General features: G+C 41.0%; 2 protein-coding genes across 3 annotated transcripts in view; both read right to left on the bottom strand.

The window, feature by feature from the left end:
• GPR37 (G protein-coupled receptor 37) overlaps positions 1-7,541 on the bottom strand; it is a 17,118-nt gene extending 9,577 nt beyond the window's left edge. The window contains exon 1 of the mRNA XM_077338345.1: positions 5,514-7,541. Within this exon, the coding sequence (XP_077194460.1) occupies positions 5,514-6,551 (1,038 nt within the window). The 5' untranslated portion in view covers positions 6,552-7,541. The remainder of the gene's footprint in view (positions 1-5,513) is intronic.
• Positions 7,542-57,694: 50,153 nt separating this feature from the next.
• POT1 (protection of telomeres 1) lies at positions 57,695-135,409 on the bottom strand. 2 transcript variants are annotated; one of them, XM_077338342.1, is made up of 20 exons: positions 135,266-135,409; positions 135,021-135,171; positions 130,991-131,063; positions 130,401-130,492; positions 119,507-119,611; positions 117,613-117,660; positions 116,044-116,158; positions 109,258-109,388; positions 103,164-103,454; positions 98,662-98,817; positions 86,720-86,883; positions 85,493-85,569; positions 85,221-85,262; positions 83,876-84,032; positions 82,557-82,759; positions 77,721-77,856; positions 73,628-73,722; positions 72,667-72,758; positions 65,890-65,995; positions 57,695-60,023 (listed from the first exon to the last, which is right to left on the bottom strand). In XM_077338342.1, exons 2-20 carry the CDS (start codon positions 135,141-135,143, stop codon positions 59,914-59,916), a joined length of 2,316 nt encoding a protein of 771 aa, XP_077194457.1. In that variant the 5' UTR covers positions 135,144-135,171; positions 135,266-135,409; the 3' UTR covers positions 57,695-59,913. The 2 variants fall into 2 exon arrangements, with proteins under 2 accessions (XP_077194457.1, XP_077194458.1); XM_077338343.1 differs by lacking the exon at positions 135,266-135,409 and adding an exon at positions 132,080-132,163 and having other exon boundaries at positions 119,503-119,611; positions 135,021-135,159.
• Positions 135,410-144,179: the final 8,770 nt, after the last annotated feature.

Below are 144,179 nucleotides of genomic sequence, written 5' to 3'. Positions count from 1 at the left end.
TATTGTACATGCTTATGAATTAGTTCAAGCTGTCTTGACAATGCAAACCATACATTTTTTTCTGAAAAGCTCGATTACTTGGTACAAGTAAATTTTCAATTATTGTTTTTACACCAGGATCAGAAGCATAATTCTAACAACAACAAAGATTTCAAATTTTAAAATGGAAACAGAACACAGGAATGAGATTATTTCCATAGCAAATTGAGGTCTTGACTAGCTTTTTGTAGGTATGATTTGAAACTAAATGGCGATTACTTAATTGTTTTATTTTGTTTATTAGCCAGAGGCAAATTACAATAAAATTGGATTTACCAGTTTAAAAGTCTTTCAAGATTTTTCTGAACAAAATTTACTTGTCAATTGTGCCCAGGTGTGACTGATAAAACAGAACCAGTCATACCTGTACACAATTATGAAGCCTTAATGCAGTTGCACATTTTCACGGCATTTTTAAACTTCCTGGACATCTTCTTTCTGATAACCAACGCAGAGGTCAAGTTTGATTCAGTTTATCCAAGGGCTTTGTACTGGTTTAGAAGATAATGAGGTTTTAAGAAAATTTTGGTTAGTTTTTAGTTGTATCCTAGTTTATGAGAAATGTCCTTATCAGCCTTTGCAAGCATAAAGCCTCTTGTTCTCTGCCAATACTCATGCTATATTAATAACCAATGTGTATTCTTGTTTATTAACAATTGGCTAGGTATTATTACCTGAATCTTTCCCATACAAATGTTGTTCCTCCACTGTGGCTACAAGTGGTGTTTGTGTAGGAGGTTCCCTCCCAGATCAAAATATCCATATATTACTGAGGGCATGGGAACTGCCCGGAAAGGGTATGAGAACTGGCAATCATTCTGCACAGTTAATTATGCAAACTGGGCCTCGCCTCAAGCACTATTTTAAGCATAGTAGGGTAAAAGCTTTCAGACTCACAGGAAGATCTGAACTGCTATCAACCCAATGACTAAGTATGTCCCAACTGACTCACTGTCCTTCCACACTGTGGTGGACCGAGCATGATCAAATGAAGAACTCTTCCAACAAGCATCTTCCATCAAGAAACTGACAACTTGTCTGACATACTGGACTACATGTCTTTTACTGTCTGCAACCTCAACAGCTAGAAAATGCAAGACACCTCTTGGAACATTATCCATTTGCATTTGTAACTCAACCTCGCTGCTATGCCACTTTATGAAAAATTCTGCCATAACGCTGCATTTTTAGCCAAACTTGGCTTCTCCCAAAATATCCCTTGTCTTTTAAGCATCTCTTGACAGGTCACTTTTCTTAACTAATACACAGAAATTAGACTAAATTAAATGTGTTTTATTTATTCATTTATTGTATTTATATACCGCCCTCCCCGGAGGCTCAGGGTGGTTTACATAAAACGTAGAAAACAATACAAGGAACTTAGTTTTTCCATAGTTTTACTTTGTTCCTTGTACCTGAACAGAAAGCAGACTTCCTTTAACTGCGGCTCCCCATTCCAGGTCAATTTAGTGCATTTGTTCCAGACTGCGAATGGATGGAGGATAGGCACACGACTCAACCACAACAATTAGGCATTTTAAAAGTTCACTTCTAGGACAAAACCAGCTGCCTGGCTCTACTAAATTTTACACATACTTTGGATCATCAACATTTAGATTTTCTTTGTGCTTATAGTTACTTTGTAATGCAATACACACTGATATATAAGTGGTTAAAAAGTATCAACATACTTGATACCTTCAAGGTAGTACAATCCTATTCAGAGTTGCATAAATCTAAACCCACTGAAATTAACAGATTTAGACTGGAGTAAGTGCTGTAGGCAGGCTGATGGAGATGGTTATATCCTACTCACTATGATTAAAGGAATGTATGATACAAGGATATTATAGGGTATAAACAAGGTCTACTAAGAAGTAAATTCAATTTTATTCAATGGGGCTTACTCACAGGAAAGTGTTCTTACAATTGTAGCCCTAGCTAGATATTTCTGCCTCATGTGTCATGAAATGTACATGCAAACCACTAGTAACTCAACATTCTTTTGAAACTCAGCAAGATTTAATAGCTAATTTACCAATGGGAAATTGTTCCAACAGTAAGCAAATTGACATATACTGTAGGCTTAGAATGGAATGGATATTATAAAACTACTAGCAAGAAAGCCCATTGCAACCACGAAAGCAATGGGCGCTAGGACCCAGGGGACAAAGGCAGGCACAGATCTCTCTCTCTCTGGCAGCAGGAGCCATAGGAGATAATCAGGGCTTGTTTGCAGTTTGGGGCTCATTTGCAGTTTGTCTCTGTCAATCTCTCTCTCTCCCTCACAGGAGCCATAGCAGGTAATAAGGGGTCGTTTGCGGTTTGTGTGTCTCTCTCAGGAGTCTGAGAGCAAAGTGGCTAGTAGGGTTGGGAACTTTGGCACCCGAAGTGGCTGGTCGCTACCGATGCAGCCAGTGCCACGCCGCGGGGGGGAGGGGAGGTGTGGGCGTCGGTGCTCCGATGCCCGCAACTCCCCTCCCCCACACTGGCTATGTAGGGAGCGACTGGCCGCTTCGGGTGCCAAAGCGCCCAACCCTAGTAATTAGCATCCAGGGAAGGAGGGCGGGAGCTGTAGGGGCAGGGCCGATCAGGGTGTGGCCAGCTTTGCTATTCCAACTCTGAAAACCTAGACATGTTCCATCCCCCCAGGACATTTCACAAATATTAAGAGGAACAATGGATAAGGATAAGTGATGTGGAGAGAGTGAACTCCATTAGTGATGTGGAGAGAGTGAACTCTATTGCACGATATGAAAAATTGGGGTTACCCATGAAACTGACTGGCAATAGATTAAGCACTGGCAAATAAAGTAGATGACCTGTATAGTAGTAATACTGGCTGAAGGACTGGCTGGCAGGATACCCATGCACTTGTCAAGAAGTGAACTAGGAGAATGAATGAATGAATGAATGAATGAATGAATGAATGAATGAATGAATGAATGAATGAATGAATGAATGAATGAATGAATGAATGAATGAATGAAGTCACTGGCTTAGGTGGCTTTAAGATGACTAGATACATTCCTGGAAGATAGTGCTGTCAATGAATTACTGTTAAATGGAACCTCCTTATTTAGATGTAGTGTACTTCTGAATATCAGGTGCCAGGGAGAAGCCAAGGGAGAAGTTTATTCCCTTGATTATCTACTGGCAACTTGTCCTGGAAACATCTGGCTTGTTTCTCTTTATTTATTTTTATTTATTGTTGGATTTTTATCCCACCACTCTCAGAAATGATTTGTGGTGGTTAAAACCGTTTACATAAAACCCCTATTAAAACCCCACACAAAACCCAGCGCAAGGTTGGCAGCATTATTCCACCTACCCACCCCCAGCCTGTCGAAACAACCATCCGCTCAGAGTATGGGGTTAGCCTGATATTCTAGCACAGCCTGAGGAGGGTTCCCTGATCTTCCTGGTTCTGGCCTCAACCAAAAGCCTGGCAGAAGAGCTCCATTTCCTGCTGTTGAAAATAGGATCTGTATGCCATTAATCCTCTGTCTGTGGATTCTTCATATGTTCTGGCTAGCATACTTGCCTGCATCTTCAGAAAAGCGCAAGACACTTACAAGCATCTCTTTCAACAACAAAAGGTGACCTAGTTCAATGAAGTATCCAAACTTTCACAGGACTTTGAACTATTTGAACTATTAATTATTGGATATCCTTACAACCCTACTCCCATAAGGGCACAGAGTAGTTTACAAGATGGATCAAAATACATAAATTAAAATTATTATAATAACATCAACTCATTAACAATTAATTAGTTAAGTTTCAAGCCTACAATATGGATGTACTGATTGTTGTTACAGTGACAGTTAATAACTGTACTTGGTTTTGTTCTAAAAGGGTATATTCCTCTGTACAGATGTGTTATGTGAGAAATTCCACTATTCAGGTTATGCCCACACCCTAAATAATGTCGCCAGTCAAAGTGATTAATTTAACTGTTAGGTTCCATGCATTTGTGCCAATGCACCTCCCACTACAAGGAGGTTAGGAGGACAAGGTCATCCCCACCTCTTCCTCCTCATACCTACTAGGGTAATCCCTATTCAATTAAAATACAATCTAATGAATAGTCTCCTGCCTAATGTACAGAGTGGCCTTTTAAAGGGATAATATGAAACTCCCACCCTTTATTCACTTACTCTCTTGGTGGAAGTTAAATTAATGATGTTAAGCATATGGTCACCCAGCCAGGATGACCCCATTCTACCTTTTCCCGTCCATTCCTTCCCCCTCCCATTCCTCTCCCCCCACCCACTAAATAAAGAAGTTGACCTGCATGGTACTGGCTAACTGGCTGAAGGACTGGCTGGAAGGATACCTGTGTACTTGTCAAGAAGTAAGAATTTAACAGAAGTATAAAGGAAAAAAAAAGGGGGGGGGGTGCAACTATGGGATTTGGAACTACCTGGCTGCATTAATAATGCATCTATCATATTTATGGTTTTCTGACTATTAAAGAACATCTTCCACTCTTGCTGTCTTCCAGTTCTATAAGGAGAAACAGTATGTTTCTTTTGCCAAACAGAAGCTGTTCAACAAATTCAGAAGCAAGAATAGTATATGCATGATTTCACTACAAGTAACATGCGCTACAATAAATTATATTGCACCCAAAGGCATTTACTGAGTTTGTATTAAATGCATCAACAAAAGTTAACATAATCACTTCACGTATAAAAAGTCCATGCTCTTGTGATATATTGGCCTTTTCACTGTAAGTGTTCACATGGATGGTTTGCTGGGAGTTTTCCACTCTAAAAAATGTCCTGTTACAGTACCCTGGTTTACCAATTAAAGCGAAGGATCTAAACTGACATCGTTCATAAATACATTTAAGCCAATTACCACTATGCTTGCAAACACATTTGCTTGCATGTTTTACCAAGTTCCCTTCCAAGAGAGTATGGAGAAGATCATAACCTTTAACCCCAATCCTAAACACATCTCTCAACTCAAAGACTGTACTCCTTGTACAGAAGCACTTCAGCATAATACTCCAATGGATGCATTCACAAAGATGTTCACATGCAGTTTTTCAAGCACAGGCATGTCCTGTGGATTAGGAGCCACAAACCACAGCCACCATGCAGACACAAATCCAATTTGTTTCAATTGACTTATGTTATCATTTCAGGATCATGGTGCCATTCTTACTGACATCAATGGGATTAAATGAGCTAGTTGCTCTAGTCAGAAGTACAAGACAGAACCCCTTCCTCCAACACAAGCCCCACCAAAATCAAACAATTCAAACTACTGCACATTTCTCTCAAAACCTGAACAACTTTAACAATTAAGAACAGTGAATATGGAGAATACCAAATAATAATGCTACAGTGCTGCAATATATGTTACAAGGGGGAAATTATTCTGTAAATATGTTACCCCAAACTGATCCTTAAGATCACCACCTGTCTGGGCAAAATGCCACTATGCCATGCTACTCTACTTACCTCAATGTATGGTACAATTTTGCAGGAGAAATCATCCAGCAGCCACTTTTTGGTGAGTTCTTGAAAGATCACCAAAGGCAAACAGAAGAAGATGATGAGGAAATCCCAAAAGGCCAAGTTGGCCAGTAAGGAGTTTGAGATGCTCCTCATGTAGTAATTGTGGCACACGATACACATCACTGCCATGTTTCCCATTATTCCAATGCCAAAGATCACAATTGACAGGCACATGACTGCATAGGCACCATAGGACTCTTCAGTCAGAGGGTAGAAGGGGTTCTTGACTGCAGACGGTCGGAACGTCCCATTCCTGTGGGCACCAGCACTCCTCTCTCCCATGTGAGACCCATTCAATGGTAGCAACAGGGGGATATCCATCTCTGCTTCTCTGTCCAGGGAGTTAGTGGCATTTCCTAGAAAGTGGCTGTTCTTGAAAGCCTTGACTTTTCCCACTTGTCCTCTGTCCAGGGGATCATTAACTCCCCGTTTCCTTCTAGTATGCCTCTTTAGGCTAATCCTTGAGTAATCTCTCCTGTTCCCCTTTGCATGTAATTTATCTTGAGGGAGACCAGTCCCTAAGGCTACAAAGTAATCTTCATTCAAATGGTTCTCACCCTGTTCTTTCACGGGGCCATCAGACCATTCCGCTGGTTTCAGAGCACGAGATCCACGATGGGCAAGTTGCACCACAGTCCAGTCCCTGGAACCACCATAATCCATCAATGGAACCCACTCCTCTGAAGCACTGGCTGTGGCCTTGGGTCTACCCATTTGGCCTTTCTGCAAGGAAGCCTGAGAGATGCTTCCTGATGGAAATCCCGTAATGGTCCAGACGTCCTCCTGCTTGGGTGTCTCTCGTGGAGACATTGCAAGAGCTACTCGACACCAGGATCCGCACGGTCGGATCTTACTCCTGACCTCTGATGGCCACTCCGGCCCATCCCTTTTCAAAGGTGGCTGAAACAATGCTACTTTGGCAACGGCAGACAGCGCACCCAGAAGCCAAGCCCAGGCAAAGTGAGTCTGGAGTGGGTGCATGCTTGGAAGAGGGGGGCCTCCCGGGCTCCTTTAGAAACGACGACCGTCCAGCCTGAAGGATTTGTCAGTTGCGCATATTTCCCCCATAAGGCGACCCCACCGCAAGCTGATCCGCGGAACAGCCTGGCAATAAAGGGTGCTGTTGATCGCCCGCGGCCAGTCTTCAAGTTCTAGTCATGTCTTCAGCAAACATATGCAAGTGTAAGATTTGGAGAATAAGCGCAAAGCTCACAGCGGAGGTGGGGGAGGAAACCCCAAGAAGAAGAAGCCTCCCGTTATGGCCAAGCGCGATTGTCCTCCTCAAGCCACGACCGCCTCTGGGGACAGACGTCGAAAAAGTTGTAGCAACCCGCGTCTGCGACGTTGAATGGAGCGAGTGGGAACGGCGCTGGCTGCCGCGCGCGCGCACTTACCCGCGCGCGCACCCATCTCGCTTCGCCTTCCGCGGCCAGCGATCCGCCTTTTCCCGCGATGGTGGCTTTGGGGCTCGCCCGCTCCGCATCCTCTGCTGGGGAAGGCCACTAGCCGCTGGCCCGCTTGCCCGGGGCGAGGGCGAGGCGAGGGCGATCCATTGGCGGCGCCTAGACCCAGTGGCGCGCGCCTCCTGGGGGCGGCGCGCAGGGAACAGGTTGCCGCCTGCCAGCCAGCCAGCCAAGCGCTTGGGAAATGCCGGGAGGGGCGGGAAACCTCTGGCTGAGAGGCAGGACGAGGAGCGGTTTCCTTAGCAGCCCAGCTGGTTGCAAAGTTGCTCCTGGTACCAGCCGTAAGTTCGGGAGCGGGGCGTGGGCGAGGGCCCTCCCTCCAAGCAACGTGTTGCTGTCGCCTCGTCTCCAGCCTAAGCAGCCCCGATGGGAAGCGCCGAGCAGTCAGCCAGGGGGACGAAGGCGAGCCGTGCTGCTCGCATGCGAGCCTGGAAGGGCCCGCCTTCCCTCCGCTCTCCAAACGTTGGCAAACGGCTTCCCTCTGGCGGCTTCTGCCCTCATGCAACAGCCACTCACGCTTTGTGGCGGTTTCGAGCCAGGAGAAAGGAGGGGGGCCTTTATCGCGCACGCGCCACGCTCCCGTTCTGGGGGGGGGGGGGAGTCTCAGCAGCTGCGGCGCTTGCCCCAGATGTCGGGCGGCGGCAAGCACGGACATCTGGAGCGCGGGGGGGGGGGGCGGACGGGAGTCACCGCACGGTTGTCCTTAGGGAAGCCCAGTGCCCTTTGCTTGCTGACAGGTGGGAGGGCGAGCGAGCCCAAGAGGCGCAGGGGCAAGGGCAGGGCGTTCTTATTTGTGCCCAGACGTAGGGGGCTCAAGCCTGGGGTCTGGGGGCTCTCCTTCAGGGAAAGCACTCGAAGTGGCTCTTGACAGATTTGAGTAGCCGTCAACTTGCCAGTTAGAGCAATACCGTATAGATAGCAGGCTTTCAGAATATTGTCTCCTTTGACCTCCTGTTCCTGGATAATTCAAAGAAGGCTACAGAAACCACCTGGGACAGTTAACAATAGCAAGTACATGCTTGCAGATCATCATATTTAAAACATGGAGGGCCCATATATGACCCTTGCTCTCCCAGCTGCGTTGGCTTCAGGTTGAAGATGACCAGATTCAAAGTTTTGGTCATTACCCCAGAGAGCTTTAAAATCCAGTGATTTGTTCAAGAACCCTGGCCCTAAGGAGATTAACTTGGCCTCAACCAGAGCCAGGGCTTTTTCAGCCCTTCGGGGAGGGTGGTATATAAATCTAAATAAATAAATCTAAATAAATAAATAAGAATACGCTATCAAATGGGATCAGAACCCTTCGAAATCTGGAATGGTTCCATAGGGCTTGCAAGATGGAGCTGTTCTGCCAGGGCTATTGTTGGAGCCTGAAACAATATCTAAAATTCACAGCTTTTGATTCTGTTTTACTCTTTTAAAGCTTATTTAATTGAATTTAAAATTCTTTTAGATTTTTGGTTTATGTAATTTAACCTTTATTGTAATTACCCCAACTCTCTGGAGAGAAATCAGAGAATAAATGCAACTATAAAATAAAAATATAAAATAAAAAAGTCTATATGACTTTCGGATAACGAAAGAGTGGCTAACAACAGTAAAAACAGTACAACAGCATTTTACAAAAGCATAGTTTTGAAAACAACATTAAAACAACTTTTGGGGGAGGGGCAGGTGCCATATTCAAGGCACCTACAAAACAATCATCTTGAGGTGCTGAATTCTCTCTTAAAAGCTTCTGTTTTCCATGCCCTCTGAAAATGCAAAATGGGGAAGTCATCTGAAAAGCTGTTTCATTACATCGGAGCAGCTACAGAAGAAGCTCACAGGTGGGAAACAGTGGAGTTTACCCCTGTTGAGTGACACATCTATGTGGGGGCATGCTTGGAGAGGCAGTCTTTCAAGTATGTGGGCCCAAGTCTTCATGGTGACCTGAACAACTGTGCTTTTATCAAGCAGAACAGAACAGTTCCTTGCATCCCTGCATCTCATATTACCTCGCAATTATCTTTCTTTGTTCAGCTGCATCACTTCCCTGTCCCATTGTTGCTACTCTTCAAACTAGCTTTTTAAAAATTACACTGCCATTAGCATATTTTTATTTTACTGCCCTTGTTCTCATGTAAAGATTCTTGCTCATTCTATTTGAATACAACTTTATCCCTGCTCTTCTACCAGGGAGCTCTGACCAGCATATCGGTTTCCTCTTTCCTCCATTTTAGCCTTACCCTACAAGGTAGGTTAGGCTGAGAGAAAAAGTGATTGTCCTAAGAACTTTGTGACTGGGGATTCTAACCCAGATCTTCCACAGCCTAGTGTGGTACTTCAACCAGTACATAACACTAGTTATGATATTTCAACTCCTCCCCCTTACTGTCCAGTTGACTGGGGACTAAAATACATGCAGCACCATCCTCTGCCTATTCTCATTGGTAAAACTATTGAGATAAATAGAATTTATTCATAAGTAAGCCTGGAATAGACTGTAGTCAAGTGTATGCTTAACTGATAACAATTCTGTCTCATGGAACTGATTGGAACTTAGGAGAGAAAGTGCAAAGGATTTAGCTGATATGCTAAAGTTTCCCAGACATTTCAAGCCATTCAGTGGCTAGCATAGCCTTTTAAAAAGCATGGTAAAAAGCATGCTTGCTTTGCATATTATTCCTTACCAGTTTCCACTTGGCAGGACTGTATCATGTCTCCCCTAGCATCAACACTGTATGCTAAATGACTCAGAATTTTATCCAGCAGTCTAATTCCCTGGGCTACACAGCCAGAAATGCTGAAACACAGCACTAGCAATGCCACACTCATAGACTGCAGCATTACCCCCTGGTGCTATGTTAACCCAGAAGTGCCATTTCTAGTTGTTATCATGCCCATGTTTTGTCTGTAGAACAAAACCCATCGTTAGGCTGCAGTAGAGAACCTAAGCTAAGGAGAAGATAAACACAAAAGATCTTAGGTCATCTTTCAGATATAGAATACCATTTGATTGGAACATATCAGGAATGGAAAATCTGACAACATTTTATCTTTTGTGGGATTGTTCTAACAGTGGGCTGATAGCATTTTTTTCAAAAATCTGCTTGTTTGTTGCATTTTTTGCTGATTTTTTAAAAAATGAATCATGTAGTTTTAAGCCTATTATCGGTAGTAGCATTGTTTGGTTTTTAGTTTGTATTTAACACTATAAATTGGTTACCCATTCTCAGTGTGCCATAGAAATGGGAGATAAATGAAGTAAATATTATATGGCTGCAGTATAGTAAAATACATCATATGAAGTAGGTTTTTGGCTGTGAGAACTCATGCTCCCCTAAAAATGCTTTCAGAGTTTAAATATGCAGGGGTGTAGAGAACCAAGCTGATTAAAAAAAACAAAATATCATATGGGTCTCCCCTACCGATACTGGGCACTCCTATGTTCTACTATTATCAATAATGCTGCAGTGTAATGCTTTTACCGGTTTTAATGTCTTTTAATGTATTTAATGTTTTATTGGAATTGTGTATTATTCCTGTTTTTATTATATATTACTATAAGCCGCTCCAAGATGTCTGGTGTAATAGAGGTGGCCTATAAATACAAATTAAAGAAAAGGTTTTTATTTAGAACAGAATTAACTTCGTAAAGAGGGGAGAGAGAACTAAGACTAACTGTCTAACTGTTCTTCTTTGTTCATTCAGTCTGTTCTGGAGGAAAGCAGGGAGGAAGTGAGCTCAAAGGAACAAGAAGTCTCCAAATGAGACAATCAGAAGGAGCATTTAAAAAAAAATACAAAGTTCCTAATCTAAATATGCCAGCTACATATCTTCTATGATGCCCCCTGTAGGATATTCTTCTCATGCTGCTGACTCATGCACGCTCCAGATCTTACATATTGCAACAAAAAATGTTTGTAGGTAGGTCAGATATTCCTCCACATCTAACAGAGTCATTTTACTTCTAAACCCAGGCACCACATTGAGCGATCACATCTAACAGCCAATATGTCTTAGCTATAGCTTTCCACACTGCTTTTCAGCCCAATTATGAGAAGCAAAATTATGAGAAGACAAGAGTCACTGGAAAAGGTAATAATGCTAGGAAAAGTTGAAGGCAGTGGGAAAAGATGAAGATCCAAAATGAGATGGATTGACTCATTAAAGGAAGCCATGGATTTCAGCGTGCAAGACCTGAGCAGAGCTGTTAATTTTTTTGAGGTCATTAATTCATGGGGCTGTCATAAGTCAGAAGCGACTGGATGGCACATAACGTACACAAGTCACAGGTTGTGGTGATGACCTCTAAAAAGTACAGATTTATGAAGATTGGAGTACAGATTTATGGAGAACAGGTCTTTTGTTACCATATAATGGGACGTCCCAGTCTATTGAATGCTGCTTCTGATTGTCAAACGGCAAACAACAGTCAGCAGCCGTGGGCTGTTGCCTGCAGGCCCTACTTGTGTGGCATCTGATTGGCCCCTATTGGAACCAGTATGGCGGACAAGATGGACTAGTGGCCTGATCCAACATTGCTCATGTTTAAACTGTTTTTCTTCAGTACATTAATACAACAAGCCTTTTGAAATATCCTGTGCTTGGTAATGAAGGTGCCTCAAATATTTTGTCTGGATTTTATTGTTTTTTTGTATTAATTGTATTTTAGTGCATTTATTGTATGATGTACGTCGTTTAGCAAGGAGATTTGAGTATTGTATGGCAATCAGGCAGGAGACTAGGAGGTGGTTTGCCATTTCCTACCTCCACGTCATGACTCCTGATGTTTTTTGGAGGAACTACCACCAAAATCCTTGCAGTTCTCCCACCCAAATCCTAGCCCAAGTCAACTCTGCTTAACTTTGAAGATCTGATGGGATGGGATTCGTCATACCTGGGCTTGTTTTTCTGATGTTCTCCAGCTGTCTGGCCTGGCCTGTTTTTGCTTTTGCTAGTTACATGTTCCCTTTTTATCCATGTCCTCTCACAGATGCTGGTTTGTTTCTGCTTTCAGATGTACCACTGCTAGATTCTAGGAGGAACACATGGATAAGGATTAACATATACTGTGATAAGGGTTTGGGCTAGTTTGTAGGTTGTAACTCCAACCCTGTTCAGTAGTCTCACTCTAGCAAGTATAAACATTATTTGCACAAATGGATGGCTAAGAAAAGGAAAAAAGAAAAAAAATGTGCATGTGGCATGATGTGTTGCCTTGGATTTCTCTGTGCTCAGCTGGTAGGAAAGGAGGTAATGATTGTAATGAGCTTACACTTACGATGTGGCTCTTCCTCCCGTTTCCCAAAGGGGCCTCACAAATAGATATGATAAATGTCTTCTCTTCCCTAAAGGATGTTCCACTGATCCAGCTAGAAATATGTGCATGTGTCAGCACACTTTTAAACCTGTATTACCACTGTGGATGTGCATCTAGAGTGCAGACTGGGGTTAATAATTTGGCTCAAAACGAAATATTGTATTTTCTGATAGTGGCTAATGGTAAGAAGCAGAGCTGGCCCCCTGGATTTGCATTTGTTGTGCAGTCTTCCGAACAGCATAAAGATATTGTAGTCTTACACATGTATAGAACAAGGGATAAAAAAAACAGCAGGCTACATTGTGATATTTTAGCCCATTTTAACTAGCTGGGTTCATTTTTATGCACACACAATCCTCCCAGTTAAACATCAGCCATGTCTGTGACGATAGCAATAGTTAGACAATCATTTCTTTAATATGCATTATAAGGTTCTGAAGGCTTTCAATGGCTGCTCTTTGCATGCTCCCCCAGCCTTATGGCATCCACTTTAAAACAATGTGGGCTCTGCAGCTGGCACTGCGGGAATCCCACAACAATCTCAAGGTGAAAAGTATAGTGCTTTTCTGAACTTCTGATTTAGTGCACAGTTTCAAGCCAAGAAACATGGCAAGCCCAGTTTTCCCATAAGGGAAGAAGCTCATGACTCACCCACTTATCACATTGTACAGTAACCTTAAATCTATAGTGACGATCTGGGAAGAGCCCAGCTGCTTGGCACCAAATCCTGAACATAGGGGTCACCACTGGGGAGGGAAGAGGGACCATCAGCATAAATATTAATCTGGATCTTGCTCCTCTCAGCCTAGCAACTTGTTGGCTGAAAGAGGAGAATCCTAGAGTGAGTTCTGTTCACTTAAGTAGTGGAAGCTGGGAAGTGAGTAGTTTTAGACTAATATTAAGAGATATTGCCCCTTTATCTCAGAACACCATTGAATATCAGCCACAGAGAGAATCAGTGATTTCCAGGTTTTTAAACTTTGTTAAACTGTGTTGTTCTCCCATTTCATAAGTTAGACCCTTGCATGAAAGTATGTATCAAATGGTATGAAACCATTTCTGTTTTCAGCTGAAGCTTGTGTGGTGCTTTTGTCTAAGAGTTAGCTGTCAAGATAAATGTAAATTTTTCTAGCATAATGCCTGTTCCTCTCTTCCATGTAATTTTGTTTGTAGAAATGCAGAATGGCTGACCTCTAGCTTGTTTACTAAGATTCATTATTGTCAAACACCTTTTCCACCTATGTCATCTTTTCCTGTGTTAGGTATATAAAAATCCCCATAGGATTCCCCTAAATCTCTATCCTCCAAATCATGGAGTCTACAATTATTGCCATCTCATTGACTTCCATATCAAAATTAAGCAAATTGACAACTAATGCTTATAGTGTTAGAAATTTAGTCATATAATTTCTCTTTATTAAATTCACTAATTACACTTCAACACCCGTCTGCTGGTGAAAACAACATTAACGTATTTGGGGATTATTTATTTATTTATTTATTTAGATTTCTATACTGCCCATTTCTTTGCAGCTCTGGGCAGTTTACACTGAACATTATATAACTTAATGGTCCCCAATCTTCTTGTGGTCGGGGACCGCATCTGGGGGTAGGGGAGAGCCGGCGGCCTGGCGGCCGCAGCTATACATAAGCATGCATGCGCAGTTGTTGCACATGCGTGTTTTCGCCACCAGATGGCACTAACCCGCACACACGGAGTTGGCGCGCTTGCACGTTTTCGCCAGCAGGGCCGCATGCGCAGCAGCTCCACGCATGCGCGTTTACGTCGCTGGCATGCCGACGGCCGCGCCTGCCTCTTTTCCCCCTCTTGCTGCGGGAGGGGAGGCAGGCGTGGACGCTGGCGGCCCGGTAGTACCGGGTCGCGGACCGGGGGTTGAGGACCCCCGATGTAACTTACATGGAACATTATACAGACTATAACATCAAAACAACTTTCAATAAAGCATCAAAAGATTACAAAACCACATTTATAATATAAATAACAATTAACAGTAACATTGGGAGAGTCATGGGCGGGAATCTGGGGGGACCAGCAGGTGTTCTGAGTCTGCTTGATCCATTTTGTCACTGCTTCTAGACATCTGGCTAAGGGTTCTGAGGGAGAGGGGATCCTGGGGGAAAAGTCTTCATAAAGTCTTGCAAACTGAGGGCCAGTTTGTGGGCCATTGTTTAGTTTTCTATATTTGTAGGCATCTTGTTGATATTGCGATGTTTTCTTTTTCTGCAGCTGTTTTGATGGATTTGTTTCCACCAATTGGATTTGTTTCCACCAATTGCTTTCAGTGCAGCTATTACTTCATTTTCTAAAAGTGTGCTTTCTTCTTTGAAGCCATCATTTAATCTCTTTTGTATGGTGTCTTGTTTCCATCTTTTCTTAATTTTGTTCTGTTCAGTTAAAGAATGTCCATGTTGATCTTTTATCATGACTAACCATGTTTTAAATTATCCTTTGATTTACTGGATTTTTTGACTTACTGGATTTTTGGAATAGATCTCATTCTTCCTATTTTGTTGTTCTCTTTTTTCTTTACACTGATTATTATAATAGTAAATTTCTCTAGATGAAAATCACTGGTCTGCTGCACTCAGGCTACTGATTTGATTTCTGTCACCTTTTGCTTCTCATCTGTCTTTAGCAATATCAAGAGCTTTATTAGTTGTCCACTGAGGATTTCTTTTGCCTACAGGAATAGTCTTTGCATATTCTTCCTTACTATCTCTGGTTTCAACTCATAGATTTTTATGAGGCAATTTTAAATACTGAGCCTCAAAAAAAGTCCTATAACTGAGTAATGGTGGGAAATGCAGGGAAATGGTGGCAGGAAAGTACAAACCAAATATATGTGTTGATATTCTGTTGCCGCCACAAATGCCTGTTCATTCACAGCAGTCCTGGTGACATGGAAAGGGAGAATCCTTTTGGTGTAGATGAAGCCTTAGTTATAGAACTGAACTATTGGGTCGGGGAGTTCAATTGAAACATATATTAAATTCTGATCTCTTTGTGGATGTAATGTTTTTGTTGACATTGCAAAATTCTCCTGAGGCTGATTAATCACAGGCCCTGATTAACATCATGATTACCTAATAGAGGGTGAGGCTAGGTTTCTCTGTCTCAGAAATTATGATAAGATTAGGCACTGTATTGTTCCTTCTGCTAGTTCTTAGAATTTTGATTTAATAATGATCAGAAACTTGTTGACTTTGCCTGCTTTCATGAGCAGAAAGAAGCTAGTGTCAAAATAGAGAGCAAAAGAATGTCCAAATGATGATTTTTATGGTAACAAATGGGCCATGGTCTTGCTTAGAGAGCTTCTGACTACATGTTCATACAGATAATATGCATCCCAGGATAACCATTGGTAATTGTGAACCATTCACTTTTGAAATGTTAGCAAGCTATAAATATTGAAAATAAACTCGTGTTGTTTCCAAGCATGAATAAAACAGGGTTGCTTCTTTAATCGACCACATGGTCAGATTTCAGTGAACAGCAAAAGCCTGGAAGATAATTCCATTCTTTATTCATCCAGTGGACATTAGGCATCGGAGGAACAGGCCAGAGATAGAGATGAAAGACATATTGTGCCAGACACACACTATTTATATTATTTGTATATATTTACCTAATACACATGCAAAGCTGAGAAGAAGATAGAGGTGTGCATTTGGCTATTTTGATAAAAAAAAATGGCTATTGGTACTTTTTGAGTATTAATTCTCTCTGGGTTTTTTTTTGCCAGTTTTTTGGCTTTCAGAAATGGTTGAACCTTAAAATTCCCAAAAATATTTGGAATTTTTCAGGATGACCAGATAGTCACAGTTGAAGTGCATTTAAAGGGCTCTCAGTCTCTTTAAATGCCTTTGGAAGGAACTCTCAGCTTGGAGAAGGCACTTAAAGTGACTGTGAGTCCTTTAAATGCCTTTGGAATTCACTGGTGCCACTACTGCTGCTTGCAAAAGGCATTTAAATTTTAAATGGACATGTTCCCCTTAATGTTTAAATGCCTCTTTCCCCTCCATCAGAAACAATGTAGGATGGGAACACTTTCTTTGGAGGCTGGTAGAATTGAATCGCTGGTCTATTCTTTTTCAAATGTTTTTTTTAGGACAGCCATCAGCAGCTATTCTGCAAATTTTGTGCCTCTACCTCAAAACAGCCCCCTCTAGAACCCTGGAAATCCCCAGATCGATTCTCCATTATAGCTTATGGGTCCCATTGATTATAATGGTCCCTATAGGCTATAATAGAGACAAAAATTTCTGCATTCCCTAATATCTGCCAGATTCAAATATCATACCAGTACTGGATTCATGAATATCAGGAAATATCAATATTTTTCAGATTCAATATATCCAAACTCAAAAAATACCATTGTTGGGTGGGGGTGTACCCCCTTGGAAACAAATTTGAGTTCCACATAGTGAACACATTTGAATTGCACATGATAGCCACCATGCAGATAGATCTGGAGGATCATAATCAGAAGGTGTTTATGAGTAAGGTGCTGTGTGTGCAATCTGGGTAACATGTTCTAGTTTACTGCTGTGAGAGATTCTAGGCATTCTAAAGATCTTAAAACAAGTAATTTAAATAATGCTGAAGTTTCAACTGTTATAACAGATTGGTAATACAGGTGAGGGGGGGGGGGAATTCCTTGTAGATTAAAAAAAATAGAAGACAGCTGGAGATGAATAATCTACCCCTGAGAACTGTGCTGCTAGAGGCAATTCATCTTTCAATGGCATGTGATAAATTGATACATGCATAATGCCCTGCTTGAAATGCTATGATGGTAGTTGAGAAGGCTTATGGGAAAATACTACAACATGAGGGCAAACAACTTTGTCCTCACCTAGGCTTGAATCGTTGAGTTTTGACCTGATCCCATGAATGCCTTTCAGAAATCATTTATGGCACAAGAAATCCTCAACTCGATTTCTTAAGGGCAAACTGGACATTATGGCATTACTAGCAAAAAACCTTGTTGTAATTAAAAATACAATGGGCACTAGCCTTTTTTTCTCCCTCCACCCCACCCGGGAAAGGGCCACTGAGGCCTGGAGAGGCCGCAGCAGGACTTTTTGGGGCAGGGGGGAAGCACTGGCAGGGACTCCCTTCCCTCTCCCCCTTCCCACCCGGGTAGGCATGCCAAGGGCTGGAGAGGCTGTTGTGGGCAAGGCCATAGCCAGGGCTGCTCAGGGAGGTGGCAAGCACTGGCAGAGGATCACTCCTTCTTTTTCTCCCAACTGGGCCCTCAGTTCCAGGCCCTCTCCCTCTCTACCAGCTGCTGCTGGCTGCCTAGCTTACCACAGGCTGGCACTTCTTCCACATGGAAGAAATTGAAGGAGGATGCAGCCAGGGGTGGGACATCCTACCTGACTGACCATTCACTGGATGGACAGCCAATCAGGGATTCAATAGCCTACCTGATTGGCAGTTAGGTGATGAGTCCCAACTACTCCCACCACCCCCTTCCCATTTTATTAATATGGTACAGAAAATTGTGGTCATCATAGGAATATTGCCTTTTAAAAAAAATCATTTTAAAATGCTGCTGATCAGGCTTGAAGCACAGGGCTCTTGTCCCTCTCCATCAGCACCTTTCCAAGGGCTAAAATAGCTGTGAGGGATGCAGTTTTGACACTTGATAACACAAGAGAAACTCAGGCTACCATATTGGGTCCTCACGTTTAAATAACTTTAAAATTGATGTGGTATCCTTGTGGTGGCCATGAGTATGCTGTCATGCTTGGTTTGGTTCCTAGGTTACCCCTCCCCTACAGACCTGTCCTTGCGACATGTCACTCAGCAGCCAGTGATATTTGTCTTACCATTTGCTGTTCATTTAAATTCATATTATTATTGGAGTTATGCTGCGGGTGTCCATTTTGGCGGTGCCTTATGCGAGTACCCCTTCATATCAGGTTACCTAGTACCCCCTGGCAAGACCATCCATAATCATGGGAGTAGGAAGAAGAATCAATTGCACCAGTGCCAAAGCACTCACAAATCAGAAGGAAATGAGACTCTGCTACAGCTAAGATTCAACATCTGTCTGAGTTGGAGGGTGTTGAGATGAGGAGCGATGATACTCAGCTCAGTTGTGATCATGGCAGTTGTGATCATGGCTGCCGAGCCTGGTACATTTGACTGCCTAACAAGATCATCATGAAGTCCACAGAACCTCTAGGCAAAGAACCAACGTTCAAGACACAAGCACATAGTCCATTGCTCATTCCCTAGATTCGCTCCTGGCAGAAAGCACAACAATGCAAAGCAATTAGTGGAAAATGTGCTTCATTTTTTTGATTTGTAGAGTATTCAGACTAGACGATCTAGACTCGGGATGTGGTAACCCTCATTGTACCCAAATCATCTGAAGAGCCTACTATAAATCTGGGGCCCTAAATTTGATTATAAAACCTTCCCAGTTGTTCATGTTTCTGCAGTTACTGAATGGAGGACTATTAGGCTTCTATCTTCTATTCACTATAATCTGGGATTGCCCAGGGGAAGAGACAATGTGTGGTAGGTTTTCACTCTGTTTGGAACAATCAAAATTGGGCTTGTATGAAAGTCAAATTGGTGACTTTAGATAGATAAAAATGGGAAGGGGGTTGTCTTCAGGAAAGTGAAGTTGGACTAGGCAAGACCCTGTGCAGGCTGAACTGAAGCTGATCATAAACAGAGAGCAAATGCATGTTAGTGATAGTGATAGGTATATCCAACAGAATTTACTCTCCTAAAGTAAGCTCAGGAAATTACAATTAGGAAATTTCTTCTGGAAAGGGTATCTGGTGCTGTAATTAGGTCCCTATAACAAGCTTGTTAAGATGGGTGAGATGGACGACTAAGGAATGCTATCCTAGGAAGCTTGGATTGTAGGTTCTAAATCTTTGGTCAGAACTCTGTTATCCAGATCCAAACTTATTAAGAGGGGCTCCTTTTCCTCATTATTAGCAGCTGTGAGCAATTTTCATTCCTGGAGAGTTGACCTTGGGAAATGGTTCTGTCTTCCCTAATTTTTTCTCTCTTCACAGCTGAAACACGAATTAACTGGATAGTTTCAACTGAGTTGCTGAGTGAGGCATTGTTTGCTAGGAAAAAATGGCTTTTAACACACAGGTTTTAAAACATTTATCTCCCCCCCCCTCCATTTTCCACCCTGGCTTGCAGCATGCTACACCTGTTGAGAGTGGAAATATCCTATTTATGGTAAGATGGGTGAGATGGATGACTAAAGAATGCTATCCTAGGAAGCTTGGATAGTAGGTTCTAAATCTTAGGCAGATTTTTAGATAGCATCAGTCAGGTTTCTTTGTTTTATGCCTATTGTCAGTGAGTGATTTTTGCTGTGCAGCATTCTTTAATATAAACTTGATCTATCTTTAAACTGAGTCTCGAAACACTGGCTTGGATGTGGTTTCACCTCAGGACGAACCCAGAGGGTGGGAAGCTGAGGTCTTAAAAGGTATAGCTTTCATTCTCATAAAGTAAAAAGGGGAGTACATCTCAACGGTCTGACTAGTGGAAGGGCTGTTTCAGCACTCAGAGTAGGAGATGGGCAGTTTGTCCTATCTGGCTGGTGTATCGCGCGCCCAATGGACCTCCAGATGCCCTGCCTGCCCTTGCTAGAAACGGCTGCCGCCTGGACATTACAGTTCCCCAGACTATTAATTCTATTAATACTGGGGGACTTTAATGTCCATGCGGAATTGCTGTCTTCTGGCAACAGGCTGGATCTGGTGTCGGTCATGGCGATGCTAGGGCTCTCACAATTTCTTGTTGGCCCTACCCACCAAGCAGGTCACACCCTGGACTTGATTTTCAGTGCAGGGTTGAGCATGGATCCGGTCACGACTACTGCCGTGCCATGGTCGGACCACTATACCCTGAAGACACGGCTTAGGTTGCCACCTCCCCCTCAATTGGGCACCGAGCACATTTCAGCTCGCCCGTGGAGACTTATGGATCCAATTGGATTCCTGAATGCTCTGCGGGACCCAATGCCTCCCGGCACTTCTCTAGATGGACTGGTCAGCAACTGGCATGACAGAATGCTGGCAGCCATTGATGAGATAGTTCCCAAGCGCCCTCTCTGCCCTTGTCGCAAGTGGGTTCCAGGGTATACGGAGGAGCTCCGCCAGAAGAAATGGGAACTGAGATGGCTAGAGCGAGTTTGGAGGACGACTCGCGACAAAGAATCGAGAGCATCTTATAGAATGCAGTTAAAGGCCTATGAGATGCCGGTGAAGTCAGTGAAATGAAACTTTTACTTGACTTGTATCAAGTCTGCGCATTCACACCCAGCACAATTATTTAGGATAGTTCGATCTCTCACCACCCTCGATGAAGGGCGCCAAAATAATAGCCAATTGGACATTAGCTGCGAGGCATTTGCGAGTCACTTCACAGACAAAATCTCGAGGCTTCGTCATGACTTTCCTTCAACTTTAGACACAGAAAGTGAACTAGAGGCCCCTTGGCTTTCTTTGGAGAGAACAATGAGTCACTTCAGACGACTCTCACAAACAGGACAGGATGCTAGCAGCAACGAGGTCAACCACTTGCTCACTAGACCCATGCCCATCTCCGTGAAATAATTAACCTCTTCCTCTCAACAGGAGGAAACTTCAACCCTTGACCCATTTCAGTCAGGCTTCCGGCCTGGGCATGGGGTGGAGACAGTGCTAGTCACCCTGACAGACGACCTCTGATGCCAGCTAGACCAGGGCGGGTCAGCGCTGCTCATTCTATTAGACCTATCAGCAGCGTTTGACACAGTAGATCATGGGATCCTAGCTCACCGCCTCGCCGACACTGGAATATGGGTAATGGCCCTCAAATGGCTGAATCCCTTCCTCCGGGGCTGTGGACAGAGAGTAGTGATAGGAGAGAGAATATCTAACCAATACCAGCTCACATGTGGAGTCCCACGAGGAACAGTCCTCTCTCCTATCTTATTTAACATCTTTATGCACCCTCTGGCTCAGCTGGTGCAGAGGATTGGGTTGGGTTGCCACCAATATGCGGATGACACCTAGTTCTTCCTCCTGATGGATGACCGCCCTGACTCCCCCCCCCCCCCAGAATCCTTAGCCAGATGTCTGGAAGCAGTGACAAAATGGATCAAGCAGAGTCGCCTGAAGCTCAACCCTACAAAGACGGAGTTCCTATGGTTGGGTAGGAAGGGACCGTGGGAGGAAGCATGTCTGCCTATCTTGGATGGTGTGCAGCTCTCAGCAACGCACTCTGCCAGGAACCTGGGCGTGATCCTGGATGCTTCCCTTACAGTGGAAGCCTAGGTCACAAAGGTAGCATGGCTGGCATTTTACCAACTCCGCCAAGCCAAGCTACTAGCGCGCTACCTGGACCCAGAGCACCTAGCCACAGTGATCCATGCAACGGTCACCTCTAGGCTGGACTTCTGCAACTTGCTCTACGCAGGCCTACCCTCATCCTTGATCCGGAAACTACAACTGATGCAGAATGCTGTGGCCAGGATTCTCACTAAAACACCATGGAGATCCCATATCCTGCCGGCACTCCAACAACTTGGCTGGCTCCCAGTTGTATTCCGGATTAAGCTTAAGGTTCTGGTAATTTCCTTTAAGGCCATACGCAGCTTGGGCCCAGTATATTTGAGAGACCGCCTCCATGCCTATACCCCCAAAATTGTCTTACGCTCTACCACCTCCAACTGGCTGCGGATCCTTGGCCCCAGAGAAGCATGTTGAACCTCAACAAGGGCCAGAGCCTTCTTGGTCCTGGCCCCCACCTGGTGGAATGAGCTCCCTGAGGAGATCAGAGTCCTGCCTGAACTTCCACAGTTCCGCAGGGCCTGCAAGAGGGAGCTCCTCCACCAGGCATTCGCTTGAGGCCGACCAACTCAGAACACCTGCTGGTCCCCTCCTAAGACACTCTCCCATGACTGGAAAAAAAATTGATTTCCCAAAGTTGTTATAATAAATGTTTCCATAGATTATTAAAATGATTATTGAAAATTATATGATGTATTGAACTATTAGAATATGTTATTGGAAGTTGTATGATGTTACAGACTGTATAACGTTCCATGTAAAATTATACAATGTTTAATGTAAACCGCCCAGAGCTGAAAAGAATGGGCAGTATAAAAATCCAAACAAACAAACGAATAATTAATTTAACACAGAGATACAATTACTACTGCAATATAGTGAGAAGTAGCATAGTGTAGTGCCAGACTAGGTTCAAATTTCTACTCTGTCTTGGAAGTTTGTTGGGTGGCCTTGGGCTAGTCACTCTCAGTCTAACCTACCTCACAGGATTGTTGTGAGGATAAATATGGAGAACTGGGAGAATGTTATATACTGTTTTGGATCCCCATTGGAAGGTAAGGTGGGGATATAGATGAAGAAAAGATACTCTGAATTCCCAGCTTTCATTTTTGAAGAGTAAATCTATAGGCCAGTTGCTTCTCACCTGATATCTTTGCAGTGAAAAGGGTAAGAGATGCAATTTTTTAAAGCTAAAACTGGAAATTCAGAGGAAGTAGTAGATTATGCTGACATTACAATGCTATTGAACCACAGGAATTACAATTTTTTTTAAGCCTGAAAATCCAAGAAATGGCTGCTGGGGAATCAGGCAGGGAAAATATGGTCAGGGCCTTCTAAAATGTGCATCTTGATGAAGATGCATCCTCCCATTAAACTCTGGAAGCCCCCCCCCCCAAATAAAATCTGAAGGGCTATAACATCTGCAAGTAGGCTATGCTGATGATTATAATAATAGGCCTCACTGTTATAAATAAAGTTGTAATGTATTTATCATGTTGTAAATCACCCCAAGCCGGTATCTTTTTGTCCAGATAGATTACTAATACACTCAACTGTATTATTTTTTTCACAATCAGTTTGAGAAGGAATGGATAGGTAATGTCTAGAAAGTGGATGATTGTGGAATAATGTTATGTGGGTGCTCCAAAAAAAACCCACTGAAATTTGGTAGGTAAGATAGAGAAAAACCTCCAAATGCACTTTTTGCCCATATGAAGTCTTCCCTTCTGAAACCTGTTTCATTGTTAAGAATTGTACTTCTTGCTACTTTTTGTACTGTACATAGATTTTTGTGGGTTTCATTGATAATATTCATCATTGTTAAATTGAAAGGATTAGCTTTTTTTCTATGTGTGTGTGCTTGCTGGAACGGGAGTCATATGTCAAGACAGATGCATCTGCATCAACATGGCAAGCAGGTAGATTGAGGACAGTTAGGAAAACTAAGAGCTTAATTAGAGCTGTTTACTGGCACACCCATATCAATGTCAGAAGGATGAGTTCATAGTTAATATTACAGAATTACATAAATCATAATGAGATTCTAGAAAGTATGGTGACTGGTGACTCCAGTTGCAGTGTGCATGCCTTTTACTCATGCCAGTCGGGCAGGAAGCTACATCCAGAGATCTGTTTCTATTGAAAGATATCAACATTAAAACCCAGTTTTATAGTATAAGCAGCTTAATTCCAATATTCAAGAGACCAAATAGATTTTTAAAGCAACCTAAAAACTACACTCTCATTAGCATCAATGAGAAATGTGTTTCAAGACAATAGAATTTTAAAAACATAGGAAGCCAATTTGCTTAGTATATTTATTTATTTAAATATTTACATCCCATCTTGCCTTGTGGTTCAATGAAGACCAGGACAATTTAAAATGAACAAAATAAAAAACCCCAGATAACCTCCTCCCAGGTGTTGTTTCATCCATACAAAATTTTCAACTTTTTTTCTCTGTCACAAGAAGTCAGAAGCAACAATGTAACTTTGGCACAAGAGATAATGAAATATTGCTGATGTGGTCATCATCTCTTGCAAGCAGCAAGGATAACACTACCAGCACTCTTCTGTCCTGGAAAGCACAAGGCCAGGGCCATTGTGAAGAAGAGAGCCTAGCTTCAGTGATGGACAAGGAAAGCAGCGAAACACACAAAATCCATTAAACCAAGGTATTCCAGATCAGTTGTGGTAAAAGAGATGGGGAGATTAAGGGAGACAGTGAGGGGAATGAGAGGGGACTAAGGGTGACTATCAGGCTAGAGAAGGGGGGGTGTCAGGTGTACACAAGAAAGAATGATGTACTGAAGCTCTAGATGCTCCTGGAGTCATCCGTGACAGGAAAAGAGTACAAAGAAACAAAGTTGTGGGGTAGTTACTTTTTCTTCTCCTGGCCTGGCATGGGAAAAGGCAGGGAAGGAAGGTTTCACCAGGTACTCACCTAGGGGTGCCAACTCTGCTTTCAGCGATTCCTGGAAATTTGGAAACAGGGCCTAGGGAAATGTAGTTAGGAGAACCTCAGCTAGGATGTAAAGTCTGCCTTCCAAAAGCAGCTGTTCTCTTCTGGTACAATTGCCACTTGCCCTCTGGGGAATTTTCTACCCTTGGGTCTCGCTCCTGCTGATCAACTGGCCATTGCAGAGTGGCGTATAGCAGCTGGTGAGACCTACACCAGGATCTCAGAATTGGACAATGCAGTGATGTCACTTCTGGCATGCATCATCATCATCAGCACGTCACCAGTAAGGTGGACACACTCTGGTATAAGGGCAACAACTGTACGGCAATAATGGCTTCTATCATACTGTTTTTGTTCAAATATCAGAGCTAATCACTGTAGTCTGGGGACCAATTGTAATTATGGGAGATCTGCAAGCCCCACTTGGAGGCTGACAACCCTGTACCTACCTTACTATTCTTGAGGCATCAGAATAAAGCATTTCCTTTTACCTAAACTATGAATTAAGTGGATGATCTTTAAAACAATAAAACAGTCTGCTTCTAGACAAAGCAGTGTTTAATGAGACTCGTTTTAATATGCCATTTGTTTTTAATGCTGTTTTTTAAATATTATGTTAATTATTACACTTTTCACAGTATTTTATGTTGTGTTTTGTTAAGTCATCTCAAGAAGGCTTTATGGGGAGGTAGCACAGAAATTGTCCAACCAAAGAAATGAGATTCTTCATTTATTTTAAATACTAGCAAAAACTAGGCTGTCTAGTGATGCTGTCATGCCCCCAACTATCTTCCGTCATCCCATTTTTATGAAGAGAGGGTAAAATGCATGTCTTGAGTGCTGTGCAACAAATAAAATTAAGTGGTGGGCCAAGGGGCCTTCAGGGGAGAATTAGATTTCTACATTTAATCTGTTGGTAGGAATGGAAGTCATGACTTTGTTAAAGGCTTGGTGATTAATGACTTCCGACAGGCAAATGTTAAGGACCCAGACTGGGTGCTGGGCAAGGTATTGCTTATCTGGACAGCTGTTGAAGTGATTGGTTCCCCCTTTCAGAAAACAGAAAGACTATATAGCAAGAGAGCAAAAAATAAGACACCCACACTCATATTAACATCCCCATCCTGCATCTTTAGATCACATCCTATGAAATAATTAAAATGGGGACATGGCTATTGTTTCTAAATTAAACATTTGCATTCAAAAACATTGGCATTGCCTGACATCTTAGTATCCCCTGAGCCATCCCTGCGGGAGTGCTCATTTTCTTGGGAATAGAAAATGTTATAGAACACCTAATCTGTCAGAACAAATCCATCAAGATTATTTGCTTCATACTAGGTACTAGTTTTGCCCAATATGTAAAAAGATGCATCTCACTCAGATGCTGGTAAATTATGAAAGGTTTTCCAAAGGTGTTGGCAACCTGTACATTCTCTCCAACAAAAATAATGCTCTGGTAGATTACACAGTATAATGAATACCAGGGGGCTTTCCGCACTCCTCCAAAATTGCACAATGGTTACTAATTGAAAACGCTACAGTTTTGCCATTATGCACAACGTCGTTGACAATCTGCAACACTCCTGAAACCGATCTGCAAAAAGCGCTTCGTTGTAGCGCTTTCAGGGAAATCCCAAAAAGTGGATTCACCCTCCGGAAAGCGCTACACTCCTGCAACCAATCTGCAACACTAGCGGGAAAGTTCTGGCATTACCATTGTTGTGGTTTCTACAAAGTCCCTCCCCCTGGCTCTCTCCTCTGATCTTCCGGTGAAGCGATCGCCATTTTTTTTTCTCTGAGCGAGCGGAGATCAACGCACCGGCGAGCCTCCGTTTAGCCAGTGAGGCTTCCCCGTCTGCAGTCCCTCTGTTTACAATCACTAAGCACAAGCAACACAGAAGCCTGTTTGCTGATTTATTTTCCCTTTATTTTTCACACTGTTTTCGGCCGAAAATCGCGCCCGTGAGGGGGGGGGGATTTTTTTTTTCACTCGGGGGGAGCGTGGCAACGATGAAATGGCAGCTCAAACACCACCTGCTAGCTGGATGGGCCTCTCCGTTGCAACGAATCAATGCATATTCGTTGCAACGTGTGTGTGTGTGTGTTTTTTTAAACCTTTCTTAAAGGGAAAGGGGCTGTGGGAGCATGCTAACGGCCGCCCATTGGCTGCTTGACGGGGCGGGATGAGCTTGGCAATAGCGTTTCCTGGCTAGCAATTTTTGCCGAGACCGGAAGCCTGTGGGAAACGATAGAAACGCAACTGGATTCCACTACAAAGGCAGGTATGCATAACGACGAATTCCACAATTTTAAATGGCGATTTTTTGTTCAGCAAACAATTTGCTACATGGATCCCGGTGCGGAAAGCCCCTAAGAATTCACAGCATATAAATCTGTTTCTTAATGCCATTAAAGGTTTGTATTGCAATTAAGAATAAGAAATCTGTTTCTCCCAAGTATTCATATCCATGAGGAGCCACTTGGTATGGGCTTCCTCCCCCCACTCCCACCCGGATATCCAAGAACATTGAAGTTTTGTTCAGGTCTGTTCTGAAACTGCATGGGGAAGAATTAAACCTCTTTTCTCTTTCTTGGACACACATCGCCCGGTAAAATGGTTTTGTGGTTTTATATACGTATTTTAGCTTTTGCTTTTAATTAGTTTTATGAGTTGAGCAAAAATGTCTCAGAAAATCCTAGCTAAATTTACTGAAATTCTGTAATGATCTTTGAAAAATCCTACACAAGTTGTTTTCCTTACATATCATCCACCAAATTTTCCTACATTCCACTTTTGGAGAAATTAGATGGTAACATTCTTGTAAATATTTGTATACCAACCCGTAGTCAGGAAGCTAATTACTTGGACAGTTAAGAAATATTGAAGCAAGGCTGCAAAGGCTGAAAATTATATTTTAAACATATGAATAGCATGCCACAGAGGGAGGGCATCTAAAGATCTGGCCCCAGTGGTGGACCTCCTGATAATGCCTGGGGGTTGGTTATTGTGTGACAGAGTGTTGGGCTAGATGGGCCATTGGCATGGTTCTTCTTATGTCCTTTTACAGATACAAATAAATACAAATCTCAACAAGAGAGAATTAAAAGTGCTAGCAATTCAAATGGACAAGCAATTGAAGGAAAGCCCATTATTCACTATCAGGAAGACCTCATCCTTCTCTACTTTCCTGCAAATACACGTCCCTCCCTTTTACTTCACTTCTTTAGTGGCACTTGCAAATGAATGTATCCCACGAAAACTGAAAGGGAATCAAGGCCCATGGCTGTTCCTGGAAGAGAAAGGACATATAACAAATCAATTTGTGTCAGTATCACAATATCCTAAAGAAGAGCTACTCCTTCTTCAGAGCACCAGGATAATTTCTACTGGCACATATACTAAAGACTTACCAGTAATGCTGGGGACTGCAACTGCTGGGGTGGCCAGGGGTCCAATATGCCAAACCTTGAGACTTTTCATGTAGTGGGCTTGATAATGTCATGTTGAATAGCCGTACTAGTGGTAGAACTTCTACATCCTACTAGGAATGGTGCCTTTGGGTGTCTATGTAGTCAGAATCATATGGTATTAAAGAAAATAGCCCAAGGGGGAAGTCTAATGTCTCTTATGCACCATGGTCCTGACCTGAATCTGGCCCTTGTGAATTCCTAAGAATTGAGTTACCAGTAGGGAACTCCCAAGTATACCCCTTATTGACGGTCCTTGCGATGGACCTAGACCTTGAACCAAACTAAGGACTGTTTATTTGCATCAATACATACAAATTCATGCTGCACTACATTAAAGAATCATGAATACTATTGTTTTTATGTTTGACAGTGCAAAGCATCTTGTATCGCAGACAGAAGAATAAGATTTGGGTTTCATACCCCACTTTTCACTACCTAAAGGACCTCAGTGGTTTACAATTGACTTCCCTTCTTCTCCCCTCAACAGACACCCTGTGAGGTAGGTGGGGCTGAGAAAGCTCTGAAACTGCTATGAGAACAGCTCTAACAGACTGTGACTAGCCCAAAGCCACTCAGCTGGTTGCATGTAGAGGAGCAGGGAATCAAACCTGGCTCACCAGATTAGAAGCCGCCACTTTAACCACTGCGCCAACTTAAGCTACAAATCCCCTATGGGTGCAACACACAATGCTGTCCCTTTCTAAGCCTGTTTATGTAACCAGTGTGTCCCTTCAGTCCAACTCTGCTACTTGTTTGCAGCAGACCATTGCATGAATTAATAATCAGGCTGTGTGGTCATTACTTCATGCACTGTTCTTGCAAAGTCATGAATAAATGTTATCTGTCAATCGGGAATGCTATTAATGCATATTTTAGAGTGTAGGTGTGGTTTTGCATTTTCAGTGTCTACTGAAGTTCTCAAAGTTGATTATACTCAGCTCAACAGGCTTGATGGAGCCAGTGTGGGAAAGGTAAAGCAGAAGGCAAGCTCTGCCAGGTTCTCACAACACTGGCCTCAAGTCTGAGATATTAGAATTATTTATCTCAAGGTTATAGCCTAAAAAGGGGACCAGTATTTATAATAATGGACTCCATCAGGAAACCATATAGGTTTACCTTGGCTTAACTGACATTCTTCAGGATGGCTATGTAATTTGCATTTTTAAGCAGTGGAAGGACAAATTAAAAAAAGGACATGAAAGTCTAAAAACAGAATTGCCACATTTAGAAGCACACAACTCATGCAATGCAACTCATGCAATGCACACAACTCATGCAATAAATAGGACCCCTGCGAGGACAAGAAAGTGAAATTATAACAGCTGATGAAGAGAGGGCTGGACTGCTTAACTCCTATTTCTCCTCAGTCTTCTCTTGTGAAGGAAATAGTGATCAATGTGGCAAAAACATAACACAACACCCGGGACGGGAATGGTGGCCTAGGATCACTGTTGGAGCAGTCCACAAACACCTAGTTTCTTTAAATGAAACCAAGTCTTCTGGGCCAGATGAACTGCATCCAAGGGTACTAAAAGAACTTGCAGATGTCACTTCTGAACCTCTGTCCATTATTTTTGACACTTTTTGGAGAATAGGTGAGGTGCCAGACGATTGGAGGTGGGCAAATGTTGTCCCCATCTTCAAGAAAGGGAAAAAGGAGGATCCGGGTAATTATCGGCCCGTCAGCTTGACATCTGTAGCTAGCAAAATTTTGGAACAAATAATCAAACACTCGGTCCTTGAGCAGCTGGAACTGAGAGCTGTGATTTCTAAGACTCAGCACAGGTTTCGCAAGAACAAGTCATGTCAGACCAAGCTTATCTCTTTTTTTGAGAAAGTTACTACCTTGCTGGATCAGGGAAATGCCGTGGACATAGTTTATCTGGATTTCAGTAAAGCTTTTGATAAGGTTCAGATGATATTCTCATTCACAAGTTGGTAAAATACGGTATGGATCCTAATTCTGTCAAGTGGATCAATAACTGGTTGACAAATCGTACCCAGAGGGTACTTGTTATGGGTTCAGCATCTTCTTGGAAAAGAGTGATAAGTGGAGTACCCCAAGGGTCTGTCCTGGGGCCTGTGTTGTTCAACATATTAATAAATGATTTGGATGAAAGATTAGAGGGAATACTTATTAAATTTGCAGATGATACTGAACTGGGAGGGGTAGCAAACACAACTGAAGACAGCAACAGAATACAGGATGAACTTGATAGGCTTGAGAAGTGGACTAAACTGCATAAAATGAAGTTCAATAGGGACAAATGTAAAGTTCTGCATTTAGGCAGGAAAAACCAAATACACCATTATAAAATGCGGGAGACTTGTCTTGGTAGTAGTATGTGCGAAAAAGATCTAGGAGTCTTAGTAGACCATACATTGAACATGAGTCAGCAGTGTGACTCAGTAGCTAAAAAGACAAATGGGATTTTGGGCTGTATCAAACGGAGTATTGTGTCCAGATCATGGGAGGAGATGGTACCGCTCTACTCTGCTCTGGTTCGGCCTCATGTGGATTACTGTGTTCAGTTTTGGGCACCCCAATTGAAGAGGGATGTTGACAAACTGGAATGTGTCCAGAGGAGGGCAACAAAGATGGTGAGGGGTTTGGAGACCAAGACATGTGAAGAAAGGTTGGGGGAGCTTGGTCTGTTTAGCCTAGAGAGGAGACGACTGAGAGAGGATCTGATAACTATCTTCAAGTATTTAAAAGAGTGCCATATGGAGAATGGAGCAGAATTGTTCTCTCTTGCCACAGAGAGTCTTTTAAGTCTTTTAAGTCTTTTAATGGGAGTTTTAATGGGGTTTTAAGACACTGTAACCCGCCACGAGCCATTTGGGAGTGGCGGGAAATAAATCGAAATAATAATAATAACAACAACAACAACAACAACAACAACAATAATAATAATAAAGAGGGATGGACCAGAATGAATGGGATGAAATTAATTCAAATGAAATTCCATATAAACATCCGGAAGATGTTCCTGACAGTGGAACAGGCTTCCTAGGGAGGTGGTGGGTTCTCCATCTTTGGAGAAATTTTTAAACAAAGGCTAGATAGTCATCTGACAGAGAGGCTGATTCTATGAAGGCAAAGGGGTAGCAGGTTACAGTAGATGAGTGATTGGGATGAGAGTGTCCTGCATAGTGTTGGGGGTTGGACTAGATGACCCATGAGATCCCTTTCAACTCTATGATTCTATTATTCTAACCCTAAGTAGAGTTATACCTTTTTAAGCCCATTCACTTCAGTGAACTAAGAAAAGTGTAACTCTATGGAGTTACTGTACTGTACTGTACTGTAATGGTACAAACTGATGTAATTTTAAAAGGTATGTTGCTTACACAGTCACAGAGCAGAACAGGGAGTGTAGAAGGAGCCTGAGCTTTGAAACCCCACTTGGTTTAGCTAATCAAAGCCAGCAGCCCAGTGCTGTTATTAGCATTTTCAACAGGGAAAAAATAGATGGACTTTTAAGGACACCATTTCATCCTGTGCCTGTTTCACTGCAGTCATGTGGGTCTAAGTAGGTTGAGAGAAATTGATAGGGGAGAGGAACTCAGGAAAATCTATAGACCTTCCACTAATAGCTGGCTGGATCCAATCCAGCATCTGGTCCAAGAATGCCTGGATCTCTGCAGCAACCTCTTGCTCTGATGCAACCTTAACAGAAAGATCTGAAACACTTGAGACGACATCCACTGGGAAAGATTTTTTATTTTAGGAGTGGCCTAAGCCACACTTCCTTAATATATTATTGTTTCCCTATTATTCTATGACAGAAATTAAGCAGGCCCAACAAAGTTAATCCATCTTCTTATAATGGCATCTCAGGGAGAGAATTTCATGGAAGACCCATGGGGACTACAGAGAAGGACCCCCTCTCTGGTTGCCAGTGATCTAAAGTAGAAAAACTTGACACAAGGAATGAAGAAATTCATACCCAAGTGACTGCAGCAATTGGATGCTACTCAAACTAAGTCTTCTCTTCCTCTGCAGTGTCCATGATGGAAGGGAAACACGAATGTGAATGATATTTTACCTTTCTTTCACTCTGTAAATCCCATCTCAAGGCTGACTCTATCAAAGCTCTCACTCATCTTAATGAAGCTAGAATTCCTACTGTCAGCCAGCTTTTCATATCAGCTGATAACAGGAATCACATTTGTACTTTAAAAAGCCTTTTTTCACCAAGTCATTAATCTTACCCTTGGCCAAACTAAATGTGTGCTTCTGACACCGTGTTGCATATATTCTAAAACTTGAGCATCTACTTGGTCATCTTGTTTATTGTCTTTCTAGAGCTTATTTTACACTTCTCAAGGTCTGTCTGTTTTGGTACCTGGCTAGTAGCAACTTGGTAGGAAACATCTGTTTCCATGGAAACACGCACACCCTGCTTTTCTTATCTCCATGGCTGAATGGTTCAATAATTTGTAACCTTGAATACTGCAACAGCAAAAGACAAAATAGCCCCATCTCTCCAGCAAACCCTTATCCTAACTAATCTCCGATGCAATACAATACAGTTACAATACCCTTTTGAATATTATACCATAAATTGTGCTGGGCTACACAGAACAAAGACAGGCCACAAAGATCCTCTACATCTTCAGAAAAGGCATGCGAAGGACCATCCTGCTCTGTAGGTGACCTGTACACTTCCATCTTCTATATTATACACTAGAGGTAAAGGTAAAGGTATCCCCTGTGCAAGCACCGAGTCATGTCTGACCCTTGGGGTGACGCCCTCTAGCGTTTTCATGGCAGACTCAATACGGGGTGGTTTGCCAGTGCCTTCCCCAGTCATTACCGTTTTACCCCCCAGCAGCAAGCTGGGTACTCATTTTACCGACCTCGGAAGGATGGAAGGCTGAGTCAACCTTGAGCCGGCTGCTGGGATCGAACTCCCAGCCCCATGGGCAAAGCTTTCAGACGGCTGCCTTACCACTCTGCGCCACAAGAGGCTCATATATTATATTATACACTACTTTGATATAAAAATGTAAAATGGCATAGAATTTACTTTTTAAAATACAATAATTTTTCCATTCAAGCCAAGATTCTATAGTCTGTCCTAGTTTGTGATAGAAAATCAGAAGTCACTATACAACATTGTGTGTTTCTAGTCTCTTCCTATCATGTTTCTCATGTCCTATGCTGGGGCTGAGGTGGATCCATGCATTTTGCATATTCTAATCAAGATATTCAATGCAAACTCTCTGATATATTTTTGGACAGATCAGCAGATCTAATCAATTGTACTCAAGAGTACAGAGGAAAAAATCACTAGCTATTCAAATCAATAAGCAATCTGTCTCCTCATGTCTAAAATACATAGAGTTTCTGATTCAGATCCTCCAAATGGTCTATTATAAGGAAGCCTGGAAAGATTCTTATACACAGATGAAATTTTGTACCATCAGACCCATTCATTTGGTGAAAATATTCATACTGTTGGACTGCCTAGGACACCAATAATTTTATTTATCACCCCCTGCTGTTCTTCCTGCAAATAATTTTTCATGATTATCCCCTTTGTGTTGTGTAGCCTACATGGTTGATCATCCCAGCAGTGATCAGAGGGATTATGAACCTGGAAAAGTCTACCCCTCCTCCTAGCTAGAATATGATGGTGCAGACATTGGAGAATTATTTTATCCTGGGAGGTGGTTAAGCTTCATGCTGAATACAGCTGACGTTAGCTATGAGCTGGCAGGTGGCAGGCACTGATCCTTATCTAGCAAATCCCATTAAAACAGATCAACAGGTGTGAAACAATCCCAACATTCACTAACCAGCTTCAAGAACAGAGTTCTGCATGTCAGTTAGATGGGGGTGCCAGTTCTCTTGGTCTAGCAAGGCTCCTGTGCCTTCCAAGGCTGCATTGGCAGAACACTGAACCATATGCACAGCTGTTCTATCATTGGATGCCCATAATAAATAACAACTGTCCTGAGCAAATCTGCACTTAATAGCTTGCAGCAGTTCAGCAGCCAGACTAGAATAAGACAGTTATCATCATACAGCAAAGCAATTAGATGCACACTGGCCATTGTAGCCGTCACACTTGTTTTAAGCTAAGAAAGGGCATGATGAACATTTTCACTAAATTGGGAGCAATGTTCTGAAACTTATTTTTGAAAATTCCTGACTTAACTTTCCAGAATGATAGCAGTACTCCGATATTTAATGAAAATAATAATGAAACCCAGCTACAGGTACCACCCCCTCCCTGTTTGGGCATCGGGAGTATTTTAGTCCACCTGCAGAGACTTATCTATCCATTTGGATTCCTGAATGCTCTGCTGGCTGCGATGCCTCCTGGCAACTTATTGGCAGTGCTGGTGGAGGACTGGCAGTCTCGCCTGTCTGCTGCCATTGACAAGATCACTCCCCGGCACCCTCTCTACCCCCACCCCAAACAGGCCCCATGGTATACCTGGAAGCTTCAGGAGAGGAAGAGGGAGGTGAGACAACTAGAGCGAGTGTGGAGGAGGACCCGTGATGAAGCTTCAAGAACATCTTATCTCACGTTTATGAAGGTGTATGAGATGGCGATGAAGGTGGCAAAATGGGAGTTCTTTGCTACCTCCACTGTGTCTGCAAATTCTCACCCAGCACAATTATTTAGGGTAGTTCAGTTTCAAAGAAGTGCACCAAGATTTTAGTCAAAGGCATTAACGAGCTTTTTTGCAGATAAAGTCTTGTCACTCTGCTGTGACCTACCTGCCAGGCTTGATACAGTAAGGGAACTGGAGGCTCTTGCCCTTGCACGGGATAGTGCTTGATGGCTTCAGGCAGCTCTCTTTAATTGAAGTGGACAAATTGCTAAGGTCAGTAAGGGCAACCACTTGCCCCCTTGTTTCCTGTCTGTCTTGAATATTCAAACTGAGTGACCAGCAGATAGGAGGCCCCTCAGGGATATTATAAATCTTTTCCTGTTATCCAGGGAGTTCCCTGGGGCGCTGAAGATTTAAAAAATCGTTGGTTGACCCACAAGACCCAGCCAACTACCGCCCTGTCTTGCAGTCTGCATTTCTGCGTAAGGTAGTTGAAAGGGCCACTGCAGATCAGCTCCTGGTATTCTTGGAGGAAACTTTGGTGCTCAACCCATACCAGACTGGCTTCTGTTATGACCACAGGGTGGAGATGGTGCTGGTTGCCTTGACAGATGATCTCCGGTGCCTCTTGGATTGGGGCAGTTCAGCCATCCTTGCAATGCTAGATCTGTCAGTTGCATTTGTTGTGGCTGACCATGAGTTGTTGGCTTGCCACCTTACCAGACCTGGGATACATGGGACAGCCCTTCAATGGCAGATCTCCTTTCTCCAGAACCAGACACATAGGGTTGCAGTGGGGGAAGAGTTATCTTGCTCCTTTAAATTCCTTTGTGGGGTTCCACAGGAGGCAGTTCTCTCCCCCATGCTTTTAAACATATTTTTATATATTTTTTTAAAATTTAGTTGCAAAATAAGATAGAGAAAAGTAAAGAACATTTACAAATATTTCAGAAATTCGCACCAGTGTCTTTGGAATTCCTCAACTGGTCTTTGATTTACGATAGCTGTTAGTTGGCCCATTACAGCCAGTTCCCTGATCTTCTCAATGTTGTTGTTTCTTGATGTTATTTCCATCCAGAAGAAATGATGAGTCTAGCCACTGTTGTCACATAAAAGAAGAATTCTGCACTGTCCTTCCACAGTTATACATGTGACAGTCACATCCAGATTTGACTTCTGTTACTCGCTCAATGCAGGCCTGCCCTTGTCTTTGACATGGAAATGACAGCTGCAGATTGCAGCTACTAGGGTCCTCACTGGAACACCTTGGAGGGCCCACATCCCACTGGTTCTGAGGCAGTTGCATTGGCTGTCAGTTGTGTTCTGGATCATGTTCAAGGTTTTGGTAGTAATCATCAAAGCCATCTACAGTCTGGGTGCCACATATCTGAGGAACCACTTATCACCCTAGGCTTCCCCCCCCCCATGCAGGGATTTGCACTCAGCAGGTATGGATCTGCTGATGGTCTTCAGCCCATGAGAATTATGCCTGGCCTTGACCAGGCACTGATCTGGTAGAATGAGCTCCTGGAAGAGCTAAGAGCCCTGACAGAGTTTGCACAGTTCTGCAGGGCCTGCAAGACAGAGTTCTTCTATTGGTTATTTGGTTGAGGCCGGGTTACAGGCAAGATCAGTGCCCCCTCATCAGATAGGGGGAAAGACCAAGTGTCCCAGCCAATTACATCTTAATTCCCTGAGACACCAGATGGTGTGGAGACTCAAAACAGATGAGGGGAGGGTTAGGGCACGTATTGACTGAAGAATGGGTTTTAATACAGGAATTGTTTAATATTTTATTATGGGGTTTTAATGTTGTAGCCTGCTCCAAGCCAGCTTTCTGGGAGCGGTGGGTAAAAGAATCAAATAAAAAATAAAATTAAAAATAATAATGATAATAATAAGAGTTGGTTCTTATATGCCGCTTTTCTCTACCTGAAAGAGGCTCAAAGCGGCTTACAGTCACCTTCCCTTTCCTCTCCCCACAACAGACACCCTGTGAGGTGGGTGAGGCTGAGAGAGCCCTGATATCACTGCTCGGTCTGAACAGTTTTATCAGTGCCGTGGCGAGCCCAAGATCACCCAGCTGGCTGCATGTGGGGGAGCGCAGAATCGAACCCAGCGTGCCAGATTAGAAGTCCGCACTCCTAACCACTACACCAAACTGTCTCTCCTAAGAGCGTCCTTCCAAAATTTTTGATACAGAAATAAAATAATTTTGCAGATGCAACAACCGTAATGCAAAGTCCTTCCATTTCCAGAAGGAGGACGGGAAAAGCCAGTTATTTTAATGTTTTTCAACTATACAGCACTGTGTATATTGCCTTGAATTTCTTCAAGTCAAGCAGTTTGTAACTACTTTAAATATACCATTCAAATATAGTTCTCAGGCTGAAACAAATAAATCCTGATAGTGGTGAAAAAATATTGCTATCCTCAGTGCTTTACAGCAGTAAAATTAAGAAACAAAATTTGTTTTATAAACTTATTTTTAATGGGCCACATATTTTGATCAACACCACTCCAGAATTTAGGAGGGGAATGTTATGACAGAACGCCTTCCCTCATCAAAAATAATGTCGGTGGGAAGCTAGCTGGCAATGAAAGAAATTGCTGCTCAGGTTTTCTGTCTGATATTTCCTGAAGGAAGGGAGCTTGTTATAAGGGAGGCATTCAGCCATGCAAGTCTCATTCCTCCCAATCAGCACAAGGGCACAAAAAAAAAAAAAAAAAAACACCGGTACATTTCACCATGAAACTATGGGTATGTATGTATGTATGTATGTATGTATGCATGTATGCATGTATGCATGTATGCATGTATGTATGTATGTAAATAATATGTATATATTAATAAATATCTTTTATTAAGATCAGTGAAAATAAAACAAAAATAAGCCAAAAATTGAAAGAAAATGAAGGTTCAGTTCCTGAGCTCAAGGCTTCTGTGTCTTCAACCTGAGAGAAATACAAGGTAATCTTGAATACAATATGCTGGATCTAGTGGGGATTTAGTGGAGACAGTGCTGCTCTCTCTCTCTGTCATCATGGTGAAACATTACATAGGACTGAAGACTATTTATTTAAAACATTTATGTGTCTGCTTTCTACTCAACTTAAGGTACATATGATTTTAAATCAATAAAGCATGTAAACACAGATGCTACAAACATGGAGGGGGGATGTCAATTCTGTCTGGTAATCCAGTGTACCATTCTGAGAAATAAACATTATTTCTTAGGAGGGATGGGAATGAACCTGTTCATGAGCCATAATTTGACATGAACTTGAACTGGTTCAGAGCCCCCAAACATTTACTGAACTTTTGTCTAATGTAGTTTAGCTGTTTGGGCCATTTAAGCCTAACTACTGAGCAATGTGGGTTTGCCCATCAGCTGTTAGGTTACCCATTTTAATCCCCTGGAAATGTGGGTAAGCAAAACAGGTTGCAGACATTTCAGCCTAACAGTGGTCTGGTGCACCTCCCACTGTTGAGCTAAAATGACTGGTTGGTTTCACTTCCCACCTAACTGCTGTTAGGTTTAAATAGCTGCCAACCGTTTAACCCATCCATTTTGCTTCCCCCTGCTTTGGAGAGAGATGAAGTGAAACGGATGGGTTAAATGGTTGCCAGAAGCAGCTGGGAGAATGGTGGTCTGAGCTGGCTAGATCAGGATAATTCTGGTTCAGTCCAAGGTCTGGTTTGAAGGCCACCCCAAACTGAACCTAACTGGAATGTTTAGGTTCTTGCCCAACCTTATTTCTTAATCTCTGTTTGTAATGTTCCTTCTCCTCCCTTCCTTCAGGCTCAACTATTTATATAAGCCACCAGCTGGGTCTTGCCTGAAAATCTTGCACATGAAAAATGGGACTATTTCTTAATCACAAGTATTTATTTTCAGCAGATTAAAAACGCAGATCTGCTTGAAGGCTCTTTTATTACTACTATGTAAAAAGTAAGGATAACTTTGGAAACGTCTCTTTTGCCCAAATTTCTATTGCTTTTCACTTGGCAGCTAGCAGCAGTCCCTATCCTTATTCCCCAGCCATTAATAATTTAAGGTGTAGGAGAAATAATGGGGAAATGGTACCAATTGTGATGTTCTCAGAATTTTCTAAAGTCTCTGTGGTCTATCATAGAGATTAGGGGAAATCACTAGAATGTCATCCAGAAGTGATATTAATTCTTCCAGAAACTACACTGTTCCCAGACAAAGGGCTTTCTTTTTTTACCCTTCTTCCCTTTCTGTCTCCATTCCAAATCTGATTTCTTCCATCTAGGGTAGCTAACTCCAGGTTAGGAAATTCCTTTTAAAAGCAAGGCAATTCATTGCTAGTTAACTGTGCTCCAAATCACCATGTTATTTCTTAACACTGCAAAAGCAAGAGGACTTTTTCAGTTGTAATATCGCCACTTTTTAATAAGGTTATTATGGAATGTTACTGCTAATGGTGCTAAACATCAGTCCCTAATGTTTGTTTAAGGAAGATGTCTCTCTGTATTCTATAAAATTATATATGACACTATATTATTAATCCTGTCAGAAAAATATTATCCCAATTAAACTTCTATGTAATTTTGAGACTAACCAACAATTAACTGTAAATATCAGACCATTAGAAAGTGACAGATTTTCATTCATAACATTAATGATATCATGCACACTTATGAACTTACCTACTCATTCCAGTTGTCTTCAGAGGGCCTACTTTGATTGCCCCTGTCATCTGAGGCTAAATGTATGGCAACCTGAGAAAGGGCATTGAAACTTTGGACAGGAGTATGAGTGTCATGCTTTTCAGGGAGATGTTATCGAGCTCTCTGAACTCTGCCCAGCTGTGACTGAGTGGACTGAAAATTTAGATATTAGAATTTAGGGGGATTGCCCAATCTGTCTGCATAAACATAATCTACTTGGTTAAATACGTTATATTTATATGCTTCCTGCCATATGATAAATAAACAAATAATCTGATTATTCTGTTGGAAGTTGGAAGTTCTGTTGGACCTTTAAGTCACATTTGGCTATTCTACACTAACACCATTCCCTCACTTATATTAAGAATAATTTATTGAGAAAGATGCATTCATAGGAAGGGAGGCATGTTGTGTATTTTCAGGTATCAGTAGCTACAGTTTTCTATAGGTGGGAACAGGAAATTGTATTGCTTATTTGGATGAGAAATAAATACAAAAGATATGCAAGATAGTTACAATAAACCATTACATACTCCACGCTTGGCCAAGCGCCTAGAAATTTCAGGGGCTGAACTTCCTGGGTTGATTCTCTTTGGAGGCAAAAGAACTAAGCAATGTATTATATATATTCCTAATATCTGCTTTATTTAGAACAGAACACAGATGGCAAAAGACGTAGTCCATAGAGGGGGAAAGATCTACTACCCCATATCCCAGCTTTTTATAAAGGGGATATTCGTCACCTTGGGGACCTTGAATGCAGCATAGAAATGTTCTTTTTATTTTTCTGTTCCTCTGACTCATAGGCTTTGAATTGACTGCATTCCAACTCTCTTACAGGCAATCACCTCAGCCAGATGTTTAGTGAGTGCTAAGGTAGTTTTCTGCACCCCATCCACAGGGAAAAATTGGGGTATTTTTGAGATTAACTCGAATGATTGCATAGAAATTTCTTAAATAAATTATTGCTCTGCTTTTAGTGTTGTTAGACATTTTCTGTATCATTTTTATGTTTTAGTTTCTAAATCACCTTTGTCAGAACCTCAGAGGGTTATATAAAGTTAATATCAATATAATATAAACTAAGTAAATATCATTAAAGAAAATCAGATTCCTTGAGGGCTCCTGGACTCCTGAGGTGCTTCAGCCCACTCACAGTGATCTATCTGGTTCCTTCTCTCATTGTTTGTAAATTCAAACTACTTCCCTATCATAAATGCATCTAACCCTTCCCCTCAGCTGAGAGGGGATCACCTTCCCCAGGCTCTGGCAGATCTCTTGAGCACAAGACATCTTCTACCAATTGTCTCCCATTGTGGAAATACAAAAAATAAGAAATACGAACATCCCCTTTATAGGGTTGTTCCCAGCTCAGTTGGGCCCTGGAAGAAAACAAAAGAGAAATTGGAAAAAGGGCAGTTTCCAGCATCCTGGTATGCTGGCATCAATTCTGGGGTTTGAAGGGTTAGATCCCCTTTTCCTTTCCTGTGCTGCCCTGTTCTGAATTGAGAAAATTACTCAATCTTCTATAGACATCACACCTATTTGGGCCTTCATATAATTTATTTCCATTGAGATGGGGTTTTCCACTTAATTCCCATGCTTACAGTTGCTGTACAGTTGGTAGGAAGGAACAAAAATGTTGCCAGCTGAAACAAAGTAAAGAATGACCTAGCAACACAACAAACAGCAATAAGTGGTGAGAGGCACAAGCAGGACTGCCTAGTTATAACCCAGACTTGGTTACTAAGAGCTTAAACATCGCGTCTGAATATGCAGCAACACAGCCTTCTGTACTTTTGACACTGGCACTTTTCACCCAGCAGATAACTGTCATGACAAGGAAAGCCACAGTGGTGGAATTATTAATTTAATACAGATTTAGAGACTCTATTTACTGCCTAACATGGATGAGATGTTTATTGGTCGTATCTGGGATGCTGTATTTTCAATCATTCCCCAGTGCATGCAGGGCCTAGTAACACAAACTAGCCATCAATATTCACTCAGCCTCCCTGAGATAAATCTCTTTTTAATGCAGGGAAGAGAATGATTTTTTTTTTAAGTCTTGGCATCTGCCTCAGCAAGTCCAGTTGATCAGGTTCTCTCACACATTTAAAGGAGGAAGAAAGGAAGAATTCAAAATAAACCAATAAACCAAAATAGACAATAAAGCTTACCAATGATTTGCCCATTAGTTGCATTTTAGTCTCACATTGTGGAAGTGATATTATTTGAATCTCATCTAAAATTGGCAAACAAAGTATTTGCAATTAGAGGATCTCTGTTGCAGGCATAGATCTCAATTCAAAAGTTCAATGAAAGTGGATTGTTGTTTCTTAGACTTTCCTTTCCTTAGTGTTTTGTTCATGTAAGGCTCTTGTTTTGATTACCCCCCCCCCACTCTGGGGAGCTGATCATTCAAGGGTGTTGGGTTACCCTGTATGTGGATGTCTCTGAGAGTGAGACGGAGAATCTGTGGTGCAAGATGATCATGATTTTCAGTAGATTTTAAAAGAGAAGAGTGGCAAATATGACATCCTGACCTGTTTACAACTAAGAACCTTAATAAGGGAGGTGGTAGAGGCTAGTAGGCAGTCTGTGTGAGTGGAGAAGGGGCTTCACAGTGGCAAATTATGCCTGAGGATTTTTTCCTACCTCAAGCAGAAATACATGGACTTGCCCTGATTGAGACAGATTCAGAATCAGGCCATAGCAGGGATACCAGGCTATCAATTTGGAATCTTCATGCTAGTTCCCCAAACCGTTCACAACTATTGTATGATGGAGGAAAAAACATTTTTTAAAAGTCCTGATAAATCAGATCCAGTTGTTCCATCTAATCCAACATCCTGATTCACAGGGCATTTCCGCACAGAGTGTCAAATTGTGCAATGTATCCTACCCGCAATAGCAGGATAGTAAATCGTGCCATTTCTCTCCTCCACACTTGAAAGCCTTCTTGCTGCTGCGTCTCACCTTTTCCCCTCTCCACTAGCAGTAAGAAAAGCAGGAGAGAGAGCAACACACTCTTTTACTTGCCGCTCCTTGGCCTGTCAATCAATGGAGGCAACCAACAGGAGGTTTGTTGGTATAGCACTTTAAAAAATATTTAAACCTACATGTGGCAATGCACATTCATTGCTCTGCATGCACATTGCCATGGAAGGTAAAGCACACACAACCCCCCCCCCCAAAAAAAAACAGCCAGCCAGTGGAGGGCACGGCTAGGGAGCAGATTCCCACCCCCGTGTCAGTTCAACCTCCATTAAGGTTCTCTATAGTGGTTTTTAAGTAAGTGCCTCCTTCCCTTCCTCTTCTTGATTGTCAGAACACCGTCTCTTCTGCCCCTTTCTTTCCCCACCACCACTCAGCAATTCCCTCCCCCAATTGTCCCTTCCCTGGGCGCTTCTTAAGTGGGGGTGCTGCTGCCACAGCGCTCCAGCCACCGCCTCCACACCACCCAACCCGCCTCTGCACTGCCCGAGCTGCTGCTTCCATGTCACCCGAGCTGCTGCCGTGCTGCCTGAGCCTCTGCACTGCCCAACCCACCACTGCTGTGCCACTGCCACCGCCCAAGGCAGCAGCTCGGAGAGTATGGCGGTGGGTTGGGCAGCACAGAGGCAGTTTGGGTGCCACAGTGGCAGGTCAGGCAGTATGGAGGTATCAGGTCAGGTGCCATGGGAGCACACCCCTACTTAAGAAGCACTCAGGAAAGGAAGGGAAAGCAGGAATCCTAGCCAATTGGGGAAGGGAATGGCTGAGCGGCAGGCAGGCGGATCAGCAAGGCGGGGAGAGGAGCAGAATGGAAGGGGGTGTGACAATCAAGAGGAGGAAGGGAAGGAGGCACTTATTAAAAAACGCTATAGAGAAGCTTAATGGGGGTTGAACTGACACAGGGGTGAGAATCTGCCTTCATCAATGGGCAGGAAATGGAAGGGAGGGAGCGAAGGTGGGACAAAGCAGCATTTCCCCCTCCATACATTCTTTTCCCTGGTGGCTCACTGGTTGCTCACCAGTGGCTTGTGCATTTTTGGGTTGTATATCCACTTTCTTGGATTTACCACACCGTGAGTTAATGCACTTTCAATGTGCTATTGTGCATTGTCCAATGTGTTTCAGTCTGCTGTCCAATGTAGACATATTTAATTTGTTTCTGTTCTGACCTCCCTCCAAAAAACTGAGGCTGACTTACACGGTGTGATCTAAGGCATTTTATCCTCTTAATAACCTGTAATGTAGGTTTATTTATTTACTTCATTTATATCCCCTTTTCTCTCCAATGGGACTCAAAGTGGCTTACATCTTTTCTTCCCTGCAATTTATCCTCACAACAGCACTGCAAGGTAGGCTAAGAGAGACTGGCCCACAGGTTACCTCTTAACATTTCATGGAAAGTTCACTTCAGTCCTAAGAATTCAATAAAAGACTTGCATGAGAATTCAGGATTGATAAAACACTAACTTGGACAGTATCAGAGCTGGTTCCAGGGTTTGGGGGCCCATGGCCAGAGACAGTTCACAAGATCCCCTCCTCTGGCTACTCCAAGGCCTCTGTTTGTGCCTTCTTCTTTCTCATCCACTTGCATGCTTCCCATCTGCCTGTGTGACCTTCCCATGTCCGCTTTTGAGTCATCCCATCCTACCAGCTCACAGCTGCCGGCAGCCCTCTCTCCAGTGGCACTGGCTGTGTATGCAGCTGGGAGCATGGATGGTGGAATGCTAGTGGCTGGGTGGGTGAGGAGTCATCAGCAGTGGTGCTTGCCAGAAGCTCTGGGCCTTGGTAGCTGCCTCACCTTAGTGTATGCTAATGCCAGCCCTGGGTAGTAAGACAGCAGCCTCCAGAAAGACCAAGGAGACTTATGCTGGTCAATGTACAGCATTACTTTTCTTCGCTCCAGTTCCCAACCATCATGTACAATTGCAGTTTCATGCATGAGATATATCATCTTACTAGCATATCAGTGACTAACGATTTCAATAAAATCACTAGGCTCCTTTATCCTACAAAATTGTCTCAGACAAACAGGTTTATTAGCATATGTGGTCTGACTCCAGAGGCAACAATATTACCAGTAAACATTTTAGACCATTTCTCTACAAAAGGGCAAAATATATTGATTTTGTAGATGTGCTTAAAAAAATGCATGGTAGAGCAGCCTTGCAAAGAGGGAATAACAATAAAAAAAGTTATAAAACATTTGTCATAAAATCCCAAGAACTGTAGTAACATTTGCAGAAAAACACCATGTCATGAATTGTACATAAATATTATTTTACAGTGGAAATTACTAAACATGAATCTCTTCCAGAAGGCCATAACACATTTTTATCAGTTGGTAAACGCTTTAAATTGCAAAGCTATATAAAAGTTATTTGTATGTAGATAATAAATTGGATTTTCTTGTGGATAGCACTTGGTGCCCAGGGAAAAGGAGAAAAAAAAAGTGGCTTGCTTCCAGCTTGAAAACCCTTTTAGTGCTAACACATTTCTGATGTTTTTCTGCAATGTTCAAGATGCTGAACGGAAAAGGTAATTGAGCTTTAAAGAGGGTTTTACAAAATGTTTAGACAGGTGCTCTGGCACTGTGGCAGAAAGAATAATTTGCTTTGGAAATAAAATATCAGTTTATACACGAGGCAATAAAAGTATCTTCTATAGATTGAATAGTCACCTATCAGAGGGAGTGCCATTATTCCTCTTTCCCATAGCTACCATTGGACTACAGGAAAATGCTAGCCATACAATATCAGACTAGGATACAGAAGAACCTTCTTTCCCCACTTGTACCATGGAAGCTTGCTGGGTAACTTTGAGCCAGACACACCCTTACTTCACAGCCTGTTATTCTAGCAAGGCTCTTGGACCAGCTAAACATCTTCATCTTCATTATATATAAAGACTGCAGCAAGCAAGAGGTGGCTGCCTTAGGATGGTTTAACCCACATCAGTACAATTTTTGTCTCAGTGGAAGCCATTTGCCCCATACTACCAAGGGTATTTTCAGAGTTTTTTAAAATCAGTAATGGACACTGATATAATAACATATTGATGTTGATGGCTCCCCAAAAGACACCTCAGTAGTGTCTGTGTGGGAAATAGTTACCACCAGGACTGGTACAGGTAAAAATGTGGGAAACCTCACAATGTAGATGCTCCACTGCTGCTGCACTGAATTGGCAGCTGCAGGGAGATCCTGGAAGACATCTTGATGTGGAAGACCTCAGTGTTGAAAAATATACCACATAAAATTTGCTAATAAACCAAGTTCATAGGGTCTCCCAGCATAAAATTGAAAGATCCTAGCTAGGGGCTCCTCCACTAGAAATGACAGGCACTGTGCAGAATGAAATACAGCACCATGAAATACAGCAAAAAATACAGAATCATATCATTCCAAACAGCCACATGAGCACCCATCTATCCTGTCACTACAGTCAGCAAAGTCTGAAGACTTCCTTCATCTTAAGTGGCTTGTCCTGTGGTAGACACTGAAATTGGAAGAACTCTCTGTACGGTGAGGGAAAACTTCAAACTTTGACAAGGCGAGTAGTAACATACATTATTATAATAAGGACAAAGCCTGTTGCATTCAGGAATACATTGGGCGCTAGATGGGGTGTGTGTGGAAGTACTCTGTGGATGGCCTCTCCCTCCCCCCAGGACCTGGAAAGGCTGCAGGCTGGAGGCCCTCAGGCAGAGAACTTACCAGCAGGGGCAACTCTCACACAGCAGGGATCTGCAGCCTCTGAGCCGTGGAAGGAAGTGGAAGGAGGGTTGGTCAGGGGTGGGGGCCAGCTGGTTGGAGGAGGAGGCATTCAGGGGTGGGACAGCCACCCTGAGTGGGTATTAAGCCATGAGACCAGCTCCTCTTCCTAGGTCTTACCAGAAATATTAAGTGGAACAGATAATTATACTATATACAGTAATACATAGTGGATAGGCATGTTTATTTTTATATGGAGTCAGGATTGTCCAGTTCCCTGTGGGACAGGGTAGTCCTCAACCACTTGCTCCTCTTGCTTCAGCTACTGCTCAGATTGGTGTGAGAAGAAAAGAAGCACAGTGTTGTCTGCTTAGCAAAAGTGACAAAAGACAGCTCTAGGAATCTCTGAAAATTCCATGACCTTACTGGAGAGTTTCTTGTTTCATCTAGAGCTGCCCTTGATCACTTCTCTCTCTATATTTTAACTGGAAGTGAATCAGACTGGCAATCCTATGTGGAGTTGATACCACCATTAGCTTTTCCACAACATATACCCTTTATATTAAAATAATTTCACACAGCCATTTATTATTTTTAAAATATGAAAAATATTTAAAGGACTACATGCTTGAAAGCAGCAACATCCCAGCCCCAAGAACAATGCGTACAATTAAGAAGTAAACGATTTGATGAATAGCTTTGAAATATTTCATTTCTACCAAGCTCAGGGAGGTTCTTTTAAGAAAGAACATTTCTGCGCATATTAACTGCCTGGATGAGAGCAGCAGGCACAAATGCAGCAGCTGCATGCATCTGGGGTTGGACACAGAAAGTTTTATGGAAGGCTAAAAATACGAACAGCTGACCCTTTGGAATGGGTAGCAGGGACTGGATCCAGACTCTTTCTCCCTTTTCTTGACCTGCAAAACAACAGATTGGCAGGACTTTAGCTTTCTAAGGCGTGCCCTAGATATGGATATCTAGCAGTTTGGTGTAGTGGTTAGGAGTACGGACTTCTAATCTGGCATGCCAGGTTCGATTCTGCGCTCCCCCACATGCAGCCAGCTGGGTGACCTTGGGCTCGCCATGGCACTGATAAAACTGTTCTGACCGAGCAGTGATATCAGGGCTCTCTCAGCCTCACCCACCCCACAGGGTGTCTGTTGTGGGGAGAGGAATGGGAAGGCGACTGTAAGCCGCTTTGAGCCTCCTTCGGGTAGGGAAAATTGGCATATAAGAACCAACTCTTCTTCTTCTTCTTCTTCTTCTTCTTCTTCTTCTTCTTCTTCTTCTTCTTCTTCTTCTTCTAGCAGCTCAATGTATGCTCTGTTAGATCACGATGCTTCAGTAAGAGAATTAGATCAGGTATTAAAAATAAATTAATCATTAGCAGTCTCATGTTGTCTATAAGCTGCTTAAGATTCATACGCCCCTTCAGTAATAATTGCTCAATCTTTGTATTTTCCAAAGCAGAGGTGTTCACAGTCACACCAACAAAAAACCTTTTGTCATTTTGTGCTAATATTTGAACATATTAATTCCGAAGGCATCAGTGGTTTTCAGCAAGGCAATGAAATACAGAGATGGTGTGAAATAACTGAGAAATATTGGCAAGAAGAGATGCTTAGGCCACTTATATAGAAGATTTATAATCTTTAAACATTTAACAGAGTTCAGTTATGAGATGCTGAAATATGGACTCCATTCATGGAGAAAACAGACGTTAGGACAAATGCCATTAGTTCACAAAATATCATTCTTTCAGACCACAAGGTCAATTTGTTATAGTGACCTCAAATAATTGAATCAAGATGGAAATACAGGGAAAGCACTCAGTACATAACCAACGACTGGACATTTCTTCCATCATGCTCATCCCTTCTGTCCTGGTATTGTCCCCAAGACTTGACTGTAAATATTTGATCAGTGGTTTTTCAAGGTGTCCGGGCGAGGATGGAGAGTTAGGGACCAACGGATACGAACGCGGGGAGGGAGGCTGTAGAGAGACGCCCGGACTTCAAACCTGGAATGAGGACGCTAAACGCAAGGGACTTATAGCAGCCAAACCGGTCCTCGCGTTGAGCGCCCGGCCAGCCCGGGAAGGGGGCGGGGGAAAAGGGAATTGTGGTCAGTGGCACCTCCCCACTCGCTCACCCCGAGGAAGGGCCCGCCCGAGAAGTCGCCGGCGCTGGAACCTAGAAAGAAACGCTTACCTGAAAGTCGAAAGTAACTTCCGGACGCCGATGAGCGACTAGGACGGAAGGGCGGCGGCGGCAAGACGGGTTATGTAGGGGGGCGGGGTCCAAGGCGGGAAATATAAGGTGGGGAATACACCGGGGTGGTTGGTTGGTGTGGATGAGAGAAAAGGACGTTGCGAGTGTACGGGGAAGAGAGAATAAAAGACGGTGTTTGGAAAATCCAGCAGACTTTGTGGTTCTTGGTCGGAAGAAGAGGGGACGCCACGGCTGAGAAGGGTGAACCTCGCGGAGGGGCCGGGAAGAGCCCCACACAAGGCTTGCACCATTTTACTACTAATACAACACAAAGTTATGTCCAGCAATAAAATGCAAATAATCTTGGGAGAAACAACATAAGTATAGGTGTTTGACCCTCATCTTGAAATTGTGTAAAGCAGTGAACAACTTTAGGTATTTGTTTTGAAAGTTCTCTTCATCACTTGCAATCACTGAAGGCCCAGCAATGCATTTGCCATGAAATTGACTTCTGTGTCTTGCTAATGTACTCTTTAATGGACAAATCATTTCAGAAATGAAAATTATCGGAAAGCCCTTCAAGACACGCAACACAATTGTTCAAAATTAGACCTCATTAAAATTCAATGAATCTGTTTTAATTTACTGACTCACATGCATGATCTTTATGAACAAAATGTACAGATTTTTGTCATGCTGTTATTGGAATTGTGCAAGATTTTGTGACTATTTCAGGGAAGCTGCAAAACAAGACATGCCTAATGGTATTTATTTCCAATACTGATGGATTGGGTACTGATGCACACTATATATTATATAGGAGCATTTACACCCCTTCTTTCTGCTTTGAGTCAAATGAAAGGTGCTGATTTTGACTGATGGGTTGGACTGCACATAGAACCCTCCAGAATTTCATTCTCAATTGGGTCTTTGCATTCCTATCCCTTCTTCCCTGATTATTCTACTTATGCAAATTTGTAGTGTAGGGATGTGAATCCTCCAACACTGAGAAATGTTGGTGATCAAAACTTTGACTTGCCCCAGCCAAGAACCTTCACATTACCCTCAAAAGTCAAGTTTTTCATTGAGCAACTATATCATTATTGCCTTGGAGGATAGGACCAAGAAGACAGTTTATAAGAGAAAACACAGTCAAAACAGATTCTTTTGGCATTTATAGTAGATAACAGCAGAAGTCTAGTTGGCTGCTATTTCTTGCTGTTTTCTTGTTGCTATAATTGTGAGAAATTTTGTTGTGTTTAATAATGTTTAGGGATGGGGATGAAGTGGCTCACAAACTAAAGTTCATGACAAATTTTAGCCAGTTCTGGGTTTATTTGTTTATTTATTTATTATTTTGATTTATATCCCCCCACTCCCCGCAGGCTCATGGCGGGTAACAACAGTCTTAAAAATCCCATTAAAACTCCCCATTAAAAACTAAAAATTAAACTGAACTGAAGCTTGTAGCAGTCAACCCTGCATGTATTTTCTATGAATTTTCATGCAGTTCATGAAGAGGTACATTTCCAGGCAGACTGCCTCTACTCAAATTAAATGCTTACCAAACCTCAAAGCACAAAGAAAATTCAAAGCAACATTGGAAACATCAATAGGTTTCCAGTGAGTTTGATGTTTGTGTCTGACATTTCTTCCGAAAGTACTTTTCTGGGGTCACCTTCTTTTGGGAGAGCATAACTTAAACCCCAACATCCAATCTGTACATAACATATGGGTGGCGGGCATGTAGAGGATTATCAGGGGGAGATTGTCAAGGAATTCCAGGCTGAACCCTGTGGATTCTCAGTGTAAGGATGTGCAAATGACCAGATGAATGTTTATATAGATTTTTTAAAAATAGAGAAATTTAATTAATACAACACAATACTCTCAAGACAAGCAATTCTAAACAATAAGCTTGCCTACTTCCTGACAGTTGAAAACCTGTATCAGGAGGCACATCCTTAATTACTTACATAAGCAGGCCCAGCTTCAAAACCATTCTTAGACTGCTGCAGCAGTTCCATAGACATAGGTCAGTGAATATCCAAGCTCACATACTGTCTCTCATTCATATTACCAAATATATATTTTTGGCTCACCAGGGTCAGGCAACTAATCTGGCCAACCATCCTTGCCAGAATCCTCTAGATTAGCTCATCTTTCCGATTCACTCCCATGCAAGATACCAGGTTTTTCACATAACTAATTATCTAGGCCAAGTGGTATTCCTTGAGGAAGATAAGAGAGCCAGCCTGAGCAAGTCTCTCATCGCAAACACCTGCAATATGGAGCCATTCAACATACCACACATTAACCCTAGGGAAGATGAATTGGGGCTGCTTGGCTTGACAGAACTCCTCTGTAAATTTGATGCTTCTAGCTTGCTTAGGGTCCATTCTATACTGAACCACCTGAAATTGCACCTGTCAAAATGATCACCTGTCATTTCCCCAGAAATGGTACCATTGGGGAGGGGTCATAACTCGGACCCTGTAAATCCAATCCTCACCAGATTTGGAAGCCAAGTAGAAGACAGTCTGACACAGATCCCATGTAAGTTTGGTGTCTCTAGCTTGCCAAGAGGGCTGTTCTTAGTTTCATTTGGCAGCTACAAATCTGTAACAGTTTGTAGTTTGCGATCCAGGCATGCCATAGACCATGAACTGAACTGCATTTTCTCAGTTTGTGCCGTGTTTTGGCACTTTGAACATGGGTGAGAAATATGTTAAAATCAACATGAATCAGAGATTTCCCCCCATAATCCCAGTTGTCTGATTGGACTGTATTCTTCTTCTTAGGCTAGCAAAACTGCAAAGAAACTGAACAAGCGAGTATGATGTGCCTACAGGTTTATTAGAATTGACATCAGATATGCTACAGAATTGCCCCTGCCCAGCCAGCCTCTTCCATTTAAGGATATTTGCTTCATGGCTCTGAAAATAGTTTTGAGTTGTGCTGACTACCAAAGGCCTTATTTAGGATTTAATTTGGCCAGGTAAAAAGGTTGCATCTTTAGAAGAGATAAGAGTCCTGGCCTGTGGGGACATCAGAAATGAGAAGACCCTACAGGAGTAACAATCCACTAGCTATCGCTTCAATGATATCAAACCAGGATTTTAATTAATTTAATTAAAAAGAAATTTGGTACATTAAAATTGGTATATTGTACTATTAAAACCTGTCCAGCACTGTTATAATTATTGTGGGATTTTAAGTAATCAGAATTTGTAATTGATGGTAATCACTTAATCGCAGCTATTGCTGTATATTCCACTAATATGTGTCGAAAACCATTAATGCATCCCCGTTTGTTGTTAATCTACCCAGGCACTTAACCACAAATGTCCCTTCTAGCCAAAAACCTTGGAAGGAACAAATAAAAATTCAAAACTGTGTGCAGTCCTCAAAAATCAATCAGTCATTTGCCTAAAGAATTTGTTTCCCCCCAGTAGTTTTTCATCTTTCTTTCATTCCTTAACTCAATAAACAAACACAGGCCACCAGAAAAAGAAAGTTAACCAAGATTACCTTGGGCATTCATGCTTCGAGATGCCTGTCTGTACAAAGATACAGCCACTTCATCAATCAGAAGCAGAGATCTGATCTTATCCATTGTACTTTGTATTGAGATATACACAGAAATATAAAAAGAATACATGAATTGTCATTTCAGTAGTTAAAGAAAGCAGGCAACTCCTGACTTTACTTAACTTTCTTACTTGTGATAAACATTGCAGACACATTGGGTTGGCACCTCTCTATGACAGGTCTCAGTCCTATATGTAGTAAATGACAAAGCGACAGCTGTTGGACAAATGGAAGTCCCCATGGTTATCCTAAAGTCAACTCTATTTGCTGGCAGTCCTCCGCAGTTGAAGGTCATTAACTTCCCTCTCAAGCTACCTAGTAAGAACTACTGCAATGGGAATAAGTATCCCTTGAATGTTGTTGCCTAGTCAGTCTTTGTGGTTGAGTTGGGACAACACTGCAAGATGTTTGCATGGCAACTCACATATGAACATATGTCAGTTTTATTGAACAAATAAATATCTAGACCCAGGATAATTTTACACATGAAGTACATTAATTAATTAAAAGGCTTCCCATCCTGGCAAGGTCAAAACTATGAGTGTGATAATAGGGCAAGAATTTCTAGAGAATGAAGACCAGAGAGAATGCTTTCAACATTTAGGTACTATATAATGGCCTCTAGAGGGAAAATTCAATAAACACACAAATGATATTTGCCATAGTGCATTCACATTGAAGTAAATATTTCCTTGCAATATATTCTCAACCTTTTCAATCCTTACCATTTCAGTGAAATCAAGGCAAAGCATCATGAAACAATGGTACAGATATTTGCTTTCCCTTGTGTCTCACAAAGATTTTAAGGCCAGAATTTCAGTAGGGATTTTTTCCTTCTAATTTCTGGAGGCTTGATTTAGTTTTTTTTTTCTTGTACCTGTAATGTGTGAGACTGGTGGATTATTTATTGAATTAGGGCTGCATTAATTCCCTTTGCCAAAAATGTCTAAATCCCATTAAAGACAACTACCATTAGGTGAAGTTAAAAGAAAGAATATGCCCTTTAGTTATTTTTGTAATGCATTGTTATGTATCAGAATGCCCACCAAAAATGCCTTGCAGTTCTGCTCAACTTCTCATAAACTTTTAATCTGCTTCTGATATTCGTAGGCACCCATGACAATTCAGCCTTTTAATGAACACTGCTGTCCTGCTTTTGTTTTCAAAATTGTTCTCAGTCCTGCTGTTCAGAGTGCTGCAGCTTCACTCATCTAATGTTATTCTGTCAGACAGTAGGACATCTTGAAACCTGCTGGAACATATACTGGCATGCTGATGCCTCTGTAGTTGCATAACCATTGCAGAACCAGTAACAGGGATTTTGTTCATATATACAGTCCCTGAACAACAGAATTTAATACTGTATCAGCATGCCATGGATTGTCTACATACTTTTTGATGTCAGCATTTGCTTCAGAATATTCCAGCCAATGAATGTTCATTTTGTTGCATGGTGGGCTAGATCTAGGCTGGCATTTTCCACAGGTACAAAGACTTAAACTTTTCTGCTGCCACAGTCTCTGCATCTCTTCTCTTCCACAAATAGGACTTCTGGGACATTTCAGGTTGTCATAGGAGAGAAAATAGGTTGAGGGCTTTGTGCCCATACAAACAAGCCAGTATCTACTTGGCATGTTACTGGTCTTTGACTCAAGGGGTAAAGGTAGAGGTATACCCTGTGCAAGCACCGAGTCATGTCTGACCCTTGGGGTGAAGCCCTCTAGCGTTTTCATGGCAGACTCAATACGGGGTGGCTTGCCAGTGCCTTCCCCAGTCATTACCATTTACCCCCCAGCAAGCTGGGTACTCATTTTACCGATCTCGGAAGGATAGAAGGCTGAGTCAACCTTGAGCCAGCTGCTGGGATTGAACTCCCAGCCTCATGGGCAAAGCTTTCAGACTGCATGTCCGCTGCCTTACCACTCTGCATCACAAGAGTAGTTTGGCCTAAATGGAACAGTAAGTTCTCTCTTTCTCATCTATAGTACTGAACACTATTGGTTTCTGAGAAATTATTCTTAAAATCATTATTAAAATCATCCAGCTGTAGCCATGCCAAAATCCTGGAAATAAAAAACTCAATATAGATGCAACAAATTTGTTGCACAGATTCAAATAGAGCATGAAGTCTAATCCTATGCATATTTAATCAGAAGGAAGTCATACTGAGTTCAACGGTGCTTATTTCCAACAAAAATATACATTTTATTCAACACCTTCATGCTCCCTCTTGTCCAGCTGGTATGGAAGTTCTGGCTGGGTTATCACCAATATGTAGATAACACCCAGCTCTTCCTCCTGATGGATGACCACCCTGACTCTCCCCCAGAAGCATTAGCCAGCAGTAACGAGATGGCTCAAGCAGTCGTCTGAAGCTTAACTCTTCAAATATGGAGGTCTTGTGGCTGGGTAGGAAGGGCCTATGTGAGGAAGCGTGCCTACCCACCAGGATGGTGTGCTCACACCATCAGGAACCTGGGCGTGATCCTGGATGTTTCCCTCATAATGGAAGCCCAAGTCACAAATGTAGCACAGCTGGTATCTTACCATCTCCACCAAACCAAACTACTAGCGCCCTGCTTGACCCTGGAACACCTAGCCACAGTGATCCATGTGATGGCCACCTCTAGACTGGACTTCCGCAATTTGCTCTATGCAGGCCTGCCCTCAACCTTGATCCAGAAACTACAGCTGGTCCAAAATGCAGTGGCCAGGGTTCTCACAGTAACACCATGAAGGTCCCACATCTGGCCCATCCTCCATCAACTGCAATGGCTACCAGTTGAATTCCAGATCAGGCTGAAGGTTCTGGTAATTACCTTTAAGGCGATATGCAGTCAGGGCCCAGTGTACCTGAGGGACCACCTCTCTGCTTATGCCTCCCAAAGAGCTCTATGCTTGACCACTGCAAACCAGCTAAGGATCCCTGGCTCAAAAGAAGCCCACTTGACCTCAACCAGGGTCAGAGCCTTCTTTGTCCTGGCCCCCACCTGGTGGAATGAGCTCCCAGAGATGAGGGCCCTGATGGAACTAAAACAGCTCCGCAGGGACTGCAAGAGGGAGCTCTTCCACCAGACATTTGGTTAAGGCTGACTGAAATCAATAACATCTGCAGGGCCCCTGAACCCCCCTCCCAAGAACCCAAACACCTGAACCATGGACCCGTTGAACTGTTATTAATTAGACTGTTACTTTCAGTTATAGTTGCTATTGTTATTGTTATCATTGTTATCATCCACTAATAGGTTATGTTATGAAGAAACAAAGCTCCATGTATTGCTTATGCTTATGTTCCATGTGAACAACCCTGAGCCTCAGAGGAGGGTGGTATACAAATATTATTTATTTGTGAGATTTTTATACCGCCATTCCCAGCAAGCTGACTCATGGCAGTTCACAACAGTGTCATAAAAACGATATACAATATAAAATTATATAACCCGATTAATAAAAAAAACTAGCAATCCCCAGCAAAAGATAAAATGGCAGCACATAAAACTCCTCTCCCTGCAAACAAACCATTGGAATCGGTCAGAATGACAATACAGATATTAAATTTAATAAATAAGTAGTAACGGGGCTATCTTCCAATGGCTCACAAAACTGTCTAATACTGCATACTAGAGCTTGGGAGCCAAGAGGGGGGGGGGCACCTGATCTTATACCCTGGGATCCTCTGCCTGGCCTTAACCAAACGCCTGACGGAAGAGCTCAGTTTGCAGGCCCTGCAGAACTCAGACCGTCCCAACAGGGCCCGCAGCTTATCCAGGAGCTCATTCCATCAGGTAGATTCTGGAATGGTCAAGGCTGGGTGTACCTCCCGGAGGCCCAGGGCATCAGCAGATTCATAATAAATAAATAGTTTGAGCAGCACTAATTCCACTAATAGTGAGCTACAGCAGTGAGGTGTCAACTCAGTGCTATATCCATAACATTCATTATATTGCAATGAAAAAAAATATGAACATATCATTTGGTAAGTGTTTACGTTGGGTAAAACATGGTGGGGAAAGTTTATATCTAAGTATTTGGGTACCACATATCTTCATTCATATACACCTCCATGACCATTTCACATAATAATATACTATAACAGAGTGGGTCTAAAATGTTCATTGCAGATGGAGCTGCAACCCTTGTGTTAGTGTACAGTCTGCAGTTGAACTCTTCTGCCAATATATGGAAATCCAAGGAAAAGCATCCTCTCTGTTCCAGATGAGAGCAAGAAAGGAAGCTAACTGGCTCAATGGTAGGACACACACTTTCCATGCCGTATTTTCCACTAAAGGATCTTACTTAGCAAGTATTAAGATACTTTTGTTTTGCCCTGGAGAGCCACTGTCTGTCACAATGCTGGACTAGCTGGACCAATGCCATTAGGCAGCTTCGTATGTTCATGATATCACAGAGCTGGCTGAAAGTCTCCTGTTTCTTCATTTTTTTTTCACCGTAATACTTAAGATAGTTGACATATTCTCCTTTTACTGGCCACGTTGCACTGAATCAAGTACTAGCGTCTTCCTCTCCACTTGATAAACTTTTATGATAAAAACAATATCATGAATGAGCCTCCAACACTCATAGAATGTATCAAACTATCTGGTGTAAGAACTATGATTCTCTAAGAGGCCTAAGCAACTGGCCTCAGAAAGAGGAATAATTTAAGTGATGCTTTGTGTGAAACTAAGAAGAATAGCCCAGCACCAGATGTGAGATACCTTTGCAAAGGTGGAGGGAACCTGTGACCCCTTGCTTGTTTATATAAAATTTTACTTTTTTTGTTGTCCATTGCCAAGAGTACTTGATGCATAGCTCTAACAAATTAATGTGCATTTTATCTTCAATCCGTACTTCATGGGAATGTGATCCTAATGAAGTCATCTTATATAGGTACGCTAGCTTGGTCCATCAGTTAAGGGTACTCAGAATTGGTCTGGGAGTCAACAGTGTTTTCCATTGTGAGTCTGAAACAAACACTTTAGCAGTTCTGAAAGGGCCCAAATCTCTATTGGCAAGCCATTCCACCAGGCTGGCTAGATTTCAAAGCCACACATACTTCTCTGGGGCTGGGGACCACCACCAAGTTGGAACTGGCTGAGCGAAGCAGCCTCTGGGGGGGGGGGTACACTTGAAGAGATAGTCCCCAAGATATGTTTTTTTATGCTACTACTGTGTTGTGTTCTATGAAGTTATTGACTGAATAAAGGAGTTTTGGTATTAAACTGGAGGCATTATTATAAGACACAACAAGGTCCCATACCATGTAAAGCCTTGAAAGTTAAAACCAGCATCTTGAACCTGATCCAAGACTCAACTGGCAGCAAGTATAGCTGCTGGAAAATGGGTAGAATGTGGGTTTTTCACGGGTCCTTGTAAGGATCTGAGCAGCTGCAATTTGGACCAATTGTAATTTCCAGATCAGGGTCAAGGGTAGGCCCACCCACAGCGAGTTGCAACAGTGCTCTTGAGGAAGGCTGAAGTGCTTTTGTAGAAAGTCTGTGTGCCTTTTAAAGTGTCAAAACAGCTCTCTCTTTTTCTCTGTGTATGCAATCATTTGGGCACTTGACAGTGTGTGCATGGTGGTGGTGGGAGCAAAGGCACCTCAGCCTGCCATGCTGCAGGCACTATCAGGAGCATGGCCTTGCAGCATTTTAAAATTGCTTGTCAATGGCTGCAGCATCCACAGGCCTGACTGATGGATACTGTCATATCTAGTTTGGCCCATACTCACCATGAACAAACGGTATTGGGATAATCATTAGCAAGAAAATGGAAAAGATGGCAATTAAATCCCAAGAGTAAAAATAAAAAGTATTTATAGAATGGATATCTTTACAACATTAAATACTCCATCCCAGCCCCCATTGCACCATCATATCTTGAAAAACTCACAGCTTTTGCTTAAGAAAATCAGTGACCTACAAAATTAAAGTGTGCTTATTGAACTGAGTCTGGTGAGTAAAATGTCTAGCATGACTGCATAAAGGTTATTTATTCCTGATTTCTGAGATTACATAATGCACATATATGTATAGTGCAACAGGCAAATTCTTGAAAAGATATGACTGCCGTGTTACCATTCTGCCATGCCTGCTACAAATGTCTGGAAACAAACCTTTCAAAAATCTACCCAAATGACTAATTCTGGTACACTAGAACTCTGGTGATCCCATTATGTGTGCAATTGTTCAAGCTCCATGCAAAGTGTTCCCATTTTCTCTGAAGTTACTGTAGTCCAGAGAACTTTGAGCTCTCTGTACTGGTAAGATTCAATGTTTTCAAAAAACGGCACACTGTGGGGCAGTGGACTGCTTAAACCCCCACTACTAAGTGCTTCAAAAGTTACATGTTTTAAATCCCATTGAAATAAATGGCATTACTTTGCAATAGGGCAGGTTACAGGCAGAACCATTTCAAATTTTAATTTTGGACTTATTAGTATAATACACTAGGTTGCCTTTGAAATTAATGCCAGAGTCATATGTTCTTTTGGGAAGCAACAAGGCCCACTAATTAGAGAAAGCCATTCACTTCACTTTACAGTTTAACTATTTGCTGTTATATTGTCCTTGGAAAACTGATAAAACACTGTAAAGGTTTACATAAATTAGACTAACTTTTAGACTACCTAGGACTACTGACTTAAAATAAAGCTGACTGGAAGAAGAATTTACTCCTATATGCGAGTTTTATCTGCTTCAACAAGCACAATGTTGACTACTCTGATCAAGTTTCATTTTTGGCATTGCAAGTATGAAATGGATTTAATCAAAAGCTTCTCCTTTATGATGTGAAAAAGATTTGCACTCAAATCTAGCATGGAGTCCAAACAAAAATACTACTGAATAACTCTTTCACTCTGTGAGTCAATTAGTTTAGCAACTTACTGGCTTGGTCACCAAATCATATCATACCAAAAAGAAAAGTATATCAACAAGAACATAGTCCAATCCCAAACTTACCTACCTGTAACATGGCATAGTAAGCAAACATGTTGTTAAAAGTACAATAAGAAAGAACACTTATTTAAAAGGTATTTGGAGCTAATTCTATTATTTAGGGATTGCTAATTTTGCAGCCTGCATGTTCAGGCCATACAAAAAAATCTATCCGATTGAAATACAATTATTCTAGTGTATGTAACTATAAGCATGATGAAGGTCTGCTAAAAGGGGGTTGCAAATGCAGCTTCTGATATCACAGTATGAGAGAGACAGCAAATCCTTGTTAAAGAGCAATAAAACATGAGATAAGGAAATGTAAATGTGCTGTTGTATAAGCCAGTGGCAGCCTGCATGTGTGGCTATTACACTGCAACAACTGGAGCAATGTCCTGTTCCATTATATAAGGGAAATGTTATATGCTTAACTTTTAGAGGATACCCAAAGGACAGCAATATAAAATTCTACTCCCTGTATCAGGTTTTTTGGACAGGGCCCATTTCAGCTATCCTTAGTCATAGATATATGGTATATATACCTTGTATGGTAGAGCAGGGGCAGTCAACCTGTGGTCCTCCAGATGTTCATGGACTTCAATTCCCATGAGCCCCTGCCAGCATTTGCTGGCAGGGGCTCATGGGAATTGCAGTCCATGAACATCTGGAGGACCACAGGTTGAGTACCCCTGTGGTAGAGTATTGATCAGGTCCACAATGATTTCAGCTTAAAAACAGAAAAAATTATCCAAGCACTTGCATTGTTTGCTCTGTTTGCTCAAAAAGCCCCATGATAGTTTCTCTGTAGCTTTGTTGTTCAACATTAATAGTTAGCACCAACATATACCACACTTATTAAATTGTTTGGATACAAAAAGTGTCACTGTACACTGTCAAACTAGAAAACTTTCAATGAATATACAAGAATCTGCTACGGTCAAATTGCATATCCCATAATAGTTTATGACACAGACAACATTCCATTTGTAAATCTCATATAAAAGTAAGCATTGTATACCAGGTCTACACTGTTGACAAATTTAAGGTAAGTAACACACGTCTTCAATCTTTTAAGATGCTTCAAACATCTTCAGCAATCATGGTGTCAAAAATCTGATACGAAAGTTGTTCTTCTGTTCCATCTTTGACATAATATGATTTGATGAAGCAGTCCAATGATGGCAAGTCATCTACAAATCAAAATCAAGTTTATCTATTTTAATGTGTGATTTCATACTTTGTAACTGAAAACTGTAAGCACAACTGAAGTTCCACAGAGAACTGTAAACATGTTTTTTGTGTAACCTGCCATGAGTCCATGGAGAGTGGTGGGATATTAACTGAAGTAATAAACAAACAAACAAACAAACCTAAAATTCAAATAATCAAACTGGTATGAGGAAACACATGGATGCGGTGATATACACACATCTGAAGCACACAAAGGAATCAATTGCACTAGAAGGGATGGACTCATGATACATTATCCTAATAACTAAACCAAAATATTGCTAGAGGTAAGTTTTTTTAACATCAGAAAGAAAGTAATTATAAAGGTGCAGATATTATAGAAAACTAGTCTGCACCTGTTATCAGACCAAACTTCTCTTTTACCTCTTGGATAATAAATGGGCAGTTGGAAGTCAATAGATAGGTAAATGGGGTCTTTTTCCAACAATGAAATGAAGTTGTGAAATCATTTCCCCTTGTTCTGATACCCATCTGTTAGGCAGTATTCTAGCATTTAGGAGTTTATGAGATAATATGCTCTTGCACCCAAATAGAGAAACTTACCTAATTAGAACTTTAAGAATTAATCCTCCATTAGCACCAGATACCCCCAGCATCTATCTGCTAAAAAGTTGCTTGCAACATCTAATTTTTTGATAGTACAAATAAATTGTGATTCTGTTCTTTGAAATACTACCAACAAATCAGACAGAAATACTTAAGAGCTTCTATCATTTTATTGAAAAAAGGAATAATTCTTTTTAATAGAATACATAAAATATCTTCTAAAAATCTTCTAACATTTCTCAACCATATTAGAGTAAGTAAATTTAAAGCAAATCAGATTTTAGATGGTCTGGAACCGATTTTAGGAATTTTTCTGTAAACCCATCACACACCCACACCCACACCCCCCTCACCTGATATCTTCTTAGAGTTCCATCCAGAGAAATCTGATTTATAACATCAATGCAGTTATATAGAAAAATAGCAATCCTATGCTAAATCTTTTCTAACTTAAACACATGATAATCATTTAGAGAAATAATTGGTTCTTAAATACTGATGAGCGGAGCATCTAAAAATACATCTGAAATGTGCTCACTATCTTTTCAAGCAAGTGTAGAAGGCCAAATGTAACTCTTAACCTCTCTTAAAAAGCAATAAAATTAATGTTTCGGTAACAATTTTAATTAACTGTAAAAGATAAAAAGAAAAACCTTACAAAATCAGAGTTAATCAATCGATGAACTTGGTATAAGCTCTCAACTACAGAAAAACATGCATGTTCAGCAAGAAAATAATCAAAATGCTGCTACCATAGTAAAGCCCTCAAGGTGATGTTCTGGAATTATCCTCCAGGCCAATGAGTTCACTGTATATGGATATAGACTTGTACTGTGATTTTGAGACCTGAGACTGAAAAATGACCTTCACAGGGGGAACAATTTGTTCATCCATGGGTGTCTTAGCCAATAAGGAGTGATTAGGATGTTAATTGTGCACCAACTCCTCCCTACTGGACATATTGCTGTGTCTCTGAGGAGAATTTTCATCTCAATAAGGTAGAGCTTCAACAGTGAAAAAAAAACTCCATTTAGAAATGCAGCTAGCATCTCACTTGCTTATCCTTTAAATGCCAGGTGATCAATGTTTTTATTCCCACAGATTTTAAAACTGTGTTTGAATGACACAGGCTGATTTAAAATATATATATATTATTGCTGCTTTCATTTTACAATGTGCAGCTTCATTTATTTTAGACTACCTTTGTTATTGTAAATTGCTGTTTAAAAAGAACCCTGCTGCCCTTTACTACTAATGATCTGTCAACTGTTGAACTTCAGCTTGGTATTGTTACTTTATTGTAACTTGCTTCAGATGTTACTCAGAGAAGTAACTAATGAATCATTTACTATTACTATGAACCCTTCCACTTCATTTTTTCAAGAGTGACTCTATGGCACCACAAAGGAACACTGAAGAGAACTTTTGCCAGCAGAACCCTAATAGCTTTAATTCATAGGGGGAAAATAGACAGTCACACTTTTGTACAGGCAAAAGTACTTTGGCAGCAAACTGGAGTAACTGCTAATGGGGGAAGCACAGATGTAGCCATGCTTTATGGATCTTTTCATGAGGTTGCAGAAAGGTTAGCATTTCTAAGAAAGCAGTAAGTTATGCCATCTGTGACTTTGTTTGAAGACAACCTTTTAGAGTTGCTAAAATACCAAGATTCTTAGCTAAAGCCTTGCCCACTGTACGAAGCAGTTCTGTGACATGATCATGACAAAAGCAACTAAAAGTATCTAAACAAATTATGTTTACATTATGGTTATTTGTATGTACAAGAAACAGACTGCACCCTCCTTCACAAGCCTCAGCTTTCCAACATCTCCTTTTTTTCTAAATAATGAGGTTGCAAAACAGCACACTTCTGTGTCCTCTTTAAGGTATCTCTCAAAGCAGATACAATTATTCCCACAGCCTTAGCATTATTTCACCTTGTATATGGGTACAAATGGAAGACCAGGAGGTTAATGAATGATTCTGTCACAAAGAAGATTCTGCCATACAGTCTCCTGGTCACTGTCTTCCACACAGTTCTCTTGACTCTGGATTAGCAACTAGGAAATTGAGTTCTGACTCACATGTGATAGTAACTGAGACTTTAGGGAATGTTGGAGGAAGGGGAAGTCTGATATGCCTCTGAAAAGCTCTTGGGTAGGCATGTGCACCCCCAAAATACCGTTTCCGCTTTGGAAGAACCCAATTCAGACCATTAAAGGGCTGTCTGAATCAGCCATTGACTTTAATGGGAATTTTCAGGTTTCTGCCTTTCCCATGGCCTGAGGGTGGGATGGGGATTTGAGTTAGAGGCCCCAAATGTTCAGGGTAGCTTCAGAAGCCTTTTCTCTTACTCCCTCCTAAGTTTCAAAAAGAGTGGACCAGGAGTGACCCCATCCTACCTTCATTATAGAAAAAAAACCTCTATTCTGATATTGAATTCTTACTATCTTTAAACCACTCAAGGAACGATATACATATTTGGTTAAGGGCTAAGTGGACGGAGAGTGGGTGGGGCCGGTTTGGGCCCAATCGGAAGGTGCTTCGTGCCTTCCGATTGGGCCCTCACCAGGACAGACAAGATTTCTAGCCAGTTGGGAGGCCCAATCATAGGGCCAAAGTTCTGACATGGCCCGCCCACCCAGGGGCAACCTGGAGACATCAGTGCCAGTCTGCTCCTGACCACCACAGGGAGAGGAGGTCAGCAGGACTGCCAAGGGGGATGAGAACAGAGGCTGCACCAGCCCTTTTCGCCCCAAGGCTGTCCTAACTGCCATGTCCAACTGCAAATTCCCTCAGAACCCTGACAGAGCTGGCAGGAGGCTGCAGAGTGCTCCCCCTCCCCCCCTCCAGGCCTACTGCGAAGGAGTCTTTAACAGCCCCTGACTGAGGGGAGGGAGGTGTTTCTAAGAGCAACACAGGGAAGCCTGAGGGCCTTCCTTCTGAGGGTGGGAAACTTTCCCCTTCTGCCAAACAGTTGGCTGACAGGGAGGCCACAGAAATGCCCCTTCTCACTTAAACTACTGCTCTGGCCGCCCATGCTGCTGGAGGAAAGAAACAGTCAAGCAACTCTCTGCAGATCTGAGACTTACCACACAGGGTTGTTGTACGGGTGAAACTGGAAGCTGTTGCAGAGGTTCTTTTCATCTGCACAACAACCCTGTGAAGTAGGCCTCAAGTGTTTCAACTCCACAAGTGTTTCAACTCCTGTTTCATCTGCACAACAACCCTGTGAAGTAGACCTCAAGTGTTTCAACTCCACAAGTGTTTCAATTCCTGTTTCATCTGCACAACAATAATGTTTCTTCTCCTCAACCATGTCCAAACTCCATAGGAGCCATTTCTGCCTGGGCAGCTGATCTTTATACTCTGCAGATGACCTGTAATTCCAGGAGCTCTCCAGGCCCCACCTGGAGGTTGGGTACTCCTGGGTTGGAGATATTCCTGGAGGTTTGGAGGGCCTTAAAATCATACAATGCCTCAGAGTCCGGCCTCCAAAGTAGCCATTTTTGCCTGCAGAGCTGATCATTATAATCTAGAAATGAGCAGCGCTCTAGAGAAGATGGTAGAGGCTCACAGACTGTGGTTGGGGTGGAGTGGTTGTGGGTGTGTCCCTTACCAGCAACTGTTTGTATTTTGGGGTGCAGAGAGACAGACAGAGAGACCAATATCAATCCTGTGAGTCTGGAAAGTTCAGGAAGATCTAAATAAAGAATATTTACAGCCTGAAACTGTAAATAGTGAACAAGTAAATGGCTGGAGAGACATGGGAACTTTCAAGCTTGGCCTGGTAAATAAAAACTCAAAGACATAAAGGTAAAGGTATCCCCTGTGCAAGCACTGGGTCATGTCTGACTCTTGGGGTAATGCCCTCTAGCGTTTTCATGGCAGACTCAATATGGGGTGGGCCTTGCCAGTGCCTTTCCCAGTCATTACCAATTACCCCCCAGCAAGCTGAGTACTCATTTTACCAACCTCGGAAGGATGGAAGGCTGAGTCACCTTGATCCAGCTGCTGGGATTGAACTCCCAGCCTAATGGGCAGAGCTTTCAAACTGCATGTCTGCTGCCTTACCACTCTGCGCCACAAGACATAAGTGGCCCAGAATTTCAAGTGTAGTTAGCTTTACAGGAAGGTAGACTATGGGGAAAACTAGGTGATCCACTTTTATTAGGCAACAACTTAGCCATGCAGGCAACAGGGGCTGCAGTTGCCAGCAATAGGTCTCAGGCTTCAGAAGGGCAGACATCACCAGTCAAGCAACCAAGTGGAGTCTGGGGCCACGTGCATTCCCTTTGAAGGGATTCATGTGAGGGGAGAGAGCTTTCCCTGCTTCAGACCGTATTGGCCAGTCTGTGTCCAAAGCAGCCCTGATTTGGATATTTTTTGGCCAAAGAGGTCCAAAGCACACATGCCTACTCTTGGGCTTTTGAACAAACATAAATAACTGGTCAACTGCTCTTCATAGAAATTTCTGCCCCTATATTATTCCAGAGAATTGTCACCTGTAATTTATTTGTTTTATATACCACCCCCCTGGGAACTTGATCAGGGCGGTGTACAGTCAGCCTACCTAACAGACATCCCTTCACCTGTTCTGGAAGACAAGTGAAGCTCTGACTAATGGGATCCAGTATGATTGCCACCCTCTCTAGTCTACATATGTAGCAAAAGGAAGAGACCAAATACTGAGATGACAAAATGGATGGCTGCATTTTAGAGTGCGGGTGGCATGTCTTAATGCTTTCAACTCAAAATCAGCACAATTAACACAGGGTTACGTTAGATGTTTTCTCCTTAATGTGCTAGGTTTTTGTTGACAATGTTTTTTTTAACCATGGAAAAATATTCCAAAATTATATTTCTACCAGTAGGCAAAAGTAATTGCACCAATTCTGCATTCTACTAAGTAATTTTGTGGTAGGCACAAGCATAGGCCATTAATGGCCAGAAAAATCTAATCAGTGAGAAATTGTCCCATGGGCTATAATTAGCTAGTGTAAAAAAATGGTCTAAAGATGTGCTTTTCTTTGTACCAATTTCTCTCAGACAGTTGCTGTGCAATATTTTTTTTTAAGTGAATTCAGAGTAAGATTGCTATAGTTGGAATATCTGTACTACTGTTTTCCTTTCTCATCCTTTAGTTCAAAAATGTGTTTTGGTAGTAAAACAGTAAGCACACTGGAAACAGTATAGACATCTAAAATAATGAATTTTACATATCTGTTGCTACACCTCAGCCCCAACTAAATGCCTCACCTGGATTTGTTCCTGTTGGGCAAAGTTTGTTCATAATCCTCTCTATGTTATCTTGAAAAATATTACTGGTCAGGATTTCAGATGCTGGAATCTGGAAAAATTTTTCCTGAGGGAAGGAAAGCAATGTAGATTATTAAACTCATCAGGCATTTTCTAAATATTTTCATTAAAAAAACAGAACTTAAAACAAAACTGAGAAAAAAGCCACGCCTTCCAATAACTTCATGTTAATTAACAGGATTATGGGAGAAACAAGTCATGCTTGTTTACAAGTCACACAAATCTGAATTCCAAGGCAGATATAATTACAAATTTGGCAACATCAGTATTTTATTTAAAATAATCTCCACCTTCACTTTTAATGAACACAGTGTAAACTTAAGCTTGTAGAGTTTAAAAAAGAATCTGATGAATAAATTGAAGGACTGCAATCTGGATTTTCGGATAGTTAGGTGGATAGGGAATTGGTTAGAGAACCGCACTCAAAGAGTTGTTGTCAATGATGTTTCATCAGACTGGAGGGAGGTGAGTAGCGGGGTACCTCAGGGCTCGGTCCGGCACTTTTTAACATATTTATTCATAATCTAGATGAGGGGGTAGAGGGACTACTCATCAAGTTTGCAGATGACACCAAATTGGGAGGACTGGCAAATACTCCAGAGGATAGAGACAGAGTTCAATGAGATCGGAACCCAATGGATAAATGGGCAAATGAGAACAAGATGCAATTTAATAAAGATAAGTGTAAAGTTCTGCATCTGGGTCAGAAAAATGAAAAGCATGCCTACTGGATGGGGGATTCGCTTCTAGGTAACACTGTGTGTGAACGAGACCTTGGGATACTTATGGATTGTAAACTAAACATGAGCAGGCAGTGTGATACAGCGGTAAAAAAGGCAAATGCCATTTTGGGCTGTATCAACAGGGGAATCACATCAAAATCACAAGATGTCATAGTCCCATTGTATACAGCACTGGTCAGACCACACCTGGAGCACTGTGTGCAGTTCTGGAGGCCTCACTTCAAGAAGGACGTAGATAAAATTGAAAGGGTACAGAGGAGAGCAACGAGGATGATCTGGGGCCAAGGGACCAAGCCCTATGAAGATAGGTTGAGGGACTTGGGAATGTTCAGCCTGGAGAAAAGGAGGCTGAGAGGGGACATGATAGTCCTCTTTAAGTATTTGAAAGGTTGTCATTTGGAGGAGGGCAGGATGCTGTTCCCACTGGTTGTAGAGGAAAGGACACACAGTAATGGGTTTAAACTACAAGTACAACGATATAGGCCCAGGAAAAAAAATTCACAGTCAGAGTCGTTCAGCAGTGGAATAGGCTGCCTAAGGAGGTGGTGAGCTCCCTCTCACTGGCAGTCTTCAAGCAAAGGTTGGATACACACTTTTCTTGGATGCTTTAGGATGCTTTGGTCTGATCCTGCATTGAGCAGGGGGTTGGACTAGATGGCCCCTTCCAACTCTATGATTCTATGATTCTTATCTAAATCAGCCTAATTTTACTGAAATTCATATCATAGATACAAATAATAGCCAACTTCTGTGTAGACAAAATTTTGATCAAATTCTAACGCACACTGGAAGTTCATACAGTATTTCACAAATTGCTCTCAACCAGTTATCAGTTATGTGTTCATTACCTGTGTCCTACTGATTTTGTGCAATGAACGATTTTTGATTTTAAATATTTTTTACACCCGATACTATTGAAGCCTTTGCAACATTTCCGTATGTAAAAACACAACTTTGATGTCAGAATAATAATACAGTGTACTCTGCAATTCTTACACTGGTTTCTGCTCAGACTGACATAAGAAGAAAGGCTGTTTTTTTTAATCCACTTTTTACTACTCAAATGAGCCTCTTGTGGCGCAGAGTGGTAAGGCAGCGATATGCTGTCTGAAGCTTTCTGCCCATAAGGTTGGGAGTTCAATCCCAGCAGCCGGCTCAAGGTTGACTCAGCCTTCCATCCTTCCGAGGTCGGTAAAATGAGTACCCAGCTTGCTGGGGGGTAAACGGTAATGACTGGGGAAGGCACTGGCAAACCACCCCGTATTGAGTCTGCCATGAAAACGCTGGAGGGCGTCACCCCAAGGGTCAGACATGACTCGGTGCTTGCACAGGGGATACCTTTACCTTTACCTTTTTACTACTCAAAGGAGTCTCAAATCACCTACGTTTCCTTTCCCCACAACAGATACCCTATGAGATAGGTCAGGCTGAAAAAGCTCTGAGAGAACTGTGATTTGCCCACGATTATCCAACTGGCTTAATGTGTAGGAGTGGGGAATCAAATCTGGTTCTCCAGATTAGCGGCCGCTAGCCACTATACCAAGCTCACTCTCAATCTTTAAGGAAGCAGATTCTTGTTTTCTTTCCTATGTTTGTGGAAAAATAACTTATAATAATGTTAAAGTATAACTTATAGCAATATATAATTTAGTAAACTATATTACTGCAAAGCCTTGGACATTTTTTGGCCAAAGAGGTCTAAAGCACACATGCCTACTCTTGGGCTTTTGAACAATATTACTGAACAATATTACTGCAAAGCCTTGTAAAGTTAAGTTGTGACTCCCTTCAGAGTTGCATATGTGATACCATTACAGACCTTCACAGGCTACCAGAAGGCCTGAAATGAGGATATCTTTACACCGCCCGTGGTGCCGCGGGCGCCACGGACTAAATAAAACAGTAAGCCCTTGGAAGGCGGGCTGTGTCCGGGATGAGGAAGGGTGCCGATTGGCCCCTTCCCGCGGACAGACTATCGGAGGGACCAATCGGCAGGCGCAAAGCGCCTGCCGATTGGTCCCTCCGATTCCTTGCCGGAGCAACTGTGAGCCGTGCGTAGCGCGGCTCGCAGTCGCTCCTTGGCCGGCGGCCTGACGCCAAGGGAGCACCCGCCAGCTGTGCATAGCCGCCGGCTACGGCAGTCCCCGGGAAAAGCCCATGGGAAGAAACTCCAGAGCCATCCCTCCGATTCCTTGCCGGAGCAACTGTGAGCCGCGCGTAGCGCGGCTCGCAGTTGCTCCTTGGCCGGCGGCCTGACGCCTCGGGAGGCGCGAAGCGCCTCCCGAGGCGTCAGGCCGCCGCCTACGGAGTCCCCACCAGTCCCCGGGAAACGGCCATGGGAAGAAACTTGTGAGGGGATCCAGAGGCGTTGGGGGGGGGGGGCTTCGCCGAAGAGGTTCCCTGCAGCACGGCACCGGCCCCCGCTCCCGACGCGCCTTCCTCCGCCAGCCCCAGAGGAAGCTTCCCCACACATGCACAGCCAACGCGCCCAGCCGTTCCCCCCTTTCGCTCCTTCTTTTTTACCTGTTTGCCTCCCCAGCAAGCGGCGGCGGCGGCGAGAGCAGCCCTTCCTTGGCCGGGCCGTAACACGCTGTGGCTCCCACGCTCCTGCTATTAATAGTCCGCCGCTTGCAGCCGCCTCCGGCCGAGTGCAAGAGAGGAGCTGCGAGCAGCCGCCGCGGGCAAAGACGCCGCCGAAGCCCCCCTGCCGCTGCGCCGGGTCCAAGTAGGCCGGCTTGCTGCAGCTGCCCCCGCCGCGCGCACAAGCCAGAAGCACAAAGCAACTTGCGCGCCCCGCCCTCAGCGCCCCCTCCTTCCGGCCCAGTCTCCTCCTCCTCCGCCCCACAATGCATGCGGCTGCCGGGGACTCCCGTCCCTTATTAAGACCGAACTTTGAAAATGGCCGCCGAGGGACCCACGACAGGACCGCTTCGTGGCCGAGGATGCCCTGCCGCCGCCGCCCGCCGCCGCCCGCCCTCAACAACGGATCCTGTAAGGTTACCTCCCTTACTGCCTGCTGCCCTGTCCTTCCCATTCTAGCGCCCATTGTATTTGGGTTACAATGGGCTTTTTTCCTAGTCAAATATAATTCCTGAGGAAGAAGTTTCTCAGTTCAGTGGTGACTACTGAGAAGACCTTGTCATTGGTCTTTATCAAAGTACATCTGAAAGCATGGGTTCTCCTTGTTGCTGAGAGTTTTGGCAGGTACTAGGGTTGGGCGCTTCAACATCCGAAGTGATCGTTCCTGCCCAAAGCAGCCAGCGCCGTGACACGGGGGGGAGGCGCGGGTGCTGGTGTGCCATTTGGCGTGCCTGTGCCCGCGCCTCCCTTCCCCCCTCATGCCGTGGCACTGGCTGCTTCAGGAAGGAATGGCTGCTTCGGACACTAAAGCGCCCAACCCTAGTACACACAGCCCCTCAAGGCCATAGTCTGATTTTTATATTAAATTTTGAACAACAAATGCTGAGAGTAAGTAAATAGAAAATATGATGTAAGGAAGAGGGGGAAAGCACCAAAATCGGAGAAAAGGAACAAAATCAATGAAGCCAATATGCTGTGGAGTTATTTAGCTGAATATTCCCAGTTTTCAAGTCATCCTAGAGATACGGCTCATAAATATGTTATAAAGCTGCCTTCAGTTGCTTTAGCTTAGCGTTTCCCAAACTTTTTGGGGCTGCTACCCCCTTTGCTCCCAGGCCACATTCCTACTGCCCACCCTCCCATACAAAGTTAGAGTGACTAAGGTGTCTAGAAATGGTATTTGTCTGAAGTCATAATGACCTGTAAACTTAATTGTGGCATTTTGACTATTGCACCATTGAATAAATTGGTCAATAGAATCATTGTTCAAATAAACAATAAAAATGTCATCTAAGAATCTAGTATAGAAGTGTATGTTCAAGAAAAAGGGATTTGAATTGTCATTATGCAACCACTTGGATTCCAGATCCAACATAAAGAGGTTTGCAATGGAGGGCGCTGCTGGGGACTTATTGGAATTGATTCTTGAACAAAATTACTTTAAATTTGAAAATAACTTGTACTTACAAACCCAGACAAATACAATTTCTAGACACCTTAGTCATTCTAACACTGGAAGGCAAACAGAACACATCTTCCTTTAAAAAACCAACAGATAGAAATACTTTTCTCCATTTCAGTAGTCTTCACCCACCTCATCTTCTACAAAATTTACCTTATGGGCAGTTTTTAAGAAACAGACGCATCAATGCTCAGGATGCTACTTACAAAGAAGCCACATTCACTAGGTAAAGCTCTTCTACAACGGGGATATCCAGAAATGATAATTAACAAAGCTAGAGTTAGGGCGAAGGCTCAAGACAGACGCACTCTACTACTATACCAGCATCGTGTAACTGATCAGAAATTGACTTGTGAGTTTGATTACTCTTACTTTGCCACTAACATTAGAAAAATTATTAAAGCATTGGCATTTGGTTAATTATCTACTAGGCTGTGAAGGTGGTCTTAGAGACGCAACCATAATATAGGGGAGTTAGTCAGTAATAAAGTTTTGCCAACAGAGATGTCTTCTAGCAATTTACCTATGGGGAACTTTAGGTGTGGCTCCTACAGAGTCTGTACGTTTTTGCTCCTGATTCAAGAGTTTAGTAAGCCAAGGAATGTTTTTTCTTTTAAGGTGAACCAATTTATTAATTGTTCCAGCAAAGATGTCATATTCTGTGTGAGATGTCCTTGAGCTAAATTGTACATTGAAATTAGCACTCGCCCAATAAAAGTCTGGATCCAAGAGCATCAGTCCGGACTCAGACATCATATTATAGTGAGCCACTTTGGGAAGAAGGGCACACGGGAGAGGATTTATGCTTCTTCATGATTGAGCAAATTGTAGAAGTTGGACAACATAAATTGGACATTAACAGAATTTTGAGACAAAGAGAAATTTTTTATATATACTCATTGGACACTTTGATACCTTGGGGTTTGAATATTAGCTTACTGCTGTCTTGTTTTTTTTATAAAGCTATAACTTTAAGTGCAAGCCAGGAGTAGTTGAGGTTCAATTGGGGCTTGAGCATAATAACTCCAACTTCACAATGATATAATGGGAGCGGTCTCTTGACAAAGCTCTCCTGTACCTCGAGCTGAAGGCCGGTGTTATATGAACAGAGTTCATGCCACAACTTTGAGTTGGTAAGATGGCTTTTCAAGAGTTATATAATTTAAATATATTTTCTAGTTGGTATGAATATTCTTTATATATTATATTATAGGATGAATACTGAAATATTGGAAATTTGCTAGGATAAGTTTCACAATCATAGGAGGTATGCTTCTTTTGCAAATTGGATTTAATTTATGTACCATGATGGAATTTACACGGACTTTACTGAAATTTTCTGTACATAGGAAACAACTACTGATGAAAATTCAACATTGAAAATGGCAGAAATCTAGAGTCCATTTTGGTTGCTCCATTAATCATCAACACATTTTGATGTTGGATTCAATGTCTTATTAAGGAGTATTATATAAATATTATACTGTATACAGATTTTGATAGCCTTGGACAGGTTCTGTCTCTTTTATGTTGATATGTTTATTCAGAATCGCCTGTTTTTTTGTGTTGTATTCAATCCAGCTAGCAAAAAAATACATTAGAGAGATCTGAGCATAGACAGGGTACTGAACACAGACTGAGGATATCTATACTCTTCTGAAACAAATACAATACAGACATGTTATGAGCTAATGCACATGAACAACAGTCTTGGAGGAATAATTAGTATAGGAAGATTTAGTATGAATGCAACCATCCTGCTGCAATCTTATTTCCAATTTGAGGGTCAATATGATACATATTTTTATCCAGTTTTACAATGCCTTTTTGGCATCAATGCAATTTGTCCTCTTTGAAACAGTACCCTGACATCTGTAGATACATGCACACCAAAGCTATACAGTTTAAGAGTATAATACTTTAATCTCTTACACTGTCCACGAGGTATGCATCTAGTGTTCCTGTTCCATCATCCAGTGTAAACTTCATCACAAAAACATACTGGAGGAGGACGATGCCTAAAGCTAGGGAGGAGGAATATAGACCATGTAATTAAGAGTGCAACAAACCATTAAAAAACAAATTACATATCCTAGAGTCTTGAGATACTGCCAAGAGAAACACCTTAAACCCAGCAATTTTCTACAGGTGTAAAGGATTCCAATGTGCAGGTAGGATTTCCCCAGCATATATAAGAACCATATTCACTGGGATATGTACAGAGAACTTTAGAACTTTAAACTGAACTACAGATATAAAAAGGAAAATAATATGAACTCTTTGAAAATCTATGAACAATGTTACTATGGAAGCTCTTCAAAAGCATATATATATCTAGTATGGCTGATAAATCCTCATTGTAGCTGTCAGTTCATAGGTGCAACGTAAGAGGTTAGATGTGTACACACTTTAAAGCATCTTGTCCACTTCATTAGGTTCATTAGGTTCCACCAACTGTAAGCCATCTGGTGCTAGGCTGGGCTCTGATTAACAAAGCCTGAAAGTAAATGGAACTAGCCAGAATAAACTGGATTTACTGTGGAGTCCAAGTCATGGTGGATGCAATATGGCTTGCAAATTTCACAGTCCTGGACGGTCACACTGATGTGATTTCCTTATTACAGTTGCTTGTTTTGCAGTAATACAACTCAAAAATGCATCTTTTTTGAATAAGTCCAGTGGTACCTTTAAGACCAACAGAGTGTTATTTGGGTATAAGCTTGCATGTGCATGTGCGCAAAAGTTTATACCCAAAATAAAACATCGTTGAGCTTAAAGGGGCCACTGGATTCAAACTTTGTTCTGCTGCTGCAGACCAACATGGCAACCTGCCTGAACCTATTATTATTATTAATAATAATAATGATTGCAGGGCAAAATAGGGTCACCTGACCTCCTGCTATTGTAGTGGGCTCCCACAATGCATTTTGTTGTGCAGCAAGAGCATGCAGACTTGCCACTGCCTTTGGGTGTGAACAGCGTTGACATCTGAAAAATGGAAACAAATGGCAGAAAATGAAAGTTGTCAGATGAAAGAAAATGAAACAAATTTCTACTGCTTTAAACAATATATACAGATACATTTCATTCAATACAGAGAACCAAAAATATTGTGTAAGGACTTGTCCCACCTTGTCCCAGGGCCAGGGCAGACCAGTCCCACAGGCAGACCTCTCAAACCTGAACCACAGGAATGAGAGTTCCCTAAAATTAACATAAACCTGCCTCTCTGAGGCTGATTCATCTCATGGGTAATGAACAGCTGCTAGACACAAACAACACAAGCTGTAAAAATACAACTAATTTTCATTAAAATTAAAAGAACCATCAAAATTCAGTCAGGTTACATATGTCAGGATCTTAAACCTCTATAAACTAATAAAGTTCTCTGCTTTAGTCTGGCAATGTGTAATTCTTAGACAACATCTAAACACTGTTCCGTAATCATCAATTCCACACATTTGTGATTCTGGGATTACAACAGGAAAAGATCCAAGTGAAAAGTGATGGCCCCATTGCCTAACAACTTCTTAAAGTTTTGGGGCCAAAGGCACCCTCATCCCACAACTACAACAAATCAGAATATTCCTTTAATTAGCACTCCAAATTTCTGTTAATATAAAATCTCCCACCTGAATCCAACTTTTCACTTCCCTTCAGAAATGTGCTGACCTTGCATAGAAATAAGACATGCCTAAAAGCCCACAGGTGTTTCTAGTGTTTTATAAGAAAGCAAATTCTAACTATTAACCCTTACTAACCAATGGGGGGAGGAGGAGATGGGCTGTTCCTTACAATGCCTGTCACTGTAGAATTGCACTTGAATAAAAATGGTGAATATGTATTAACAAATGTTTTGCTTGCAAACATCACTTTTGATCTTCAAAGATAAAGATAATCTTTTATCTTATTAGAGATAATAACAAGCTGAGAATCAATGAGACTTGACATATAGAGCAATTCTATCCTATCCTTGATGGAAGCCACCCCATTCTCTTTCTTCCCAGTTTCCTCTCCATTTGATCTCCGTATCCAACAGTTCAATCTCTCTGGCTTTCCCAGTATTTTTTCCTCCTATCCTGTTTTCCTTTGTCTTCCAAGCCTTTTCACTACTCTATACCCCCAGTCTTCCTTTCTCAGTTGATTCATAAAACTTTCTGACTACTAGGACTGCCTAGAAAATCGAGGCTCCAATTTCTTGTTTGCTAGGGAATCCCATATAGTTGATTAGGACTGTGAAATTTTGCAGAGTATCCACTGGCATCTTCTTTTTGGGTGGAATTTTAATTCACCATAATTAAACAAAATATTTTTGAGGGTTTTTTTTGCCAGTCTGGAAACACCCCCCATCCTATAGCAAAACTTCCCTTGCTTGTACACAGTCCTTTTATGTGGATTTTTGTGCCACTTTCAGAATTAGATCTATTTGATGAATTTAGCACATAGTATTAAAGTACAAGAAGACAGGTCTGTAACTTCACTAGATACAATATTAGACAATGTTAGTGCCTTTCCCTGAACAGATGATTCCATGAGACACATGAGAATACACACATTACACTCTAATACACTCTAACTGGGGGGCTCCAAAAGATATATTTAGATATTTTTCATTAATTTGGGAGCTTCTCCATTCATACTGTTTACCACCTTATAGTCCCCATTATTACATTACATGAGTGCATTTAAATATTAGACCATGAAGAAGACCCCAAGAGGGGTTGAAATGCGTTTGGCTACGTGGTTTCTTGTCATTTATTCATGTGTTAAAATGTTTTCCATTTGTGCAATAATGCATGATATATGTTGATGTTTTAAAGTTTTATACATGTGCGTGTACTGAAATAAATTTTGCATTTTACTATTTAATATTCTGCTGTTGCTCAACCTCTTAGGTTCCTAGCAAGGGACACAACTGGGTGCAACCTCCTATGAATCATGAAGAAGCTTTTTAAATATTACTTTAGTATTTATGTATCAAAGTAACTGTTAACAGCTAGGATAGGTGTTAATATGAGGTGATACCTCTGAGGCCTAAAAAAAAGGAACAAAGGTAGGACCGACTATCTATCATGGTTAACAACATGAACAGTTATCTATTTAATTTAGGAATAAATGGAGCAGATGACTGCATGGAATTAACTGAGTTTTTTCATGCCATAGATTGTGACTAAGATGGGCCATATAATTAATTGGTCACAAAATAGAGACAAATAAAGGTTCTAACTCAAGAAACAAATTTTCATTAGTTCTATTAATTTACATGATATACAGTTTAATGGGCTTTCACACCTTATGGTGGCAGACTAGATTAAAGTAACACTGTTTTCTCTATATAAGCAGAATGCAACACACATAATTCTTGTAACCTGGCTGAGAAAAAGGCAGCATTACATATTAAACAGAGCCACTGCATTTGTGCACCAGATAAGAAGTATGCACAGAACAATTACACATACATACAGGCAGAAGGAATTGCATGAGAGAGGATGATTTGGAAGTTCTGCTTCATCTTGCGAAACCTATTTCAGGACGGTAAACCACTAACCCCTTTCCCTTTACCCCACATTCGGCTGATTCCAATATTCTGTACCTTCTGCAGCAAATTTACTCCTCATCAGACCAATTAAGGATTTCCATTAAAAAGAACTGTTCATTTTTTTTTTGGGGGGGGGCTATAGCTTTGTGAGAATTTTATGAGAATGTGGAGATTTAACCGCATTTTATGTTTACTGTTGTAAACCACTGCAAGCGTGCTGGACTGAGTGTGGCGGTCAATAAATACAGTAAAATAAATAAATAAATAACTTCCATGTGGCGGTGGATCAAACATGTCTCAAGATTGAGTTATCAGCATTAGTAGAGTGCATGGGTGTCTTGGCAATGAGGATTCCAAGTTGCCTTTGGCACAAAAATTGGCAAAAGGAAGTTCTCAGTATCCAATATCCCTTTGGGATTGATGTGACACCTGGGAAATGGAGAGTTCTGTCAATGCAGTACAGTGTCAAGGAGGTGGGAAGGGTGCTGAGGTGGTATTCAGCATCAAGGGAACAAGGAATGATGTGAGGAAACCTAATTTTAAATTATTTTTTGCTTTCTCAGTTGGTGGCTCAGGCACCACCCATAATTGGGTAGATTCCATAGGGGCAGGCACTGAGTTGACAGATGGAGCGCTAGGCCTTTTATGGGAACTTTGGACTCTTGTAGCTTGTGATGCTGAGGCAGTGAGAGTCTTCTTCCACAATGCCACCTTCAATTGTGCCTGACAACAGACCTGGCAAGATCCAGTATTCCAAGGCAAAGTAGGCAGGAGACATGTTCATCATTTTGGGCCATTTTAGCCCTACACTCCTAACACTTTTGAAAGAGAACTTTAAATTGTGGCCTTTTCTCAGTCTCTCTTCTAATTCTATTTATTATTATACTTACCTCAGTAATCCCAGAGGTGCAGAAAAAGTTCAGCTCACTGCAAGCAGTCCTCCTGCAACAGCGGCAAAAAGAGAACTGAGGGAAGAGCGCTCCCCTCTCCCACATCATGTGACTTTTAGGCAAGAAAGTCAGCTTCCACTGAGATGGGAGGGGGGGTACTCTTGGGATCTAGAAACAGCTCACTAACTCCTCTCCGTGGCAGATCTGCTGATCTTTTCTGCATTTTGTCTGAGGAAGTGTGCATGCACACAAAAGCTCATGCCTTGAACAAATCATTACTGGTCTTAAAGGTGCTATTGGACTCAATTTTTGTTATATTTCTTTTAAGTTCCATATAGATAGAATTGGATTCAATTTGATTCATACTCAGACTACAGTATTATTTTTCTGTCTCATGTAATTTTAGTACTTGTTACAGGAACTTCAGCTTCGGAATCTGAGTTGATTCCATATGTTCAACTTTGTAATTTGAGAAACTGAAACAAGGTTGCTTTAAACATATATATCAACACTCATTTTGATCCATATTAATGTATTTAAGGTTTTTTTTTAATTACCCATAATATTGAATATTTCCTTGCCAAAAAAACGGAATAGAAAGGTCCAGTAACACAAGGTTATCTTCTATGGATCTCACAGGTATAATTCCTTTAAATTTTTTTGAAAGCTTTAAGATTTCTGTTACTGTTCCTCCTATTGGAAAGAAAAAGAGAAAATAAAATATATTTCGAGTTCTAATAATACTTAAGTGCTTAGCTTATCATTCTTCCTCATTTTATCCTTTGCACATTTGCGTATCTATTACACGGAAGTGGACACTCATCATGCATCAGAACATGGGGACACATAAAACTTAAGTGATTCACTATGCTTCCTAAACCAGGCAGAATGTTAAACAAACTTTATGGACAATTTCTACTAGTAGTATGTTGCAAATATAACAGGAGCTCAGCTGTGATTTCAGGAGCTTGCCAGTCTCCACTTGGAGATTGACAAGCCTAGGAGCAGAAAAAAAGTAGGAAAAAGGGAGAGGCTATGGGGATTCTCAAGAAAGTGGAGAGGGGAAATGAAATGCTGCCTGCAAGCCCTTGAGAATTCCTGATTGTTTATATAGTAACTAGGGGCCAAGCCCATTGCATTCAGGAATACAACAGGCACTAGATTAGGGGGATGGAGTGGAAGAACTCTGTGGACGGCCTCCCCCTCTTCCCAGGACCTGGAAAGGCTGCAGGCAGCTGTTAGGGAACTCACCGGCAGGGGCAGCTCTCACACAGCAGAAATCTGCAGCCTCCAAGCCTCAGAAGGAAGTGGAAGGAGGAGGAGGCACTCAGGGGCGGGACAGCTGAGTGGAACTTAAGACATGAGACACACTCCTCCTCCAAGGCCTTACCAGAAATATTAAATGGAATAGCTAGGTGGACCACATCTTTAGATACTTAAATCCGGTGACTGGAGCCATGAACAGGCAGAACAGATCTTTCTACAAATCTGAAAAGGGCTCAAGGTTGGCAGAAAAATGTAAGATCTTTAAAAAACTCCTCAAAACATTGGGATATTAAAAGGAGTGCCTGTAGCTTTTAGTAACAGATTCCCTTGGTGACTGTTGGTAGACAACCACAGTATTCCAGTCAGGATATGTGAGTAAACAGGCTTTTTTGCTTGTTTTGGCCTTTGAGGGAGGACTCTTTGGGGCCTGGCCTAAAGTTGCCAATTTCAGGTTGGTGTCTGGAGCCATGAATAGGCAGAACAAATCTTTCTACAAATCTGAAAAGGGCTCAAGATTGGCCGAAAAATGTAAGATCTACAGTATTTGCTGGCGCATAACTTCCCCCCCCTGAAAAACATGCCTCCAAGTGGGGGGGGGTCGTCCTACCTGCCGGGTGGGGATAGACATAGCTGCCCATAGTGGCCCATAGTACCAACATTTTGAGTGGAAATGTTGGGGGGGTCGTCTTATACGCCCAGTCGTCTTATACGCCGGCAAATACGGTATATATAAAAAAAGCTCCTCAAAACATTGGGATATTAAAAGGAGTGCCTGTAACTTTTAGTAATAGATTTCCTCGGTGGCTATTGGTATGCAACCACAGTATTCCAGTCTGGATATGTGGGTAAAACGGCTTTTGTGTTTTGGCCTTTGAGGGAGGACTCTTTGGGGCCTGGCCTAAGGTTGCCAATTTTAGGTTGGTGTCTGAGGAGAGAAAAGTTTGGGAAGCAGAGAAGCCTCAACTGGATATAATTCTACAGAATCCACCTTCCATAACAGCAATTTTCTCTAGGGGAACAGATCTCCGTCTTCTGAAGTTAATTTGTAATTCTGGAGGAACTTCAGATCTTAGGGCCAGAGAGACCTAGGTTCAAATCCCCACGTTGCTGTGAAAGCTCACTGGGGGGATTTCGACCAGTCATGTAGTTTCAGCCTAACGTACCTCACAAGATTGGTGTGGGATAAAAAGGAGAAGAGAATAACATGAGATACTTTGGTTCCCACTGTGGAGAAAGGTAGGGTACAAGAACATAACAGAAGCCATGTTGGATCCAGTAAATGGCCCATCCAGTCCAACATTCTGTGGCAAACAGTGGCCAAAATCCAAATGCCATGAGGAGGTCCACCAGTGGTGCCAGAACTCAGCAATGATCAATGTTAATTCTTGGAGTAGAGTCCTTGGAGGACTAGGTCTGTCACAACAGTAAAAACCTGCACCTGAAGAAAGCTGAATACAACTGTAAGGAGTGGCACCTGAACCTCAGGGCGATGAGTCAGCAAAAGAGGCAGTTAAAAGGGACACATTGAGCAAGATTTGCTGGGGAAAACATTTTTGTTCATTGCTCTTCTGTACAGTGATCTACTTAGCAAACTTATCCACCCTGATGCCTTTTACCTTGTTGCTGCTAAACTTGTGCATGCTCCTGAAGCTAAGAGCCACACCCTATATCCTGTGCCTGTTCTCAAGCCTGACCCCTGGACTGGAATTTTGGACCTTTGACTCCAGACTGGTTTGTAGACCATACTCCTATATCATGCTTTACTTGTTACCTTTGTATTCATATATTCTGGAAACCTTGGGTAGAACAACAGTGTTAGGCTTAGTCCTGAAGATGACACTCCCACTGTTGCCTCCAAGAACCAAATATTAAGAGCATCACTGCTCAGAAATAGGGCTGGGGATCACCTAGAATTACCACAGCTGTCCAGGTGACAGATCAGTTACCCTGGAGATAATGGCTGCTCTGGTGAGTGGACTCTATGGCATTATACCATACTGAGTTCACATTCTTTCCCAAACCCACCCTCCCAAAGCTACAACCCCAGATTTCAAGGAATTTCCTAACCTGGAGCTAGCAACACTAAGAGGGGAATTGATTTTTGAAATTGGGAAATTTGTTGTAATTCCTGGAGATATCCAGGCTCTACCTGGAGGTTAATGAACAGTAACTCCCACTTTGTGGATACTCCCAATAGGACCCAGGAGCTCTGCCTTTTTCGCAACAGCTTCTGCCGGGGAGAAAACAGATGACCAAAATTTTCTTTTAATAGGAAGTGGATTATAATTTGTGTAGAAGAAGGAACACAAGTTCCTTTGTAGGTTGTCAGAGCCAAAAAGAGGTCATAAGAAGGCTTTACTCATCAGCCAAAAAAGGTTTAAGCATGGGCTACCAAATATGGCATCATGTCTCTCAAGGGCACTTGAGAAGCTGTTGCGAAACAGGCAGAGCTTCTGGGTTACTGTTCATTTATAAAGCAAATAGAAGATTGTTAATTGTGTACCTTTTGTATACCTTTTCTAATTGTAAGAATATCTGTATACCTGTTCTACTTGTATAATTAATTTGAGATTTGCCATTCCACTGTGGTTAGTTTATTTATTTCTTGTTGAATCCAACACAAGGTTCCCTGTTCCTTTTGTTATTCTACCTGGAGGTTGGCAACCTGAGAAGGTGGCAGGACCTGGGAAGAAGCTACAGAGGCTTTCAGGAAAGAGGAAATAATGGAAGAGACAGAAATTATATGCTTCCTGCATGTCCTTGCAGGTTTCCACTCGTACCATTATAAGGAACACAGGCTCTTTTAGACTTTTTTAAAAGATATGATCCAATAACTAATTCTGGTGTTAGGCCAGTACAGCATTGTCTCTTGAGCTAGCAATAAATTGTCTAAACTTTTAGGGATCTGCAACTCAAAGCTTGTGGGATATACAGAACTTTTTCTCCAAGCAAAATGAATATGTGTTATTGTCAAGCAGTCTCCCACACAAGCACTGATTAGACCCAACCATGCTTATGTTCAACAAAGCTGCATTGCTATATGCTCTGTTAACTCTACTCCAGAATGTTCACTCATACAGAAAGAACATATGGAATAAACTATTAACAACAAATAATAAAACTGTGAAGTAAGCAGGTGATGGATACAGTTTACCAGACAGTTCCCCTTCCTAAAATGTTCACCAAATAAATGGAACCTACTGAACACACTTCCTTGGGAAACTGTTCTTCAGTTCAATGAAGCTTGTGCCCAAAGCAGGCAAGATACGTGTAGAGAAACACCGAACAAAGTGAAGCTATGTGTAGCTGGCAAAAAATGTACAGTGGATTAATTGCTAGTGATGGGAGTGATTCAAAGTTAGTTATCTTACAACAATCTCAAATAGTCAGGACCTTATTTATTTTCAACAGTGAAGGATTTGACTACTGCTTTCTCATAGAGATATTTTTATATATGTGAAAACACTGACATCCAGAGGTTGACAAAGTGAAAAGTATATTGCCAGTGGTAAAGGCATCCCAGTCTTTTTTCCCAGCCAAAACTATACAGAGAGTATAATATAGACTCCAAATAAAATACAATTAAAACAAATTTGTAAAACGTGGCTAAAGCATAACATTTCTGATTTAGCATCTCATTAATAACATATCTCCTACAATCCCCCAATCCTTAAAATGATTTCAGATAATCAAAGAACATTCAAGTCTGAGCAAGCCATTTCCTATTGCCATATATATGCCCACCAATTATTCTGCAAGACTCTGCAAAGCCTATTGCTTTACATACACATGCTTATTAATACTCTAAAAACAAATGAACCCCAAATCCTCAGATAACATTGAAAGTACTCAAAGCCTTGTTCAAGCTTTAATAAAAATATGAATAACAAGCCTCCTAATTTTCTTGCTGTATATATGTTTCCTCCAAAAGGGGGGGGAGGCTTTGTGTGCATAGTGCACATACTGAAACAATTTGACCGCAGCACAAGGAACTGAAAATAAAGACACCAATGTACTGCAAGCACTCTCTTCAGAAGTTGAACTTCCTGGAATCAACTGAAGATAGGTTAACAGAACAATGAGTTTTGAGTGATTAAAAAACATGATGCAAAATTTAATTAGCTAACCTTCAATCATAATCAAACTGTCTTCCAGCTCTTGGAGTAGTTCATAGCGTGTTACAAAATGAACTGCTACGTATCGCTTTCCCTGGTTTTCAATATTCCACACAACAGATTCACAAAATGGTATATTTTGTAAATCTGGACTTGGATGTGTAGTTGAAGCTTGTAAAAGTACATCAAGCTCAGTCACATCTGGAACTTCTTGCCTGAAAACAATTATAACACAAAGATAAATAATCTATTTCAAAGCTTGATATATGACAAATATTTACTGTATATGGCCAAAGGCCTTTACAAGGCAAAATTTGGACAATAAAATACAGAAGTAAAGCAGTATTTGTATGGTTAATATACAAGAACAGTAAAAATAAAATGATGGCTCACAATAAGATAAATAAAATTAATATATCAAGATGGGACTCTTGTAAAAGTGCTTTAGATTAGAACTTCCTGGCAGCCAGAGCAAGAAGTGCCATCCTGTAAAAAATATTAAAAAAATATAGCAACAAGTCTCTTTTGATTACTACTTTCCACAATTGGGAAAGGGTCTGCCATTAATCAATACCTTAACAGTTTTATATCCCCTGTGTTTTTGTGAACAACAACTGAACCCAAAGGACAGATTCTGCTATTATAGAAAAGAGCTATCATATTGCATATTTGTTGTGATGCTGTTTACTAATTTACTACTAATTTACTCTCTCCTTAGATCTGTACTCTTATATTTGTTCCACTGTCTGAGGAAGAATGCATGCACATGAAAGCTCATAGCTTGAATAAAACTTTGTTGATCTTAAAGGTACCTTTGGATTTGCATTCTGTTGAGTTTAAAGGTAAAGGTAAAGGTATCCCCTGTGCAAGCACCGAGTCATGTCTGACCCTTGGGGTGACGCTCTCTAGTGTTTTCATGGCAGACTCAATACGGGGTGGTTTGTCAGTGCTTTCCCCAGTCATTACCGTTTACCCCCCAGCAAGCTGGGTACTCATTTTACCGACCTCGGAAGGATGGAAGGCTGAGTCAACCCTGAGCTGGCTGCTGGGGTCGAACTCCGAGCCTCATGGGCAGAGCTTTCCGACTGCATGACTACTGTCTTACCACTCTGCGCCACAAGAGGCTCTTCTGTTGAGTTTAGTGTATGTAAAAGTGTCCAATCATGAAAAGCAATTCAGATTTAACACATGAAAACATCAAGATATAAATAGGTATTTATCATATATCCAAAGCTGCAAGTGACACAAAACACCAATAATGCTTAAAACATGGTCCATCCACAATGCCTCCAATATTAACAGGTTATAATGAGATGTAACTCAGAACTTACAATGAATTACACTGTGGACAAAGAAGCTTAACAGACTGATGGAGCTTTTTGGGTTCAAATTTTCTTAACTTAGCTCTGACACGATATTGTTGAGGAACTCTGCTATTCAAAATAGTATTCACTGTTGTCACATCAAAATGCTGGTGATCAGTTAGAACTGGAAAACAATAAAACAATAAACAAACAACTGATACATTGTAAACTACGTAGGCAAAGCAAGAAAGAGACCACCACACTTCTTCATACAAAAAAAGATCATTTATCCAACTTCAAATCTTGGAACAAATAAAGTAATGTTTAAAATATGCATTTAGTGCTCTCACCAGACTACATTTCTAAAAACTACAGCCTGAATCCAAATCAATATTTGAGGTCTTCCCCTTCTTTTTCAAATTCTTTGTTCTGCTCCAAAAGCTGATTCTGAAGGTTGGGGTCCCCTCCTCATAACAGGAAACAGAAACCGCCCCTCAACTCTCGCATGAACTGTTGCTCTGAACACAGAAAAGTGTTGATGAGTAGAGTCACAGTTTTTACTGATTCATATTACACTGCACCTGAGGCTGTTCCACAGGGCACACAAGCCTTCAAGTGTGGCCTTGGGGAGGGCAGGGGAGCATAGCAGGCTAGAGAAAGAACTGACCACCCAAGATCCCTTCTGCAAGGGATTCACTATTTATTTGAGCTTTCAAATGGGTACAATTAAAAGGGACCGGCAACTTCACTCCTTGAATTTCTACTATTTTGAACAGGTAGTTAAGTTAGCCAGAAGGAAAATCTTAGCATGCTTCAAAAGTACAATCAAAGAAAATACTTACAGGAAGCAATTTATGTATTTAGGAAACTTTTATACTCCCTGTTCAAGGCAGCTTGCAATTAAAAACAAGCAGCATTTTTAAAAAAGCAGATCATTAAAGATATACCACCCTAAAAGTATGTGTTTTTGCCTGGAATCTAAAAGGAAATAAAGTACAGTATTTGCTGGCGTATAAGACTACTTCCCCCCCCTGAAAAACATGCCTCCAGGTGGGGGGGTCGTCCTGTACGCCGGGTGCACTTCATGTAACAAACTCTATATTTTGAGTGGAAATGTTGGGGGTCGTCTTATATGCCGGCAAATATGGTAAATGCCAGGCAGACCTCAAGGGGAAAGACATTCCAAAAGAGAAGAGCTACCATCAAAAAATGCCATTTGTTTTACCTCTGAAAGCAGAATCACAGAGAGCAGAGCTTGGCAGGCAGATGTTACTGGTGGGCTAGGCAGTATGGGAGGAGACAATCCTTCAGATAGAAATACTTTTAATGTACGCTTACTGATGCAAATCAGTACAAAACCTGAGAATCTTACCTGTAACAGATAATTGTTGGTATCCCTCTAAACAGGATCCTACTTAGAAGAAAAAAGGCAAATTCATTTCTACATCCTTCATAACATTATCATACAAAAAGAAATTCATGAAACAAAAAAGACACATTTAATATCTTGAGTTTTAAATATTTTGACTTAAAAATGACAAACTGAAACAAACTAGAACAAAACCTGAATATCCACGAACATTAATTACAGATACCTTTTCTGCTTATCATTTTTCAGATATAATTATTGGTTTTTATTCTTACATGTAAGATAGGAGTCAGGTTCCTGAGTACAGCTTTCTGAACCTGCATATCCTTTCAAAGCCAGAGAGTCCAGTAACCTGAGATGGGGGAAATAACTTTTAAAAATTAAATAAACAAAGGAACCTGAAGTAAACAATTCAGTTCAGGCTTGTGCTCTTACACCGTCAGAACAGATTAACTCATTCCAATTTGTACATCTATGCAATAGATGGAACCAGATTGATTGTACTGAGGCAAAGATGCAGTGCCAATCATACTCTCAAATTCAACTGTTATAATTCAGAGGTTATCCTATTTCTATTACAAACACAAACTTTGGAACTCAAATGCCCAGTGATTAAGACTGCTAAGGAGCCTGGGATTTTGAAACACAGGATTGTTCTGATGTCCTGGAATAATGCATCCTGTTTTAAAATAAGAGATCTGGCAAGCTGAGGCACTATATTCTGGATTGCTGCAGTGGATGCTAATGGCTCATTTTGCATCAATGCATTTTGGAATTCAGAGAAAGGGTTGTGGCCATCACCACAAAATGTCAAATCGCTGCAGGGCCATTGTAAGGGCAAGTTGTAAGCCACGGGTCCTCCTATGACAGAGGCAAATTCACATAGAGCTGGAAGAGACCACATCTAGTTCACCCCCTACTTTCCTGGGTACTTAAACCACACACACCTGACAAGTGGTCATCCAATCTCCTCCTAAAATCTTCCAATGAAGGAGACTCCACTATACTCCAAGACAGCATATTACAACTATAAACAGCCGTCACCATTAGAAAATGCTTACTGATATTTAAATGGGACCTCCTTTCCCATAATTTGCTCCTAGTAGTCTCTAAAACTGCAGTAAACAAGTTGGCAGCTGGGTCTGAATGAGTGTTCTCTTCTGATGCAAAGGCAATGCCTTCTGGGCTCTTCCAAAGTACTTCCTAGTACAAGGAAGCAGAGGAAACCTGGTGCCAGCTCTTTATGGCAGAAGTCATTATTCCCATTGGGACTTCTTAAATTACAGCTCAGTCTTTCAGTTGCTATGATGCTCCAGCTAGAACTTCAGCCACATTCATATTTATACTTCTTGGATTTCTTGGAAAACGGAGAAACCACATGGAATGTACATCAAAAGCACAAGATTTCATCCTCTAAAAAGACTTGTCGACTATAGTCATTCTATTATGGAGGAAAAGGTCAATGTTAGTACTGCACACCGCTCTATCAATTATTTACTCACGCTTTTAGTTCTTTGACATCTGCATGGTTTTCTGGCAGGACTGTAATCCCGCGGCCATAAACGGTGCCCCCATGAAGATGGAATTGTATGTATGAAACATCAGGCTTGTCCTCAGGACTTTGCGTTTTTGCATGTAAACTGTACATTCTGATAAAGTTTCCAACCTTAACAAAATTCAGAGCATAAAATTAAGAGGATTACTTTTTAAAAAACCTAGAAAAATCCCACTAGTTTTAGACAGGTGAAAATAATTAACAGATTTTATAGCGGAGAGTGTGAGCTGATACATCCAGTATAAAAACATACCTTCTGGTCATCTAAACATTAGAATATCCCGGTCAATATTGCTATCCTTATTCCAAATAGCCCCACTCCACAAATAGTGCTATTTTGTCCTTTTGAACTGATGGTTTTTCCAAATTGATTCAGTGTTTTTTCAAAGCTTTGTATATAGCCTGGACACTATTTATTTAGTGAGTTGGTTTTACACCATGCTTTTCACTACCTGAAGGAGTCTCAAAATGTCTAGCAATCGCCTTACTTTCCTCTCCTCACAACAGACACCCTGTGAAGTAGGTGGAGCTGAGAAAGCTCTGACAGGACTGCTCTGTGAGAACAACACTATCAGGACTGTGACTAGCCCATGGTCACCCAGCTGGTTGTATGTGGAGGAGCAGGGAATCAAACCACTGCAGCCACTGCTCTTAACCACTACCCAAGTTGGTGAAAAGGCAGAGAACAAGTATTCTAAATGGAGTTATTGTTCATATGCATGCCTTTATAACACATGAATAGTTAAAAAAAAACACAACTAAATGCAGGAAATTAGTAACCTTGAAAATAAGGTTTCATAAAACCACGGCCACAATCCTCCCTGAACAAATGCCTCTGAACTGGTGGGACTGATTTCTGAGTAAATAACAAGTTATTATAGAATTAAGGGTAAAGGTTACATTATCCTCTTAGCTTACTCCCAAAGTGAGCAAAAATAGATGCAAGAAGATTAAAAATTACACTTCCAACAATAATATTATGAGTGAAGTTAGCAATGCATTATCAAAATTGTCCTTGGGGTGGCAGCATTGTACATTGTTACTGTGCTGAACTGCTCATTGAGCATAAGATATGCACCTATCATTCTGGGACAGGGAGAGGTGCAGAAGACAGATTCTGAAAAAACCCACTCTTTTAGTATCTTACACTATAATAATAATGCAGCAACCCTTTTTTTTGCGGGGGGGGGGATTAATTTCCAGCAAATGCTATATATAGTATGGCGAACAAGGAGCTTATATGTATAGTGATCATGTCCTGTGACTCACACATTTACAGGAAGTGCCTCAGATAAACATACACTCAAATGAACCTCACCTCTAGTCCATCAAATAAAGCTGCATGGCATTTTACACAAGAAAACAAGATAGAGATATTCATGAGGGAAAAGGCAGAAAAAACATGCTTCAGATAATGGCTTGGTTCACACAAACAGCAGAATACATTGGTATAATGGCCTCTGCTACTTCATAATACAGGTGATTATTTTTTTGTATGTCCTCCTACTGATAAGACACTGGACAAGCAGAAAACTCACACAGATGGCTGTGGTCTGGGCTAGAACATTTACCCTTAATTTCCCCAATCAAATGTAATCCCCACATGAAATGGTACAGTCTGCTTTACTAAGGAGCATAGTGTACTCAAATACTTGTGATCAAAGGGTCTCTTACCCTTTGATGTTACATGTTACACAGGAGAAACGATGGCTCAGGTCTTATCATTTCAATGTCTCCTCATCACCTATTTAGGAAGTGGTGCTCTGCTGTAGAACATTTTCCTCTAGTGTGAGGTGCTTTTTGCCTCATTCAAAGATACTGGTGTTGCATGAACTGAACTTCCTAGTTCAGAAGGAACATGCTTTGCAGCAGAGAACTACCCCTACAACTGAAAAAGGTTGTGTAAACAGAAGCAAGCCTTAGGAACATTTATTTGCTCCAGGCAACTGGAAGTAAACCCATCTTTGCTAGTAAACATCAAGCACTACAACCCAAACATTCATAATTTAATTGGAAGATCAGAAGCAGAACCAGTGCATGCTGGCACCAAAACAAATCCTAACTGGAAAGCTCAATTACAAATTGTTGTGGAAGATAGGTATTGTCTCGATGATATTGTCCTCCCTAACTGATCAATGAATTCTTAAATGAATGCACCAAGAGAACAACCAGGTAAGCTCGCACTTGTGAGAAGAGGCTCAAGCCTGATTCAGCATGAAGAACAGAAAAGTGCCTATGTAAAGGCAGCTTCATTCAAAAACCAACCAGTCCTGGGTACTATGCAACTGGTTATGACTTTTTGGGGTGAAATGGGACTATCAGTTTGACTTCCAAACTAGGTTGGTAGAGAAACTGCCTCGATCACCTTAGCTGATATTGTTTCTCCTAAGCCTCTCAGTGGCTTTTCAGTTCTATTTACAAAAGTATCCTTCTTATCTCCCTTGCTAAAATTGTATGTAGTTCTATGCATGGGGATTGTTGAAAGTGTTATGCAATATTCGATCATGTCCTCTATGTTTTACTTAAGCATGACTGAGGTTGTCGGCATTGCTTCATCAGTACATCAATGATAGCCACTTAGAGCTAGATAAACTGATAGAAAGTGCTGAGGATGAGTCAGCAGACATGGTACACATTGACACCAGTAACGTTGAGAAATGTAGTTCTATGGTCCTGGAGGGGAAATTTAGGTTATTAGGCAGAAAGTTAAAGGCCAGGACCTCAACGGCAGCATTCACAGAAGTGCTGCTGGTTCTACATACAGGGCCAGCTAGCAAGGCAAGTACAGATCAAGGGCCTAAATGCATGGATGAGAAAGTGGTGCCAGAAGAGTTCAGTTTTGTTGGGCACTGAAGTCATATTGGCCTCAACCAGGGCCTTTTTGTCTCTGGCACTGGCCTGCTGGAATGCTCTTCTGAGAGAGATCAGGGTCCTGCAGGGCCTAACACAATTCTGTGGGGCCTGTAAAACAGAACTGTTCTGCCAGGCCTATGATTAAGGCTACAGAATACCATCAGCAATCTGATGGCATGATTAAGGCTACAGAATACCATCAGCATGCCATTATTAATAACATTTCAGCTTTCCACATCGCACTGGAGAGAAGTTAAGCATATATTATATTTTAATATAAGATTTTAATTCTGTCATGGTTTTAATATGTTGTGCCCCCCGCAGGGCACTCCGCTCTGCGGGTATGAATTTACTGGTTGTCCCGGGCCCACGGGATGTTCGCCTGGCCTCGACCCAGGCTAGGGCCTTTTCAGTCCTAGCCCCAACCTGGTGGAATGAGCTCCCAGAAGAGCTAAGGGCCCTGCAGGACCTACCAGCTTTCCGCAGGGCCTGTAAGATGGAGCTCTTCCACCAGGCATATGGTTGAGGCCAGGGCAGCTCTCCCACTAATCCATCAGAGGATCTCCTCCAATATTGAGATCTCTAACATCGAGATCATGGTTAGATCTATTGTATTGGTGCCACCCTCTTCTGAACATTATTCTCTCCACCAGGCTGAACTAAGATCAGAATTGTGACCACCGCCGCTATATGTTATATGTAACTTTTAATTGGGGTTTTTATGGGGATTTTATTGTGTTTTAACTATTTATGTTGTAAACCGCCCTGAGACCTATTGGGAGAAGGGCGGTCTAAAAATTTAATAATAATAACAACAACAACAACAACAACAACAACAACAACAACAAGCCACCCTGAGTGGGAATGATGGCATAAAAATTCAAAAATAAATAAATTGGGCTAGCCAAACCTATACAAAAGATACAGGTTTCACATGAATCAAAAGGGAACCAAGCTGCTAGCAATTAATATCAAAAAGATGGCAGAGGGAGTCGACTGAAGATGGCGCCATAAAAAAGCTGGACTTCTGTTCAGCTCTTAAGCCATGCCGAGGGTCAGGAGCTTCTGCACCTGGCTGACCTGAGCAGATACGCAAATCTGCTCGCCGGTCGCCCCAGGAACCGGGAACGGCATCCTGAGGGTCCTACAGATCCGTGGGGAGGTAGGGGGACCGAACTCCCCGGATTAATAGCGGCCTGTGCTCAAGGTCACGATGGCGTCCTTGTCGCAAACAACTTTACAAGCTTGAAACGACCAGCTGACCTTACACTCTTCTCAGACCATCTTTTACCAGACAGACAGCAGCGTTGACAGAAGCTGAAGCCCACAACAGTAAGGATTGAAAGCTTTCTGGCTTTTCTCTTTCTTCTCCCACAAGCTCTTCCCTCCCCCCCCCCAACCAATTTACAAGCGAATTCCCTCTTTCGTCGAGTGAGAGACTCCCAGCTAATTATACCCACTAACTAAACAGAGAGCTTTGAAGATTTGTTGGTGAAAGTTCAGTGGGGGAATTTGACTTGATACGGAGATCGACAAACTGATAATTTGGGATCGCTCGTGCTCCCGCGAGACCTCACAAGACTTTCTGTTTATAGTCTGTGACTGCCTAGAACTATGGAAGAATTAACTAAGGCACAGCTTTTCCATTTGTTATGCAAAGGAAACTCAAAGATACTGAAAGCAGTCAATAAGCTGGAAAAGGAAATCCGTGGGACTAAGGGGGAGCTTTTGGATGGAGCCCATGGTCCGGAGAGACCAGCTGATGACGTAGCTCAGCTAACAATAAATCAAACGAAACTTCAATGTCTGGAAGTTAATCAACTGGAGAGAGAGAGTGCCAGAGATGTAAAAACCCAAAGTACCTTTGAAGAACCTGGGAAAACAGATTCAAGGAAGGAAAGTACCGAAAACCTGGAAGTCTATTCAGAGCAGGAAATGATTTGGATCAGCAAAATAAAAAGAGTCTATTCAAAAGCGACAGCAACCAGGAAGCTATCAGGAGATATTCCTGTGCGACCAGAGGAAGAGATCCAGATTGATAAAGGATTCAGAGTCTATTCAAAGGCGACTGCAAGCAAGAATCAAGTGAGAGATTTCTTTGGCCCTGACAGAAGGACAATCAGAAACACTCTACTATGGAAAAAAACACAATTTCATTTTCTGCGACCACCTGAAGGATGAGTTGAACAATGGAGTATTCTCCTGGCTTCCTGTGGGAAAGACAGCAGCAGTAATGGAGACTGACCTAATATCATTTAAGATAATAACAGAATGTATTCTTATAACAGATCATGCTCTCATATGTATTAACAATCACTTGACTAAGAAAAATGGTAAAAACTTCTAGATTAGGAATAATATGTGATGGGAACTGAATATCTATGTTAAAAGAGATGGCAAACCATATCAGCTGGTCGCTTTTTCTTCTCAATTTCTCTGTAAATGCTTTATATAATAATAAATAATAAAATTATTAAAAAAAAAAAAAGATGGCAGAGCAGCTTCTAAACTAATCCAGGGAGGGGGGGGGACCAAAAGGTCCTGGGGCTCCTCAGGTTTGGGACAAGTGAGTTAGGGATGATTGTACATCAAAGAGGATATAGATTGAAATGTTAGAAAACATCGGGGGAATTAACTTCAGCAATATGAGTGGAAATACTAGGAGGGCTTTTCGCATGCCTTCAAAATCGCACAATGGTTGCCAATTGAAAACGCTACTGATTTGCCGTTATGCACAACGTCGTTGACAATCTGCCACACACCTGAAAACGATCTGCAAAAAGCGCTTCCTTGTAGCGCTTTCAGGGAAATCCCCAAAAGTGGATTCACCCTCCGGAAAGCGATACACTCCTGCAACCAATCTGCAACACTAGCGAAAAAGACCTGTGCGTTAACATTGTTGCGGTTTCTACAAAGTCCCTCCCCCTGGTTCTCTCCTCTGATCTTCCGGCGAAGCGATCGCCATTTTTTTTTCTCCGAGCGAGCGGGGATAAACGCACCAGCGAGCCTCTTTCTGTTTAGAGGCTTCCCCGGCTTCAGTCCCTCCCCTTCAGTCACTAAGCACAAACAAGAGAAGCCCGTTTGCTGATGTATTTTCCCTTTATTTTTTACACATTCATTCAGCCGAAAATCGGGCCCGTGAGAGGGGGGGGGGGATTTTTTTTTTTTCACTCGGAGGGAGCGTGGCAACGAATAAATGACAGCTCAAACACACCAGGCAGCTGGATGGGTCTCTCCGTTGCAACAAATCAACACAGATTCGTTGCAATGGGTCTGTTTTTTTTTTTTTTTTAACTTTCTTAAAGGGAAAGGGGCTGTTTGGGAGCATGCTAACGGCTGCCCATTGGCTGCTTGACGGCCAGGGGCGGGACGAGCTTGGCAATAGCGCTTCCTTTCTAGCGATTTTTGCCGAGACCGGAAGCCTGTGGGAAACGCTACAAAACGCAACTGGATTCCACTACAAAGGCAGGTATGCATAACGACGAATTCCACTATTTTAAATGGCGATTTTTCATTCAGCAACCAATTTGCTACAAAGATCCCGGTGCGGAAAGCCCCTAGGTTCTAAGGATTACTTAAAAGTGGGGGTACCCACCTAATCAAATTCTTGAGGCTGATCTTGAGATGGAGAAGGAAATAAGGGAGTTGACAAAAGCAGATCATAGAATCATAGAATAATAGAGTTGGAAGTTACCTCCCTGGTCATCTAGTCCAACCCCCTGCACTATGCAGGACACTCACATCCCAATCGCTCATCTACTGTAACCTGCCACCCCTTTGCCTTCACAGAATCAGCCTCACCATCAGATGGTTATCTAGCCTCTGTTTAAAAATTTACAAAGATGGAGAACCCACCACCTCCCGAGGAAGCCTGTTCCACTGAGAAACCACACTAACTGACAGGAACTTCTTCCGGATGTTTAGATGGCATTTCTTTTGAATTAATTTCATCTCATTCGTTCTGGTCTGTCCCTCTGGGGCAAGAGAGAACAATTCTGCTCCATCCTCCATATAGCACCCTTTTAAATACTTGAAGATGGTTATCAGATCCCCTCTCAGGCGTCTCCTCTCTAGGCTATAGATGTTATACTGGGAGCCTACAACTACTCTCTCACTGACTGGGTAAGCGTATGCTCAGGTCATGCTGTAGAAATAAGATCCCTAGATGACATGTGCAATGTATAATTTGCTGCCTGAGGATGTAGTGATGGCCACAGGAATAAAAAGCTTAAAAGGGGATTACATTAAGGAAGGATAAGTCTGTCAGTGGCTACTAGCCATGGTGCCTGAAGGGAACCTCCACATTCAGAGGCACTAATCATTTGAATCTCAGAGCAAGAGGCAACATCAGGGGAAGATGTTAGCCTCTATGTCCTGTAGTTAGTCTTCCAGAGAAATTGTTTGAGACAGGATGCTGAACTAAATGGACTATTAGTCTGACCCAGCAGGGCTACTCTTATGTTCTTACATTCCACCCCTTTTTTATCTGATCCTAAGGAGGTAATGGATGGTCTAAATGAATACCTGAATAACATAATGAACTATACACAATAAACAGGCATAGAATGCTGAAAGTAGTTGGAGGAGGCACAAGAAAGAAACCTGTTTCAGCTCCAAAACATTCAGCTAATCCTGAAGGAAAAGTGGGATGGGATGTCCAAATGGTATTGCTTTTTCTTTCTAATGGGCCCATGAGTTGTAAAATATGCATTACTGATATGATATGCATGTATTACATATGAACATAATCAATAAATATGTATCACAGATTTTTACTTAAAGTAGAACAATGTTAAAAATAACATTCCAATCATGGTTTGAAAGTATATATAAGCAATGTACTTTGTTACATTTTAGATTAGCTTCATAGGCTTCAATTGTAGCTACAGTTGCTTTATTTCTGTGGTATGTCTTGACAGTTAATTTTTAGTAACTAGTAAGTATGGCACTAAAATCAGTTATTTTCATAAAACGTAAATTACAGTAGCTTGTGCTCAGTGAAGCAAAAACTTTTAGAAGTAAAGCTACATAAAAGATCTCTAAAAGATTGCACAATTCCCATACAAATGCTCATAATCTCCTAAATCTACAGCTATTTTAAGATGTTATGGAACCATGTAGGCAGTTCTACAGTTTAAGGGTTTCTGTTTTTTCAGTGTTCTGTTTACCACAGAGTCAAAAAATATTTGTCCAGTCACAGTAACATTTGACATGAAGAATTTGGGAAGAAGTATAATCTGGTCAGAGAAATCTGATTACATCTTATCCATTGGGTTCCCCTTTATAAAAGGGAAACTGGCCCTGGGGTGGAGCAAGTCTGGCTATCCGAGCTGGAATAGGGCCAATCGGGGTGCCACAGAATTCCTGTCAGAAATGGCACCACTGTGCAGACCTAAGGGGACACAAGGAGGTGAGGAAGAGGAAATATCTCCCGTGGAACATCCCTTTCAGGAGGTAGAAATTAGGGTTGGGTGCTTTGGCATCCGAAGCAGCTGTTCGTGCCTGAAGCAGCCAGCACCGCACCGCGGGGGGGGGGGGGGGGCAGTGTGGGCAGCAGTGTGCCACAGCTCTGGCTGCTTTGGGCATGAACAGCTGCTTCGGACACCAAAACACCCAATCCTAGTAGAAATTGAAACAATGATAATGCACTGGCAATAACAGAGGTGGAAAAAGAAAAAGAATTCACCAAAATTCAACGGCATGAAGAACAACAACTAGAATTAGCAAGAAGTGAGACAGAAAATACTGAAATGGCACAAGAGAAGGAAGCCAACAGGAAGATCAAAGAAATCCAGAAGGGCAGAATTTCCACTTCCACAGAGAAATGGGGAAAGTACCTCAGTGGAATAAAATAAATTTCCACATTATCAAAAAGGGAACGATGTGAAAGCATTTCTCTTCAGCTTTGAATGAACTTGTTGAGATTTTGGAGAGTCAGAGATGGAATAATTTGTGTCCACAGATTTGTGGATGACTAAGTTAACTTCATGCAGTTTATTAGTAACAAACAAAATAGCAATTAAACAATAACATTACAATAATTTAAAACCTAGTAACAAATTAGCAGCATCAATTAATATTGGTTGTTGTCTTGCCTCCCAGAAGTTAGTCATTGCCGATAGGTCTTTCCCAGGCTGGATGTCTTGGGGTGGGGGGGTTATGTTGGGTGAGCATAGATGTTACAGGGTCATTGGTCCCAACCAAAGCTTGATGAAAGAACAGTTCTTTGCAGGCCCTGCAGAACTTAACCATGTTAAAGCTCAATATATATATAACTATTATATAGCATTGCAGGCAAGTTAAATTTTCTATGGGAAAGTATTACTGTAAGACAAAGCACAACTTATGAGGCTGTAGAAAATATCTGCAGACAGTTTATCATCATTTCCATATACTTTGGTCATATGACTTGATAGGATTTAAGAGAATTTTAGATGTAGTAATTATGCAGAAACACTTTTGTGTTACATTTGTATAATGCTGCAAGCAAAAATGTTTCTCTGACCTACTACTTCCACTTATACTAGCTAAACATAATTTTTGCTTACATCATGCATAAACTGAAAAGTAATTATGTAATGGAAAAGAGGTTATGTAAATAATCAAATTATGTATTATTCTGACATTCAACATATTCAGAAGTCTCAAACTAGCTGCCCCAAGTCAGACCCATCAGAAAACAATAGGAGGTAACAAGCCAAGTATACTCCCTGTGAGAATTCCTGTTTCTACAGAGGACCCCCGCAAAGATGTTTTTATGGAACACCTCCTGTTCCCATTAAATAAGGGAAAGTCACGATTGACCCAAAGAGAGGGCCACAAACCACACCGGTGAGTGTCACATTAAGGGGCACTGGTATAAATAATCAACAACACAGTATATAACCTTTTTCATCAGTAGCAAATAAAAGACAGAATTAAATTTAATTTATACAAACCGGTGGTGATAATATCAGTAATTTAAGTAATTCAGAAAAATTAACGTTTTGTATTACATTCATTACATTACATGCAACAAATTCTTTGTGCATTATAATGTGAAATTTATTAAACATCCCACTATCACCCAATGTCCCCATAATTTTTGCTACTTTATGCTTTTTTGTTCATTCCTGCATTTTCAAATAAATATGATTTTAAACATAAAATTAAACATTCAGTTTACCTACAGAGTTTGTAAGCAACTTCTTGGTATCAAGATAGAAAGAAAATACATTTGTACTTTAAGCCATCGATTCCAAACTCCTAGCTATTACTGTAAAATGGAACACGATATTGAAAAGGATATCCTAGCATTTGATCAGCAATTTACATGGCAACACAATTCTGAAGCAGTTTCAAATGCAGAGGAGAGATTTCTGGGAGAAGTAAAGCACTTGATTGCATCTACATGCTTATCACTAAAATCACCCCCTTCAGCACTGGCCTTTGTCAAGGGGGGGGGGGCATATTGAAGTTAAGAAGCTTTTTGCAACCTTCAAGAAATTGTGTGCTAAAAATCTAAGACATGCTCTTACAGCATGAGAAGCCACTGGTTGACTATTTATCCCCCCTCTCCCAAGGAAAATGAGCTAAGAAGAGATATGAAGAGGTGGTAAATAACTGGAAAAAGCCAGCCAGCTGCTCATCTGCTGCATTGGATTTGTATGCTTTTTGACTCTCTGATAATGGGTGAGAATTTGAGATTCCTAATACATAAGCAGAGCTCTCTTGTGATCAGTGCCATATAGCCAGGTTAAAAGTCACTCCTTAGAAGGAACAAATCCCTTAAATATTCATAAAGATGTATACAGAATGGATTTACACAGAATAAGAAGACAAAAATTCCAAACTGAAGGTCACCTAGGCTCTGCAATCATCTAGATATCCAAGGGCTATTGGGTGATTACCCTTCTTCCCAAGAAGAACACTGTGGAGACAGGAAGATTTGTCTGGCTGCAGACTCTGGCTAAGGAATGAGCGAAGACAGGCAGCCTTTATATCCCTATTTCAACTGCCAGATGCCTTGTGATTCCAAAGCCTACCTGTAGCCAGGCTACTGAAGGTTACTAGGAGACTGCATCCCTTCCCACCCAGGAAGAGCACCCCAGTAAAGGGGAAAACTGTTTTAGCCTCAGTCATTGCCTTGAGCAGCCTTTCTCAGTTTTTTAACCATTGAGAAACCCCTGAAACATTCTTCAGGCCGCAAGAAACCAAAGAAGTAGTATGATGTGCAGAATACGGTTGTGAACATACCCACCTACGGCCCCTCCTCTTATATATAATTAATTCCAACCCATTTGTTACAAAACCATTTTTCCAGTGAAATTCATCTGGATCATCTGGAGTATTAGACTTAAATAGCCAGAGATCTCCAGGTGCTGACGTTGGGAACTTTAGTCTATTATGTATTATTAAAATTTATGAATCTCTCTTTAACACACAATAAAACCTGATTCCATAATTAACTTTAGCTTTATTATGGCTTAGAATATACCCACTTAAGAGCTACTAGTCCCTTTTTTCTGATCAAAAACTTTTCCTAATTTTCTTTTTATATGCTTTATTTGCAAGCTAGATGGCACTATATGGTAAGGATCAAACATTTAGTTATACTGTGCTCTTTCTTCCTATAAGAATAACCAATGTTGTAGAGAGAAATTGTATGCTTTGCACAATGCAGCAGTCACTAATGGCAGCTTTCATTGGCAATAGGCTTCTGCAGAATAACTGCTTCTGATGTAGATAACAAATTAGAGTTTATCCAATTTGCAAGAAATCACTTATAATCACAGAAAATATCTTTTGTTTTGTATATGTTCACAAGTACATGACATCACAAAACCAAGAATAAAGCTGTTTCATCAGAAGGCTACTTATTCATGGCAAATTAAAGTTATTAGTCATTTCTTTTGTGGAAGGTGTGGATTGCTGTGAGGTTTGATTAAGCTAATCATGGGAAAGCATACACTTTCAATAAATGCAAGAGCTTTTGAGATACCAAAACAGAAAAGTAAAGGGGGGGATGGGGCCAGAATTGCTGAGGTTTTTCCTTACCTCCAGTGATTTTGCCAACTGCACATGATTATCGTATACTATAACATCCACAGTCAGATTTTTAAGTTGGTTGATGAGAACACTGTCTCCTTCAAGATCATCTTCTTTAACAAGTACTTTACAAGATGGGAAGGGACATTTGGTACCATCCCACACCTAACAGGAAACAAAGTTCATTATATTTTGTCAAGGTGGCAATATAAAGACAGTACAATTTTAATATTTTGTATCAGGCTGTGAGCCTAGGCTTATTTTCTTCAAAGCTTATATGGTTGAAATCAATAGGTCTCATTGACAAATAAATGTGCTTAGGATAATGAAACTACATTAACCAAAATAACTTTTACGCTAAACATTCTTTAATGAGCTTTCTCTATTTATAAAGAACCTACCGTATACTGTAATGCTATAAAGCATACAAAACTCTGCTAATATGAACAGGGCTTTTCTTCAAGATAAGTTTCTACCAGTCAGAACAGTCTAGGGGTGAGCATTCAGTTAAACTGAGCCAAAAAACACTTTAAGCCAAGTACACATTAAAGAGTATAGCTGAGCCAGAATAAAAACCAATATTTTCAGATATGTGCACCTATCCCAAAGAGGAGCCAGCCCCAGCCAAGGTAGCATAGAGCTCTCAGTTCCCATTGCCCTAGCTGATCTTCAAATCTTCCCTGCCACACGCAGATCCTGGAGTCAGCTTCTCCTACCATGCAGTTTATACCACACCATAGAAGAAGTCCTCCCAGCTAGGTCTAAGTGCAGCAAGGAATGATCTCCCCACCAAATGCAGATCCTGGGGCTAGCGTCTCCTGCAGCACAATTTAAACTGAGCTTCAGGAGAAGACAAGTCAGCCCCAGGAGTGACTTAGCTTTAAAAAAGAAATTGGCATTTTTCTTTCCATTTATTGTACCTGAAAAAAATTGGGATTTCTGAAAAACTTTGAATCTGGGTATTAGGATTCAGATTTTTTTAAAAAAATACTGAGTTCTTTTCAGGTCCAATAGACTTAAACAAAATACTTTTTTTTTTTTTTGCATACCTTTAGTCAACACACATCTTGATAGATATATCAAGGAAGGTTCATGTGCTCACATATGAAACTTCTAACTGCTGCTTATACACTAGTCATAATTTGAAAATGCAGTCAATGATGAGGAAAGCATGCATATGAGTAGAGATCAAACATAAGAGAGAACAGTGTCTTGGCGCCTAATGAAAAGCAAGTTTGCTCTGTTGCATTTCTCTCCAGGATTGTTATTCCAGGAGGTAGCATATGGATAATCCATACTTGTATTAGACACTGAGAGCTTATTTTAGGAATTACGTTGCAGGCCCAACAGACTGGTTCTAAACACTGATCTGAGTTTTAAATGGTGCTCTGGGAATAAGGCACAGGTTTTAATAAGGCTGGAAAAGACTTGGGACTGAGATCCTGAGAGAGACGCTGTCAGTTGGACTTGACAGCAGTGAGCTTGATGGCCTAATAGCTTGACTCAGCATGATGTTTAAATGGACACTTGGGGAATATTATCCATGCACTGACTGTCATTTCACTTTTTATCACTCTTGTAATATATCACCAGGCTTTTTTACGTTTTAAGAAGCTTAAGAACTAGTTTAGAGTACTCTGCCAGCAGTTGCACTCCAAAAACAAGTGGAAGTTGCATCTGAACCAGAGCAGTTACCTGCAAGTGTGTAAGGCAGGCTTTCTCAATGATGGTTTAGTGAAATCCTGCGGTTTCCTGACAGCCCCGGAAGGTTTTCCCAAATGGGTGGGAGTTAATTAAGGAGTTTAAAACCATTTTCAAATACGTGAGTGGCTGTCATCCAGAAGATGGAGCAGAGTTGTTTTCTGATGCACCAGAGGGTCGGACAAGAAATTAATTCAAAGGAATTTTCAGCTAAACCTCAGAAGTTCCTGAAAGTTAGAGCAGTTCCTCAGTGGTACAGGCTTCCTTGGGAGGTGGTGAGTTCTCATTTGGTAGTTCTTAAAGAGAGGCTAGATAGTCATCTGACAGAAATGCTGATTTTATGAGTGGGTGGGCAGGAAGGGATGTGCCAGCATTTGTCTCTTGCGGCCCTTCCTTGCATATTCAGGGAAGTGCTAATCACCAATGTGGGATGGTGAGTTTTCTCCAGATCAGGCTGGAAATTTTTATTGGAGGGATCATTTGGGGTCACAAAACAGAGCTGTTCTGCCAGACCTATGGCTGCAGTCAGGACATTAAAACAGAGAAAACACTGTCTTCCCTGTTCATAAAACAGCAATGCTCCATCCATAACAAAATGTCCAACAGAAATAAATTCTTCTTAGGAAGGTTTTTAAGAAGGCAGTTTTAATATATGTAAGGTGACTAGATTTTAACATTGGTAAAGTGGGACACCATTGACCAGGTGGTTGGGGGGGTCTTTATTAAAAATTTGGTCTATATGGAGCAACAAAAATTTCCATAGAACATAGAAATATATAATTAATATATTTAATCAACATAAGTACAATTTGCCAGGTGCCCCCAGATGTCCCTCCAAAAGTGGGACAATCTGGTTACCTTTGTATATGTGCTGCCGTAGCTTTCAGCACCCTGAGATTCCACGCAATGTCCACTGCTGAAGGGTATGCTTACATAGCTTTGGCAAAGGGAAAATATTGAACTGTAACTTCTACCTGGAACCCAGAACCAAATTTCTTAGTAGATTACCCACAATGGCTCCTGGCATTCCAGATTCCAAGGTGATTCTTCTATTGTCTGATAATAATCCATGTGTTTCCAATAGGGTTGCACTGTTTGCTCTGTCTGCCAGACAAATAAGGCCTAAGGTGATGGCTGATTCTGATGATCTGTAATATTCTGTTATATGGATTCCAGTGTATGTATTATTATCTAGTGACCTGCTTTTATTGTTTATGTACTTTGTAAAGGCCTCTGGCTGCACAATAAACTTGATTCTGATGAAGGTGGTTTAATATTAGAATTTAGCTAATATATATATTTTATCCACATAATCAAATAATTCTGTACTTCTTGTTGTTACCTGCTCTGAGCCATCAGGGAAAGGTAGGCTATAAAAAGATAGTTGTTGTTTTAAATTATTATTATATACTCAGAAAGCTAGTCTAGAAAAGTAATGTCTGTCACTGCTCTTAATTAGAAGCCAACTTAGTATTATTCTTCCCCTTTTATTGAATGTGCTTGTAGTTTTATAATATTCAGCAATAAAAATAGTATTACTATTATATTCACACATATTTCGTGTGAGTTTTGTTTGTTGTATATACATTTATCTACAGTTTAACTGGAGCTAAGTTTCAATGGGAACCTCTTGTGGCGCAGAGTGGTAAGGCAGCAGAAATGCAGTCTGAAAACTCTGCCCATGAGGCTGGGAGTTCAATCCCAGCAGCCGGCTCAAGGTTGACTCAGCCTTCCATCCTTCCGAGGTTGGTAAAATGAGTACCCAGGTTGCTGGGGGAGGGGGGGGTAAACGGTAATGACTGGGGAAGGCACTGGCAAACCACCCTGTATTGAGTCTGCCAAGAAAACGCTGGAGGGCATCACCCCAAGGGTCAGACATGACCCAGTGCTTGCACAGGGGATACCTTTACCTTAAGGTTCAATGGATAGTTTCAAGAATTCCCTCTTATGTAGCCTTAAATAACAACCTGAATAAGAATCATCACTGCCTCTTTAATAAAGTAATTAAGCAGCTTTTGCTACATGTGTATCAAAATATTGCTAATGCTAATTGTTACAATGCAGAAACACAGAGGTGGAAATTTGTTCAATGCCTATCACTGTTTTCTAACAACCAACCTGTGATCATTAGAGATGACTCAAAAATTAGAGGACAAAAATATAGCACATATAGTAGCTTGTACATATAACTAATCCATGAAAAAGACATATTCCTTTTCAGCAAACTAATGTTACAAATTACTTTTCAGAAACTGCTACTCTAAAGCAGGAGACATTTTGTTTACTGGAGTGGGGATCTCCCAAGACATTTATCCATAATTAACGAACAGCAAGCTGAAGAAACAGCACACAAAAAAACCCCTCTCCTACAAAAAGTCCTAAAAAAGGACCTCTTCTCCAGGAAAACAATGATCCAATGTTTACCTTAAAAGACCTTGTAGAGTAAGTACCCTCTCACGCAGCTTTTTAGTAAGTGTATTTCAGCTATTAGCCACTGACCATATACATACAATCTTCACATTCTCACCATTCCTGTTTGCCAAAAAAATTCTAATCTACTTTGAAGACCAGAGCTTCAAAGTAAAATATGCAAGAAAGCTGTGCAAAACCTGTGTAATCACAGAATTTGAATTTTTACAGTAAAAATACAAGATAGCCCAGGCTCAGGTAGAATTAAAATGTGTTTTCCTCTCTTAAAATTGAGGAAGCAGATAAGCAGTGAAAGCTATTTTTGACTAAAAAGGACATCCTGCCTCAGTACCAATGTATATGAATACTTGAATTAAAATATTCATGAAAAACATGCAAACCTTAAGGAGATAGGATGATCCATCTACTTTTGCTTTCCCAACTAGCTGGCAAGTGAGGTCAAAAAACATTTGTGGCTGGATGCTAGACAAATCTGCTGCTGGTGCAGAGTTTGAAAAATTTCTTGCCACCCAAATGCGCAAGTCTTCTACTGTTTTCTTGTCTTCTTCTGTAAATGTGAATAATTTGCTAGTAGTTCGGGGAACCACTGGTGCTCCTACTGTGCCATCAAAAGTAAGCGCAGCAAAGCCATTACTGGTAATTCCTTGAATCTGTCCATTGAACTCTTGGACCTAGACAAAATTAAGAATATGGTTATGCTACAAGGAAAAAGAGGTTTACTGTTTTTTGTATTCACCTACAAATGCCAATGTATACTTTTTCAAGAACATGACAATCATACAAAGAATTACCAATTATAATAAATGACAAAATGAATGAGCCCGCATGGTATGCTAGTTAGAGGACTAGAATTTGGGAGAACCAAGATTCAGTTTCCTCTTTGACACAAAAGCTCACCTTCAGCAGGTCATTCTCCTCCAGCCTAACACACCTCACTGCAGCATTGTTGAGAAGGGGAGAATGACCCTGTAAACTATGTTGGGTCCCCATTGGGGAGAAAGTTGTGTATCAACAAACAAATAACAAAAATCAAACAAAACAGCTATCACTCAAACTCAGTTTCACACCAGTCATAAAACAGGAAACAATGGTTTCAGCATGCTGAAAGTTATTACAATTTAGATACAATTATATGTTAATCCTTACGATGAAATGAATGGATGTGGTCCTTGTTAAAATGCTGCTTTTCTACTGTAATTCCAGGTGAGAACCATATATTGCATTTTCTTCAGCATCTTAAACATGACCGTGTTACAAGACTCCCCAAAGCATATGAGGCATATGGAATATTATTATTGCACAGAGTACATTTTTAAAAGAGTGCCTTGGTAGACTTTGTAAGTCTGTTAGGAAAACTCTGCAGTGGGGAGAGACCACATGGAAGGGAAGGTTAGGTTGGTGAAAAATTAAACTTTTGAAAGTTGAGCCCCAGGAGCCTAAAGAGAGAGTTGATTTTTATCCCTTATCACTACCCAGAGTATCAATGGTTTACAATCTCCTTCCCTTCCTCTTCCTACGACCAACACCCCGAAAGTTAGGTGAGGATGAAAGAGCTCTGACAGAACTGCTCTGGGGACAGTTCTAGCCCAAGATCACTCAGTTGGCTGCATCAAGATTAAAGGTCACCACTACACCAAGATGGCTCTGGAATTTGGTGAAGCCTGGTGACCTGCATGGCTTGAAGGTGTAGGGTCGGAAACAAGTCAAATCACAATGATTCATATGAAAAACAGAGACTAGTAACGGAACAAAGTGAGAACAATCTTATACATATGGCAGCAGATAATGAACTGAGGGCCAGGCTCTGGATCACATGACAGTTTACATGGGAAAATGTCATCACAGCTTCAGAGGGGAGGAGTGGCTCCCTTCAGTTTCTTAAGGCTGGAAAAAATTCTGTCTGTGGTCAGCCTTTGCAAGTACATTCCCAATGCAGAGCTGCACTGAAAATGGAAGTTGAATATTGATTCAAATGAACACATAAAAATCCCAAACCATCCTGAAGACTGAACTATCTCACTGCTCTTCAAATGTGCAGTATTGAAGACATCTGTGTAGCAAATGAATTCAGAATCAGATTGGAATATCCAAAGGGGAATGGGGTATGCATTCCATGAAACTTTGCAATATTGAGCAAACTGTTCAATTAATTATTCCCCTAGCTTCTGTGATTCATCACAGTTCTCCTGCTTGTATTCTTGCAAGCAAGACCTAATCAGTAAATTTAAATGTATTCAATTTTCTTTCTTTAAAAAGTATTACTTTGGCATGCATAGCAATTTAAAATTAATGTATTTATAAAACAAACTCTTCCCAAATACCAGTTCCTGATACAGTAAGTATCTTTAACAAGTAACTTGAAGTTGTGATCAATGGACAGCCTCCTGTCCTTCAGTTGACTTCAGCACTATATTATATTACTGTTGAACAGTATAAATTACATGAGAAGGAAAGTCTTGTTTCATCAGCTTTATTTTTTTTTTGTATGAAAATAGTGTTTCATATATATTGCCACACTGAAAGTGGAATTTTGAACCACTCTTCCCAACAATTGTTTCATTTCTCATTTGTCTAGCCAAAAGAGTTCTAATTACCCAACTACACAGTATTTCAACATCTTACATTTAAAGATACTATTATTAAAAACTTCAGGAATACATAGAAGAGCAAATTTACTCTGTGCTTTGATATCAAATACCACAAAACCCCTGATTATGTGATCAGCTCTACATTTCAAATAACAGTTTCTGACCTACAGTAGTTTATATGCCCAAAATAATATTTTATGATCCTTAATCAGCAACATAATAGAATATGAAGGAAGCTAAATAACTCACTACAGAAGAGCTTCACTGGCTCATAATGATGCTATACAAGCATTAGATAGCATTCATGTCACTAAGAAAGAAAACAACTACACCTTCCATGTCTCTCATTTCAAATATTGATGTCTTTACAAATAAAAGCTGATCAGGGTTAATCACAAATTTAACTACACTGATTTTATAAATTGACTAAAGAAAGTATTTATAAAATATCAGCCACCAAGGGAGATTATTCTTAGTGTTAGACAATTCATGAAGTTTATTCACCTGGGTGACTGCTGCTGGAACAGAATATTGGATAAGAAGAGTGTGACAGACAGCACTTTAAAGACAAACCTCAAAGTGCTGGAATATCAGGGAACCAGGAAGTGAAAGGTTAATTATCCACATTCCATCTTCATTATAAATTATAGTTTTATTAATTACTACTTCATGTTCATTTGGGGAAAGATTTAAAGTTTATGAAAATTCAAAGTACCTAATCACAGCAATAAGAAATTTATTAAGTTCGATATTGCAGAAGGGAAATCTAGGTTAAGACATAGCAGCTATCTTATGGTCACTTTGTGATGATGAAGTAGTGGAAAAGATAATGATGTATGCTGTTTTGGTTCCCACTGGATAGAAAGATGAGAAGAGATGGTTTTTATACCCTGCTTTTCTCATCTCTAAGGAACCTCAAAGTGGCTTACAATCACCTTCCCTTCCTCTTCCCACATCAGGTACCTTGGGCTGAGAATAACACCTAGTTCTCCAGACTAGAGGCCACTGATCTGAACCACTATGCCATGAGAAAAGATGAGGCATAAGTGAAGCAATCTCCTGAATTCCATCTCAGTCTGATCTATGAAAAGGTCCTGATTTGGCTATTTATTACACTAATAAAAACCAACAAAACTCTTTCAGTTCTGAATAATGTAAAATAGTATTTTTGGCAGAGTACTTTTTATATTACAAAATGCACGACAGATAGATGATAATTCACACATAACTTTGAACTAGGTATGTTATTTAGTAGCACATTTTAAAATTAGAATATATTAAAAACTTCTATACACTTTTTGGGCCTAATATTTAACTCTAGCAATATAATATTTCAAATACTGCTCTATGATCATAATTATTTTTTTTGCCAATATAAAGCCTGATAATAGGATAAGATGCTATTCCATTTGACAAAGAATTTTGCCTTGGAAATACATGAATTAATTGAAACACAGGGAAGCATATTCCACACTGATAAGCAGGAAAATTATAATTTACTTAGGCAGCTTAAAACTATAATGTTTAAGTAGCTTAATTAACTTTTACTACTCTAAATTTGCCTGCCAGTTGAACCCTGACCACAGCTAAATTGGATTCTATGATAGATCTGAGGTAAAAAAAACAACTGTGTGCCAGTAATTACACAACTGTATTAAAGTTGACAAATCCATACTTTTTGAAACACAGTGGAGAGCAGTTAAATATTTCTATTCTCCCTACCCAGTTTCAATAAAACAATAAATACCATTACAAACAATGGAGAGATTTGTCTTAATATAGCAAATACTTTACTTCTAGCTGCGTTTTAATTTATTTACGTATTATATTTATATACCGCCCTCCCCAAACCTATTAAGGGAACACATATAACACTTTGGTAAATTGTACTGCCATACATAAAATACATTTTAGAACTTTACAAACATTTAACAAAATGTAGTAGTGCAACAGCTTATACTGGTGGAAGACCGCTTGGTGCCAACCACAGGATGGAGAAGAAAAGGATGGATTGTGATGGACAATAGTGGAAGTTATAGGCACAGACTGCAGAGGGAATTAAATTGTAGTATCCATGCCTGAATAATGAAAAGGAACCAAAAGGAGAGCCAGTCTACATCTTGCCTCTTCCCTCCACCTGCATTCTGAATATCTTGCCTTTAAGGCCTTCCTTACTACAGGTTACAGTCAGTTGCTACAGGAAGAAATTTTACCACGACGCAAAAGCAGAGGTTTGGAGGTATGCCTTACTCCCAGCAAAGTTATTTCAGTAATGATCTTTAGGCAAGGTAGTACATATCAATGACAATTGGGAACTCTACAGGACTATGATAAGAAGAGAAAGGATCACCTCCCAAGTCTCTGAAAAGGAGGCCTAAAGGATATTGAGTTGGGAGCGCAGGTCTGTATGTCACACACTGGCTGACGGCTGCACCCCCTTAATGACAGCTGTTGAACAGTGTGAACTGATAATACTGCCTTCATACCTTCTCAGCTTATGCCAAATGTAACAAACATTGTCACGTTAAAGCTGTAGCCTATTTTTATAGCTGTATTTGTCCTGTCTTTCACCTCAGTTTTCCTGATGGGGCACAAGAGGTATAGTCAGTTTCTAAAACAGGAGACCTAAAAAGGGAATTCCACTCAATATTTAAAAGTCTGATGAATTTTCCAACATTTGTTGAACAGTGCAGATTATATACTTGTGACTGGGAAACTTTAATTACACAGCAGTTCTTCCAAGGAAAATGGCATATGCCAAACTGAATGCCATTGTGCACAAAATTATATCCATTCAATGCCCAAAGCCTGGGAAATGTCTACATGGCTTTGTTAAATGAGGTAAATAAAAGCTGGTCCTGATATCCCTAGTCTGATCTTGTCAAATCTCATAAGCTAAGCAGAGTCAACCCTGCTTAGCATTTGGATAGGAGACCACCAAGTCCAGGATTGCAACACAAAGACAGGTAATGACAATTCACCTATAAACATTTCCAGCCTTGAAAACCCCACAGTCACTGTCAGCTGTGACTTGATGGCTAAAAACCAATACAAAAAAGGAAAGAAAACTAGAAGTCCAGAATTCTAAAGAGATGCTTTAGGTGGAGTTGAGATGGAAGGATAACAGATTTCTCTTAAATCAGGAATCTCAGAGACTAGACAATCTAAATTCTACTTTCTAAAAGCTGTAATTCTGCCCCATTGTTGCTGAATTTTTAATAATATTTTTCTTTTCATTACCTCATCAAACTTTACCAAAAATACACTCCATTATCTGATGAAGTCAATACATTACTTAAACCAGTTCTTGACAAAAATCAATCCATTAGTGTGTCTGTCTGTCTAACAACTATCTGTCTTCCTCATTAGTCACTCTGTAGTACATATTCTCAATCGTTAAGTAACAAAATGAATTCTTCCAAAATTTGAAGACAAAGCCAATGTGTTCTTCCTATAAAGGATTTACAATTCCCATTCTCTTCCACAAGATAATAGTGAAGAAATATAGTATTTTGACTTTAAAGCATATAATAATATTAATCAAATGCCTTTCTGCAGTTGAAGTATGTTCTGACTAACAGACTTCATATCAGAAGCAAATCCAGTTGCAGATTACACCAGGATGGGATGACTATAAATCACAGTACTTTCAATCATGTTTGCCATTTTTATATCAAGTTTCTTATTTTTAATTAAAATATAAGATCTGGGTTCTATGCATCTCAAGGAACTTCTGCTCATACATGGAGAGTCTGTGCCTATCTAGACACACATAATAAGTACAGACTTCTGATCTGCCACTGTAGAACATACTTCTCTGATAAATTACAATGGAAGCCCTATATGCACATGCTCCATAAGCACCAGTTAACTGTACTAAGTTTACCTTTATTCTATGAAATCTAACAATGTCACCATTTTTGTAGATTTTTGGAAGGGCATCTCTATTTGCATTAAAAAGTGTGCAAACCAACTTGGTGTCTGACTGGTCCACAACTGTTACAACTGAACAATAATCTGTAAAAGAAAAACAAATTGTGAAAAATACAATTAATTCAGAAAGCATGGATTGACATGCAAAGTTATTTACTTTGCTTTCTATGAAGTCCTTCTACAAACAAAGTAAAGTAAGAAATACAACCAGTCACAAAATCTAGTTTTTATAACTGACTGCCTCCAAATCAGTAGTAGATCTGGGCATTTTCCTGGACAGAACCTAGGAGTTATCAGTGTCACAAATTACATGTCAACATTGATCCCTTGACAGATTTTGCTTCCAGCAGATAGGATGGATACAGGTGTAAAAATGCTCAACATGGGAACATTTCATTCTAAGAAGACAGAGAGGACAGGTTAATCAGCCTTTAGTGGTTTCAAAATATGTGCGTGAAGATAGTAAAAGTATGTGCTTTCTGAAACTAAAAGTATGAAGATAGTTATCAGATCGCCTCTCGGCCATCTCCTCTCTAGGCTAAACAGACCAAGCTCCCCCAATCTTTCCTCATACGTTTTGGTCTCCAAACCCCTCATCATCTTTGTTGCCCTCCTCTAGACACGCTCCAATTTGTCTACATCCCTCTTCAACTATGGTGCCCAAAACTGAACACAGTACTCCACGTGAGGCTGAACCAGAGCAGAAGTGGTACCATCACCTCCTGTGATCTGGGCACGATACTCCATTTGCTACAGTCCAAAATCCCATGTGCCCTTTTAGCCACTGAGTCCCACTGCTGACTCATGTTCAATGTATGGTCTACTAAGACTCCTAGATCCTTTTTGCACATACTACTGCCAAGACAAATCTTCTCCATCCCATATTGGTGTGTATGGTTTTTCGTACCTAAATGCACAACTTTACATTTGTAAATTTCATTTTATTTAGTTTAGCCCAGTTCTCGAGCCTATCAAGATCACCCTGTATTCTGATTCTGTCCTCTATTGTGTTTGCTACCCCTCTCAGTTTAATATCGTCTACACTCTGAAACGTAATACCTTGAAAAATTATTGGTAGAACAAAGCTAACACACATTTCTGTCCTGCCTGACTGTGAAAAAACTTTGCCATGGCTACCGCTTGCATTAAATGCATCATGTATCTTCTGACTTATGGTGATCCTATGTACTAATGCCTACCAAAACATCCTATTTTTGAAACTTGCTCAGGTTTTTACAAACTGAACACAGTGGCTATTATACAGTGAACCAAACTCTTTTCATGCTGCCTTCAAATTTTCCTAGCATTATTGCTTTCCAGTGACTCTTATCTTCTCATAATGTGAGAGTTCAGCCTTGATTTGGTCTTATTTGTATTTTTAGCAGTACATGGTATCTGTTACTTTCCTCCAGTGCCACATTTAAAATGAATCAATCGTATTCCTGCCACCTTATACCTAAATCACTAATTTTTAAACATTGTAATTCCCCACTATTATTTGACCAATATATGAACATTGAGAAATAAATTCATACATTTAAAGCAAAGTCAGATTCATTGTCTTTTCTCATGACAGAAAGCCACATAATAAATTAATCATATCAGGATATAAAGACTAACTAGTCCTTCAAGAATATCAGCAGCTGTACTGAATTTTAAACCGCAAAACAGACTGGTAAACAAGCTATTTTCTAGAGATTAAAATAGTATGAAAAAATATACTCTTTTCACAAGAACAGTCCTCAGAAATTCAGGCTAATAAGCATGACAGCCTGAAGTAGTTTAACTAAAAACTCTGCAAACAACATCAAAGTACAACAAATCTGCCAGACAGCAGGTATAAAGAACAGATAGCAAAATAAATTACAGCATCAACATCTGACAGATGGTTTTAAGCTCTATCCCTTTTATGAAATAAGGTTATAAAGGATCTGCAAAAATGCAAACGGAAATTTAATAACTTTTCAAGATTAAGCAAAAACAGTGGTAGCTAAAATGTACAGCTGTGAATCATCTGTCTGTCTGTCTGTCTGTCTGTCTGTCCATCTAACTAACTAACTAACTAACTAACTAACTAACTAACTAACTAACTAACTAACTAACTAACTAACTAACTAACTAACTAACTAACGTACGTACGTACGTACGTACGTACGTACGTACGTACGTACGTACATTTATTGGGTGATATGACCACACATGGTCATGTCAGTCTGCCCTTCCTCCCAAAATGGCCAATGATGGGCCTGGAAGGGATATGAACTCTCATTTTAACTTAACTGTGTGGAGGATGGGGGAATGGAGCAGCATTGGCCTGCTCTTGCCCTGTTTCTGGAGTTGAGGTGGGGGGATAGAGGTGGTGGAGTGACATAGGCCTGCTTTGGTCCTGTTTCTGGCATTAGGGTGGGCATGGAGACAATGGAGGCATAGGCCTGCTCCAGCCATATTTCTGTAGGCTCCCACTGCAGGCTCTCTTTGGTGAAAAAGAACAAATTGGAAGCCAGCCCAGAGTGCCAGTTCTGTTCACAAATCATCTGAACATATTTTTGTGCTGTCACTTCCTGTGCTGTGGGAGTGGTCTGGTGTTATCACATCCAGTAGGAATGACTGGGCAATATCACTTCTGCTGACCTGTGACTTTTGAGGGCATGGCAGGAAGGTGTGGCCTGCTGACATCACTTCTGAGATTTCTTGAAGCCTGAAAAATGTTTCAGGGGTCTCTACATCTTAAAAACCTGGAGAATCAGCAGAAAAAGACAACTGAAATGATGGGGAGGGGAAATATCTGGTCTGAGTTAAACAACTGGGGTTTATTAGATTAGAGAGGAAAAACTAATTAAGAAAAATCATAAATGGATACGTGACAAACTGAGATTGCAACAACCAATGACTCACAAATCCTATTTGGTGGTGGTATCTCCAGACAGAATTTTTTGGGGAAAGATTAGGACTGATAAGAGAAATTATAAGCTTTAACAATGAACAACTGCCCAAATTTCATTCCAAATTATCTAGCAGCAGTGAAGAGATCTATACCAGCCATACAAATATGGCTGGCTGAGCCAGTTTGCTGGAAGGGCAGTCTAAAAATCTAATAAACATAAACAAATACTTTGAAAGAAAATAAGGGTCACATGTTGAAGTGATGAAAAGTTTATACTTTATCCCAGATTAACAGTGTGATGCTTTGCCATCCACACCATTCAATGTGGGAGAACATAGATTTTGTGTTTTAACAGAACAGAAATTAAATGCACTGCTAACAAAAGTGAAGAACCTCTTTTTTACTAGAAAAATTCCAACACACCTTTTAATGGCTCCAAATCTATCAAGGTGCTTAGGTTAGGGTACATTAGTTGATCATGTAATAGTGCTGCAAACGTATAACACTATGAACTTGAATTATGCTGCCATAATATTTCAGAATGTCAAAGACCTCTAACAAGCATCACAAGCAATAAGTTGCAATTCATCAAACAATTATTTGATTATCCAAAATTATATATTCACATGGGTTGAAAAAGCTTGTGTAGTTTAACACTATAGACAGGTAAAGAAGAAATAGGAACATCAGGATCCACAGCTATTGCTGCGCTATTACAAAACCCGGTCTGGATCAAATTGCCATTTCATGGACTATATTTTCTATCAATTGTGAAGACAGTGTATCTTAATAGCAAGATGTCTGTAGTACATTTTCCTGCTATATTCAGATAAGCACTTTTTCTCCAAGCAATTCATTGTCTGCACCCTTTCAGTCTCAACCATCTTTTTTCAGCTATAAGGAACAAGAGAGAGGAGGATATCTGACTTGCAAGAAATAACATTTGAAAACTTCAGTAACACACCAGTAGGAATATATTGAAGGAAAGGAAATGCTAATCTTTTCAGTTCTATACAGCTCTCTCAAGAGAACAAGGAATCCTGTTAAAATTAAGGGCTTTAAATGTAGCGCTGGATGCTATTTCCCCATTCTACAGTCCCAGACACTAAACTATAGCTATCTTACCAATACCATATATTGTTATAAAGGCTGTACATAAAGCAATAAAAATATTAGCCAATATTAATGTGTCACAACAGTGTGCTGTTTCAGATGTCCTTATTTATGCTGTTTTACTTGTTTCATCCAAGTTTGACATTCTACTAACTTTAAACTTAAAGGAATTTACAAAGAAAGACTAGCAGGAATAAAGAGGTAAGTCCTGCCAAGTCCTCATATAACAAGGTAGACTGATAAAACTCCACAGACCAGAAAGGAGACCAATTTGTATTAATCAAATAGCTCTTCTGACCCTACCAATGGTAGAAAATTTACAGACATTCAAACCAAAGTCCAAGTATTATACCAAGCCTCTGAGCATGTAAATAAGGGCTTGATAAAACTAGATTTCTTCTCTGCCCCGCACTAATTATGATGCACTAGTTATGAATTTGGCTGGGAGGATCTTAAGTCGTAAAGATAGTAATTTTGAACAGAGTATTGCTTAATTTTAGAAATAAATCCCCTATATTCTCACAATCTGAACTCCACAACTTAATCTCTTACCTTTCTTTATTCCTACTAAACCAAGTCCCCGACTTATTCCACTCCTTTGGTACTCTCTAAAACATATTTTTTACACAAATGTATGTGGTTTCTTTTGTCACTTTTCCTCCTAGCAGAAAATGAAGGTCTAAGTAAAACTATTTTCTGCTTCTTCCAGAACTGCAAATTAAAATAATCTTCTTTTTCATTACAGTCTGCCTGTCATGTTACGAAAACGTTATTTTATAGTATTAAAAGGTTGATGTTTTTTAATTTTTTGAAAGCATTATTGAAAAAATCTTATTTTTTACCTTGCTGTTAGTATAAGCCTCCCATGAATGATTCACCTGGCTATATTTTATTCCTTCTACTAGAGGACTTGTTCCATACCAAAGCTCATGATAATTTAGAATTTCGGCAAAAATTAAACAGAACTAATATTATTTTCAATTTAATTTCATAGAATCATAGAGTTGGAAGGAGCCATATAAGCCATCTAGTCCAATGCCCGGCTCAATGAAGGATCAGCCTAAAGCATTCAGGATAAGCATCTGTCCAGCTACTGTTGAAGACTGCCAGTGAGGGGGAGCTTATCTCCTCCTTAGGCAGTCGATTCCACTGCTGAATTCCTCTGTGAATTTTTTTCCTGATAGCTAGCCAATATTGTTCTTCACATAGTTTAAATTCATTACTGCAGATCATATCCTCTGCTGCCAACAGGAAGCTTTCCCTTCTCTCCCCTAAGTGACCGCCTTTCAAATACTTAAAAACAGCGATAATTTCCCTCTCAACCTCCTCTTCACCAGGCTGAACTTTCCCAAACCTTATAAAGGTATCTTTCATTTTTCATTAGTCTTTCTAATTTGTGATGATAGGAGTTAAAGCTGGGGCCTCCTGTATGAAAAGCAAATAGAATGATAGGATCACAGAATTTAATTTGGCGGACAAAAATAGAAAAAAAAGCACAGGGTCCAGCATCTGTAATAGCACATAATAGATCTCAACACTACTTTTTAACTGCAAAGATCAAACATGTAAATTATAGTATTTCATAATTTTTAGTCACTGGAATGTAGAATCACTTTTCAGTACTCCTGCAACTTCATGTTTAAAGCTCTTCCTACAGACTATTGTTAAACTTTCTGAAATTTTCATGACCTATTTAAAAAGTAACTCCACTGTGATTCCTGCCTCCCCAACATAACACAAAGGGTTTACTGCTTATAAATATGCGGTATTACTGAGCAACAGACTTTAATTCATGTCCATTCTGCAAATTATCTAACAGCAAACACAAATATGTCCTTAAGACTCCCAAACTTACCTCCATACTAGCCTCACAAGTGACCTTTTTTTTTAGAACCATTACTATATACTGCTTTACCTTATATTTGAGTAATCATGCTTTAACCTAGATACAGGAAAATTTAAAACAAAATAAATGCAAGATGCTTATCCACTGAAACAATAACATGCAAAAAATGTAATGACAATGTTATCATTATAATAAATGTTCCAAAATGCTAAATTTTGTACCAACTGTATCTAAAGAAAGGACACTGCTTGTCCACGATTATGGAAATCTTTCAACAATGGGTCACTTTAGGATGTCTAATTTCCTATGTAGTTACAGAGAATCCTCCTCTAATGGCTTGCAAACATCTTGCTTCTCCACCATCTTTTGTGTATGAATTCTTTGAGTTTTGGGAATTAACTCAAGTTATATCTGCAAAGACATTTTAGTCATGTCATAGCACAGTTTACCGGCTTGCTTAAATCAATGTTTCAAACAATGTTTGTTTAGGGCTAACAATAGCTGACAAAAATAGCAGTACAGACAAGCAGTTTCAAAAATGAAGAGAGAAAGGGAAGGAGGATGTTGTTGTGAAAGTGAAGGAAAAAAAGAAGGGAGGGAGAGAACCACATGAGCCCACAATGATCTTCTAGCCATACAGACTGATCATTAGTAGGCTGGGCCCTGAAACCTGCCAAATTTCACATGACCTTTATCCCACAACTGTCTTCTTTTATATAGATCTAATGCTTATAAATCACCTTCTACCCCTCAGGCCCCTCTATCTCAACACCCTTTGAAACAACTAGTGGATGCTATAGGGGTCACTAGTAGCATCCAAATTTTTGACTATATCAGTGAATACTACTACTTTTTCACTAAACCACTTTTAATTTTCTATGTCTAGTAATACTTACCAGTTCCTTTGCTTACATATGGAGGCTTGAAGAATTTTACAACACCATACAAGTTGACAATGGTACCGCCTTTCAGATGATTCAGAGGGGTATACGTATACTTTGGGGCAACAGACTAGAAAGGCAAAACAGAAAGAGTTTGTATGATAAAAACTATTTTTATAGAAACATTAAGTTTTAATATTAACTTTGCCTAATTTTCCCAACCTTTAAAAACAGTATGTGCACCCAAACTGCCAAATACTTATCATTTAAATCAGGGGTAGTCAAGCTGTGACCCTCCAGATGTTCATGGACTACAATTCCCATGAGCCCCTGCCAGCATTTGCAGGCAGATGCTCATGGGAATTGTAGTCCATAAACATCTGGAGGACCACAGGTTAACTACCCCTGATTTAAATAATATGTTTATTTAATACTTCTTTTGCATTAGCCATTAGACCCAAAATACTTCTTTTGCATTAGCCATTAATTCTTATTATACTAGTTCTAAGTAAGGTGTGACAATTTTGTCCATTGGCTGCAACTATTACTTGGCAGACAGTCTTTTATTTGCTTTGGGAACATCTCCACTTGCAAGAAGTTCTACAGTAATAATAAAAGTACAACCTGCTTGCAAGGGTAGAGAAAACACACCTCTCCAATATAAACAATGTGAAAGAAAATCTATGCCAATTGATTTCTGAAATACTGGAATTCCAATCTGGGCCTAGTCAGTAAAGTATCTTGCCAAATGCTTGATGCATGTCAGAAATTTAGCATTGTTGCCCTCTCTTGATACAGCAGATTCATTTAAATAGTTTTGGAAAGGCTGCCAGGACATGAACATTTGTACTCTCTCCAGCAATGAGCAGAAGGTGCCACAGGCAATGTAATTATTTCTTGCACTACCTTGTTCTGCTGGCTGGCCTAACAGAAGCCAAGAACACCTCCAACTATAAATCGCCAGCATTTCTAACCCCAATGTTGGGCTTAGTTTGCTTTGGTGATCCTGCCTAAAAAGAACTTGCTTACATACAATATAATTTTTAAAAATTCTCAAAAGAATATCACAGAAAATTCCTGAGTGTCTATTGATAAGTAAATAAATGCATTGTAGCTAGGATCCCACCTAGAATTTCCAGGGATGGGGGTGATTTTTGCCCATTTCTGATTTCCTGCCCAAAAGCATGCCTGGGAATTCACCATCATTAAGAAACTGAGTTTTAGGGGATATTTTAATCTGATGCAGGAAGCGAGAATGGGCAGAACTGCCCACCTCCTTATAGCCATGAAAATTCTGTGTGCAATGCAACCCTACATGCTTTAATTTGCTCACTAATTTTGGTTGCTGAGCTTCTTCATTTCTTTTGGAATATGTATTCTTCTGCAGAAGCTAGCCAAAGAAAAATTCAGGCTTTAGGACTATGCATGCTAAGCTGAGAGTTAGGTCACTGGGATTTACTTCTGAGAAAGCAAACACAAGCTAAACAATGTCTATCTCATCTACCTATCCTGAAGGCCACAAAACTTATTTCAGACCTCGATCCTGGAAAGATCCTATATCCAAGCCCCCAAATGCAAACTTACTATGGCTATTGTTTCTGAAGCATCAGTGCATGATGACTTAGGGCAAATCTAGTAGAAAAACAGAACACAGGATCATAAACACGATATGGCAAAGATTCAGACTTTTTATGCTAGCATTTTTACAGGGATGAGCACAAAACAATACATTAAATATTTATTCACTTAGTACATTTCCATCTTTTCTTCGTCCAAGGAGTACATAATTCTCCCCTGTTTTATTCTCATAACAACAATGTGAAGTAGGTTAGGCTGAGAAACACTGACTAGCCCAGCTCTGATGGCAGAATGGTGATTTGAACCTGGGTCTCCTGGATACTAGCTGGACAATCTAATCACTACTGAAAGTTCATAGTGTATCCCAACTATTTAACATGATTACTGCACAAATTTTATTTTAGTGGAAACAAGCAGTGCTTACATTTTCTTCAAATTGTTATTTATTCTGGATTATTTATTCAGTTTTTGTTATCTGGCAAGATGCTTGTGCCTTTAGTAGCCCACATCCTACGAAAATCTATGGAGGCAACACCAGCTTAAGTTCTGCCCAGTGTTCCTGATAAAGGAGCAGAAACCTTTTCTAAATAACAGATGTCAGTCCTATCATGCAAAGAAAGTACTAGATGACATATATGAAAAGACTTCCTTACTATCTGGCAAATATTCTGTAAAATTCCAGTTATTCAAGTGCCATCTAGTGGGATTATGCTAATTTAAAAAAATAAAATCGGAGTGGACATCTCTTGTTCTTTGCATTTACCTGTTATAAAAATAAAGGCACCACTGGACTCAAATGTTTTACTAACAAAAATAAAGATTGTATACTATGTAAAGAGATTTGTTCCATATTTACTGTTTACGAGAGGCAAGAACAAGAGTCAAAAGGATAGCCTTTACTTAGCTAATTCAACAAGACCTCCAACATCCCAGGCCAATGACAATTCAATGATGATAATATCAAAAATCTGGCAATGGTTTTAGTTATTTAAAAATGAAAAGTAATGCTTCAAGGCATCTTGATCATTAGCACAGCATCATATATAAAATGCAATTCATACTTCTGACAACATACTGAAGATTCCAAATATTACTATTGGTGGAATCTCCCCTCCCTCTGGGCCAATTGCTGCTCTTGATCAGGATTCCCCCTCCTCCCTTCACGCCTCGGTTGGAAATATTCCTGGAGGTTTGTAGGAGGGCCTTAAAATATTACAATGCCTCAGAGTCCACCCTCCAAAATAGCCATTTTTTGCTTACAGACCTCTCCTTAGGGTTGCTAGCTTCCAGTCACTAAACCCACACCAAACCATGAACTAGCACCCATTGTATTACAGAACGCAAAGGGCTTTACTGCTAGTAATTAATATAAAGAAGCCATGCCTTCAATAGTAGTTGTGCATTCTACTTCCTTATGATCACAGGCTACCCAAACAAGTAAAAAAAACCTGCTCTCTAAAATGCTCCATGAACTCATCTAAAGGGAGAGACTTTTTCAGGTTCTATGGTCCAAAACACTAGCTGTATAATTTTGAACTAAAAAGTACAAAACAATATTTGAAGGCCAGGATCAAAACGGCAATAGTCAGGAAGCTAAAGCCTTTGTATATGCCTAATGGTCTTTTGATTCCTACCACCATAACTTTGAAGACCATTCTGCTTTTATTCTCCACTCAGGTTAAAAAGATGGCTTCCAACATGACATCGGGCTTAATGTTTGCAAATAATAAAAACAAATCTGAATTGTTTTGTGGATATATAGAACTAGTTATATAGAGAACTCTGGATCCTGGCTGAAGACATCACTAACATGTATGAGGGTCTCATTCATGAACTGATTATAGCTTATATTTCAGATACTGTCTCTAGAATGGGTTGGGGGAACCTCCAACATACATACAAAAATAGATGACCCAGCTTCATCAGGTATTTCCAGCTGGCAACAATGCCTGCCATCTTCACTGGCAGATTTAGCCAAGATAAATCCAGTTATCACCATAGTATCCTATTGGAAAGAAAAATGTATTATTATGCCATTTCCCAGTATCTACTGATCCTAATAATTTATCTTAACTGTGAGTAAGAAAAAAATCCACAATGTTTCACGATATTTGTCAATAAACATTTGGAACAATGACAAATTTTCACACAATAACCATGGCTCCTTAAAAAAATAGAAACAAATAAAACAACCAAATTGAATTCTTTTTGCTTTAATGGCAGGGATATACTTACATGTTTAATTCATATGCTAAATAAATCAGTCTTGAAAAAAATGGGTGCTAAGCTTTGGCCGGATCAAAGCATTGTAGACCTCTCAAGCATAAATAACTGAAATTAAGAATGTTGCCTTAAAAGGGTTACATTTGGCAATTTGAAGATTATTAACATCTGCTAGTTTCAGATCTTAGAATAAACAGGTTTTGATATAATACTCTCACATCACAAGAGCGAGCTTAACATCCCTGATGACCACAATGGGGTAGTTACTGACCTGGAGCCAGACATCCTGGAATGTGAAGTCAAATGGGCCTTAGGAAGTCTGAGCAACAATAAAGCTAGTGGTAGTGACAGCATTCCAGTTGAACTATTCAAAATCTTAAAGGACGAAGCAGTAAAAGTGCTACACTCAATATGCCAGCAAATTTGGAAAACTCAACAATGGCCACAGGATTGGAAAAGGTCAGTTTACATTCCAATCCCAAAGAAGGGCAATGCCAAAGAATGTTCAAACTACCGCACCATCGCACTAATTTCTCATGCTAGCAAAGTTATGCTCAAAATCCTACAAGCTAGGCTCCAGCAATATGTGGACCGAGAACTTCCAGAAGTACAGGCAGGATTTCGAAGAGGCAGAGGAACTAGAGATCAAATTGCCAACATACGCTGGATCATGGAGAAAGCTAGGGAGTACCAGAAGAACGTCTACTTCTGCTTCATTGACTATGCTAAAGCCTTTGATTGTGTGGAGCACAACAAATTGTGGCAAGTTCTTAAAGAGATGGGAATACCAGAGCATCTTATTTGTCTCTTGAGAAATTTATATGCAGGTCAAGAAGCAACAGTGAGAAATGAACATGGAATCACTGACTGGCTCAAAATTGAGAAAGGAGTTCGGCAAGGCTGTATACTGTCGCCTTGCCTATTTAACTTGTATGCAGAGCACATCATGAGAAATGCGGGATTAGAGGAGTCACAAATTGGGATCAAGATTGCAGGGAGAAATATCAACAACCTCAGATATGCAGATGATACCACTCTAATGGCAGAAAGTGAAGAGGAACTAAAGAGCCTGTTGATGCGGGTGAAGGAGGAGAGTGCCAAAGTTGGCTTGAAACTCAACATCAAGAAAACAAAGATCATGGCATCCGGCCCTCTCAATTCCTGGCAAATAGAAGGGGAAGAAATGGAGATAGTGACAGATTTTATTTTCCTGGGCTCCAAGATCACTGCAGATGGGGACTGCAGCAAAGAAATTAAAAGACGCTTGCTCCTGGGGAGGAAAGCTATGGCAAATCTAGACAGCATCCTAAAAAGCAGAGACATCACCCTGCCAACAAAAGTGCGTTTAGTCAAGGCTATGGTCTTCCCAGTTGCAATGTATGGCTGCGAAAGTTGGACCATAAGGAAGGCCGAGCGTCAAAGAATTGAGGCTTTTGAACTCTGGTGCTGGAGAAGACTCTTGCGAGTCCCTTGGACTGCAAGGCGAACAAACCAGTCAGTCCTAGAGGAGATCAGCCCTGACTGCTCTTTAGAAGGCCAGATCCTGAAGATGAAACTCAAATATTTTGGCCACCTCATGAGAAGGAAGGACTCCCTGGAGAAGAGCCTAATGCTGGGAGAGATCGAGGGCAAAAGAAGAAGGGGACGACAGAGAATGAGGTGGATGGATGGAGTCACTGAAGCAGTAGGTGCAAACTTAAATGGACTCCGGGGAATGGTAGAGGACAGGAAGGCCTGGAGGATCATTGTCCATGGGGTCGCGATGGGTCGGACACGACTTCGCACATAACAACAACAACAACAACTCTCACATCAGCAATACATGTTATTACAAACCTGCACTTGAGAGCAACTGTCCCCCCAAAAAGGAGAAAATACTTGAGAGCAACTGACCACATATTTTCCCCCTGATCTGGGAGAAGGAGGACACAGTGGATTGTAGTTTGCCTATCTTTACATAACACAGAGTAGCTAAATATTATGTGAGCAGCAACAAATAAAAACCCTATGACCAAGAACAGAAGTTTCATAGAGGATAAAGGTTATCCTTTCAAAAATACATAGAAAAACTTCTATGTAATATAAGGTTAACAAATTATTTGTTAATGTGGATTTAGACAAAAAACATTCCAAAACAACTATTCCTAAAAAACAAAATTAATGAAAAGAAAAATGCAAAGACCTTGACACTGGCAAACAATGCCACTGGTCACTGTTTGCCAATGGATCATTTATACCTCATAATGTTTACAAAGAAAACCTGAGATTGCTATGAAATTCAAATCTAGTAGGTCCTTTCTACATTTATTGGAGAAGGGGCCTTACTTATATATTTGCAAACAAAACAACAAATTCTGCATTCTGTTTCTCAACAAATGGCGTATTTGCTCAACAGCTGAAACTGGCATGAAGACTAAATATGATATTTTATGGAGACTGGCTTTGCGATGGCACTTTCCATTACAGGATATTTAAATAGCTTTTTAAATGTCAAACTTGAAAACTACATGATGCAGTAATGGAATAATACTTGCAGGTAATAGTCCCACTTCAGAAATTTTTATGTGCTTGCTACTAGTTTATAAAGAGCAAGGCTAAGCCTGATGGTGTAAAATAGGTAAAATATTTTATTACTCAGTTTAAGTCTCCCAAAATTCCCTATGCATTTCTCAAAAAGGCTTCTGACTTTACATAAGTATGGTTAAAAGTATATAACAGATACTATATTAAAAGTTAAAACCCAAGTCTTAAAATAACAAATACACACAAAACCCCTAGTTTATTCAGTCCACCACAGTAATCCATAACATCTTCTTGTCCACTCCCTACTGTATATTTAATAGCAAATAACTTTGGGAGAAAAACAGAGTTACTTATCTATAACTGCTGTTCAATGATGTCTTAGGTGCAGATATGCATAGGGACTGCACGTGCACAGGCTGTCTACCCGAAGGGGGCGCTCAAAGACTCGATTGTGCATGCATGGACTTTCCTGCCGATCAGGTCACCTGACCTCAGCCATCCTTTGGTTCTTATTGCTGCTGCAAACCATTAAGTGTCAAACTGCCTCTCTCAGACCATTTATGCACTGGAAGTTTCATGCCTTGCTGCAGGCTGGAGTTTTAGTCATGGCAGGTTACCCCACCTCTTCCTGCACCCACATGGGGGAGCATTTGGCCTGGTGCACCTCATCCGCCCCAGATTTGTGCTCCTGCATGAGAGCCGGGGCAGTGAAGTTCCCAGTGCATAAACGGTCTCAGAGAGGTTTTAGCCCTTAATTGAGGGCCCACAGCGACAGAGGAAGGGAGGGAATGTGTGTCTACACACAAGACACTGATGAACAATAGTTACAGGTAAGCAACTGTTTTCATCTTCAAGTTGTTGTGCAGCCCCACACTGGGACCTTAGTAAGCTCATTTACTTGAGGAGGGAGGTCAATGCCCTCAATTAAACAGTGAGTAGTGCACTGCCATTCCAGGCTGTCAACTCTAGCTTGAAGGTCCAGGGCACTGGGTTTCATGAAAGTCTCTTTCCTCACCTAGGTTGCTGCTCAACAAATCTCCTGTAATGGCAGTCTTCTGGAGAAATCTGCTGACATTGCCTTTGTTCTAATTGTGTGTGAGCTTGGACATACAGAGGACAAGGAAGAGAAGATTCTCGGTATGCAGTCTGGATCACTCATTGTGAAATAGATTGCAAGGAAGCCCTGCAACCTTCCTTAGGGCCCCAGTAACAAACAAAAAAAGAGTTTGATTTATGGAATACTTTGGTACTATCAATATAATAAAGTATAGTCCTGCGAATATCTAGTGTGTGCAATGCTGTCTTGGCATCCGTGGAAGGAGTGAGAAAGAAATGTTTTGAGATAAATGAAACTTGGATACCACCTTAGGTAGGAATTCCCAACTAGGGTGAGGGGTTATTTGGATGGGTAAATCTTCATAGAGGGTGGATCTGTTCTAAGGGTTGACAACTCCCCTACCCATCTGGCCAAAATTAGAGCCTCCAAAAAGGCTACCTTCATATATAAAAGGCTTAAAGTTGATGATGCCATAAGCTCAAAGGGGCATTTCATTAATGCATGCAAGGACACTTCTAGCGACCTTTGGGACACAGATCTTTTATGTGGGGGGGTGACAATTGGTAAGACCTCATAGAAAAAGTTTAGATAACTTATGTGCAAAAACTGACTGAACATCTATTTCTGTATGATAAGCAGGGATTGTTGTGAAATGCGTGTGAGTGGAGGAGAGGGATAATCCATTCCTAGCTAGATCCAGTAAGTATGACAGGATCAGAGAAAGAGGACAAGTAAATGGACATAGCTTAATTGCTAGTGCCCACACCTCAAAATATAACTGTAAGAGTATCTAACTGAGGTATTTCTGGCTTGTAAAAATAAATTTCGAATTTCTAGAGGAAGGCCAGAGCTTGGGGCTGTAGCCTCCAAGCCATTAAATGGTCGACTCAAGTCCTGAATATCTGGGGACTGAGAGAAGGTTCGGGTCCATCAGAAATGGGATGTACCTCCCTCCAAACAATCTCATTAGGGTGGAAACCAATGTTGGCAGGGTGAGTACAGTGTTGCTAGGATCACATGTCTACCTTCTCCCTCCATTTTGCACTAGTTCTAATATCTGAGTCAGGGCCGATGATACAGCCACGTAGAGCAAATTACAGTAATCCAGTCTGGAGCTGACAGTTTCATGGATCACTGTGGCTAGATCTTCTGGGGGTAAGGTAGGGCAAAAAATGGCTTCACCTAGCACAGATGCTAAAGTGCTTGGCAAGCTACACTGGTGATTGAAAGGGAAACATAAAAAATCACCTTCAAATTCTTGACGAAGTGTAAAGTTGTAAACTGCACTCCATCAAGGCAGGGGAAGTGTGGTTCCTCATCTAGTCCTTTCTTTCCCAGCCATGAGACCTCCATCTTCATGGGGTTGAACCTCAGGAAATTCTGTCTGAGGCAACCTGTTAAAGGTAAAGGTATCCCCTGTGCAAGCACCGGGTCATGTCTGACCCTTGGGGTGACGCCCTCCAGCGTTTTCATGGCAGACTCAATACGGGGTGGTTTGCCAGTGCCTTCCCCAGTCATTACCGTTTACCCCCCAGCAAGCAAGCTGGGTACTTGTTTACCGACCTCGGAAGGATGGAAGGCTGAGTCAACCTTGAGCCGGCTGCTGGGATTGAACTCCCAGCCTCATGGGCAGAGCTTTTAGACGCCATTTCTGCTGCCTTACCACTCTGCGCCACAAGAGGCTCTGAGGCAACCTGTTACAGCCTCCAAACACTTGGTCAATGAACCTGGGGGAGGGGGGGGGTTGGCCAGCCACTCATTAACAGATAGGGCTGGGTGTCATCAGCATACTGATGACATCCCAGTCAATATCTCTAGACCAGCTGTGCAAGAGAATACATGTAGGTGTTAAGTAACATTAGGGAGAAAATCACACCCTGTGGCATGCTGTATGGGAACAGACGGCAGTGTGACTAACTGTTTTTCTGGATGTTATATGTGGCAGGGAGGTACTGGAACAGTGACAGGGGACCCTTGCCAGAAATCCTGTGCCTCAGCAGCATCTCAGGGTAAATTGATACCTCCAGACAATCTACTCCACCCTGTCACAGAGCTGAACACTGTGCTAGATACTTCAGAATCTTAAAACCAGAGCAGGCAGCATAGAAGATTATCTAGCAAGAGAACTCAGTTATCTACCATCAAGCATCACAGATGTCAGCTACTGACCAGTAGGAGACAGGTCAAAAAGAAATAAAGGAATTTAAAACAAGAAAACTGCCCAAATTCTCTGGCATCCATCAAGATGCTAGACAAGAAACTCCCATGAAAGTAATGAGAGTTCAAAAATAAATAAATAAGAGTTGATAGACTAATCTTACTGACAGGCAGGGAAACTAAGCGAGATTGCTGAGAAAATGAAATTACACACAGGGAATTGCAATGGAAGTTAAAGGCTCCTTTACTTAAGTTAATTCTGGCATTGCCTGAATATTAAAGCAACCTCTCAATTTTGATTGTACCCTCTAAGTACCTTCAGATGGATGTGTGCTCTTACTGAGAAGCATTTTACCTTCAAAGCCCTCTCCTCCTCTGCATTCAATCTTGTACCAACAGCATTCCCATTAGCTTTTACCACATGCCTTTTTGTTCATGTGTTTATTTGATTACAACAAATAAAGGAGGTTTCTGATTAAAGCCGACAGTTCTTAGCAAAACACTGCACTATGATTGCCCTTTCTGCTACTTCAGCAGTCTCCGACAATACTTCTCTAACTGATTTAAAATCCCAAACCTTAATGTTTTCTGCAGAAACTAGACTGCTAACTTAAGTGATACAGACAGATTCAATTATTACCAAAAAGTGTACAAACAAATGAAAACAAGACTTAATAGGTTGTTATGTGTGGCAGGATCCCACTCAACAGACTGGCATACTGCCCCAACAACCAGTGGCACCCCTCAACCATCCAGGCTTATGCCCAAGCCAGACACTTGTGCCACTGCTCTATCATACTTAACAAAAATATGCTAAAATAACTGAAAATTGGATAGATTTTTTTGCATATGTAGCTCAAGAATATACAGGCTTTAGGTATCAATGGGTAATGTTCCTAAATGAGAACCAAACTCAGCCATAATTCCCCAATCTGGGATGGTTTGCAAAGACTAGTATGAATTCTCCTTGTGTAATATTGTCTCAACTGTTGGGAAAAAAGTGGAAAATGTCAGAAAGCAGATAAGCTCTGTTCTAGGACATATTATTTCTGGTCCAATGTTGTATGAGATTATAAATAAACAATTCTGGAGCTCAGCTGCTAAGGTTTAGGGATAAACACGAACCGTATATTTATAGTTTGGTTTGTGGCTGAACCATGAAGCTATACTAGCTGGAAGATTGGTTCACAAACTGAACTGGTTCGTATGGGTTTGTGATAGGATCAGCTTGAACCCAAAAACTTTGGTTTGGTTTGGGGTGCTTGCAAAGGATCAAAGTGGGCTTTAGTGATTATTCTAAGTACTATTCGAGAGGCTCCAAGTCACAAATCTGTATTTCACAGGTGGAGCTAGTTGTGTAATTCCCCCTAGGAATCATTTGTTATGTTTATTTGCAGATAAATTCTTTAGTCTCTCTGATCCTAAAGCTGTGTTAAGTGCTGCAACCTGACTGGTTTTAAGCCTTTAAACCCTCATGGAAAAGGACAATGTCTTTGTACACAAGTTTCATGTTCAGAGGATCTATTTCTTAAATATTAGCCATGTGTTTATAGATTCATATCTTTCTCTCTCTGATCTACTGCCTGCAGTCTTCTGGGCTGTAACATGATCACTATGTCTTCAGGAAAACCTAGGTCCGACATTTATTTTTCACACTGCCAGCTGAAGCCACATTGAATCTGGATGGATAATTGTACTTGCATCTAAAGATTCTTTATTTCCAGTAGCATCCATGGGGTTGCTGTAGACATCTGTATAAGCTCTGAGAACCATAGCCATCTGGACCACCATCATACCACAAAAACTATCTCTTCCTGTTTCCTTCTTCACCTGTTCAGTATTCTGCTTATGGGTGACAGGGGAAGGAAAACCTCTGGACCACAGATATGTCAGCCCATCCTCGCTTTCTGCTGTTTGGCTGTGGAATCTTGAGTGGAACCTGTTCACTTGTGAATAGCTCGCAGGTTCCCAAACTTGTAAGCAATCTGCTGGAAGACCCCACAATTCAAGGCACATTCTCCTGTGTCCAGCTCTTTCCTGCTTCGCCAATCTGTTTCCAGGTTTCAAGCTCTTGAGGTTAAGCTGACAAGTTTCTTCTCTGCTCAGTTTAGAAGCAGTCTGGATTTGTTGAACTCCAACTTTGATCTGGTGCTCCCCTGGTGGTTGATATGTGCTTTTGTTGATATATTGTACAAACTAACACATATTAGTTTGACAGAGGCCAATGAAAGGCTAAGAAAGTCAGTCTCACTTGCTCTAGCTAGTTTATGTATTCTTTCCAAGCACTTCATTTTCCATGTGCCAATAGATCGTGGCAATGAGTTACCCATCTCCTCTTGCTGGCATCTGTTCTAAGAACAATTTGGCATAGTTACAAAAGGCTGACTCCTCTGGAAAGATTTGACTGTAGTGTCCACCACCTCAAGACAATTTGGTATCCTGATCTGATTGTACCTGCAGCTCATGATGTTCTTCTGAAAAGGAAATAAGTCCATTGCGGTGTTCTGGAATGGAGGTGAGACCAAAGGACCAAGTCTACTGTTGAGATCATCAGACTCAGGATTGACAACGGTTGCATGATGTCTACATACTGACATCTCCAAATTTTTTCTACAAGTGCTGAGATCTTCTGTTGCTTGTCAAAAGGGAGGTATTAGTGTCTTGAAGGAGATACCAAGAACTACTGTTTCCTTGTTATTTAAGTAATTCACAACATACTGTTCCATTGGGCATTACATTATGAAAAGCAAGAATCGCTGCTAGAACAAAAACAGTATCAATTTTCTCTTTTTTGTTTTATAGTTTGTCTACAGTTAGCAAATCCTTGCTTTCTTGTACACATTTGCTATTTAAGTGCATGCACTGGATTTGTTAAAAATTATTGGAAACAGGTTACTATTTCTGCACTTTAAAATCACCAAAAAATCTTTTTTCAAGTCCTATGACTAGTCACTCTTTGTTTTACCATGATTTTTAAACACACACACATTTTCTAAGTATATTAAAGTTCAAGGTCATAACGGAGGCTTGAACACTTTGAGTACTCACAATGGCTATTTGAAATTCATGGGCTCAAGGGCTGGGCAAGATCCTTAATACTGACCTCTGTGATGTCATGATTGACACTTCAGGCTTTGTTTTACTACCTCTTCTTTACTACCTCTCTAAGCCAAGACACTCCTCTGCTGGTCAGTTGCAAGATGTAATTATTAGAAATTGAGCCCCCACAGGCCAGCAATGCTGGGAGTGGCAGGATAAAAATTGCAAGTATGGATGGATAAATAAATAAATAAATACATATCACAAAGGGTACAAGCTGATAATTAAGTTTCAGACCCTTTAACACATAAGCCAAGTTGGTAATTTGAACGCATCTGGCTCAGTGATCTACCTAGGCCATAATAGTAGCATGTAGGCTACCAGTTCTTGCCTAGTTCCTCTGTACTAGAAAGGAAAGCAGAAAAATCTATATTGGATTTGGCTCCAGGTGGAATCAGACTTAGACATAAGTACTAAGTAATAAAGCATTTAAGGCTATTAAGAGTAAGAGATAATGGTGCAAATATGTCTTCCTAGATATAACATAGATGTTTTTTTCTTATCAAAGATATTTAGGATTCTAATGCAATAGATGAAAAAGAACTTCTGGAAAACACCATGAAGGCCATGCTTACACTGCAGAATACATCCTTTTAAATATATATTTAAACTTTGTAATGTACCTTGAGTCTCAGAGAGAAAGGTAGGCTATACATGAACTAAATAAAATAAATATATCCTAACTGAAAAGCATTCCAATTCACTTTAAATACTACACAGCATGCTGAGAATCTTCCTTCCTGCCTTCAAGATGTCTTCAACAATTTTTAGAAAAAATCATTGACAGGAAGCTGTCAGAGGCCAGACTATAATGAAAGGTCCCTGTGATATTACCAATGTCAGCTCTGTTCTGGAAGAACTCATCATGATGCCTTTAGACAGCAAGTAATACCATCGAATCTGACAGTAACCTCCCAATTAAAAACTATATCAGTTAATATGTTAAGACATTGGAAACCCTAAATCAGTCCTGCATTTCCTTTTCCATTTCCTATATGTATTTGCACATAAGTTATGTTGACCCTTGATTCCAATCTGATAGATAGGATCTACTTGATAGCTGTAGAGCCAGCATAGTGTAGTGGTTAAGAGCCTCTAATCTGGAGAACTGGGTTTTATTCCCCACTCCTCCACATGCACCCACATGGGTGACCTTGGGCTAGTCAGAGTTCTCTTAGGGATATTATCATTAAGCAGTTCCCTTAGCGCAGCGGTCCCTAACCTTTTTTGTGGTTGAGGACTGCATCCAGAAGTGGGGGAGAGCCAATGGCCCAGGCGCCACGCATGTGCAGCAGCTGCGTGCAAACGTGCATGTACAGAGTTGCCGCACATGCACGTTTCCACCAGCAGGGGGCACTAACGCGCATGCGGAGTTGCCACGCAGCTACCTGGAATCAAAGTGCTTCCTATCCTCCCAGCCTTTTTCTGCCATAGTAAAAGAAAAGCAGATATGAGCACATCTCTCCCTGCCCTTCTTATTTGTAATTAATGCAACTTTGAGATTTTACCCTGGGGGAGGGTGGGGGGAGTGCTGACCTATCACTTCCCAGTGTTAGAGCTCCATATCACCCCACCCTCAACAACTAATCCAATTTATACTTCAGGGAATCTAACCCATACCACATGTAATTCAACCAATCAAAAAGCAATATTGCATTGGTTAATTAGACTGGTAGAACAGATGTCCTTGCCATCTTAAAACCCTTTCAAAAATATAAAGTATAAAAATATTTACCCCTTGACGTATCACTTTTTCACAGTCTTCTGCCAACTTTCCAAATAGTAAAGTATTGATGGTGTCAGTCCTGGAACATGAGTTTTCTGATTCTAGAAATTAAAGGAAGAACAATTCAGTGTTCCTGTAATAGTTATTTGACTGCAAGGCAATTTTAAGTCTTGGATTTGGGAGTAGATTCCCAGGAGAAACCTCCCCACATAAGCAGTATAGGAAGCTATATGGATCAAACCAAAGCATACCTTTTAAGTATACAAAGCGATTACTAATGTTAGGGGCATAGATCTTGCTGTAAGGTATAAATGAAGCTTGCAGCTGATGTAGTTTGCATTAGCAACTCTGTCTCATAGGAAGAAACTAAAAGACAAGATTTGTTTCTAACCGATATGCATACCTGATTTTAATATAAAGGTAAAGGTAAATCTGACAACAAGGAACTGCATCCTTATGTCCTTCAAACTCTGCACCAGTTCCTTCCCATCTTTTACCCTTTAATTCTATGCAACAGGTTTCTCCTCCCCATCCCATCTTTATGCCTTCAATGAGTGACAAGTATAATGAGCAAAACTGAGAACTATATATTTAAATACCTTGAAGTACAATTTTAAAGAATGCTTTTCCATTTCCAATTCTAGTTAATGGATAGGAAATAACAACTGCTCCCTGAAATGAAAGAAAATAAATCCAATTAATGAGTCAGGAACCGCTACAATAGAAATCATTATAAATAGCACTTGACATATTTACCAGTACATCCATCCGTATTGCCTTGCAAGGTGCCTCCAGCACCAGCATCACATTAGTGTTTAGGACAATCTGATTACAGACCAATGATTAAAGGTTTTTCTAAACATATGTGTGGGTGGTAAAAGCCTTAAATTGCACACCGTCCTTGTTTCTGAAGATAATCTAGCATTAAACCTATTTTGTTCAAGTCTGGGGAAAACAAAAGTAGAAGCAAGTGGCCCATCTCCTGTATTTCCAGCTGCAGGTTCCTCCGTATAACTAAGAAAAAGGGGAATGAGAGTCAAAAGGTGATTGTGCATGTGGCCCTGCCTGGTTGCATGCACACTTATATGAGGAAAAAATACATATATACACACTTCAAAAAGACACATATGTAACTAACTGTATGCACATATGTAGGCATAAGAAACATAATGTGCATGCCTGTATGTGTGGGGAAGTGTTCATCTATCCTTGGCCACAATACCAAATTTAAAATTCACAATTTAATACCAAGAAAATATTTTATCTTTTTATTGTGAACGTGGTACTCAGCATATTGTTTACCTCACATGCCAAGAGAGTGAAACTGCTTAAATATACAGGAACATGTAAACCTTATGCATGGCAGGAGACCAGTCAGCTGTAGTAATAGCATGGTGTATTAAACTGCCTCAGGTTACAACTCCTCCAACATCTCTGCTAGTTCTCCGAAGGCGTAAATCTCTGCTTTGAGCTTAGCCAATATAATAACTTTCCTTGGACAACAGTAAACATGAAGTGCAGCCACTTGGATGATTGTAACATATTTCAAATCTGCTGCCAGGTAAAACGGCAGATGTGGATTCTCCAGAGCAGTGCCTGGCACATTTTCAGATGCCCTAAATGCTTCTGTCAAATTAGCAAGAACTAGTTGCCGTTAGCTATGCTTTTGTGCCAGGTTCAACAGTCACCTGTTATTTTTTTTCTTCTAGGCAGCAGGTTTCAGCCATGTCAAGTTCTTTCCTCACAAGGCATATTTCCTCTAAGGAAATTATCTATTACAATGAAACAGAATATTGAACATATATTTTACACTGGCACAATAAGACATGAAATACTCTTTTTTATACAAATTATGGCAGCAATCTTTAATAACTTTAACTTTTTTTTCTTTTCTCTGCCTCCATACATATTTTATATGGAGGAGCCAGCTTGGTGTAGTGGTTAGGAGTGCAGACTTCTAATTTGGCAAGCTGGGTTTGATTTCCTGCTCCCCCACAGGCAGCCAGCTGGGTAACATTGGGCTCATCACAGCACTGATAAACTGTTGTGACTGAGCAGTGATATCTAGGCTCTCTCAGCCTCACCCACCTCACAAAGTCTGTTGTGGGGGGAAGAAAGGGAAGGTGATTGTAAGCTGCTTTGAGATTCCTTCTGGTAGAGAAAAGCAGCATTTAAGAACCAACTCATCCGCAGTTAATGCTTCTAAATGTTGGCTTTTATGGTGGAGAAGTTTTAAGTTTTATTTTTGATGCATTTTTAACCTTTTAATGTATTACCTTCCCTTTTACAAACTGCTATTGTATAGTAGTGCATCAAAAATTTTGGTGTTAATGACCGTAAATAAAGACTTGACTTGAACCAACTCATCTTCTTCTTCATAAGCAGCATTCAGTGGCTGATTAGATCATTGAATCAAAATTATTTCAGTAACAGAGCAAGTAATCAGAAGGGTAAATACTTAAAGAAAACATAGGTCAGACAGTAGGATATGGAGCGAAACACAGATAAACATACTGAACCACTTCTTAAAAATATTTTATCTACTTCTGGGGACTCCAACTATGAACTAGGATGTACTTATCATTAGACAAATAGAAAAAAGAAAACATACACATGTCTGTTTCAGGTGAGGAAATGGATAAAATAAAGTACTTTGGGCCAATTCATGGATTACTAATGCAAACTTCATGCAGTAGGCTATCTCAACAGAAGAGGAGTGAATTAAAGGCACCAGATTTTGCCAGATTTTTTAAAACATTTAAGCTACACCATGTCAACAATTCAGACGGAAGTGTGTTCAGGGCTGCTTCTCTAGCTTATACTGCCAACCTGTGACATTTGATATTGTCTTCACGGTGACATTTTAATGGGAGTTTTTAATGGGGTTTTAAGACACTAACCCGCCACGAGCCATTTGGGAGTTGTGGGAAATAAATTGAAATAATAATAATAATAATAATTTGAAAGCCTACACAAGTTAGTAGATAGACTGTCATATCAGGCTACCATGGAAGTTTCCTGGGAGACCCTGGGTCAGTCACATTCTCTCAGCCTAACCAACTCCACGGGGTTGTTGTGAAAAAACAGAGGAGAAGAAGGATGTCTTAAGTAGCTCTGGGTCCTTGACAAGAAGAAAAGTGGAAAATAAATAAAACAAATAAATGTAAAATGAATTTATAATCTGCCCAAAAACCTTAATGTTTAAGTAATAAAACTCAATCTATTACAGGTGGCTATTCAAAAAACAAATGGGTCCAGTAAAGTATATGTGCTTTTGGTAGGGTTGGATCAAAACTTCTGTACCCTTATATGTTTCTGTCATTCCTCTCACATTCGTATTTCTTTTGTGGCTCCAGCTGAGTGTACTAATCATCAAGAACATTTATAAAAGCCACGGTTTAGGACTCTGCTCTAATCCAAGATTTCCATATCAACTTGGGTTTTATGGTGTGTATACATCCTATGAACTCTATGCTTTCCTCAGAGAACATGTCTTCACAGAAGGTGAGCAGAGGGTTGGACTAGATGGCCTGTAGGACCCCTTCCAATCTATGAAAATAAAACAATGTAATTCTCATCTTACATTTCCAAGTGCTGCTGATGAGAAGGCTTTCAAATTAAGTTCACTATCATCAAATAATAACAAACATGTTGAGAGGATTAGTCTTAAATTGTGATCTATATGGAAAAAATTGCAGTAGGCCTGACATATTATAGGCAATGTGTTCATACAGAAAATGTTTCTTCCTCATCACATTCCAACACCATGTTTTCTTTGCTGTAGCAAAATACAGAAACCTACCAATAGAAAGGAAGCCAATTTTATGTCGAGGAAATAAAGACAAAAATTACATTGTGATGTGATCCTTCCTGATTTTTAAAAAATGGTTTGTTCATAAATCTGAGAAACTATTGATTTTTTAAAATACTCAATTATATCACCAGATTGGAAATTTTTATTACAGTGCTGTTGAAGTTTATAGTTTAACTGAAAGCATCATCATCCATCATCCACTAAAAATAAACACCTTTCTGTTCTTCTACAGAAATAATAAAGTTTTAACATCCTTTAACTATAGTCCTATAGCAATAAAACAAGACTGATAAAACTAACTTCCTAGCATATTTTTGACTGAGGCACAATTGTTAAATTTGCTTCCAAGTAAGTGAGTTTAGATTCAAAGTGTGTGTGGGGGGGGGGGCATTGCATCTCTCCAAGCCATATTAAAGTTTTAATGAGTATCAAGGTAATGCACATTGAAAAACCCACAGCAGCAATTCTGCTTTCAAGAAAAGGTTTTGTTCGGTTTTTTTAACTGTTCAAATAACAGGGCCACCACTTAAAAAACAACAGCAATTGATATTATCAGATGGTCTTCCAAGAGTCGTCCAAGTCAGTGTGCAGAAGTATTTTGTGTACCTCGGAAGCCTGCTCGTTCCTACGACCACATGCCAATCATATTAGGCACCCCACCGTTCAGAAAGGGCCACTTTTGGTACCAACTGTTTTGCACCGGGACTAGTTTCACTCTGGCCGCTTTTGTTTACAACCGTCAGAGAAAAGAGAGAGAGAAACGCATAGGTTCCTTTTTATTTTTAAGAGGAAAAAAATGAGGAAAAAAAGTTTACCTGAAAATATTTGTTGGCAAAGTCACCCCCCAACCGCAAATGCTTCAAATCGACTCTCTGGAGATGCTTTGGGAGCGAAGTTTTTAATCCTTGCAAAGATCCTTTTAGCATTTCAAGAGGCATGGCTTCGGTTCTCCAAACCAAGTTTGCTCTGCTCTCGGGAAACACATATGCATTATTCCAGCACCTAAGTCAGTTAGGTCTTCCTGAACGATGTACTAGTTGACTTAAATAAGCGGACTTACCTAATCCACACGCACCAAGGAGAAGGACGGGACTTGCCCGGGCCGCCCTTTGACGCGGCAGCGGCGGCCGAGGGAGAGCGATGTCCTGCTGGCTCGGCAGGGGCCTCAGCGGCCCGTGTCACGTGCCAGGGGGGTGCGCACGCCCATTTAAGGCGGCGCACGGGGTTTCCCGGTCTTTTCGCGCCGCAGCCGTTGGCAGACAGCCTGCTGTCTGCTGCGCGGCCAGGGAGTAATTAAAAAAGAAAAGAAAAAGAGAGTCTCTCAGGCATTAGGAGGCTAGTAGGACTTGAGCCGGCAATTTGCGACAGCGCCGGTTTGCTCTCGTTATGTAAAAAAAAAAAAAAAAAAACCCGTTGATGCCGGGGGTGGAGAACGGCGCAAAGATGCCAGGCCGACTTAGGGGGAAGAAGTGGGGGAGAGCCGGTGGCCCAGGCGCCGCGCACTTGCGGCAGCTCCGTGCAAACGTGCATGTTCAGAGTTGCCACGCATGCGCGTTTGCGCCAGCAGGGGCACTAACGCGCTTGCACGTTTCCACCAGCAGGCGATGATGCACTGATGTTATGCTCAAAGTTGCCATCAACAAAATCATGCTTTATCTAATAAAATCAGGTTGGATCTATTTTTGCTCTTACCACTGACACTTAGCAGAAGAAGGAATTAATTAGCAAGGTGAACAGTTATATAATGGAAATGTATAAGGTTGGACCCTACAGGTATTCTACACCAGCAATGGGGGCCACCATCCACGGAATGGATCCAACACTATTTAAAAAAAAATATTCAACCAATGTAACACTTGCAATTGTAGAGTCAAGAAAATTCCCACCATCAGCCTGAAATTTGGCTCAAAGAATCTACAAAAGAGAAGTGTACTCTGATTATAGGTAAAGGTAAAGGTATCCCCTGTGCAAGCACCGAGTCATGTCTGACCCTTGGGGTGACGCCCTCTAGCGTTTTCATGGCAGACTCAATACGGGGTGGTTTGCCAGTGCCTTCCCCAGTCATGACCATTTACCCCCCAGCAAGCTGGGTACTCATTTTACCGACCTCGGAAGGATGGAAGGCTGAGTCAACCTTGAGCCGGCTGCTGGGATTGAACTCCCAGCCTTATGGGCAAAGCTTTCAGACGGCTGCCTTACCACTCTGCGCCACAAGAGGCTCATAACTCTGATTATATTTCCACAAAATTCAGTAAAATGGCATGGGACCTATGCTGTTAATAAGCAGTGTCAAGACTTTGCTGGCAGAAAAAGCGTAGTGGCAGACAATGTTCAACATTCAAGTTCTTTTTGAAGCACATGGAAATTTGAGTACCATAATCCCTGAATTAAAGAGTTCTTTAATTTTAGAAATTGCATAGGCTTTTTCACCTTGTACTGATGTCCACTGATATGCTGCAAAGATTTACATCAGGTAAAGCTTTCCACATATACAAAATTATATTTGTTTAAGCAAAAAATCAATTATTTTTGTGAAATAATGCAGCATAATGAAAGGACTCCAGTATGGCCAATGTTTGCAAAGTCAACTATTTCTAGGAAACATTAAATACATATATGATATTTGATCTCTTTCTGTTTCATGCCTACCCTCATTCTTGAACCATATAAATTGTATTCAGCATTTTTTTTCAGAATCAAATTGCTTCAATTCAGCTACTCTTGACCACTGAAAAAGCTTCTGAGATTTTCTGAAGCTGGTATAATTAATACCATGGACTTTTAAAGTTTATTTTGTTCAAACTTCAAGTCTGCAGTCAAGGCATTTCGTTCAGGCTCAAAAGAAACTAAAATATACAAATAGTGATGTTATGGTGATGCCAAGTCACATGCTCGAAAGTTATCAGATAGATAACTTTTGGATATAACACAAAGGAAAATATATACTTTCCTCACCATATGTGTACATTTTAGGGTGCTACAATTTCCCCAAGACTCCATGACTTGTTTGTACTGAGTCACAAAAGGTATGTTTCTCTCTCATGTGGTGGCAGGTATGTCAGCCTAATGATCTATCAGACTCAGAATATTAAACTCCAATTGGCAGCAGATAATGAACTTTGAGTAGAGACATGCAAGGAGCAGAAGCAAGAATCAGAGACCAATCCTGCCTCAAACAACAGTTAGCTCATCTTGTGCACAAATCCACACATCTATGCAATGAAAAACTTGAATTATCAACATAAGTCTTTTCTCATTAAATGTGAAAATAAAATCCTGATTTCTCATCTAAGTCACAGCTTTTCACTGCCTAAAATATTATAGTGTGAGCTCAAATAATTAATTAATAGATTAGATTTTTTGGCTAACATCTCACCTCATTAATTTCATACTGACTTGACATGACAACATACATTACACTGACAAGTACAAACTGGTCACATTGATCTTTTTGACCACAAAACCAGCACCAAACCTACAGTGGTAAAATGTAGGTTAAATTTCCATTTATTGCATTGCATTGCATGAAGCAAAACAACTATGGACATGTTCAAAATATATCTAGTTAGACATCTTACATCAATCTGTTAAGGAATCTCATGTCCATGTCAAATAAAAATGTAGTTAAAATTTATTCTCAGCCCCTTGCTGAACATTCATAGTAGAAATGGAATGGTATGACAATATAGCTGTGCTAAAAAAAGTGCAAAATATGATGAGAATAGGAATTTATTCCATCACTCATACTCGTTTTGTGTAAGACAGTGCTGGTCTTCTGCATCTGGCACACAGTGCAAGATCTCAAATCATACTGCGTGTCTACTTATCTATTTCATTTTTATTCCACCCTTGAAAGCCAGCTTCATGTAGTGGTTAAAAGCAGCGGCCTCTAATCTGGTGAATCGGGTTTGATTCCTCACTCCTCCACATGCAGCCAGCAGGGTGACCTTGGATGTCACAGTTCTCAGAGCTCTCTCAGCACCACCTATCTCACAGGGTTGCGGGGAGAGAAAGGATAGACAACTGTAAGCTGCTTTGAGACTCCTTCAAGTAGTAAAAAGTGGAGTACAAAAAACAGCTCTTCTACATTTCTTCCTCCTCCAAGGTTTCAGGGCACATTACATCCATCTACTTTCAGAACAACCCTGTGAGGTAGATTAGGCCTACAGACAGTTATTGGTCCCCTTTGGAGGCTTATGGCAATGTGGGGATTTGAATATAGTATTTGTCTGAAATATTAATCATTACACAAAACCCAATTACTGAAGTTAAATTTACCTGAAGGCCTGTCATATAGAAGATGGAGCAGAGTTGTTCTGTTTCCCCAGAGGGGTGAACCAGAACCAGTGGGTTGAAATTAATTCAAAGGAGTTTTCGGCTGAACATCCAGAAGAAGTTCCTGACAGTTAGAGTGGTCCCTCAGTGGAACAGGCTTCCTCGGCAGGTGGTAAGTTATTTATTAATTTGATTTTTATACCACCCTTCCATACAACTCACATAAAACATTGCAGGGGTAGTATATAGAACAGTAATATATAGAACATATAACAGTCATAATAATGTATCAATAACAGCGGCTTCAAAAAGAACTTAGACAAAAAACCCAGGGAGGTCTGCTTCAGGACATGGAGGGATGTCTGAGGGGGGACCAGTGAGTGTTGTTAGGTTGGTTGGACTCAAGCAAATGCTTCTTGGAGCTCCCTTTTACTGGCGGGTAGGTGTTTGTCCTCCGGGGAGCCCAGGGAGAGGTGGGCAAGTGCGTTGCGGGCACGCAACGCTTGGGCTCCGGTTGTTCCCGCATCAAGGGCCGCACCTCGGGAAGAAGGAGGGCTCTCTTCAGAGCCGGGGGGCGAGCCAGGAGGGGGCAGGGGCGCCGGCATGCGCTCTGCATCGGCCAAGGCGGGGGCTAAAACCTCCTGCAGGCATGAGGAGGGGGGTGCTATGAGGCCAAAAACCACTTGGGAGCGGGCCAGAGTGACATAGCCAAGGAGGCTACACCTAGCAGCAGTACCTCAACTTCACGGAGCCCAGCAAGACATAGGGATGGCCGAGCTCGGGGGGAAGGAGGGCGAGGTACCCCATCCCCTGACCATTCCCATCGGTCCAGGCAGCAGAGGTCAAGGGCAGCTCTGCGTCAACACCGAACAGACCCTCATAAACACCAAAGCCGTGGACATCATAAGTCAAGAAGTGGTGAGGGTGCTCCTGCCCCTATTAGGAGGCGCAGGTCTCAGTCTTCATCTTTAGATCGAACAAGCATGGAAAATCGCCTGTCTATTGGGAGGGTTATTCGAGGGCAGTGGCTCAATTCATGGGGGGAGGAGCATCCAGTCGAACATTGGCCAGCCCTGTGTGTTCATCATCAGTCACTGGGGGCAGCAGTTCTGATTTGTTTGTGGCCGAGACAGGGTCCAATGCTAGGGGAACTAGACGTCGAAAGACGCAGAGGAAGTTGTCTCGGAAATGCCAGTGAACCTCTAGAATCATAGAGTTGGAAGGGGCCATACAGGCCATCTAGTCCAACCCCCTGCTCAATGCAGGATCAGCCCTAAGCATCCTAAAGCATCCAAGAAAAGTGTGTATCCAACCTTTGCTTGAAGACTGCCAGTGAGGGGGAGCTCATCACCTCCTTAGGTAGCCTATTCCACTGCCGAACTACTCTGACTGTGAAAAATTTTTTCCTGATATCTAGCCTATATCATTGTACTTGTAGTTTAAACCCATTACTGCGTTTCCTTTCCTCTGCAGCCAATGGGAACAGCATCCTGCCCTCCTCCAAATACTTTCAAATACTTAAAGAGGGCTATCATGTCCCCTCTCAACCTCCTTTTCTCCAAGCTGAACATTCCCAAGTCCCTCAACCTATCTTCATAAGGCTTGGTCCCTTGGCCCCAGATCACCCTCGTCACTCTCCTGTGTACCCTTTCAATTTTATCTATGTCCTTCTTGAAGTGAGGCCTCCAGAACTGCACACAGTACTCCAGGTGTGGTCTGACCAGTGCCGTATACAATGGGACTATGACATCATGATTTTGTTGTGATGCCCCTGTTGATACAGCCCAAAATGGCATTTGCCTTTTTTACCGCTACATCACACTGCCTGCTCATGTTTAGTTTACAATCCACAAGTACCCCAGGTCTCGTTCACACACAGTGTTACCTAGAAGCATATCCCCCATCCAGTAGGCATGCTTTTCATTTTTCTGACCAACGAAAATCCAACATCCGCATCTGGCTACAAGCTTCCTTGCCTCCCCATCTCAAAAGGAATTCTATGAGGAAATGGTCACTTCCCCCTAGGGTCCCCACCTCTAGACACAGTCCATCTTCTGGTGAGTCATCCTCGTGGGATGAGGGGGAATCCCCTATTCACGATGGATGGTACTGGCTGGAGGGGGAGAAGGACGGGGAGAAGGACGGGGGACCCGGGTCAAACACATCTTCAACAACAAATAAGGCCGCATAAGTACGCCAGTCAACTCAGCAGTTTGGCTGCTACGCCAATCCAGCTGGGTCCTCTTTTACTGTGGTTAAACAGTTATCCAAATAGGGAGGCTGTCAGTTATTTGGCTGGAGGGTTTTAGGATACCTTTCACAGGGCCCCGAATGGCCACTACCTGTGGCAACTTAAAATCTGCCCGAGATTTGCCAGGGGTGGTGGCGGCCAAGATCGATAAAGAATGCTGTGCAGTTTGAATGGCTGGCCCCTTTGAACGCCCACCGATGCCGAACCTAATTGTGTCCCCAGTTGGCGTGGTGCCAAAAAAGACCCCTGGCCAGTATAGGCTCATTCAACACCTTTCGTATCCATGCGGTGGATCCGTGAACGACTATATAGCACCAGAGTTATGTACAGTGAAGTACACATTCTTCGACGTGGCGGTTGCCATGGCCAGAGGGTGTGGGAAGAACGCCCTACTTGCTAAGTGCGACATACAATCGGCCTTCCGGCTGCTTCCTGTGCACCCTTATGACTTCAATCTGCTGGGCTTACACTTTCAAGAACAATGGTATGTAGACAAAACCATGCCCATGGGTTGTTTAATCTCCTGCGTGGCTTTTGAAACATTTAGTTCGTTCTTGGAGTGGGCAGTATGAGCCAAGGGGCAATTCCAGTAAATTGTCCACTTTTTGGATGATTTCCTAATTGCAGGTCCTGGAGGCACAGAATTGTGCCTTTTCCAACATGTTATGGGGAAATTGGGAGTTCATCTGGCAAGTGAGAAGACTGAGGGTTCAGCAACGAGGCTTACCTTTTTGGGTATTGAGATAAACACGATAACTGGCACTTCCGGGGCCTGTTATCGAACTTGTTGGCAAAAAGAAAGTGTACCTTGCGGGAAATTAAGGTAGTTTTGGGACATCTGAATTTTGCGTGCAAGGCGGTGACATCCGGTTGGGCATTCTGTGCGCGTCTGGCTCATGCAACCCAGAGTGTTCAGAAACCAGCTCATCATATACGTTTGACAAGTGGCATGAAGGCGGATTTGCAGGTCTGGGAAACGTTCCTCAATACTTTTAATGGGGTCGCCATTTGGCAGACCCCATGGCAATTACAGGATACCCTTCAGGTTCAATCTGATGCTGCGGGTAGCAGTGGCTTCGGAGTATTTTTTAAGTAAGTAAATGCACCTCAAAGTTATGAGTTACCTGAACTTGAGAATACAGATCTTTGGATCAGAAACACCTTCAATTTAAAATATGACCTTGGATGGTAGATATAGCTCAAAAATGATAAGGGGCTTGTCTAATTATTAAATTAACCTTCTTATGTGAAAGAAAATGTATTTTGTGTTTAATTGTACTTTATGATATGTATTTTAATATTTTAATTACCTGTACCACTGAGGAAGGCTGTTTGGCTGAAACGCATCTGTTTTTATTATTTATTTATTTATTTATTCGTATTTTTATACCGCCCTCCCCCAAGGCTCAGAGCGGTTTACATATAACTGAAATTATACATAAAACCATACATATAATAACATTCTTATTAGAGAGAATGTTATTATATGTATGGCTTAATGTATAGTTTCAGTTATATGTAAACCGCTCTGAGCCTTGGGGGAGGGAAGGGAAGGCATCACAGCATGCCAAAGTGAAGGCCCTCCTATGACTAAGTACTTCAAGCTTGGCCAGATATGTCATTCATCTTTCCCTATGACATATCTGGCCAAGCTTGAAGTACCTAGTCATAGGAGGGCCTTCACTTTGGCACGCTGTGATGCCTTCCCTTCGGCGGTATTAGAAGGAAGATATAGGAACATACCCTATACTGAAAGGAAATGCACCTGTGGCTCTGGACATGTAGAAACCATGGAACATGTTCTCTTTCAATGTCGATTCTATAATGAGATTTGAACTAGTCTAATTCTTCCATTGCTAGGCAGATTCCCTGGGCGCTCAGGAGAATTTTACATTTCTCTGCTGCTTTCAGATATAGAAAATAACACAACTTATAGAGTTGCTGAGTTCTGCGCAGCAGCGATCAAAATTCGTAATAGAATGGTCTGTTTTAAATGAATCTGGACAGCTGTGTTTATCTACCTTTTCTATTTTCTATTGTTATCTTTTAAGATGTTTTAATTCCTGGTTTTAATGGATGTTTCTGTATCATCTTATGCTGGTCTATGACCGTAATAAAACTAACTGAACATTCTTATTATTAACTGGTATAACCGGGTAACAGTATAACATTATAACAAACAGTGGTAACTCGAACAGGTCCAGGAGTCTTAGTGGGTTTCTGCGGGGAGGGGAAGGGCAGGGGCCCTGCAGATGTTGGTTGGTTGGCCTGGCCTCAGCCAAATGCCTGTCTTAATTTAAAAAAATTTTTAAATTAAGATTAGCACAGAAAATACAGTCTGGAAAACTGATCGTCAACATTGGTCATCACTTCCACTGAAGCACAGCTGATCCAACATTTCTATCTTTGAGGTTAAAAAAGGAATAAATAAATAAATGATGCTGACATAAATCTTTATTTTCATCAAAGCAACTGATAAGTTATAGAATAAATTCATTCAACTATGCTTTTTAACTATGAGATGGACAGTTACTAATTTCTGGTAGGATGAGGCTGCTGACCTTTTAATATTTTGAAGGAGCCAAAATTGAGCATCAGCCAAAAATGGTAGTGGAAGCTGGCCAACACTACAGAGCATAGTAGCAATGATCTGCACAAAAAACTTGTCCTAACATGAATTTTGAGTATTTCATCCAATTTTACCAGGTGGTCAGAATACATTGAACATTTTTCTGGTACACAGGATATTCAGTTGTCCTGTCCTGTTCAGAATACTCTCTAATCAAGCTCATCAAGATGGTCATGGAGGTAATGATCCACATTTATTATCTTGTGTGATTTCAGTATTTGTGTTAAGGTTAACTCTGGACTCTGTTTCCTGTATGCAAATTATATGTCAATTCCAAATAATAGCTAGTTCTGTGCCAAACAAATTTTAGATTTGTGGTTGTAATGTGCTAAAAAAAGCACACCAAAATCTGGAAACGTTGAGAAGAAACCATTAATCCCTCTGACCTAATCTTTACAGAAAGCAGGTTGCTGAAGTCAGGTTCCATCAGGTACAGAAATTTTGGTGGTCTCCAAGAGGTGTTACTGGATTCAAATCTTGCTGTTCTACAGCAGAAAACATGTCTAACCTCTGAAACTATACCACCTAAGGTTGCTTCCACAAAGACGTTGTCTGCCTCTGCTTACAAACTGGAACAGTTTTTGTTTTTGGCATCCTCTAATCATTTTTTTTTTCAAGTTTTCCCTTGCTTTGTTATGATTCCCCCCCCCACACACACACACACCAAAAAAGAGTAAAATCTAAAGATATTTGCACACCATGAATAGGAAGGAGATTATCTGCAAAGATTCCATTCACATGAGCACTCCTTTCCTTCCACCAACGTACCTGGTCACTCTTTTCTCTGCTGTGTCACCACATGGCTTTTTAAGAGTTTAA

This window comes from Paroedura picta, chromosome 5 (assembly GCF_049243985.1).
Source record: "Paroedura picta isolate Pp20150507F chromosome 5, Ppicta_v3.0, whole genome shotgun sequence".
Classification (NCBI taxonomy): domain Eukaryota; kingdom Metazoa; phylum Chordata; class Lepidosauria; order Squamata; family Gekkonidae; genus Paroedura; species Paroedura picta.
This window is presented reverse-complemented; position numbering and strand designations above follow the sequence as displayed.

Bases quoted from the DNA above. Each gene is read 5' to 3' on its own strand.
- POT1 (XM_077338342.1), bottom strand. From the start codon at position 135,143: ATGCCTCTTGAAATGCTAAAAGGATCTTTGCAAGGATTAAAAACTTCG. The intron at 84,033-85,220 runs GTAAGATTCTCA...ATTGTTTTCCAG, and splicing joins CCAACAATTATCTGTTACAG to TTCTAACTGATCACCAGCAT. The intron at 65,996-72,666 runs GTAAGAGATTAA...TCCTTCCCTCAG, and splicing joins ATGCATACCTCGTGGACAGT to GAAAAATTTTTCCAGATTCC.